This window comes from Hydra vulgaris, chromosome 01 (assembly GCF_038396675.1).
Source record: "Hydra vulgaris chromosome 01, alternate assembly HydraT2T_AEP".
NCBI lineage: Eukaryota > Metazoa > Cnidaria > Hydrozoa > Anthoathecata > Hydridae > Hydra > Hydra vulgaris.
The window spans coordinates 58,794,662-58,938,840 of record NC_088920.1 but is presented as its reverse complement, the minus strand read 5'-3'; the positions used below and the strand labels follow the sequence as shown (position 1 = coordinate 58,938,840).

The window sequence follows — 144,179 nt, the reverse complement described above, 5'->3', positions numbered from 1 at the left end:
GCAGAGAAAATACTTCAATTATTAGCTTTAATTATTGAAATGTCTTGGCATATTATAGTTTTTATCAAACTATGTTTCATGGTGATTGCTTAGATATACGCAAAATAGTTTTTTTTTGCTTTAATTTGGCGATCATAAAAGGCTCAGGGATTTTAAACATTCTTTCTCAAATTTCGGCCGAAATTTCGGTTTCGGCTACGGCTTCTCTGAACCGAAATTTTGGTACTTTCGGTTTCGGCACAAATTTCGGTTTCGGTTGATCGCTATACAAAACTATTGAAGAATCATTTAACAACATTGTTTTATTTAAATAATAAGTAATAAGAATTGTATGTATAACAGTTTAATAAAATGCTTTCGAGTCTATTCCGTAAGCGCACATTCCGAAACGCTCCTTCCGTAAGAAACTGTTTCGCAAGTATTCTTTCGAAATGATTTGTTTCGCAAGTTTTTTTTCGTAAATGGTTATTACGGAATTTTTATTATTTATTTTTTTCGTACAATGCATTACGGAAGATGAGTTTGCCTAAGTACAACTTCCGCAATAGCAACTTGAAATACGGAAGATAAAAATGCGAAATTTTTCGAAGTTTTTTGTTTACGGCGAACAATCCTAGGATATTTAAACAATTCTACTTTAAAACAAAGTAAATCTATTTATCTATTTATATTGGCTGTTAAAAAATCAAACTAGCTCTTTACTGATATTGAAGCAGTTACTTGCAACACAAAACCAGGGTCGCCGAGAGGGAGGGGGGGAAGGGGTAGAAGGGAAAGTTTGTCCCGAGCGGCAGATATCTAAGGGATACTTGAAAGGAAGGTACCTAAAAAAAAATAAGCTCCTTTGTCTATAATATAAGGAAGTTTTGATAAATAAGGGTTTGCCAATCAGGTTTGCTATCCCAGGGGGCGTGAAGGCTCTCGGCGACCATGCACAGATTAAATCTTTTATAAATGAAGTGTTTGCTACATGCTCTACTCTTGCTTTAAACTTACTCCAGTGTATGATAGAAGGGGGAAAAATTAAATCTACACAACCAATCGAACAACTCCCAGAGGATGTTGCAACAGTATTAAGAGAATCGTTCCAGTTATGGAACTTAAATAAACAAGGAGCGATTTTTAAAACTTTGATGGAGAAGAATGTTTCAAAAGCACTAAACTAATTAAGTGTGGACATACTATCTAGTAGCTAGTACTTGAGACAAACAACTTTAAAAGCTATGTTGTTTTACTGATCGTAATTTTATAAAGAAACTTTAATATAAAGTAATTTAATATAATAATAAATCCTCAAAAATATTTATTCAATAGCGTTTTTTAGGCTTCTAAGTTAGCTTATTTTGTCATAAAAGTCAAACTTTTTTTTACTTATAGGCGTTTTGAAAAACGACTGCAAAATAATTGACTATAACGTTTTCTTCATAAAATTAAGCGCCCGATGAGGGACTCGAACCCGCGACCCTCAGATTAAAAGTCTGATGCTCTACCGACTGAGCTAACCGGGCTATATAAATTAATAATTAATAAATCTTACTAATCTTTGCTTGAACACAGTGGCGGCGTTAGGTGTCGGCAACTTTCGTCGGCCTCGCACTTGAAGGGACATCGCAAAAATATACTAAAAAAATTAAATATTGTATCTTAATTATAATTGATGATATTTTTATATATCTTATTTTGCTTCGCTCGACGAAAATATGTTTATTTGCCGGTTTTATCATCGGTATTATATTACTTCAACAATCTTTTTTATTCTAACTGTTTCTGATAACATATAAAAGCATTTTTAAATATTGTTTATTATTGTTTACCACCTCTGAGGCGTAACCTATCGTTAACTTTATTATCAACAAGGAATGTTTATATTCGATTCTAGATCTATAAAAAATTCGATTGTCTCATTCTATTCCATTTTTATTCCATAATAGCACGTGACACGCGACAAATTATTAGTAAAACAATTTCAAAATGTCTGAAAGAGTTATTGATGAAATTACACACAAAGTTAAACAAGCAGAATTCCTTTTTGCTCGATTGCACCAGATATGCAAGTCGTATTGAACAAATGTCATTAAATATTAAGATTTTGCAAATTTCTCAACTGGAGCGATGGAGGAACACTTTGTTGGTTTTACCGCCGTTACGGAAACTGCAGTATTTAGCAAACTCCATATTACAAAAACTTGAGAGAAATGGTCTGGATATACAAAATTGTCGAGGACAGGGATATGATAATTGGTGCCAATATAATAGGCATTAATAAAGGTGCCGGAACAAGAATACTCAACATTGATCCAAGAGCATTCTTCACACTGCGCGGCTGTCATAGCTGGAATTAACCTTTAATAGATGCAGCCAATTCTTCTACAGCAGCTAAAAAAATTTTCGACTTTATTAATAAAATCTATGTACTCTTCCAAGTCAAGTAAGCGTTAGGAACTTACAAAAACTAAATTAAAACTAATACTAAAACCTCTTTCAGAGATACTGTGGGATAGTAGAATTAGAGTAGTAAAAGCTATACTGTTACAATTTGATAATGTTATCGAATGTGTGAATAACTTGAAAAAAAAACAAAGGACGATTCGAAAACTCTAAGCGACAGCAAAGCAGTTTTGAACGAAATGTTAACGTTCGAATTTTTTGTTGCTATACACGTGTGGTATGAGATTTTATTGCATGTAAATAATATAAGTAAACTATAGAAAACGATTCCAGTAAACTTAAAAGTCGCTGTTGATACTTTACATTCATTTTGTATTTGAATTCAAGAATTCCGTGATACCAGATTTTAGAAAAGCGTTGCAAATGATTGATTGTTTAGAGAAAAAAGCGCTTATGAAATTGAGTCACAATTTAAAGAAAAAAAATAGCACGGAAAAAATGAATGTTCGGTTATGAACACATGGATAAACCTATACAATCTGCACAGTACAAATTTTTTAAACACAATGATAGACGCAGTCATAGTCGACACTGAATGTCGATTCAAAGCGCTTAATGAATATTTTGACCGTTTTGGTTTTATTTACGATATCAGTTATTTGAAATTTTTGCCAAGAGAGGATCTGCTCAAGCATTGTAATAATTTAGGTACAATACTTAGGGAAGGTGAAAACAGCAACATAGTTCCTTTGTAACTTTATGAAGAACTGTAAATTTTAAAATCCAGTACTTAACAGTACTTTACAGCAACTTAAACAGTACATTTTAGAAAAAGTAAAGAAATATATCCAAATCATTACATAACAATCAGAATCATGTTCACAATTTCAGTAAGTACAGCTTCTACTGAGAGAAGCTTCTCAAAGTTACAACTGATTAAGACCTACTTAAGAACTTAAACAAGTTTTAAATTTTCTTAAACTACCATCTGGTAGTTTAAAAAAATTTAAAACTTGTTTAAGTATTTAGTTTATCATTTTTAAACAAAACTAGTTTAACACGGAAAAATGTTTACTTAGCTGGTGATTTTAACTTAAATTTACTTAATTATGCTTCAAATAAAAATGTTCAATACTTTTTAGATACTCTAACCCAATATAACCTAATACCAACAATAAATAAGTCAACGAGTATAACAAAGACTACATCGTCATTACTTGATAATATAGTTACTAACAATTTACAAAACTGTCGCTTAGGAACGGGCATAATCAAAACTGATTTAACAGATCACTTTCCAATATTCTTAATTACTGATAGCATTACCCAAAATAATCCCCCCTCAAGCTTTGCAATTTTAACGCGGCAGATCAATGGAAACTACTTATTGTATTTTTGAACTCTTTTATCAGAAAATATCGATTTGAATCTTATTTTATAATCCCATGAAGTCAATAATGCATATGAACTATTTTTAGCGCAATTCTGTAAACAGTATGACATAGCATTTTCTGTTATTTTATAAAAATAAATGATAAAATCCAAGTCTCTTTTAAACCCCTGGATGAGCAAGGGACTAATAAAATCGTCTAAGAAAAAAACAAAAACTTTTTGTTAAATATTTAAGACTTAAAATATATAAAAATAAAATAAACTAAAAAAACTATAAAAACTTATTTGAAAAAACAAAAAAACACTCTTAATAGACAATATCATAACAACTAACACATCTAATAATTTACTAAAAACAGGAATAATTAAAAGTGATACCTCGGATCATTTTCCTATTTTTTTATCTATAAATATTAATACAGATTCGATATTACATGAAAAACAGGTCATTATCAAACGCTTTATTAATGATAAAAATATTTTAGCATTTAAGGAACAATTATACTTAATAAACTGGAATTCAGTAAGTAATTTGTCAGAGGCAAATAATATGTATAATGCATTTTTTAAAGTTTTTTATGAAGTTTATGATGTAAACTTCCCAAAATGTAAAATTAATAAAACAAAAAAAAGTTTAAAATCACCATGGGTAACAAAAGACCTTAGAAAATCCTCAAAAATAAAACAAAAACTATATATTAAATACCTTAAAGCAAAAACAATTGAAAGCAAAACACTCAATAAAACCTTTACCAAACTATTTGAAAACAAAAAAAAAAACCTTAAAAGAAAATATTACAGCGACTTATTTGATAAATATAAAAACGACTATAAGCGAAAATGGCAACTTGTTAATGAAATCACTTGTAACAATAAAATGAAAATATGCTCTTTGCCAAAGGCAATTAAAATAAATACTGACATTTTTTATAACCCTACCATAATAGCAAACGAAATAAACAAGTTCTTTGTATCAGTTGGACCAAACTTAGCCAAAAACATCCCCATAATTAATAATACAATCAATTCAAAAAAAGATTTGACTTCTCCTGAAATATTTTCTCTAAATAAATTTAAAGTATCTTTTGATGAATTTGAGATTGCTTTCAAAATGCTTAAGACTAATAAAGCAATTGGTCCAGACGATGTAAACGGGAATATTGTTATTGGTTCATATGACATAAATAAAAATATTCTCTTTAGGGTCTTTACGTGCTCAATAAACCAAGCAGTATTTCCCGACAAACTCAAAATAGCTAGAGTTACCCCAATTTTCAAAGGAGGAGAACTTACAAACCTCAGTCATTATCGCCCAATATCAGTTCTCCCAGTTTTTTCAAAAATTCTAGAAAGAATATTATATAATAAAATTTTTAATCACTTATCAGAAAACAAAATAATATATAATAACCAATATGGATTTAAAAAAAATAATTCTGCAGAACATGCAATACTTCAACTAACAAGAAATATTGGTGATTCATTTAAAACATCGCAATACACATTAGGTATTTTCATAGATCTATCGAAAGCTTTCGATACTATAGATCATGAAATTCTTTATAACAAACTAGAACATTATAGAATCACTGGAAATACTTTATTATTACTAAAGAACTATTTAACTAATTGAAACAGTTTATTCAAATAGACTCATCATTATCATCAAATTTATCAAATATAACTTGTGGAGTGCCACAAGGCTCAATACTAGGTCCAATGCTGTTAATGATATACATCAATGATCTCTACAAAGCCTCAAACTTAATGACAATTATGTTTGCGGATGACACTAATCTTTTTTTAACCAGCAATGATCTAACAACATTATTTAGAAATATGAACACTGAGCTTATTAAAATCTCTCACTGGTTCAAATCAAACAAATTATCAATTAATTTAGAAAAAACTAAATGGATGCTTTTTTACCCAAATTCAAAAAAAAAATTAATTCCAAGTATTACGCCACTTACATTTGTTGACAATATTGAAATAAAGCGAACAAAAATTACAAAATTTTTAGGCATTTATATTGATGAATATAAAAACCTATACTCAATAAAAGAAAAAAACAAGTACAATCTACGAAATGATAATTCTATTCGACTACAATTTTCGCATACAAATTTTGGTAAATCTTGTGTTTCTTTCCGAGGAGCCTTTCTTTGGAATAAAATAGTTTTGAAACATTTTGACTTTTCTCATGAATGGACTTATACCTCTTATAAAAGGAAACTTAAGAAAATCATTTTGTCTATTAATAATATACTTTTATACTTTTAATAGGAAATTTATTTGAAAATTTCTATTTTTTATTTAAATTATGTTTTTCTTCTAATATTGTTAAACACAGTTTTTTTTTATTTATTTTAAAATATGTAACACGTAAATTTGTAACGAGTTTGCAGCGGTTCTCGACGACAAGACCTTTAGGTCTTCTACGAGTCTCCGCATTCTTTTTTTTATTATTTATAGTAAAAATCCTCACTTGTAATTGTTTATATTATTATATCTTAACTTGTAATTTTATAAATATTGAAGGAATGTAAAAAAGAATTAAAAAAAAAAAAAAAACCATATCTTAACATTGCTTCCTTGAAAAAAATATACTTTTCATTTATTCATAGTTTTATCTCTTACTGTAATATTGTATGGGGTAATACAAACTATAGTAAACTAAAAAAACTTTATAGTAAACAAAAACACGCATGCAGGATTGTATTTGGTGCTCACAGAACTTTTCATTGTGAACCTCTTTTAAGGAAATTTGGTGCCCTAAGTATCTATAAACTTAATATACACCAAGTTCTACAATTCATGTTTAAGATAAAACATGGGCTTTCTTCTATTGTATTTCAGTCTTACTTTAGTGAAATCTTGCACAAGTATCCTACTAAATTTTCAATTAACAACTTTATTGTACTAAAAACTAATTTAAAACTAAGTTCTTACCAAATCCAATACCGTGGACCGTTTCTATGGAAACACTTTTCAAAATTTATTACAAAAAAATAATAATATTCAAAACATCTCTTTGGATCAATTCAGGAAAGAATCTAAGAATCTCTTATTACAAAATGACTTTGATTTAAAATATATCTTTTAAAATAAATACATAAATAATATAAATTATCTAAAAAAATAGTTATTGACACTACTTCTCTTTTGTTGCAGTTTTATTTTTATTTTATTTTTTGTTAAAAAACTTTAATACTTTTATATTGTTGCTAATCTTTGATATATTGCGTTATATTTCAACACTAATATTTATATTACATTAATATTTATATTTTAACTAACGTGTGTAAAATTCTTGAGCTCTGTAGCCCTAACAGTAGGCCAGGTCGATTTTGGAACTGAAGTTTTGGACTAGTTGAGAATGATGCCTAGTAATATATTATTATCATTTATAAAAGCTTTTTCAACAAATTTTAATAGTTTTTGGAGCATTTGAATATTTTTGGTGAATATTATTGATATGATTCAAGTTTGAATGTAAATTTTTATAAGTGTTGAGAGAAAATATCTTTAATCATTTCAAAATACAAATGCTTGAGATTAATAATGAAATAGTTATAATGTTTTAAAAATAAAACATTTTTTTATAAAAATAACTAATTTTTTTTATAATTAATATAAGAAATAATGATTTAATAAAAAAAATTTATAATTTTAATATATTTCTATGAAACTTTCTCCTAAAGTTACTTTTAAAAATTAGCGGAAATTTTTGCGCTCGTTCAAAAATAAATAAACAAACTTTTAGATTGATAATTGTTTTTAAAGTCGTTGTATTTGCTTTAACATATGTTATTTACAATAATATGTTTTAATGAAATGCCTAAAAACTATAAAGTTGTTTTAACACGTGGCAGTTTTGCTAAAAAATTTGGTGGTCAGCCTTCACCTTTAAATGAAGCAGAGCCACCAACCATTCGCCAGATTATTCAATACAGCTATTTCCTTAAAGACATCAACCAAGACTTAAAAGATTATGACATTGCAAAAATTATAGCAATTAATGTGATAAAAATATGGCACACTGTGAATCCAAAGTTACCACTATATGATAATTATTATGTGGTAAAGTTAATAAATAAACTATGCTTCATGAAAGCAAAACAAATTAACCGAAAATCTCTTTCTAAAGTGAAGTGTAATAACCTTGAGAAGAGTTTAGACACTCTTTTTGATATTTCAGCTTGCAAATGTTATCTACCTGTTCGTTCTTGTAATGATAAATTTGTAAAGTACTTGGAAGACAATTGTCAAACACAACATATAGTTTGCACATGTCCTCTTGACAGAAAGGTGGAGATCATTTTAATATTAAAGTCATATATATATATATATATATATATATATATATATATATATATATATATATATATATATATATATATATATATATATATATATATATATATATATATATATATATATATATGATATATATATATATATATATATATATATATATATATATATATATATATATATATATATATATATATATATATATATATATATATATATATATATATATATGATAAGTGCTAATATGACATTTTGCAAGAGATGTGTTTGAAAATTTGATTTGTTGCTTGACAAAATATAACAAAACTGCATACTTATCTCAAAATGACCAAATTTTGCACTTATCATAAATTGACCAATGAATAAATGTTATAAATTGTGTTTTTATTTTAAAAGATTCATCGTTGTTTTTCTAGGTTCCATTAGAAGATAGTATTCTAGGTTCCATTAGAAGATAGTATCCATTAGAAGATAGTATTTTCTAGGTTCCATTAGAAGATAATGTATTTGAAAGATCAGAGAGCAAAAATAGGTCCTAAGGGGTTGTTTTAACTTGGATCCATTGATCGTAAAAGTGTTAATAAGACAAACAAAGTTTCTGCTAGAAATAAGAAATGTCAGAAGCAGGTTTTAAATGAAGTTTCTCAACAAAAAAGCAATACGTATACATCATTTGATAACAACATGGAAAGGTTGGATGCAGCAGTAATGAATGATGATGAACACTTGAAAAGTTACAGTAATGAAATAAGTGAAGTATTAAAGGTATATGTTGTCATATAATGTACTTTTTTTATTGTTATGTACCTTTAATATTTTCATCTTTTTTTGCTTGAATATCTTTTATAGACTCCTGTTAACTTTGACAATGAACGTTGTTACAAACCAATTAGAAATATATCTGGGGCTTACAATTTGTTTAAACCATCAAGATATGCTTTGGAATTAATTAGGGCTGATGTTTCATCAAGTATTGGGGCTAGCCTTGCTAATGCTTTCCTCTTAGATTTGCAGGCTGTGGGCCTACTTTGGCCAAATCTTAATTTAGATACAGTATTTATTGATAAATCAAAAATTGATAGAGAGAAAACTAGAGTAAAAGTATAAGTCAAGATAAGCATATGGAAGATATTTATAGCATAATATGTATTGGAGTTGATGGAAAAGTTGACAAAGACACTTTATTTTACAGAGAAGTTAAGTATCCAAACGGAAAAATTAATTTAAGAAAAGATAAACAGTCAGAGCACCATTTAACTTTTACAGTAGAGTCTGGGTCTGAAATTGGATCATATCTTACTCACAGAGTCATTCCAATTAAAGGTGCTACAGGACTTTTGTTAGGAGATGAAGTTGCTAGTGTCTTAAATGAATTTAAGATTGCTCATTCTCTAAAAGCTATCCTCCTTGATAATACTGCTACTAACACTAGTTGGAAAAGTGGGCTTGTAACAGCTGTAGAAAAAAAAATTAATAGCAAATTGCACATTATTGGCTGTTCACTTCACCAAAATGAACTTCCCTTTCGAGCTATTTTTAAGCATCTTGATGGAGGCACCAAAAGCCCTAATTTTTTTAGTGGTCCAATTGGAAAACTTTGTGAAAATAACTATCAAGATCTCCCTCAAGTTGACTTCATAAAAATTAGTGGCCATCTAGATAACATACATTTTCATGAAAAGACATTAAAAGATTTGAGTTGTGATCAAAGACTTCTTCTAGAATATGTTCTTGGAGTTTCAAAGGAAAATGTTGATCATAAATATGCAAAGTGGAAAATTGGACCATTAAATCATTCAAGATGGTTAACTTTGGCAATTCGATTATTGTGTATTTGGACAAGAGGCACATATCTACCAGAAATGCAAGATAAGCTTCAACAAATTATAAAATTTATTGTGCAAGTGTATGCAGTTAGCTTGTTTGAAATAAAATTGGATAATAAGTTTCACAATCAGCAGTTATACATTTTCAATATGATTAAAAGAATCAAAGAAAACAGTCTGAGGAAATCAAAACTATCGCATTAAAAAACTTGCAACACAATGCTTTTGCTTTGCTGCCTGAAAATCTATTGTACTCCATGATGAAATCAGATGAATATAAAGTCAGAGAAGCTGCGACCAGAAAAATTTTAAGTATCAGGTAAACATAATATTATTAAAATAAAGTAGTTCATTAGGAATTTAATGTTTTACTCTAAGGTGACAAATGGAAAGAGTCTTAATAACCGGTTGAGCATTTTTGGAAAAATTAAATTGTAAACCCTTGAAAATTTTTATCAGCAAGCAGAAAAAACAAGTTCTAAATTACTAAATGCGCAATTTTGGATGGGTAAAATTTCAAAACTGATAATTCGCTGGAACTTTAATTTGACACCTTGGTCTAAAAATATAACAAAAAATTAATTTATTAAATTTTGTTTTTAAAAAAAACTTAAACAAGATCAAAAAAAGATTTTTATTTTTAGAATTTAAATTTAATTCATTTAGAAATATGACGGTGCATACAACAAGATTAAACAAAATCACTGCAATAAATACTGATGCATATCATTGGTCGGATTTAGTAGACCTTTCTCAAACAGGTATTTGTGAACCAGCTCTCACTGAACACATTTTATCTCAGCATTTACAAGAATCATTGCTTAATGGAACGAAGTTTGAGTTACCGGTATTGCCTTCTCATACTCAGAGTGTTGAGAGAGCTGTGAAAATGACATCTGAAGCTTGCCATACAGTGTATGGAATAGAAGCAAGGCATAAACATATCATTGCAAAAAAATTAAGTCGTCAAAAGAGACCTAATTTTTCTTCAAAGGGTTCATATTGTCAAAAGTATGATGACGTTGTGATCTAAATAAACTGTATTTTAACAACAAATAAAACTTTTTTCTTGAAGCTTGTTTTTTTTGTTGTTGTTTTTTTAATAAGAAATATTTAAAAAAGCAAAACAACAAAGTTAAAATTGAAACTTGTTTTTGTTGCATTAGCTTCTATAATTATCTGCTGTTTTTAAATATTTTTTTATTAACCCCCTCATATCGGCTTTTATAGTAAAACTAAATTTTATTTCCTCAAAAATTGGCTATCAAAAAAACCTTTATTTTTTGTTTTTACTTATTATCACGTTAGTTTGCAACTTTCTCAACATGTCCAATGTTAAAATCTCAAAAAAAGTTAAAAATCGACCTGCCCTACCCTAACAGTACATTTTTTTAAAAATATTAAAGTGTAGTCTTAAAGAGTATGGATTAGGGTATCTTATAAAATTTGCATTCATTTACAAAAAAAAATTCTTGGGGCCGTTCCGGACCCTCAAAAAAAAAAAAAAAAATTGCGCCAACTTACCCCACCACGGGGTAAGTTGGTGCAAACTATAAAAATGATTATTAATGCACTATTAAGTGCAAAATTAATAGAAAATTTTTTTAAAATTAATTTTTGCAACAATTTTATCCCAAAATTTAATATTACTTTTAGCTGGTACCAAATATTAGTCCGTATAAAAGCCAAACAGTAACCCACCTTTTATCTGTGGAAAAAAAAACTAAAAAATTTTTTTTTTAATTTTTTTGTAAGAATAAATATTTTCAATATTGTTAAAAATTAAAAAAAAAAAAAATTAATTTTATAAAAATAAATATTTTTTTCCATTGTAAACGCTATGAGCCAACTTACCCCGTAAAAAATTTGTCAACTAACTCCAAAAGCTTTTTTCTTAATAACAGTCTATAGATCCTGAAAAACGACAGCTTTGAAAAAAAGTCTGACTGGATATAGTAAACCAATTGTGACTGGAACTTTTACAATAAATTCTTTTTCATACGACTAAATATTTTCTTTGTAAAGTAAAAAGGAAGCGATGTTCTAAAAGTTACGTTTTTGTCCAAAAAACGCATAAATCTCAATATCTCCCATGTGCATGCGCGAATCCTGACAGTACTACAGTGAATGATGAAATGGTCAATAAGGAAGTTTCTGAGTAATTTTTGTCACTTTCTGATGAAAGGCTCTGAAGATAAACGCAGTTCGTCAACTTACCCCTGCGGCCAACTAGCCCCGGTCTCCCCTACTTAGCTACTTTTCATTTTTGTATATAAACTGACAATTTTTTCAATGTAAATGGGTCTCGATGATAAGACAGTTTATGTCTTCTGCTTGCTCGAGCTCTCTTATTTATCAACACAATTTATTTTATTGTAAACTTTAATATACGGCAAAATAATAATAACAATAATAATAATAATAATAATAATAATAATAATAATAATAACAATAACAACAATAATAATAATAATAATAATAATAATAATAATAATAATAACAACAACAATAACAATAATAATAATAATAAAAAGAAGCATAATTAGCCAAGAAAGAATATCTGCTTTATCCATTTTGTCCATTGAAGTTGAAATAGCAGCGGGTGTTAGTTATGACATAATTTTAAAAAGATTTAGCGAGGTTAAAAGCCGAAAAGTTCGTCTTTTTTAACTCGTGTTTGTTTGTGTAATTATTGATATCAATTCATATCATAATTAACAAGAAAACTTATACGTTCCTCCTATATTTTTCAATCTAAACTTTTAAACTTATAATGAAACCTAATATTTAAATATTAAGAACAAATAAGTGTGCATACCTATATCAAAATTAAGTGTAAAATAAATATGTTTAAGATAATTAACAATAACAGCTCTGACTTATGTTTATAACTTTCAATAAATTTCAGTAAAAAATTCAATAAAAATTCAAACCCGGAGATTCGGGAAAATCAAGGTTTGTTTTTATTAGTTTGTTTTTTTTCACACAATTGGGCCTCGCAAAGCTAATTTCGATGACTTCCACGATTTGCCTACTCGGTGTAGTTAAGGTGATAAACAAATTATTCGAATTCTTTTATTTGAAATTAACATGATTTTATAAGCGCATTACGTCTAAACCAAAGCTTTAGATGTTATAATTTTTTTTTTGCTTCAGGTTTTTTCAATAATTAAAAAAACTTTTCTTTTTTTTATATAATTTTCAAAACTTTTTTACTACCCCTAATAGTGTATCTAAAGAACACCATTTTGGAGTCTATAGATCACTTTCGCTCATCGGCGTTAACTTGAATTTAGTAAAAATTTTCTGCAAAAAGCGCCTTAATTTACTATAGATCCTAGTTTTAATCGGTTCTGACGTATATTAACTATATATAGTTGTCAAAATACAATATTTCTATCAATTTTCACAAAAAATACTATAATTCCGACCAAGAAAGAGCTTTTAATTAAGAAAAATTGCCAATAAACGATCAGATCACATCATAAAATTAAACTATGATCATTTTATCTAATAAACGTATTTATTTAAAATCTTATTTAAATTTTGACAAGCGATTGGGATTTTAAGATCGTTTTTTTTTAAAAAAAAAGAATCTTCGGTCTGCGTTTTTTTGCTATAAACATTTATATTTTCTGATACCACAAAATTTATCATTTTAATTTTTATTGTCTTTTTATAATTTACAAACCTGATCATTTAATGGAAATATGTCGAAGTCAACAAAATATGATACAAACGCTATAATATTTTAAAATTGCCTTAACTAATCCGAGCAGCGCCGCCGCTGCTTAAACATATTCGTCTTTAGGATATGTGTGAATGTTGAAGCAATGCAAAGTGGTTTAAAATTAAAAAAAAGTGGCATTAATTCTAGCTTTGCGAAAATCCGATATAAAATGTTCTGATTATGCAAGATTGTTGCAAATCAGTCATATTTTCTTGTTCTAAAAGAATTTTTCTTTTAGACCAGTTGGCGCTTTCCCGCAGATGCTCAAAGTTGCCATTTTTTAAGGTGGTAGACCTATGAAAAATAGAGATTTTTGATCAAAAATTGAAAAAATATTTTATTTATTGTTTTTATATAAAAATTTATCCTCTATCTGCTGATATATGACTTGTTTAGGTTTGATCAAACTAAAAGGGTTTAAATTAACATATTTTATTAGCTAGTTTATTTATTCGCTTTAGCAACGCCATAGCAACGAAAAGTTGAGACCTTTTTTTACCCAAATTAGATGGCCAAAATGACAAATCTTGTAAAGCTTTTTTTTCCAATATAATATTGATCTGCGGTGTTTTTGGTCATGCTTTTAAGTCACATTTTCTTATAATAATTGTCATACTAAACTGTTTAATATTGGATGTGGTATAAAATCATTTTTTATGAATCTTTCAACTGTTGATTTAAATCAAACAAGTTGTACTTGTGTATAATTGGAATGTCTTCTGGAAAAAGCAACAAGCAAAATTTTTTACGGAAAGCAGATCACACATGTAACATTAACCATATAAAGTCATCTGGTGCAATGGAAGCAGATGGTGCATCGGAAATCTTTTCTCGATCAGTTGAAAAATATAATTTGATTTATCATGAATACCTAGGGGATAGTGATACTTCCTCTTTTAAAGAAGTTGAATAATCTAATCCATATAAAAATTATAATATTCAACCAATAAAATTAGAATGCATTGGGCATGTGCAGAAGCGACTTGGTACACGCTTGCGAAAAATCATTCAGAAGTATAAAGGAACAGAGAAACCCCTACACGGAAAAAGAAATTTGACTAATAGTGCAATTAACTCAATGCAGAATTATTATGGTATTGCAATTAGAAATAACACTAACAACATTTATGCAATCAAAAAAGCAGTAGGAGCAGTTTTGTGGCACAGCACAAATTTCAGTGATAATAGCATTCGTCATTCTATGTGTCCTAGGGATGAATATTTCTGGTGCAAGTGGCAATTAGACAAGCTTAAAGTTACAAATACTCACACTAACAAAATTAACTTACCTATCTTTATTCATAATACAATAAAACCTATTTTTAAAGATTTATCTGATGACAATTTGCTAAGAAAATGTTTACATGGTCAAACCCAAAATTCAAATGAAGCATTTTATTCAATTTTATGGACTCGTTGACCTAAAAATATTTTTGTAAGTAGAAGAACATTTGAACTTTGTATAAACTCTGCAATAGTTTATTATAATGATGAAGGAGATAGGGTAAAATCTGTTTTAAGTTACTCCAGATTGTTAGGATCAGTGACTATTCCAAAACTGGTTTTAAAGGACAATAAAAGAATTGTAAACAAGAGTCGTAAATCAACTTCAATATGCAAAAAGCAAAGAAAAAAACTTAGATCTCTTCATAAGGGATACTTAGATACTGAAAAAACAGATTCATATAGCTCTGGTAGCTTTTAAGGAGTGTTTATAGACATAAACTTTGATTTTTAATTTTTGACTTGATTTTTCTCATTTTGAGATTTTTAGTTTTTTTTTTAATTTTAAAACATCATATCTCCAGTTTAAATTCAGCAATTAAGCTGAAATTTTCAGGATATGTTCTTCATACATAAAGAATTCATTTGTCATAAGATTTTTAAAATTTCTTATTTTGGGGCGCTACAATTTGGTTTTATCTGTCAGAGTTTTTTCATAAAAATATATATTCAAGTTTAAAAGTCAATATAATCTGAACTAGGGAGGCAAATTTAAAAACCATATGACAAATGAATTTTATATATATGTAGAGCTACCTTACCAAATTTGGAATTTTGATTTATTGTCATTTTCGAGAAATTGTGTTTTGAAGTTTTTGTTTTTTTCACACTTTTTAATAAAATTTCGAGGCAAGCGAGGCACTTTTTTATGTATTTTTTTGATTTTATGTTTGGTTTCATAATTATTTTTAACAACTGCTTAGTTTTGTAGTTGATATAACTTTGATGCTTGAAAAAAGTTTTTTATAGGCCTACCACCTTAAACAACAATTATTTAGTGAAAAAGCAATAATTTTAAACTTTTATTTTATTTTTTAAACCTTCCATATATTATATATCAATCGGAAGAATATTAAACAGGATCATTGGAAGAATATTAAACAGGTTTCAGAGTTAATTGTAAAATATTTTAAAAATTACATTTCATGCCGTAAAAATGCCGAGAGAGATAACTTTTTAGACTAGGAAATAATACCATACTTGAATGTGTTTTATATTAAATTCTGTATGTTTCTGTAAAAATCTGAATATGGATAAACTTCGACTCTTCTTCTTTTAATCCAATATAGGTTTTGATGCTGCCCGGACCCGCCCAAGAACAACTATTTTCAATTTAAAAATGTTTCTACTTAAATTGATTTTTTTTTTTTTACATAAAACACGACAGTCATTTTTAGTCAGTGCTAATAATTACGCTCCAATTTTACTTTTTAATATATTCCTTAACATATATAAAAAAAATTATTAAATTAGAAATATAATCAAAAAAATTGATTTGAAAAAAAAAAAAAAGAAAAGAGGTTTTCCCCAAGTAAGGGGACTTGTGAAATAAGAATAAACATTCAAAATAGAAGCACTGGTATCATTTAATAATAGTAGTTTCGAATTATTTTAGTTAAAAGTAAATTTTATAGTTATAGCTGATTATTTATTCGCTATCGGATAAACTGCTATCGGATAAACTGCTATCGGCTTCTATATCAACGCAATCTAATTGTTCATAAACATCAACTAGTTCAGGTAAAACCACTTCATTAACTTCCTTACTTCTTTTGGAATTTTTAAACAGCAAAAGTTGCAACACCTCTTCTGGTAGTACTGATTTACATACAAAATTCAAACGACTTTTCAAAATAATACTGGAATTATAAGGATCTAATTTTTCTAAACCTCGATAAAAAACATCAGTTAAGTTGTTAATTCTTGAGGTTTTTCCTGCATGATCCATACGATCTTTTCTATGATATTAGTAAAGACTTTCTCCAGCATTTTTGACCAAAGTTCCAACTGGCAAAATTAATTCAACCATGATTTGAGCTCCATGAGCTAAAAATTTATCTTTATTCAATATTTCTGATAACAATATTGGATCAGAAAATGCTTACCGTACAGTTTTGCCATTATTAGATGAACCAGTGCCACCTGGATGGAGTTTGTCTACGTGTCAATTTAATTTTTCTTAAAATTTTTTTTGTATCAGACTTTTTCGAGCTTTTACATAAGCTTTACTTATTTTTCCTTTTGCCTGCCATTGCTTAATGTCCAATTTGTGCGACAAATGAGGAAATATTCCATGAAACGGATCAAGCAATGAAGTGGACTTATTCCAAAGAGTAAAAATGCTTTCTTAGTGTTAAATAATTTGTTTGTGTAATTTCCAATGTGACTCATTTCAGTAGGTGTTGCTTTACAAAGCAGGCACAATTGATAAGATGGTGTTTCAGTGATTTCCGTTAAAACTTTTCCATCGATGGCTGTTAAAAATATTATTAAAAACATTTCCATTTGGTAGCCATATTATAATATCAGAAATTTATTTATTTGCCGTTCAACAAAAAGTTTTGTTTCGAGAATATGTTTTTCACTTTCTTTAGCATACATTGGACTGCATAATGTAACAAAATTAGGAGTTGGGTTTGCCCAAAACACATCCCAGTCATATGTTTGAAGTCTTAAGGGTACAATTGTAACAGAAAAAAGTGAATCGTCTAATTAACTTTCAAATAACTCATCGAATTTTTGATTGAATCGGGAAAAATTACTGGCTCCATCAAACACCCAATTTACAACAAAAATCAACTCAATTGAGTCCCTTTCTTTATTAGTAATTTTAGATATAATTAGCGCTTATTTTGATTCTACTATTCTTTGAACAGCATGTATTAGAAGATTTTGTAATGGCACATTTGCCTCCTTGTCAGAGATGTGCATATTATTAGGTCTACATTTTTTTTTAGATTCCAGAACATCGCTGTAAAGCCGATAAATATCTGTACCTCTCTCTCTTCAGTATCGCCATGTACTGAGATTTTTCACTTATTGCCATGCACTGAGATTTAGTAAAACCATAATTTAATAGAAAAGCAAGTCCCTTTTCTGGAGACATTTTTTTTATTTTATTGTCAATATTTTTATTGATAGCATATGCCAATTGTTGATCTTGTAGAATGCACATGATAATTTTTTCTAGGTTCTTATTACCTATTTGTTTGGCTGTGTATCTTGCTGTTTCAAGTATATACTTTGTATCAAGTTCAGCTTTTTTAGGCGGCTCGTTTTCCTATGTCTTTAATAAGCAATGTATGCCGCCCTTTCTTTAATTCTGGCGTTTCTAATACGTTTGAGAGTTTCCAAATAGCTTCTTTAAATTCAAAAATAAATTCATGTTCTAACTAGGAAATTGACTTTCTATGAAATTTATAATTGGAGTATAGAACATCCTTCATTTTTTGTTTGTACGTGGTTTGTAATGTTAATAATTTTTTTTTCTGATTCTTTTTCTTGAGCACCATCATACCATTCTTCTTCTCCAAAAATTTTAAACATTTCGACATTTTAATAACATCATCAGTCACAAAAGAAATAAAATCTTTATTCTTTAACTTTATTTAAGACAATTTGTATTTTTTTATTTATTTACACAATTTTAAATTCTTTCAACTTGCGGAAGCTTTTAAGGTTATATTAATTTAAAGGAAGTATTTTAAGGTTGTATTAATAGTAGGTTTTAAAGTTACCACAAATATATATTTTTATGACAATATTATGCAATTTGATTGAATATGACTTCATGTTTCATGTAAAAAAAAAAAAAGAATCAATTTAAGTAGAAACGTTTTAAATTGAAAATACAGTAGTCTCTCGCTAAATTGCGCAAATTGAAACAGGCACTGCGGTGCGCAGTTAACTAGGAGCGCGCAAACAAGAAAAAGATAAGAAAAAATTTAGCAAACTAAATTATTAACTATATAAACAAATCTTTATTAAAAAATATATTATGCATGGTTGATAAAGTCGTGAATTGTAGGCTGATATGCATTCTGCAGCTTTTCTCATTTAATTTTCATAATTACTGACCGTATGTTTGATGGTAGTTGTTCGTAGCTATTCATTTATTTATCTGAAATAATTCTGCCTTATCGAAGCAATTTTTGATAGATGAAGGTTGAATTGATTTCCAAGCCAAATTGACATACTTAGCAGCGTCAAGAAGATGTGCGGGCTTCCCGTATTCAACTCCTGCTGCACCTCTTTTGCACAAAAGACTACTTTCTTTCAGACATTCCTTTGTGTTTACATCGAGGCTGTAATATGACAATATGTCTGAGAGATATAGATATTTATATCGCTTCTTGAGAGCCGCAATAATCCCCATATCACATGGTTGCTTCCAACTTGTGCAATTTGGAGGGAAGAAAACAACTTTTACAAGATTTCGCTCAAACGCCTCAAAATTTCCAGGTACATTGTCTAATAATAAAAGAACAGGCAAGCCATTTTTGGGTTTAAATTCAGGATAAAAGACTTCATTCAACCATTTCTGACATACAGAGACATCCATCCATGCATTTTTCTGACAAAAATACGGTATAGGCCATGTTCTACTATACAAGCAGGTCGTGCAGCTTTTCCAATCATAGAATATGGTATTTTGTGATCCTGTTGCGTTGGAGCAAATAACTAAAGTCACTCTTTCTTTAGATTTTTTTTTACTTCTTGTAGTTACTAAGCTTTCAGTAGGCATTAACAGAGAATATCTAGGCAGCAAGCGAAAAAAAAGTCCAGTTTCGTCCATATTATATACATTTTCGGGTCTGTACGTTTTAATAACTGAGTAAAGGTCTTCAAGTTGCTGAAGAAGAACAGGATCATCTTTGTCAACTTTAGCTCCTTCTCCAAAGAGATGCATCGATTTTTAGCCTCGACGACAACGAAAGTTTGCGAGCCATTGCCAAGAAACTTTAAGTTCTTCTTCTTTTATATTTAATTTTTGCGCTATTTCTTTTGCTTTCATAATTGCTAACGATGGAAGCACTTCAATCTTTGAACGACGCAATGCATCAATCCAAATATATAGCTCATTTTCTATTGCTTCAAATTTTACAGACAATAACCGAAACACATTTTTTCTAGCTTCTTCTGTCATTAGTTCAGAGAGATCGAATTGAATTTTCATTTACATTATATGAGCCCATAAGATGCATAGTGGTATAAGTCACTTTTTTCAATATTTTGAGTTATTGCCACCAATGGTTAGCATTTTGTTTATTCTATTACATGGCAGAGTGGTATAAGTCTAATGATATCGATAATGATGCTACTTTTATTTACTTCCTCTAAAACAGTTTGATGATTTATGATATGATGTCTACTAAATGCCTCTGTATCTCAAAACTAGATATGAGTGACTTATACCACTATGCATCTCAGGGGCTCATATTCTCTTGCAATCGCTCGTTTGCTTGGCGCATCACTTTTTTTAAATTTAGCTATAATTTCGACTCGTTGATCTTCTGATAATCTTTTTCCTTTGCCTTTAGCCATAAGAAGTAAGGATAAAAAACTGTGAATAGATGGCTAAATTTAAAATGATGTTTTTTTATTAAAGTTTTTTCAATGAGACTTGACTGATAAATCGTTAAAACTTATTATTATCTGTTTAAAACAAGATTTATAATTTACTTCGATTCGAATTTGAATTATTTACATTCTGATAACTATTTACATTCTGATAAAATCATTATCTCAAAATATTTATGATAAAAACTAGTTTTTTACTTAATACAGGAAAATAATAGTTACGTTTTCTGATCTAATTACATTTTCAACAAAAAACTGAGTAAAAAATTGAAACACAAATATTTTGGGCCTAAACGCGCAATTAACTGGGATGCGCAACTAATTGGTTGCGCAATTAAGCGAGAGACTACTGTAGTTGTTCTTGGGCGGGTCCGGGCGGCATCAAAACTTATATTGGATTAAAAGAAGAAGAGTCGAAGTTCATCCATACGTATTCAGATTTTTACAGAAATATACAGAATTTAATACAAGTCACATTCAAGTATGCTGTTATTTCCAAGGCATGAAATGTAAATTTATAAAACATTTTACAATAAACTCTGAAACCTGTTTAATATTTTTCCGATTGATATATAATATATGGAAGTTCACAGATTCGGTTTAAGAAATAAAATAAAAGTTAGAAATTATTGCTTTTTCACTAAATAGTTGCTCTTTAAAAAATTTACGAAATATTTTTAATTGACAAGACAACTTTTATCAGTGTAAACATTAAAAATATTTCTTTTCAATGCTTGCATTTGTCATAAAATACCTTTTTTAGATTTATATTTACAGAACTTACATATTATAACAGTAATGAAAGATTTTGTAGGTATTCTTTGTGTACAAAACATCTTTTTTACATGTTCATATTTCTCATCAACTGACCATTAACCGAAGACCAATGTTTTGTTATAACTTTTTTTATTGCAAAAAGTTGCAAAATATTTAAGATGCATGGGTATTTACATACATTTGGCATGAGATTTACATAAGCAAATGTTGGAGGATATTGGAGGTTGGTTTATCTGATACCTAATAGCAAAGGTTGGTAGCAAAAAATATATCGAAAACTGTCTGTTTTCGATGCTAAAAACTTATGATTACACTAACGTTAAATTGTTTTTAAAAGTCTGAGCGAAAAAAACATTGCTAACTAAAATAATATAGTTTAAAATGAAAGTCAATAAAGTTAATTTAAAACAAAAGTAGCGTAAGAAAGTTGATAAACAAAAAATGCAAAACAGCGTTTTGGAACACATGTCAAATTAAAGTGTAAATAACCGCATAAAGTAACGCTTAAATTAATATTAATGTTTTTTTAACTAGATATTTCCTCTAATCAACATGTCTTCACCATTATGAGAAATTTTCACCGTGCAATGCCGACATTTATTTTGGCACACTCTGTGCCAAAATAAATGTCGCGTAATTGTTACCACTGTGAGTCGGTAACAATTACGCGGCGACCTCATCTAAAAATACAAAACCGAGAACAAAATTGACTCATTCATAGCGAAATGATCAACAATTGCCTCGTTCATTTCAACTTCTTTAACAACCGCGTAGCTCACCCAGAGCGTTTGATAAAACGAAGCTGTCAGTGCTACCAATGTCAACTGCTTCAAAGCAAAATTCGATCAGTTATCACCATAATTACGACAGAGCATCATCAAATCTGAATATTCAAAATTCGTTCCATAAAATGGCGATTTAAAAAAACATCTTTTACCCTAAGAGAGAGATAGTCCATAAATTACGCAACGCTAAGTTAATTTAAAAAAAAGGTAGGAGATCTTGAGCTCTTTTACATAATTATCATTAAACTTTGATTTTTTATTTAACTTAAGGCTCTACGAAGAAAAGATTTTAATCTTTTTTGTTTTGTTTGTGAAATTTAACGTATTACAAATATACAACTTTTAACAATTACCACTCTTTGTTTTCTTTTTTTTTTTTAATTTAATTACCAGTAGCAGAAAAATGATTAAATACTTTTAAAATAAAAGTTATACTTTAAAACACGCCCACAAAGCACCCACTTTTATCCAAACTTGTAAATCAATTGAATTATATTTGGGCTCGATAATTAAGTTGATGTGACAAAGTATTTGAATCAATAAATGAGAACAAACTACGAACAACAAGTTTCCACTAAACGAATACAAAATCAAAGTAAACATTTATAAAGGTTTTTTTCTGATTAAACTCAGCATCAACACAATATCCTCAGCGACGGATCCACGAGGGAGGAGATGCATCCCCCCTCCCTAGAATCAGAAAGTCCTAAAATATCTTAGAAATGAAGGACCCTATTTTTTTTTAAGGAGACCCAAATGTGATTCAAAATACAAAAATATTTCAACACCCTCTTCCCCACCCTTCCTCACCAAAAATTCCTGGATTCGTCACAGCTTATCCTTCATGTAAAACCTCTAAGAACAATTTTGAAAACCAAACAATGTCAAAGAAATAAAAGTCAATCGGGATAATTAGATCCAATTATCAAAAAACGTATAGTGTTTATTTAAAACTTGTTTAGGCACTCCAAAAAATCATGTTTTATCATGATAAGACCGCGGAATACTATTTAATAAAGATGTAGACTTTTTTTCAACATCGTTTCTGAAGCTGAAGATGTAGACACCTTTTAAACATTGTTTCTGAAGATGCAGACATCTTTTAAAGTAGAAGAAATCAAGATTGCTTGATTAGACTACCAATTTGAATATTGCTGAAATCATTTACAAATACAAAATCACTTGCTGAAATTATTTACAAATACAAAACAAACCCTTCCCAAATACAATCCTTTGCACATACATATACATACTTCAAAAATAAATGTCAATTTTTTGTTAGACGTTCTTATCAATTATGAAAATACTTTAAGAAACAGCATTTTATAATCAATGTCAAAGAAATAAAATTCGTTTAGTGGAAACTTGTTGTTCGTAGTTTATTCCCATTTATTGATTCAAACACTTTGTCACATCAACTTAATTATCGAGCCCAATTTAATTCAATTGATTTACAAGTTTGGATAAAAGTGGCTGCTTTGTGGGCGTGTTTTAAAGTATAACTTTTATTTTAAAAGTATTTAATCATTTTTCTGCTATTGATAATTAAATAAAAAAAAAAATCCTCCTATTGCTTCTTTATCTAGGGGTATCAAAACAACAATTTATAAATAATAAAATAGTAAAAATTTATTTCATTGAATTTAAATAGTTATAAATAATTTGATTCTAGTAATTAAAAATGAAAAAAACTTTTAATTATAATATACAACATTCAAAAGGATTTCGAAAGACTAATTATATTATATATACATTAAAAAGAGAGCGTTTCAATACAAAACTTAATCGATAAATTCGATAAAATCGATAAAAAAGGTCAACACTTTTCTTAAAGCTAATCGTTCTTTTTATTCCAAATTTATCTCGGCTTATTTCCAAATAGGTGTAATTGATCTTTTACCATCTTTTTTTAAATACTTTGTGTCATCTTTTGCTGTTGTGTGTTGTGTTGCATCTGATTCTTTTAATTTTAGTTTTGTTTTTTGTTTATCTAACGAATAGAATTATTTATTTAATATCAAATAAAATAAAATTAATGAAACAAATATACATGATAAAAATGTGCGTATAAATTGTGGTTGTTTTTTACTTTAAACTTTTTAAAAAGTAATAAAGATTATTACTACAAAATTACTATATTACTACATAAACGTTATTTAAAAAGCTGTGAAAGGACATTAATGAAAGTATTTGATTGCAAAAAACACTAGATAGAAAAGCATGCAAGTTACAAAAAAAAAACCACAGGATTTTCTATGCCAATAAAAGATAAGATAAATATGTACCAAAAACTTCATGAAAAAATAGATTTTTTTTTTGGAATTTATGTTTTCACATGGTTGCTGCAGGAACGCCTGAGTAACATCTTTATGGATAGTTCTTCTAGAAATAAAGCCTTTTTAAAAGACAGCTTTAATTGGTGTTGCTTTACAAAACTAGTATTTATAAAAATGAAAAAAAAAAGAGGGGGGAGGGGGTATTAAAATTTTATTAAGTCATTAACAAGAATTAAAATCACTTTTCTTTGATTGGCTATTAATCAAAACCACTATATTTGTTGAAAATTAACATAATTAACAAGACATAATTCAAAATGACTGCAGAATTAACATTTATTGCATAAGCATTGAATGGGCTGAACTCATTACAGATTCTTTTTGTATTTAAAAAATCCTTAATTACAGCATTCCTCCAGATTTGTAAGTTAGTTTTAAAAAGTAAAGATTTCGATCTAAGTGTGACTTGATGCACGTTATACCAGTAAGAAATGATTTCTATAATCTAACTAATAATGGGAACTACTACTTATATAGTACTATATATATATATATATATATATATATATATATATATATATATATATATATATATATATATATATATATATATACACACAATTATTACATTACAGGCATAAAGCATAATATTTTGTGTATTTTATGCGTTATCACTTTAAAGCTTTACAACTTAAAATGTTGATGAACAAATGTTCAAGACGCAACAGTTTTGAGCTTATGCTCTGAAACAGTAAAGAATAAAAACCATAAATTTGTTTCAACCTGAATGCTTTCCCAGCTGGCACAAACGCGTCTTTTCACCTTGAAACACCTTTTAGATGTCTAAATTTAGATAACTATAATGTAATGAATATAAATTTAGTTGAGAATAGTGAAATTTTTTTTTTTACAAGCTCGTTGCAAACATTTGGGATAGGTGTAGCTAACATTTAAAGGCTTTTTTTTTTTCAGGCTTAACTCATTGCAAATTTCTGCAAAGAAAGACATTTTTCTAGAAAGAAAGACATTACACGGCAATTATAAAACTTGTCATTGGTTATGCTATGCTAACTCGCTAAAGCTTTGTTAAATTGTATTAAATTTAAAAAAGAACTTTATAAAATATGTGAACTTAAAATGAATGAAATAAATATAAATTTTTACTTGTTTTATTTAGTTTGTATATTTCTTTAACATCTTAGATTTTAAATAATGTTATTAACAATGATTTATCGATTTAATGCGCAATATTAAATTATTTCATTTTCAATCTTTTTGAATTGTTTTTTTTCCCAGCAATTTCTTACTTTGTTGATAACCCTGTGGTAGTTGATGCAAATTAAAAAAATAATTTTTTTTTTTAAATTTATTATAGAAAAATAATTTTTTATATTTTTTTTAGATTTATCAACTTGATATTTTAAAGATTCTGTGTACAAGAAATACCCAAATGCATAAATCGGGAGCACAAAAAAAAGAAAAGAAAAAAAAGAAACGCAAATTCATTGAAAGAAAAAGAATACAGACACTCTTTCAATTAGGTGTAAAAAACGGTATTGATAATTTTATTGAATTATCAATTAAAGTGGAATCGCAAAAATGGTACCAAGTTTTGAGAAGAATTATCGATGTTATCCTTTTCTTAGGAGAACGTAGCCTTGCTTTTCAGGGATCTTAGCAACGCATTGGTGGCTCAAATAATGCAAACATTTTAGGTCTGATAGAGTTGCTTTCTAACTGAGACCCTATTCTAAAGAAACACGTTCTAAAAGTCACAAAAAAAAAAAAGCAAAAGACTGCAAGTAAATTACCTATCAAATGTAATTTGATAGGTAATTTACTATCACCAGTAATGACAAAAATGGTTCTAAAAATGCTCAAATGACTACAAAAACGTAAGAGAGTAATGCTACTCCACTCGCTGATTGTAGGGCTAAAAATTATGACAATGCGCCAAATATGCCCATTTGAAGGTGAGCTACCATTTGTAACTCACCTTCCAGGATTAAATATTACATCAAAAACTAGAAACGAAATTTGTGAAGCAATATTATATATCAGTACCTTTACCTGCATCATAATGCCAGTTGTGTGGAACAGAATATTATTGTTAGAGGAGGATGTAATTCATGAAACAGCTAATTTTGCGAAAAAAATATTTCAAAGATAGTTGTGATAAAGATAAAAAGATAAATTCCTTGATAAAGATAAAAAATTCCTTGATAAAGATAAATTCCTTGATAAAGATAAATTCCGTGATAAAGATAAAAAGATAAATTCCTTGCACAAAGATAACTTTGTGCAAGGAATGAAACACGTAAAAATGATTTACAAAGCCAATTTCAGGACAAAAGATTTGGGTGCACTGAAAATATTAAATGCTTTGGCAGAGTGCAAACTAGAAAGTAAATATATCCAAACCTCAGTGTCAGTTTGAGGATATTTCTTACAGCACCAGCAACAGAAAGCACATCAGCAGAAAGGATATTTAGCAAGCTTAAACTTATTAAAAACTTTCTCCGGTCTACCATGAGTCAGGGCTGCCTTAATGACCTGGCTAGGCTAAGTATTGAGTCTGACCTTGAAAACATATAGACTTATATATATATATATATATATATATATATATATATATATATATATATATATATATATATATATATATATATATATATATATATATATATATATATATATATATATATATATATATATATATATATATATACAGCGGAGAAACTAGAATTAGCCTCACCTTTATTTTTTGTTCTAATTTAACAAAAATTGCAGGTAAACAATTATGAAATCTACTTTATTTCTTGTTACTTCTACTACAACTAAAAAGTTTATAAATTGGTATGCTTAATTAATTCCAAATGGAAAAAAAATTAAAAATATTCAATTTGTGGAGAAAATAGAATTAGCCTCATTAGCGTTATATACAAAAAATAAAGAAAATATTTTGTTTTTTCGCTCATTTAGTATTTAGTATAGCTTCCTGAATTTTTAATGACTTCAAATATGCGGTTTGACATACTAGTCACAAGATTTTGGATAGTTTCTATAGATATTTCATTCCAAGCTTCTCTGATACGAGTTTTCAGCTCCAAAGTGCATTCAAATTGCTTACCATTTTCATAAACCTTTCTAGAAAGTATTCCCCATAGATTTTCAATTGGGTTAAGGTCTGGACTACGTGCGGGCCATTCCATTACGTGAATATTTTTTTCTCTAAACCAAGCTTTTGTAAGCTTTGAATTATGGATAGTAGCATTATCTTGTTGGAAAGTGAAAGTTTCACCCATCAATTCCTCACCATGTTCAAGTAAACTTATTTCTAATAAGTCAATGTAGTCCTGTGAATTCATTTTTGTTGAAATCCATGCCAGTGGAAGTTTTCCAGCAAAGGAAAAAGCCCCCCCAAACCATAACATTTCCACCCCCAAAGTTACGACTCATCCGAGTTTCTTTCTCTTTTCGAAGATCGTGCCAGTAATATTGATAGCCATCAGGACCATCTAGATTGAACTTTTTTTCATCACTGAAGAGAACTTGATGCCACTCTTCTTGCCAAGACATGTGTTCTTTCGCAAATTGTAATCTAACTTTTTTATGACGAGCAGTAAGTTTTGGTTTTGGTTTACGCTTTTTCCAAACTGTGTTTGGATCTTCATGTAAGATTTGTCTCACACGTTGAACAGATACAGGTAATTGTAAATCAGCACGAATTTGAGATGCAGTCATGTGCTGAGCAGCAGCACGACGTACAATAACTCGTTTAGTACGATTACCAATTTTACGTTTGCCACCACTTCCCTTATAGGCTCCATAATTAACGCCAATCTTGAAGTAATTGTTAACCACTTTTGGAGATCTTTTAATTTTCTTTGCAATTTCCCGATTAGATAAGCCTGTATCTTTGTATGCTTTGATTACTGCTAATTCTTCATTTGTTAAACGCTTACCACGTCCCATTTCAAATAAAGGTATCAAAAACCAAATGTTAAAAACTTTATGAGCACTGATTTCACAGTCTTTGTTTAACTTACAAATAATAATAAAAAACTAACTCACAAATGCGTATCACCAGATCAAAATATACAAGTAAACTGAAAATAATTATTGATGAGGCTAATTCTATTTGTTACCGCAAATATCAAGTATTATACATTTTATGGTTTTATCAAATGTTCCGCAATTTAATTATGCTATATTATAATCTAAAAAGTTGTTGTTTGTAACAGTAATTATATGTGTGTGGATACAAAAGTTGTACTGCATAAACTTGTTTACAGATTTACAAAATATTGGATCAGCACATGATGAGGCTTATTCTATTTTCTCCGCTGTATATATATATATATATATATATATATATATATATATATATATATATATATATATATATATATATATATATATATATATATATATATATATATATATATATATATATATATACTACTGTGATCAAAAAGTAAGGTGAATTTTTAATTTAAACTTCCCGCCTTATTCGAATCGTCCAATCTTTTTTATTTTTAAGTTGGTAGGAATGTCATTAACATTTGCGCCAAATTACATGTCAAACTCATAATTATTTTTTTTTGTTTACGCTTGTTTCTGAAGTACCAAAAGTGCATTCGGCGATTTTCACGATGTCTAATTTAGTTGAGCAAAGAAGTGCTATTAAATTTTGTTTGCGGAATGATATTTCTGCTGCTGAAACGTATCGAATGTTGCAAAAGACCTTCGGTGAAGAGACTATGTCTCAAAAATATGTTTACAAGTGGTACAAAGACTTCAAAGAAGGCCGAGAACGTGTTGATGACTTGGAACGCTCCGGACGACCATCGACTTCGATTGATAATCGCCACATCAACAAAATCAAAGAATTGGGGCTTGCAAATCGTCGGTTAACCATTCGAGACCTTGTTGACATGGTTGGAATATCATTTGGGTCGGTGCAAGCGATTTTGAAGGATTATTTGGGCCTCAGAAGACTCAAATCACGTTTGGTGCCGAAATTTCTCAATTTCTTTGAAAAAGAGCGTCGCGTTAAAACGTGTGAAGCAATGCTTTCTGACTATCAAGACGTCTACAAACAAATTATTACTGGCGATGAGACTTGGGTCTATGCATACGACCCTGAAACAACCGACCAATCGAGTGAATACCGTGAAAAAGGCGAGCCGAGACCAAAGCAACCACGTCAAAGTCGCTCAAAAATCAAGGTCATGTTGACTGTTTTCTTTGATTATTGTGGTGTCATGCACTACGAATTCCTTCCAACTGGCCAAACTGTCAACAAGGAATATTATTTAAGCGTTATGCGACGTTTGCGTGAAGCTATTCGCAAAAAGAGACTGGAATTATGGGCCAATAACTCTTGGATTTTGCACCAGGATAATGTGCCTTCGCACACAGCACTGGTTCTTCGTGAGTTTTTCGCCAAAAACTCTACCCATGTTGCTCTACAACCACCGTATTCGCCCGACTTAGCACCGTGCGACTTCTGGCTGTTCCCAAAGCTCAAGAGACCACTCCGGGGAAATCGTTTTGAGTCCATTGAAGAGATCCAACGTGAATCGACACGCGCATTGAAGGCTATCTCTACCGAGGACTTTTCGGCATGCTTCGAAGACTGGAAAAAACGTTGGCAAAAGTGCATTGGGGCCGGGGGGGGGGGATTATTTTGAGGGGGACGATACAGATTTGGAAGAATAAATAAAGATTTTTCATTTTATAAAAAAATTTACCTTACTTTTTGATCACAGTAGTATAATACAGCACAGTATAATGATAAGACAACCCAAAAATATTTATAAAACTCTACTATACATTTATATTTAAAAACTAATTTTTATAATTTTTTTTGAGAGCAAAAGGATTACAAAACTTAATAACATTTTAAAAAATTCTAAACGATTTATAAAAAAAAAACTGCTTTTTTAGTTACAAAATTATTTTTGGGAAAAATTCATAAAAATTGTCATTTATTAAAAAAGATGTCTCAGTTTTAAAAAATCAATAGTGGGTACTTTTACTATTTTTTTGAATCACTTCAATCATTCTAGAAGGCAAAGAATCATACAACTTTTTTATGTACAAAATGTCAATTACATCCCATGCAGATGCCATGCATGGTTTCAAGTCAGCTAGTAAACTATATCATTTTACGGCCCATTTTACGATCACACTTGCTTCTGCAGCAATTTAATGTACAGTTAATGAAGAATTTGAAGCTTGTCTCAACAATTTTTGCCTAACACAGTCACTTAATGTTGATAGACATCCTAAAACAACTTTTTTTATTCCATACATATGAGGACTATTAACATAGTTTTTAATCACAGTTTGGTTGCGCCCAATAGCTCTAGCCATATAACTAATGGAGTGACCCATTTTCAATAAGTTAGAGAGTACTTTTCTCTCATCTGGACTCAATGGTGCAGCACGACCCATTATAATTTAATTTATTATTTTATACTTAATAAAAAAAAACCTAAACTAAATTTTAGACAGTTCACAAAAGTTTACAGTTAAATAATCGCCTGTGGTGTTTATATCAAATAAATATTCTTAATTGCCTACAACTGTAGTTTGCAAATAAAACGTTTTTTGTAAAATTGTCTTATAATTTTGTCGCACTGAAAAAACGGTTTTTTTTTTATAAAATGCGAGTTACATTTAAAATAAAATTTTAAAAATGTTGTTTAGTGTTGTAAACCCTTTGCTTTCATTTACAATGAAAATTAGTTTTTAAATATAAATGTATAGTAAAGTTTTATAAATCTTTTTGGGGTGTCTTATCATTGTGTCTTATCATTATATATTATATATTATCTAATTAAAATGTGATTAAAATTTTTTGCGTTGTTAAAATATTATTATTATGCATAAATAAATCTGTGGCACAAAAATTTGATGCTAAAATAATAAAATTTTATTTTCTATAAAGAAAAATATGTTAGCTAGAAACTCGGTCCATTTTTATTTGAAAAACAATACATAAAAACATTTTTTTTGACTTTATTCAAGGATACAATTTTTGTGTAATATGAGCATGATCAAATTACCCATTTTGTTTGCGTTTTTTATTGATCTTACTGAGTTTAAAGTCCTAAAATTGCAGTGGTTTTGATTGCTTTTTGAAAAAAAAGCAAAACATTGTAAAAATTTTTTATATTTTAACAACACTAAGTAACTTTCTGTAATTTAAATTGAAAAAATTTGTAACTTTATTGTTTAAAGGTTTGAGTTAATAAAATTGAAAAAAAAACTAATTTTTTAAATTTTTGTTGTTGCGTAAAACAAAGTAGTTTTAATAAAAAGTTACTTAAAACTTGATCTTTTAATGATAAGTTTTGTTCTAATTTTGAGATATTATATTTTTACTTAATAAATGTTATTTTTTTGAGCTAATTTAAAGTGCTTATATTATCATTGGTCTGGGTAATATGAGTACTTTTGCTACTTTTTTAAAAATATTTTGGGTTCCCAAATATCTAAGTGAATCATGAGTAGTGATCCCTAAAAATCGTTTATTCGCAAAAATTTTTGAAAATATTCCAATTTTCTCCAAGAAAGAGAGAGAGAGAGAGGGAAGTCAATGGAGGCCTCAATTCAATTATCAAGTCCAGCCCAATAAAAACCAAGTCAAGTCTGATGACCCTAATTATTAATTCAAGAAGTAAATAACTCATGTACTTTTTAGTCAAACTTTATTTTATAGTTAATTTGTGAATTAAGCTAATTTACTAAATATGCGCAAATAGTTGGGGAGACAAGGGCTAGTTGCAACAGGGGTAAGTTGCAACAATGCGTTTTAAAGAATGGTTTTTATATATTTATTAATTTTTTTTACATTACATAACTATAATTATAGCACATAAAATTTATTTTATTATATCTATTAATTTATTTTATTACTGTAAGCTATAAAAATCTTACAATAATAAATTAAAAATTTTAAAAGTTATTGATAATTTTGTTTTTTCCATATAAAATTTTTTTTTCGAAGTTTTTTTGCGTTTCACTGTAAACTTAGAAATTTATGACCATAATAAAATAATGGTAAGTTAAAAAAATCTTTTTCAAATACAAAAAGATTTAAAAAATTAGGTTTATTTAATGTAAATAATTATATACATTGATTAGAGTGATCATGATGCCTATGGGGTAAGTTGCAACAAATGGCTTGAGGTAAGTTGAATCATAAAATAAATGCGGGTTTTATTGATTTTACGCACTTTTCTAGCTATTTCCAAAGTAATCGACTTTTTTTTAACGTCGCTCTCGTAATACTTCTACATCAATAATAAAAAACATTTAAGAAATATAATTGTTAAATTGAATTGTAATTAATTCTTTTGTTCCTTTAATACTTGTTTGTTCTTTAATGAATGTTTATTGTAAGAAAATTCTTTTTTTGTTGTTATTGATAACTTGGATCTAAGTTGATTTTTGTTTGTTTTTATGAAATTTTATTTAACATTTGTTTTATTTTTTAACATTTTAATTTTTTTTAAATAAATTTATATTGCGTTTTTATGTTCCAAAAACAGAACTTAATTATCCTAAAACCTTCACTTGCATTTTAAGCAAATTTATTTATTGACTAAAAGAATACTTTTTTTCAGAAACACTTTAGAGTTAAAATAATAATCCTTGTTTAATTTCTTCAGTCTCTGAAATCTTTGAATACAGTTTACTAAACAAGTCAGGTGTATGTAAATTCCCTCATAATAAATTTATTGCAGCTCAATGAAAATACTTTCCTTTTAATTATAAAACTTTTGTTGCCAAATAGAAATTAGAGATTAACATATTATATTTCTTTGAACTCTGCAAGACTTATTCTTTCAAAGTATTGTGTTGCAACTTACCCTGTTTACTGTTGCAACTTGCACTGGTGCAGGGTAAGTTGCAACATTTTTTATTTCATTTTTGTTTCACTAATGCAGAACAACAAAGTTTTATATTATACTTATCAATGTTGGTTTAATACGCCATGAAGAACCTATTTTATAACCCTGATAAAAATTTAAAAATTTTATAACCCTGATAAAAATTTGAAAAAAAAAAAGAATGTTATAAGAATAAATGCAGTTTTATAAATTTTGTTGCCCCGATCTCCCCTACTATAAATTTAGTAATTTTGAAATACATTAATACGCACTTATGTTCCACCCTCATACGCATTTTTATAAAAATATAAAAAGACTGTCTGCCCAAATCAAAATTCTCAGTTGATGTGGATTTCGGTTTGGGCATATAGCATAAAATAAATTATATGTAAACCAAATTAATAATAAATAATTAACTTCATTTTATAATAAAAAATTAGTTTATTGTAATGTTTTAAACGTTTCTGTGTGAGTCTCTGGTTTTTGTGTGAGTATGCGTATGAGTGTGTGTGTGAGTGATAGTCACAAAGCAGGACCTTGTTTCCAGCACTTTCAGAGAACTTGGGCTGCTGACAAAATATAGTTTTTACTAATGCAAACTAACAAAAATGAAACAATTACTAACTGACATTTACATCTGTAATTTTTAGTGGATGTTTAGTTAACTTTAAATTTTAGATACTTTAGTGATATATAAAACAAAAACATATTTACATCAACATTTGTTAAAAATATATATAAGTACAAATATCTAACATTAAGATATGAAACAATTTTCTAATGCAAATACCTTTTAAGGTCTTTTGTTTTTCTTTACTAAACCTTGTTTCTCTACCTTTTTTGTGTGTCATTCTGTAAATTACCAAAAATATTATTTCAAAAAATGATAAAATATCATTTATTAAACTGAATCATACAGATCTTAAAACACAACTTACTTAGAATCTTGAGTAGATTTCTTAATTAATTTGTTTTGATCAATATTATCTTCTATAATGTCTACATTTTTTGTTAAATGTATCACTTGTTTGTTGGATGCATCTACTGCATTCAAATAATCTTTGACTTTTTTAGAATTCTCAACACCTTCATCTTTCCTTTTCTCATGTTTTTGTTCTCGATAAGTCAACGCATTTTTTATGGGCAAACTATTGATTTTCTTTGTTCGCTGAGTTTCATTCATTAAATGATCAACTTGGTCCGAAATTAGATTCAACAAATTTTCTTAAAAAAAAAAAGATATCACTCTAACAAAAAAAAATTATATAATATAATTCTATAACAAATATAGTCTCATATGTTATGTTATTATATGCATTGTCTGTGTGCAAGCAAGCAAGCATTGTCTGTGTGCAAGCAAGCAAGCATTGTCTGTGTGCAAGCAAGCAAGCATTGTCTGTGTGCAAGCAAGCAAGCATTGTCTGTGTGCAAGCAAGTCTGTGCAAACAAGCAAGCATTATCTGTGTGCAAGCAAGTCTGTGCAAAAAAGCAAGCATTGTCTGTGTGCAAGCAAGCAAGCATTATTTTAACATTAAGAGATAATTTGAACATTAGTTATTGCAATTTTAAATTTAAAAAATGCATTGATTTTATTTAAAATTATTATTTTAAAAAGAATTTGAGTTTGTTTAATTTCAAGCATAAAGTTATTTTAGTGTGTTTAGTTTTAGTCATGAAGAACTATTACTTAGATGAAAATTTAAACAAAGAAAAAAATAAAAATTTTGACCGCCCAAAAAAAACAATTGACCATCAATTCCATGTGTAAGCCAGTCAAATTAACTGCTCTCCTTCAATTTCTTATTTTCCATGCTGTATATATATATATACATATATACATATACATATATATATATATATATATATATATATATATATATATATATATATATATATATATATATATATATATATGTATTAATTAAATTTTTGGTATATTTGATGCAGGTAATCTACGGTGCTTGAACTAGACTAAACAATGAAATTCCACAGAGAAATATGAAACATTTCTATTAAAAAAACTTTTTATATATAGGAGGATAAGTATTAAAGACAAACAAACAGATGTTCAGAATAAACACAGATTTATTTTTAGAAGAAAAAGCTTATTCACAAATCATATTTAACAGTAATTTTATTGTTAAAGTATAACTAAAACAAAAACTGAACACATAAGTAACCATAAATCTTCATTAAGTACAAAAGTTTAACTTATTTTAAAACAAATATACATATACATAGATATATCAATATTTAAAATGAATAAATATAAAATGATAGGAGGTATCAAGAAAAAAACATTATTGCTTTGGTGAAATCATAATTTACATAGTGGTGGTAATAAACTTCTTCTCAGAATTGTGTTTATTATTACCAGCGTTTCAAAGAGGCTCATCACCAATTCCTAGTTTGTCCTGTCAGATAAACATCATCACCATTTATGCTTTCCCCTGCAATTTATGCCTCTTTCATACTGCAGTAAAAAAGGACTTCACTACAAACAGCCAAAACCCTAACTTCACCCAAATTGTATATATATATATACAATTTGTTATTGTATTATATATATTTATCTATATAATTATATATATTTATATATATAAAATAGGATTTGTCAGCCAAATGTATTTTTTGGACACTAAAACTTTTTCTTTATTTTTTTGTTTAAATTTTAATCTTAGTTATAGATTTTCATGACTAAACTTTATATATACAAAAATAACAAATTGGAATTCCTTTCAAAACAATAATTATAATTAATCAATGTATTTTTTTAAATCCAAATAACTAACATTCAAATTACCATCTGATGTTAATAGTTTTAAAAAACTCTTTTGGGATTTTTCTTCAAATAAAAAAGGAAGTTTAATAACATCAAAGTGGTTTAATTTTTTTTTTAATATCAAAACAATTTTTAGGAAATATTAAAAAAACTGAATACCTAATACTAAAAGAAATTGTTTTATGAAATTAATTTATACATTTTGCAAATGGAAGGAAAAGCTAAGAAAAAAATAAATAAAAAGATTGAATGAAAAAAATAATAAATGTCATTAACTCTCGTGCGCAGATACTATTTAAACTATATCTTAAATTAATACTAAAAATAGTTTTTTAAAACATTACTATAAAATTTACTAGCATTACATAAAACCAGATTTTCACTAAATATCTATATATTTTTTAAGAACCCTATTATAAGAAAAAAAGCGCTAACACACAATTAGTAATTTTAAATTTATCTATAAACCATTTATTTATTTATTGCAATTGGTGGCAAAAGCAATCGGAAAAAAAAAAGAAAATCAAAATCAATAAGTATAGTTGAACGATAAAATGTTTTTAGTTAAATACAGCAATTATCATATATTATTATATTATTATTAAAGTAATATATTAAATATTTCTATTAAAATATCAAAATAAGAATTTTAGAATTAATAAAATAAGAACTTCAATCAATTATGAAAAAAAGGATTTTTACCATCGAATGAAAGAAATCTAAATAAGTGAAGCAAAAAATTTAACTACATCATATTTAATATTTGTCAACAAATCCAATTAAAGTAGTATATTGTAAACAATAAAACTATTTTAAATACATTTTCAAAATTTAAATGGTTTTATGAAATTAAGTACATGCATTTTCAATATTATATCCTGATTTGTTAAAGCTTGTTTTTTAAAACTCTGATTTTTTTTTTAACTAATCAATCATGACCGGCAAGAAATCATTTTGGGAGGTCAAAATAGCAATTTTAGTCATTTCAGGCAGCCATTGACAGCTGCATAATACACACACACACACACACACACACACACACACACACACACACACACACACACACATATATATATATATATATATATATATATATATATATATATATATATTAGGGGTGTACCAGATTGGAAATTTTGAATTCCGGCCGGAACCGGATTTGCAAGAATTGTTAATAAAATTCTAGTTTTAAACAAGAATTATATTTTTATTTATATTTATGTAATTTTTTACCTTCAAGTGAAAGTGAAATCCTGCACCTCAGCATTGAGGCTACATAATGTATATTTATAACCTGTAGTATATATATAACCTATTTCATTATATTGATTCTTGTTTCATTTAAATCTAATATGTTGTTTTTATTTGTTTCTTATAATTTTATTTATTGAAAGTTTTAACCTGCATAATATTTATATTTATTCCATTTAGGTTAAGTTGATATATTAACTGTATTAGACATCCTATACTTTTTAATTTAAAATTTAAGTAACGTTTAAAATGAGACTATTCTCAGGTGCAGGTAACATTTTTGATGAAAAAAGAGCTAGTTCGTTACAAAAAACTAGATAGCAACTCTTTTTGTACCAAAATATTCCAAAACTTCTAAAAATCCTTACATAATTAACTACTGCGAATAAAATAACATTGTGTTTGTTAAGAATTTTGTATTTTTTATAGTTCTTCGTTGACCTGTAGAACAATGATTTTTTGATTTAGTTTACACAGTCTGTGCCACATGTCTTAAAAAATAGTAGAAAATAAATTCCAGCAACCTGACTTGAAATATTGTAATTCCAGCCGGAACCAGAATGGCCTGAAAGTCACAAACTCTGGCCGGAATTCTGGTACATACCTAATATATATATATATATATATATATATATATATATATATATATATATATATATATATATATATATATATATATATATATATATAATATATATATATATATATATATATATATATATATATATATATATATATATATATATATATATATATATATATATATATATATATATATATATACATAGAAATTATAATGAAACCTAGTGTTGTATAACAATAATACAAATCATTAAAAAATATAACTAATATATGGATATTATCAATATTTATCAGATAAATGGAACAAATTTTTTTTTTAAACAGTTTTTTAATAATAACACGAGCAGTTTTTAAAAAAAAACAAAAAAATTTACTTTCTTGTTCAATTCTTCCAGATATGTGACTTGGTGAACTCTGTAAAAGCTATGGACAGACATGCTATAATTAAATCATAGTCATAATTCAATTTTTTACCAATACAAAACAGGTTAAAACAAAACAAAAATACCTTTTGAATAAAATGATAAAGCTGTTCCTCTCTTTCACTTTCCTCTTTAGTTTTTAAAGGCTGTGAATTATTTTGTAAACCTATTACCAGTTTAGAACTTTCTTGGCTAGAGCCATTCAAAGCGTTCTTTTCATTAAAATGCTGCGACTGATTTAAAATATCGCGTGATGGACGAGTATCTAACATTGCATCATGGAAACTATGTTGGTCAACTATTTCTTTAAAAGTAAAACTGTGATTCCCCAAATTATGTTTAGCAAGCTCATTATAACTTATGATATCTGCTTGTTTTTGTATACAATCTGCTTTTTCTATATGCGATGTAAAAGTTTCTGTATTAGGTCTACAATTTTCAGCATGCAATGAAAAAGGTTTACTATTGAAATATTGTGGAGATCTTCTGTTCGTAAGATCTGATGATCTTTGGAGATTTGAAACAGGACTGTTTTGGCACTGCATGCTGCTTAAATTTTCATTATTATTTTTATTTTCAAAATATTTAATAACTTCCTGTGATCTAAGCTCATTTTGGTATTGGTCATTCTCTCTAAAATTTAAATACTCATTGTTACTTGCTTTAAGAGGTAAGTGGAGTTGAGAATCACTACGCAATGTGGAAGAAAGCTGATCAGTATATTCTTGAGCTCCATTATCAACCATAAGCTATAATAAAGTGAAAAAAAAAAACTAACAAAAATTTGCATTAAATAAAAACAAACATTACTAATGAAATATTATTGTCACCTGTTCTTCCTCAGCAAGAATGATTGACGTTGTATGTCTCTTCACTGCATTCAAACATGAAGTCAAGTCTTTACTTTTTAAAGTAAAAATAAAAATAAAGAAAGAGTAAATTAAAAAAAAGAAAAGAAAAAAGAAAGCTTTTTCTACTTTTTAATCAACAATCATTTAGTTGTTTGGAGAAAAAAATGATTGCTATATATATATATATATATATATATATATATATATATATATATATATATATATATATATATATATATATATATATATATATATATATATATATATAACGGGTGATGCGGAAGTTATCGGACAAATCCTAATTTCATTATTTGAGCATAATAATTAGTTTTTGTGGTTCATCTTTGATTTTATCACAAAAACTGATTATTATTTGAGCATAATAATCAGTTTTTGTGGTAAAATGAGGTTAAATGCAGCTGAACGAGAATCTTTTCGAAAGCGACTAAAAATGTTTTTTGTAAATAAACCTAATATAAAAAAAAAAAAATCATAAATCATTTTGAAAAGGAAGGATTTGCTCGAAGTACAATATATGATAACCTAAAAAGACTTGAAACTGTTCAATCGTTTTCTGATAGAAAGCACCCTGGTCGTCCGACATCCTAGACTAGAGAAAAGAAAGCCGAATTAACGAGACTTGTCAACAATCGAAAAGGGGTCAGTCAGAGAAAAATAGGTATTAAATTTGGTGTAAATCAATCAACAACTCGTCGTCAGTTAAAAAAAAAGAATATTAAATATAGAAAACGTGAAAAGACTCTGAAATACACTATAGAACAACAAATAAAGGCAAAGAAAAGAAGCAGGAAACTAATTAACCAACTCTATAATCGCTTCTAGTCATCGATGAAGAAAAATACTTTTGTTTTGCAGGGGACAACATGCCTGGAAATTCTGGATACTACACAAACAACAAAAAAACATGCCCAGAAAGTGTTTCTTTTATAGGAAAAGAGAAATTTCCAAAAAAATTACTAATGTGGAGCCATTGTTTCGCACTTCCAAGGCTGTAGCGATCAATTCATCAATCTATATTAATGAATGTTTAGAAAAACGACTTCTTCCATTTATTCACAAGTATCTTGGAGACTTTAACTATTTATTTTGGCCAGATTTAGCAAGTTCTCGTTATTCTAAAGATTCTCTCAATTGGATGGACCAATATGTTTATTACGTTGATAAAGAATCCAATCCCCCAAATGTGCCTCAAGCACGATTAATTGAAAATTTTTGGAGACATTTGGACAGAAGGTTTACGAGGGAGATTGGCAAGCTTCAACAGAGCAAGTTTTGATTGATTGCATTAAACTAAAACTACAAGAAATTGATTTAAACTTTTTACAGTCGCATATGAAAGGCGTCAGAGCAAAATTGAGATCAATTGCAGATGGTGGTGTTTTTTCATATAAAAAATAATATATTTTTATTAAAAGATAAATGTTTTATTTAAAAAAAATATAATAGTAGTTTGTTTTTTTATTTATAAATAAGTTATTGAGGTTTTTATTTTGTCTGATAACTTCCGCATCACCCATATATATATATATATATATATATATATATATATATATATATATATATATATATATATATATATATATATATATATATATATATATATATATATATATATATATATATGTATATGTATATGTATATGTATATGTATATGTATATGTATATATATATGTATATATCTATATATCTATATATCTATATCTATATCTATATATATATAAACACACACACACACACACACACACATATATATATACACACACACACATATATATATATATATATATATATATATATATATATATATATATATATATATATATATATATATATATATATATATTAAAAAAAAGGAGACTTTTAATGTTATAAAAATTAAATAAAAAGCAACAAAAATAATAATAGGGGAGATATTCAAAATTAGGACACCTAAGGCATAAATCTTTTTTTCACAAAAAAAAAAGCAAGATTTGACAGGCTTTTTATTGACTAACTTAAAAGTACAACTCTACATTGCATTTAGGCTGATTTGACATGAAATGAAAGATATATTATTGGAGTTGAACTCTAATTTATCATTACACTAATTCATTTCAATTGAGACAACCTGTTACTTTATTTGGAATATTGCTTTTTTTTTAAAAACAAAAAGACATTTAAATCAACAAAAATTATTAAAAACTAGCAAACAGCAACAATAAAATGAAGGATTGTTATAAAACAAAATTATATAAATCTTTTATTTGTGTTTTAATAAGAAAAACTTTATAGTTTCAATTTAAGATACTTTGAACTATTTTGTTATTCATAGAAAACTTAAAGAAACTTTTGACCTGAGTTTATAATAAAACTAGAAAAAGCTAATAACAAGCAATAAGTAATTATCTGGAGTTTAAAATATCTGTACAGCTCAATAAAAAACAAAAACCATAACATTTAAAAAAAGTTTTAAAGCATATTTAATTCTTGTTTTATTTTTTTACTCAATTGTCTTCTATAGTTTCTTATCAATGTACACGATCTAATCAAGATTCCACCCCTCTAACAAGCTCTTGTATGCATTTCATATTAAATTCATTAAAAAAAATATTTTATTCTCTTTCTGAGTTGATTAGTTTCTGAAGCACACCACTTATTGTCATTAATCCCTTTCAACTGAGCCCAGAAGTCCTTATTAGGTCTACACTTTGTGAGATTCCCAGGATTTTTTTCCTTGGGTACCACTGGAACATTGTTTTCAACTAAATAAGCAATCAACCTTTTTGGATTATGTCCACTACCTAAATCTGGCCAAAAAAAAAAATTGTAATCAGAATTGTTTCAAAAATGGTATCAATCTAGCTTCTAAACATTCTACCTTGTATACATTCTGGTTAATAGCCACTTTATCTAACCAAGGGTTCAGCTAATCCTCTTCACCGAAATGCTATCCAAACTAGTACTTTAGCTTCAAACTTAGGAGTCTTTACATATTTTATTGATGGAGAAACATTTGTTTTATCATCAGTATAAAAGAACCCTTTTCCATTAACAGTTAAATGTGAAAGTGTGAAATAAGATTCATCATCCAAACCCAACCACGATCCTTGTGATTCATATAAAGGACACAAATTTGCTTCTTGCTTCCACCATCCTAACAAAGGTTCTATTTGGTATTTTAGTTTTTTTGAATCAACCTCTAGTTTATGATACCATGGAAATATACAGTTGAATACAATTGAATTTTCCAGCTAACTTTCTTTGTGATAAACCACTTTTATTATTTGTTGATTGACTCAGTTGATGTAAACCTTGTTTATCAAAAATAACAGCCAGTTTTCATACTCCTGGTTGTTGGTTTGCATCAATTCTAACTTTTCTAACAATTCTAACGGTTGATTATATCATAAATGGTTGATTTGCTTGATGCTTCAGCTACAAAATGATCAACTGTGTACTTCTTTCCTTCATTTATATTATTTTCATAAAACTTGTACACACGCTTTTGTAAGAGCTTTTTTTCCAGACATGGTTTATAATTGAAACTTTTTAAATAATTTAGAAAGATAAATATGTTTTTTGTAGTGTGTTAAATCTAGTTTATTAATAAAAACATAATTATCCATGTGCAAGAAATGACCTAATTATTTCAATTTTCAAATTAATGTGTTCCAATTTAGATAACTCTTCCCTATAATGAATAATCTCTGATTGATATATTAAATAAAAATTTATTTAAAGCAAATTAAAACTAAATTAAAAACAAAAGAAAAAGATTATCATACATTTTGGATTTATAAAACTTGTTCTGAATATTTAAATCTACTACCATCTTTTCTAAATCTTGCAGCCTACATCAAGTACAACATTGACATTTATACAAAATATTAAAAATGTTTATAAATCCTTAGAAATTTATGAAATAACCTAACCTCTCCTCATACTGTGATTGAATTTTTAAAATAGTATCCTTTGCTAGCTGTATCTCCTGAATTAAAAAAAATCATATATTATATTTATTATAATATATAATATTTTATTCTAGTATAAACATACAATATCATATTATATTATAAACATTTAGCTAATTCCTGGTACTGTGGGTAACAGCAATATATATACTATATATACATATATAAAATTTGGTAAAAATTTTAGCTTATTTGAGAAAGTTTGTGAAAAATTGTGGATTAAAAACTGAAAAAAGGTTGGTATTTTAAAATCTTTACATGCTACTGTATATATATATATATATATATATATATATATATATATATATATATATATATATATATATATATATATATATATATATATATATATATATATATAAAGAGAGAGAGAGAGAGAGAGAGAGAGTGAGTAGCATAAACCCTAAGAACTAAAATGGACAGTCTTCAGATTCAATAATCGAACCAGAAGAGTATATTTTAATCATGCAATAAAGGTTTTAGTACATACATTGGAGGTTTTAGTACATACAAAGATTAAAGCTAAAGATCTATTGAAAAAAGTAGAGAAAATTATTGTTTTAATTTTTTTATTGTCAGCTAACACCCTGTGTAGCTATGTAATATAAAATAATAGCTACCTAACACCTCAAGATGTTTGCTAGCTGTATCTCAGGATGCTATTTTTTTAAAATACTTTTTTTAATACAAGGTTTTTAACACAATTTATAATCAACATTAAACTCAAAAACAACAATTTATAAACAACATATCTTATTAAACTTCAATATTAAAAGTTTTCAAAAGTTGTCAAGAATTGAAATAATACTTTTAAGCACTTATTATTTATTTATAGAATTCAAAATACATGCAATTACTCTTGTTATGCAACTTAATTGCAAATATTATTTCTTAACTTTCTTTTACATATTTTAATAAATTTTATGACAAAATACTATAATTTAAACAGATTTTAACAACTTTAATAAAAAAATATTTAAAAACCTTTTTGTAAGTTAAACTTATTTGCAGCACTTCATCCTTGTGTTTTGCTGTCAATTCATTCAACTAAATAAAAGTTAAACTAAATTCAACTGTCAACTCATTAAACTAAACTTATAAAGTAGTCCAAAAGAAGTAACATGAAAAAAAAAAAAAAAAGGGTAAAAAAAATATTCACCCGTTTCTTTTCAGAGTTGCGTAGGTCACTTTCAGTAGTCATAATCTGATGTTGAATCTCATAGATCTTCTGATTAAACTAGATTAAACATACAACTAAATATATGTATATATATATATATATGCGGTAGTGGTGTAGTGGTAAAGCGCTCGCTTCATAAGCGAGAGGTTCCGAGTTCGATCCCCACCACGTCCCTGGTAGTAACGCGCTCAACTTGTTTCTCCGCGCAGCGACCTTGTTCGTCAAGGTTCGTGTTTCGGAGTTATAGAGTTGAGAAAGGGTTATAAACCACTATTAAGTAGCCTCCTCATCTGTAGTAGCCTTCTCGGCCTTGAGGAGGTGAATAACAAAAATATATATATATATATATATATATATATATATATATATATATATATATATATAGTAAAAACTAAATAATTATAACATTCGATTTATTTAAAACATTACTCAGAGTTTCTTGCAAATAGCGATCATCAGATATTACAAATCTCAAAAAAAATAAACAAAAAAAACAAAGACAAAAAAAATATATTACAAATACTGTGGAGTGTCTTCTTTGATGACATTAAAGCTATTCATCATATATTTGTTTTCATGGCAACACTTAGACGCAAGTTCGTTTTGCTTATTTAGTAAAGGCAATGGGGATGAAATTATATGATATTTTTCCATCAAGCATAAATTGCATGACTTACCACCAGGTTTAAACGGTTCAGTCTGGTCTAAAATTTTCCATGAAAGGACAGGATTTAAACCTTTCTTTTTAACACTCCACACAAATTTAGAAAGTTCAGTAGAGTTTGACCCAATTTCATAACGAAAGGAATTATTATGCTTGTAAAGAAATTGTAAAAAAGAAATTATTATGCTTGTAAAGAAATTGTAAAAAATTGTAAAAAAGGAATTATTATGCTTGTAAAGGCAATCTTTAACAAGAAATATTTACACAATTACTACAATATATATGTATATATATATATATGTATATATATATATATATATATGTATATATATATATATATATATATATATATATATATATATATATATATATATATATATATATATATATGTACATACATATATATATATATATATACATATTTTTTTTTTTTGTGCACTTATTTAAAAAAAAAACTATCCTCTCTTAATTTTTTTGCAAATTCAATAAATTATTTGTCGTAAATGAACTTTTTATATGAGACGCTTGATATACTTTTTTTGTTGAACTTAGTGTAGACCAATAGTAGCGCTCTATTTGTTCACATGAATTAACGTTTTTGTTACATAAATACCAACGTTTACTTTTTAACATGTTATTTGAAAATAAGAAGTAACACATTGCACTTGTTTTTTAATATTATAATTTTTATAATTGTTTTGTGGTTTCTTTAAATTGAAGTAAAATGTTCAGTGAATAAAAATTATTACTCGTAATCAGAAGAACTAAATAGCGTATTTGAAGATATATCTTTTTTTTTAAAGATAAGTAACAAACATGGATTATTTTATAACAAATATGGAGTATTTATGGTTTCTAATGCTAATAACCTGATGCCAATAGTATTGGAGCCTAACCTCCAAATGGAGGAAGAAAATTCTAGCTATGTGGTGAAAGACCACATTTTTCTTATTTACTAGCGTTTCTCCAATGAAAAGTATAAACAACTTTTTTTCAAGGATTTCATTACAATACATTGTGCTCAAATAATTACAAAGAGATAATTATTTTTAAATTCTAAATAAAATCTTGAGATTTCTCTTACTTTCATTAATTTTTTTTTATTTGGTAGAAGTTCAAATAACTTTCAAGTTGTCTCTATAAACTATTAAAATTAATCATTCAAGACTCCCTTAATATATCAATTAATCATATTATTTTGTGGTCTGGTTATAGTTTATAACCTGGTCATAGTTCAGTACAGAATATTGTGCATAGTGATTGAAAAAAAAATTAAGACAATTTGAGATTTACAGTCTTCCTATCTTATTAAAATTCATCTATAGAAAAAACATTCTGGAGTAGAACCGAAAATCATACAAATGTACAAAGATGACTTCAAAAACTGCAAACTTGCTTCCAAATTTATTGCTACAAATTTGGATTATAAAAAATTCCAAGTTTATAGCTATTAATTTGGAATATAGTTATATAACTATATAGGTATATAGTTATATAACATATAACTATATGTTTATTATATTATAAAATTCCAAAGGAATTTTATAATATAATAAAGTAATAGGTATATAGTTATAATAGGTTTGGAATTTTATAATACTCATTTTGAGTCACAAAGTCTAAACAAACAAATATATATTACTTTGTAAAATATTTTATTAAACATTGTTTTTATTTATTTCTTTATACTAAAAAAAAGGGGTACAATAATGAAAATGGTTTATGTAAGGTTGTAATGGTTATGTAATGGTTTATGTAAGGTTAACTTTTTGATATCACTTTTCACAGACAGATTGTTAGATGTGTGTGTTAGATTATTTTATTCTTTAATTATTGGGGAAAAATTGCTTAATATAAAAAAAGAAAGAAAAATTGTGAATCTTCATTTATTTTGTGAATTGAATTGTGAGTATGTAAGGGAATACTTAATTTATTAATAAATATATCTGTATAAAAAGTTTAGTAATTTTTATATAGCTTGAATTTTAAAAATTGTATATTTCAAAGTATAAGTAAATAATACTGGATTTAAAATTTTTGAATAAAAAATGTTTTTAGGGGTTGTTACAGACCCTCAAACATTAAATGGATCAATGATATTATTAAAAAAAGTTTTTCAAAAGTATGTCATGTTCTCAAATGAAGCGAAATTATACAGAAATTTCAAAAATATGAATCATTTTATAATTAAATTATTATTTTAGATTTAAGTGAACAGAAAATGATTTTTGTTTATAAAATGATGATTATTTTTGAAATTTTTATACATTTTCACTTTTTCGAGACCCAACATGACATACTTTATGCAAGAGTACAATGTTCGAGGGTCAGTAACCCTAAAAATATTTTTTATTCAAAATATTTTTAAATCCATTGTTATTTTACTATATTAAACACATTTTTAAATCCATTTGTTATTTTACTATATTGAATCCCACTAATATAAGTGATGTGCAAAATAATAAGTAATAATAAGCATAATGCATCTATCACATCCTATTTATGACAAATGGAATCCAACAGATATTTCTGACCTCACTTTCTTATGTATATTGTGTTGTTTTCTGGTGATGTATAAACAAGTTTGATCGTGTATTTAACTGATTTTTCTTGAATACTTTAATTTAAGGTGTGCAAAATAATAGGTAATGTATATTTTAAACTAAATTATTTATAATAATAATTTATTTAGTTAAAAGATTAATTTTTATTAACTGTTACTATGAAATTTGTTGAATTAAAAAGAATATATACTTTTAGGAAAAATGGAGCAACTTACATGGTTTGGGTGATAAAAGAAATTTAATTAAAAATTTACAAAACCAGGGTAAGACTTAAAAAGAAATTCAAATTTAATGGACTGTTGAAATAATTTGACTAGACAAGATGACAAAAATATTGTTCTTTATTCTAAAAGAAATCTTTTTGCAATATCAAAAGAAATAAAAACTATGCTTGGCCTGCAAATTGATGCTTCGACAGTTATTTCACAGATTATTTTGACAGATGCATCTTCAAAATGGCAAAATATTTAAAATATTCTAGATTTTAAAGTGTCCAGCCCAATCACCGAAATTAAATTTGATATAAAATCTCTGGGCACAAGTAAAAAATGAATTAGGATGAATCAGGAAAACTTCTTAAGACCAAAAATAAAAATGAACTTTGGAAAAACATTTAATACATTTGGAAAAACATTCCAATAAGTACATGCCAAAACTTAGTTTTTATCATGCGGAAAAGAAAAAAAATTAAAATCAGGCATTAAAAAGACACTAAAAGCTATACAAATTAAGTTATATATAAATGGGATGATGTTGAATGTGATCACTATCGTTCTAGCTATTGTTCTATTGTTTCACTTTCACTCAAATCTATAAAGTGATAAAGAAATATGGGAAAAATAAAGTTTAACACCTTGATAAGTTGAGAAACTCATTTAGTAGTTGGAACACATCAGAATATTTTAGAATGAAGTAGAAAAGCATCTTTATAAGAAACATTTTGATTAAAAACATTTTGTTGCACAAGTTTTAAGTTTAGTCACCACCACATCCCTGGTAGTACCGCGCTCAACTTGTTTCTCTGCGCAGCAGCCTTGTTCGCCAAGGTTTGTTTCAGAGTTATAGAGTTGAGAGAGGTACCACAGATAAGGTAGCCTTCTTGACTGTAGTAGCCTTTGCGGTCTTGGGGAGGTGTATTGACATATTAAAAAAAAACAAAGTAATAATACAAGACTGTTTAGTAAAAGAAAAATTGTTTACTATTGTAAAACTTTAGAAAACATTAGAAAACAAGGACCACATCCTACTGACTGTTTTGAAGTTTACTTTTCTTGTAAAACAATGAACAGTGTTTTTTAAAGTAGTACTGTAATTTATTTGTGAATAAAAATTTTTTATTTTGTTTTTTCTTTCTTTGTTGAGTTCTTGCACATAATTCATAACTAATTTTGATAGAACAAAAATTTAACAACTTGATGTTATACTTAAAATTTTTTTGTAATGAAAAACAGAGAAAAGCCAAGGAAGATCAAAGAGGGTCAAACATATTTTTTCTGTTATTTCAAAGAGGGTCAAACATATTTTCTGTTATAACAGAAAAAATGTTTAAAAGGTCAAAAAGTAACAAAAAAATTTGGACCTGATGGGACAAAAATTTTTCTTGAAGACCTAAAAGGGTTAAAAGTAAATTTTTAACTTATTAATAATTTTTAGCAGCAATTTTTTATTTGGAAAAAAAAGTCAACTTTACTAAAATAAAACAAAAAATTGAAAAAATTAGCTTAAAAAATACTTTAGTTTAACATTAATGAAAAACTTTTTTTAAACAGTAACAATAAAACTATGACAGTTAAAACCTCTTCTTCAAGTTTCGTTTTAATTTCTGAATCTTGTTTAGTTTTTAAGACATCAAACTTTGTTTGAAGTAATTTTAGTTCTGTACGTAATGTATCCTAAAAAAAAAATTTACTATAAAGCATAATTAGTAGTAATAACAATTAAAGTTATTTATTTTAACTCTAATTAAGTAGATAATAACACACATAAATAGAAACAAAAACATTGGCAACATAAATAATAAACATTTTCTCAGAGCAAAAAAAAAAAATACAAAAAAACTTTGTATAATATAAATAATATTTAATGCTATTAATAACATTAGACAATATTAAACTTAATATTGTAATGTAATGTGTTTATATTAAATCATGAAAGATGTTTGTTGTTAATGTATTATTGTGGTGTATTATGCATTAGTTATTATTAAAATAAAACTTTTAATAATAATAAAATAATAATGGTTGAAAGAAGGTTATATGAAAAAACCTTTTCTTTGTTCAACGATTCTTTTTCACTCATTAGTTGTTGCACAGTGTGAGATAAAGATAAATTTTTTTTCAGTAAATCCTTTTGAAAAAAATTATTATATTCTTAATTTTCAGATTATTATCATTTATGTATGTATGTTTGTATGTATGTATGTATGTATGTATGTATGTATGCATGTATGTATGTATGTATGTATGTATGTATGTATGTATGTATGTATGTATGTATGTATGTATGTATGTATGTATATAACATATATATGTATACATATATAAATATATATACATATATATATATATATGTATAATGTATATATATAATATATAAATATATATAATACATATATAATATATATATATATATATATATATATATATATATATATATATATATATATATATATATATATATATACATATATATGTATGTATATATATATATATATATAAGCATAAATTTAAATAAATAATAAATTCAAAAAAAAAAAAAAAAAAAAATTACTTGTGATTCATTCTGAGCATCATCCACAGCTTTCTAAAAACGTAAAACAACAATATTAACTCAATAACAATCTTTAACTAATGCAATCTTTAAATATAAATGCTCATTAAATTGCATCACAAATAAAGCATTAAGTTATGTATAGTATTACTTAGTCGGAGAATATTAATATGTTTTAGATAACCATAAAGGTTGCGATTAAATATAGGTTAAGGATTACTACTTTAGGATTAATTTCAATTAATATTATTATAATATTATTATTACTTAGCCCTTGAAATTAGGGTCGGTATTCGGCAATGCTGACTTAACTGCGGACCTGGAAGTGTTTGAGGTCGTCAAAAAATCCCCGACCTTGTTTCTATGTTTTATGGTAAAACCTTTGTATCAAATTTTTTTGTTGACCTGATGCCAACCTCTAACAGCAAATTATTGCCAATCTCTAACAGATCAATCAGATTTCCTAAATCTGAGGGTTTACTACAATAAATATTACAAATTTTTTTTTTAATAAGTTGATTATTAAAGTTCAAAACTAAAACTCTAACTGTCAAATACTCAACACAAAATTGCACATTTTTTTAAATAATTACTATTAATATATATCAATTTTATTTTATCCAGTAGAAAATAAAATATTAAGAAAAACTACAACTGACTTGAACTAATTCAATTTGCTCTTCATAACTTTTAGATATTAATTTAATTTGCTCATTCAGATGATTATTTGCTTTTTCGAGTCTTTCGTTTTCCTACAGTTAAAAAAGATTTAATTTAAAAAACAATTACAAATATAAAAAGCATATTACATTATATGTAATACATATAATGTTTGTACTTATGTTTTTGCAATGCAATGATTGCAAACGAATAATGGAGCTGTTCAGCCAGGTAGGCACAGGAGGGGTGATTAGGTGATGTAGGAGCAGATTGTAGATAAACAGAACCATTTGGTAAGAATCCAAAAGGATAGATATTCAGAGTAGTGGTGAGACTTGTTCTATGTAGAAAGATATTTTTTAAAAAGGGTGAGGAATGTAGGAGGAAGAATGGGAATATAACAAACATGAAAATAAAAAAATTTGATAAATATGATTTTTTTAAATTATAATGGCTAGTTTTTATCCTAATATTCAAATTTCTAATACAGCAAAGAAAAAGAAAAAAATAACAAAATCATGTATTAACTAATTGTTTTTGTTGGCAAAAACACATGCCACATACATAAATGAGATTTGTTTTGATATCTTTTGAACACTATTAGGTATTTCAACATTGATCCTTATCGGTTATTTTATTTAATGCTGCTGTTATTCATTTGTGCATGTCTTAACACGGAGTTTTTTAATAAAGATATATCATGCTTGGCCTTTTAATATTTAATACTTGATATTTTTGATTCTTTATTATCTTTATTATAATCTGTTAATATCTGTTTAATCAGTTTTAAGATCTTAAACCTATTACCTATATTAAATACTAATTTGATACAATCATTAACTCTGTTGTAATAAACCCTATGTAATTTTTAAATTAGTAGAGTAACTTTTAAAGTCAGGTAATTTATTTAATTTATTTAAATAATAACATAATTCAAGTCCTTTTTCAATTGTATTTAAAGTATTAATTTGTATTTTTATTTTTAAGACCTTGAAGACGATGCTTTTTTCAAAGGTTAAACTATTGATAAAGGTCAAACTTTTGATAAAGTTTTTTTTTTTTTAATTCACCTCCCCAAGGCCCAGAAGGCCACTACAGACGAGGAGGCTACTTAATTGTAGTTTTAACCCTCTTTCAACTCTATAACTCCGAAACACAAACCTTGACAAACAAGGCTGCTGCGCAGAGAAACAAGTTGAGTGCGGACTACCAGGGACGTGGTGGGGATCGAACTCGGAACCTCTTGCTTATGAAGCGAGCACTCTACCACTCCACAAGTTGGTATTTATCTTAAAAACCCTTGCCTCTCACTTGATCAACTCTATGTTGCATGTTTAAGAACAAGATAGTTTCATAGTTTATTTTTTAAAATTGGTGAATATTCATTACAAGGTATGTTATTTAATAAATGCTACACAAACAATGTTGTATTTACAAACGTACTTATCTATAAACAACTGTTGTTTTACTATTAAACACCACGTTTTTTATAAATTAATTAACAAAACCAATTTAGTGACTGAAAACCAGTTGTTGTTACTAAAAACCCTTTTATAATACAATAAACGGTCATTTGATTGTTTGTTTTTTAAAGTTGATATACATGCATTACAAGGTATGTCATTGAACAAATATTACACGAATAAGGTTGTATATGTAAATGTTCCTAATTTATAAATTCTTCCTAATTTGTATATTCAAGTATTTTTATGTGTCATATGATGTGGTAATGTGTGTTATTTATTATGTGTTCATATGTGTTAAGGTTATATGGGTTTATACTTTGTTATAAATGTGTAAATATCTGTTATATATGAAGTGTTTCTATGTGTGTTATGTGTTATAATGTTACGTGTTTATAGTTCTTAAGTGGTTATTATGTTCTTTCCATGGTTTGAAAGTGTTGTTACATGGCTCAGTTTACAGCAAGAGTGTTGTCCTTGCTACCTTAGCAGTGTATTTTGATATAATGTGACTTGGGTTTGTTGAGAGTAAGAATGTTGTCCTTGCCAACCATATCGCAAATATGTTATAGCAAATATGTTATGCAATGAAATGTGTACTTACAAGTATGCTATGCTGTTAGTAGTTATAATATGCACAATAAACTCTGGATATAAACCTTAATAACTTGAACTTATTTTGAATTCCAGTTGAGCCTTTATTTATAGGATATACTCCCAATAATTCTAACATTCTCTAGCAAGCTAATTTCTTGGTCCCTTGGAGGTTTGAGTTTACTATAATGTTACGCTATTAGTTAATCTTTGTGATGTCATTGTTGTGATGTTTTGTGTTAATAGATGACTTGGCTTACCTTCTTGCCGTTGTCTATTGTTAAAAATGATTATTAGGTAGTTTCATTACTGAAGCTGACTATATCTAGTCATTCACTAAAACCTAAGAATTCAGTTTTTAAATAAAAACATAAAGGTTTATCTTATAGTAAATATTTTTTTAGCTTTTTCTATAAAAAGTTTATAATCTAAACTTGCAAAAATAAATTTTGAAACACAATAACACAAAATAAAAAAAACAGCACACAAAGTAAGTTTCTTATTTGTCTAATTAGTCACATTTTTGAGTTTTCAAATAAATATATATAATAATAAAACGATGTTATAATTCAAATTGCTTTCATAAAGTTCTTCCTTTTTTTTTTTTTAAAGTTTATTAATTTTATTTCAAGAAAAATATGTTTTTTGTTTCTCACATTAAATTGTATATATTTTTCTCTTTGGAAATATTATTTTGTATGGATATATTGGCCATTTTTGCTTTGTTTTTTTTATATTTCCACTATATTTTTATATGAATGGAAACCATTTATACTTTTATCGACTTGGTGATTACAATCTAGATGGTTTCCATTTGCATTAAGTATTTGTGTTATAATCATTAAATAATTTGCCAAAACCAGTATTAAAAACAGCTTAACTGAATGATTTTGTTTAGTTTATTACAGAAAAGTTTCTATAAAAAATGTGAAACAGATAAAGCTAACTTATTTGACATAACTAGATTCCATGACCTGTTTTTTGTGTCCTCTTTTGTATTTTAAATAAATATATCTTAATAAAAAAGTTAAAATTTTATTGTAGCCTTAAGTTCCCAAAAACACCGATAGAAATGTTATACAACTGTCATCTATTTTAAAGATACTTTTGTTATGTAAAAAATATTGAATTAAGTATAAATATAGGTATATAAAAGTATATATAATCCAATAAATAAACCTAAAGAGCCAATTATAACTAAATACATTAATACAAAGTCTTAACTGATAATAGAATTCAAGTTCAGTAATATACTGAATACTACATGGTAGACAAAAAACAAAACAGAAAAAGAATGGGGAACAATTAATTTATGCAAAAAAAGAATGGGGAGCAATTAATTATGAATGACTAAATAAAAAAAATACCAATATTCACTTATTAGCACCATACCCATGTATTACTTCCTCCCATTTTAAATTTTATTATACTTTTATTATCTCTATTTATTATATCTATATTTTTTTACTTGTTATATTATCTTTATGGTCTAACAGGTGGTATTTAATATTGTTACTTATTTTTATCTTATTTAGCTTATATATCCCAATATACTAATTTATACAACGTTTTTATCAAAGCGCTCACTGACAGAATAGTTAAAAAAAAGAAGGCTACCCTTCTTAACTGTAGTAGGCCTATCAGGCTTGAATAGATAAACACAGTAAATGCAATGACAGATTTGCTATAATATAGACACTTGTATAGGTGTCTATATTATAGCAAATTGAAACTATTTTTTCCTCCTAAAATAACCCTTGGGATTAGGGTCAGCATTCGGCAATGCCGACATGAAAGTGTTTGCCAACCTCATTTTTATATTTTATGGTAAGAACTTTGTATCAAATAATTTTTGCCTAACTGATGCCCACCTCTAAAAGATTGAGGTCGGCAAATTATTGTCGGCCTTATTTTTCTTAATTCTGAGGGTTGAAGTCTATATTTAAGTCTATACTCATCGATGCTTTTGGATTCTTACTGTACAATCTGTTCTTAGAATCATCTCTCACATGTCTACCTGACTAGATGATTTCATTGGTCACCTGTATCAACCATTGTGTCACAGAAACTTAAGTATAATTTATAATATATATAAATATATATTCACACACACACACTCAAACACACACACAGATATATATATATATATATATATATATATATATATATATATATATATATATATATATATATATATATATATATATATATATATATATATATAACTCCTAACTGGTTGTTAGAAAGTTTTTCTGTATTTTGTTGACACAAAAAAAAAATCAAAATAGATAGACTGCCTGCCCAAACCAAACCCCTCAGTCGATGTAGCAGCACTCCCGTGCGAGTCAGGCTATAAGATAGGCAACATAGCAACACTCCGTTGCGAGTCAGGCTATTTGTCAGTTGATGTAGCAGCACTCCGTTGTGAGTCAGGCTATTTGTCAGTCAATGTAGCAGCACTCCGTTGCGAGTCAGGCTATAAGATTGTCGATGTAGCAACACGCCGCGCATGATTTACAGTAAAAAAAATAAAAATAAAAGCATTTTATTAAAAAAAAATAAAAATAAAAACATCGTTTATATTATTAAAAACATTTAGAATGTTTTTAAAAACATTCTGGTCAATTAAATTTGCGTTTTTGCGGTTTTTTTAAAAAACGATTAATTTGTAATTAAATTAATGGTTTTAACTTTCTGATAACACAGAAATGTTAGATGAAAGTCAAAAGTAATTAAAAGTGACGTATTTATTGACAAAAGAATCATTTTTTACCTTAACGTACTCCCAAATGCAACAATTTATAGAACTATATATATATATATATATATATATATATATATATATATATATATATATATATATATATACACACATATATATATACATATACATATATATATATATATATAATATACCCGCTTTTTTTAACAGAATCTACAGATTTTGTAATTTATTTAAGTGTGTTTAACTGCGTGTGTATATATATATAATATATATATATATATATATATATATATATATATATATATATATATAAATACAGGGCTTGTGATGAAGAAAATCGCCAAGCGTGTTATATCACGCTCGTTATATAACACGCTTGGCGATGTTATATAACAATCGCCAAGTGTGTTATATCAGCGATCTTGAAATTCGAAAATTGCGGAAGACTGTGCTTATAAAAAGCTTTCTATCTGTTATACAACTTTCGTTCATCAATGTTTGAAGCAATATCTACAACAGCGCATTTATACTACTTCAACAATGTAGTTTTTTATACTTCCCAACTTCTTGTTTTTTATTTGCACCAGATCACTATTTTTTTAAACTATTAATAGTAAAAAAAAACACAACCAAACAAAAACGCAAGTGCTTAATAGTTCTTGTAATAGTATTGAAGAACAAATTCGTGGCTAAAATTTATTATTAAAATGTTTTTTTAATAATTAATTTTTTTTGTAAATTAATGAATAATTATTAAGTATATTTTTTTATAATTTCTTATTTAAATAACACTTTTTTTGTTGTCAAAAAATTAGTAGATTATAACACAAGAATAATTTGAAATTCTTCTTCAAAACTAAAAACATTTTTAATTAATTTAAGATAAATACTAGTTAATAAAAAACCTATACTATATTCAAAAATGAATTTAAAGAAATCTCCATTATGAAAATTTATTTTTATTATAAACGATGTGTGGAATATTATTAACAATAAATCAAATAAATCTTACTTGATGTTTTAACGAAATTAAAAATATTCAGAAGCTTTAACTTTCTTATAGTTATTTCCTAATTTTCTATTCCCATTTCATTTGCACATTTTTATATTTACATCGTGTTCTCACGCACACTTCATTAAAATAGTTAACATTCCATTATTGAAATTAGCTGTAATGACTTTAAACTGTTCATTCACTATGTTAGTAGCAAAATTGAAAAATGCTAACATAACAGCAAAACAGAAACGTGCAGAAAGTGAGTGACATAATGCTTATATTTTATATAAGTACTTCATGTAAGGATATAAGTATAAGGAAAACGATGTTTTACTGTTAAATCAACAAGTTTTATCATTACCTAAAAAATTTAATTACAAATATTTTATAAAAAACCATATAAAAGCTTATTATTTTTTCTGTGCCAAACTTTTGAACGAACGCGATTTAATACTCTCGTTATGAGCTGAGCAAGTGTTGTTTAACGTGTCTAAAAGGTTTAGAAATACCCTTTATGGGCGTGTTGTATGAGCGTGGCGCGATCGTGCCCACTTCATCACAAGCAGGATGTATATATAATATATATATATATATATATACACACACACATATATAATGTTTATCCATACATAGATTATGTATATTTGATAAGTTGTATAATAAATAGTAGGTGTAACTAAGTAACTTACCATTTTTTGAACATGCTGATTATTTTCAAATTCTGAAATAACTTTTTCATTTTTTTTGTTTATTTCCTTTAGATTTAAATTAGAAGCTTGCAAATCAGAAAAGTGTTTACTTATAGTAAACTTTTCTTTTTCAAGAAAGTCAATCTGAAAATAAATTTAACAATATAAAAGATCATAAACAATTTGAAAACATTGAAGTAGCAGAACTTTATTGAACAAATTTTAACTGTAAACAAATATTTTAAAATTAATGATAAAATTAAGGAGAAAAATTTCAAACTTTATCTAAGGATTTTAAGTATGTAAATTATAAAAATAAAACTTATATGTTTTTTACAGAATTTTTTTTACAGAATTACAAATTTAAGTCTAAATAACAACTACAAATCTTTTTTGTTCTGCTTTTAATCCTGCTGTTGAAATTGATTTTGAACTTTATACAATATCAACTTTTAAAGTTAACGTTTGATTGTTGCTATATATCTAAAAATTTCAAGGCTTGGACACTAATTTTTAAATTTTATCACAAAAATATTTTTATCACATTATTATACTTTTTTATTTTAAAACTACTTTTGAATATTATAGGTTTTTAAAATGAATAACTATGAACATTTTAATTTATAATTTAAAGAAATTTTTTATTTATTTCCACCCAATATTTAAAATTATTTAAGAGCTAGGACAACCACTCAGGAGTTAGGATCACTTGGAACAATTGGTGCAAACTATTATATTTTTTATTGTAATTTATTCAAAAAAAAAAAAAAACTGATACATTAAATAAAAGTTATAACCTTGCATTGAAATATGAAACTCAGAAAACATGTTTTATTTATGACTTAGGATGTTTCTACGAAAACAAAGATTTTCATTACTGGACCCATCTTAAAGCTTATAACAAACTCATTTTATCTACTTCAATATTTACTAACAAATTATTTGTACTTTTTTCAGTACCAAAACAAAATAAAAGAATATATATATATATATATATATATATATATATATATATATATATATATATATATATATACATATACATATACACTTATATGTTGTCTGAAAGTTTTCTTCTATATTTTGTTGACAAAAAGTAAAAGTTAAAATGCAAGACCGGATTTTTTTTTTTTATTAATTGATAGACTGACTGCCCCAACCAAACCCTCAGTCGATGTAGCAGCACTCCCTTGCAAGTCAAGCTATTTGTCAGTTGATGTAGCAGCACTCCCTAGCGAGTCAGGCTATTTGTCAGTCGATATAGCAGCACTCCTTTGCGAGTCAGGCTATTTGTCAGTCGATGTAGCAGCACTCCCTAGCGAGTCAGGCTATAAGATAGTCGATGTAGCAGCACTCCGTGCATGATTTACAGTAAAATAAATAAAAATAAAAACATTTTATTAAAAAAAACAAAAATAAAAACATTTTATTAAAAGAAACAAAAATAAAAACATTTTAATAAAAAAAATAAAAATAAAAACATTGTTTATATTGTTAAAAACATTCAGAATGTTTTAAAAAACATTCTGAATGTTTTTAAAAATCATTCTAAATGTTTTTATTTTTGTTTTTTTTAATAAAATGTTTTTACTTTTATTTTTTTTACTGTAAAAAACATTCTGGTCAATTAAATTTGCGTTTTTGCGGCTTTTTTAAAAAACAATTAATTTGTAATTAAATTAATGGCTTTTACTTTCTGACAACACGCAAATGTTGGACGAAAGTCAAAAGTAATTAAAAGTGACGTATGTGTTGGCGTAAGAATCACTTTTTTCCATCCGCTCTTCCAAATGACAACAAACTATAGATCTATATATATATATATATATATATATATATATATATATATATATATATATATATATATATATATATATATATATACACATGTTAACAGTGCAGGCTCCATCTGAAGCATTAAAAAAGCCATTATATAACATAAGTAAATTTTAATAACATGCACTGACTGTTGGATTTCTGACTGTTCATTTGCCTCACTTATCTGCCTCACTTATGAAAATCTTACAACTGTGTCAATATCAATTAACAATGCCAAAACAAAATTATTTATAAATTTAAAAAAAAAAAAACTCCTGACAAAAACAACATTATTATCAAATAAAAACGCAGAAACTATTTTCCTCAGAATAGACATGTTTAGAAACATTAACCATTTTGAGAAAATTAAAATGATTATTTATTTTGCACGTCTCACTAAGCAATCACATGACACATTTGCAATTATGTGTCACACTAAGCAATCAAGTGCAAAACTTGCAAAATTAAACCTTGCTTTACTTTTAACTAAATGATCAAATTAAAAAAATTTATTTATAAAAATTTTTTTTTTTCATTATTATTTAAAAAATAAAGACCTGACTCTTGTGATGAGAATTAAGTTCTTGAATTTTTTCTTGTTCATTTGAGTAAGCTTGTAAAGCATCTGCGAGATCCTTTTCAAATCTTTTTAACATCTGTAAAATTTGAAAAGAAAACTAAGTACTGCATATTAACACATAAAAAATAAACAATGATAGAGTTGTTTTTTTAAGAGATTTCTAAAAATGATAGAGATGTTTTTTAAGAGATTTCATGTCAAAACATTTTTTAGTCAAAGCATCTGACAAACCATCCGAGTGACTAATTATCCTAAACTAAAAATTCCTAATTTAAAAAAAATAACAAATAGCATATGGATGTTATTTCGTGTTTTTTTAAATAAAAACACTACACCTTAAATGTTATTTATAGAGATGTACCGGAATTGCAGCAGGAATTACAGACGGATTTTGTGACTTTTAGGTCATTCCGGTTCCAGCCCAAAATACAATATTTCAGGCCAGAATGGTGGAATTTATTTTTTACCTTTTTTTTTAGACACACAGACTGTGTAAATTAAATTAAAAAATCGTTGTCCTACAGATCAATGAAGACCTATAAGTAAACCTAGGTTAAAAATACAAAATTATTAACAAACACAATTTGCAGTAATCAATTATGTATGGATTTCTAGAAGTTTAGAAATATTGTGGTGCAAAATGAGTTGCTATCCAGTTTTGGGCAACAAACTAACTCTTTTTTCATCAAAAATGTTACCTGCATCTGAGAATAGTCTTTTTTTAAATGTTACTTAAATTTTAAATAATTAAAATGTATAGGATGCCAAATACAGAAATATTTCAATTTTAAAATATTTAAAATTTTCAATTTTAGCCTAAATTGAAAAATAGAAAATAAAGAAATAATTTTAAATATAAATATTATACAAGTTAAAAATTTCAGTAAATAAAATTATAAGAAACAAAAAATAAAAAACTTTTCTTTACATTAACCAATCCTTAATTTGAAATGTCTAAAGGATAAAAAAGTGTGGCAAAAGTGCATTTAAGGGCGACTGAATAGCTGTATGTAGCTCACAAGCCAGAGGCTAGTGAGCTACATACATGTAGTAGTCTCACAATCTGCATGTAGCTATTCAATGTTTTGCAAGCCAGTGGTTGCAAAACACTGCTTTAGTTAATTTTTTTATATAATCAAAATATTTTGTTAAACACTTTTCTGACAAACAAAGTTTAACTGAAAGATGATAAAAAGCCCTTTAGCTTATCCTTAACTGATTATTTGATTAGATAACAGTATACACGGTACAACCAAAAGTCAATGTTGAATTACAATAAAAGTTATTCAGTAAGTTAGAATTCAGTAAACTCACCTTACACTGTTCAGTTGTAAAATGTGCAACAACCTTACACTGTACAACTTTAACAATATTGAATAACAATACTAGTTCAATATATTTTGAATTCACTTAAAAGATTTATTTAAGTTTTTTTTTTTTTAATCCTAATTCACTTCCAACAAGGCTGCAAACAACCACTATCAAGTTGGAAATAAGTAGAAAAAAAGAAGTAAAAAAAGAGTTAAAGAGCAAGGAAACGGTTGACAGAAAACTTAAAAAATTGAAGGTTATATGAGTCAGGAAAACATGAAGATAATAGAGAGTTCCAAAAGGGTTGAGGTGCAGGGAAAAAAACTAGATAAATAAAAGTTTTTAGAGCATGCAGGGACAGGTACAGTAAAAGAATGAGACTTTTTTTAATGGAGCTAGAGATAATAGCTCTTTTGAGCAGCAACAATGATAGTATTTAAAGAAAAGTGTAAGAGATGCAACTTTATGGCAATGGGAAAGAGGTTCAAGTTTATCAGATTGAGCAGACCCAACTAGCAGACCCAACTTTTTTGGACCTTGTCTAGAAAAGAAAGAGCATCATTAGAAACAAAACAGAACCTGGATAGAACCTTGAGGTACCCCAGAAGTTACTGGAAATAAAGAAGAGTGTTGGCCTTCAGGGATGCCTTTAATAAAGCAGTTAGAAAGAAATGATTAGATAAATGCAACTTTCAATAAAGTTTGGCATGAAAGCCTTAGATATGTCAAAAGCAATAACCCTAGCCTCTCCACCTCCATCTAATGCACAATAAATTCTTTCAATCACAGCAGTTAGTAAGTCAGCTGTAGAGTGAGAAGATCGAAAACTGTATTGATTGCCTGACAGTAATTTATTTGACTCAAGATAGGACGTGAGAAATTTGTTTTTCAAAGACTCAAAGACCTTGCTAATAACAGTAAGAAGACTGATCGGACAATAATTGAAGGGTTCAGAATGTCCATCAGGTTTTTGAAGATTGGAACAACAGATGCAGTTTTCCAGCAGGCAGGAAAACAAGACTCAGTCAACCGCTTATTAAGTAGTTTAGAGAGAACTGAACTTCTGGAGAACAATTTTGTAAGACTGTGACAGGAATGTTGCCTGGACCACAAGCTGTAGATGAGTTGATACAACTTTAGCAACGGAAGCTGGAGTGATTTGAATGTCAAACAATGGGTTATCCTGTTTAATTGAAATGGAAGGAAGAGAATGGCCATAAGACTCGAGAGTCAAATTAGAAAAGTTTTTTGCAAATAGTTCAGCCTTAGGAGAGGTAATTAGATCAGTCCCATGAATGAGATATGGAATGTTAGACCTACCCTTGTTAACAACACTGTTGAAGATTTTTCAAAAGTCTCTAGAGCCTAACTTCTGAGAATAATGGAGCTTAGCATCTGACAGCACCTTTTTACATCGATTTCTTGCAATAATAAATAGCTGTTTGTTCTCAAGAGAGTTGTTGTTTTAAAAAAGATAAAAAAAATGATTACGACTAGATATAGCAGCTGCAAAAGACGTGAAAACTACGGAGTGAATGAGGCTTGACTTGAAACCGAGGAGAAGGAACAAAGGCTTCCATTCCTGCTTGAATCCAGGAGGTTATGTATGAGGTGCATTTTTCAGCTGAGAGGGAAAAGACATCAGCCCAAAGACCGTCACAAAAAATTTTTTGAAAAGAATCCTAGTCAGCTTTAGAGTAGTAGTAAGTAGTGCAATGATAGGGTGAGTCCAAAAATGAAGTATGAGATGAAAGATTTAAAGAGATCATAGAATGGTCAGAACCACTTAAAGGAGAAAAAGGAGAAACTGAACACAAGCTTGGATCAGAGACCAGACATAAATCAAGGAGTGAAGGTAAATGACTAGGTTGTCAGGAAAACAAGTCACAAAGTTAACTATCTGAGTAAGAGATTGAGAAATGAAGAACTTATAGGCTTTAGTGCCAGCATGGTCAGTGGTGTTAAAGCCAAGCCATTCAGTGTGATGAGCATTAAAGTCACCAATAACAACAATATTGGCAGATGGGTAAAGAAAGAGGGCATAGTCAATTTGATCAGAAATTACATCTAGAGGACTTGGAAGAAAGAGAACGATAAAGAACAAAGAGAAAGGTGATAGAGTGAAGAGGTACTAAGGGGAAGCACATAAAAGAATGGTAAATTGATGATTAAATAGTTTGCAAATATGAAAACAAAAAAGAATTTTCTAATAAATAAAAAATCAGTTTTTATTAGTACATATTTATTATACATAGTTATTAGTAATAATTTTTAATTAAATTTTGCATCAACTACTGTACATTTTGTAATGACTTGATTAAGGGAGAGAATTTTTAAATAATGATGTTAATTAAAAATTATAAAATTGTTCTAAGATTGCAAAATTTGTTTTTACTTGATCTTGTTTTTGTTGACTTGATAAAAGTATCTCCTTCTCACGAGTTAATTTAAAAATGGCGCTGATTCTCTCTTCTTCTTGCTTCTTCCAATCATTAACAACAATTGCAAGGTTCTATAAATCAAAAAATTCTATTCTAGGTTCTATTTAAATTAAAAAATTCTATTCTAGGTTCTATTTAAATCAAAAAATTTAGGTGACAATGACCTAATTTTCTATTTATGAGTCTATCCTAATTTTTTTCGTAAAAGTTTCATAAGAGCTAACATGTGAAATCATTTTTTGATCTTTTGTTCTCGCTTTTAAAGTTATAAAATTTTTATATTTTAACCTTCTAGTTTCTTATTTTTTGTAAAACTTAATTAAAAATATATTTATAAATTAAATATAGCTAAAACTTGATAATATTTTAACTATACTTAAATTACTATATTTCATATTTTAACTATATTATCATTTTGCATATTATTTATAAAAAGTTAAATACTAATTTATTAAAAAAAAAGGTTGTTCAAAAGTGAACAAGTTTGAATAGTATATTTCAATTTATTAAATATAAAAAATAACATAAAAAATGTATTAAATTAAAAAAAAAGCAACCAATTAAATAGAAATTACTACTTGTAAATTATATATATATATATATATAAATATATATATATATATATATATATATATATATATATATATATATATATATATATATATATATACATATATATGATGACAAAAATTTGTATGTGTTACATACAAATTTAATATTACAATCATAACAAATGTAATACAAAGTAAAAATAATGTGTATGTAATTGTAATTCCAGTAAATTCCTGATATAATTTTTTTATTTTAATATTTACGGAGGAAAATATCATTACTTAAATATTGTTTGTTTTGCAAAATCACCACACAAATGTTGTTCACAAGCTACAAAATCCGTTGTTGTTTTTTACTGTGATTATATGTGAGAATCTTTGCATAGTATGTGATCATTGCAATTTCTATCTCATTAATTTCTACAAAGTCAAAGGAAGGGTCCAAGATACTAGTGAAATAAAGGATGCCAAGGTACTGTTTGATAGAGCTCAAATGTTTGCTTGCATTAATGTTCTTGGTAGTGTAGGCATGACAGGCTTTCCATGTTGTTATGTTGAAGGTTGGTTAGTTTAAAAGCTTTTGAGCAATGGAAGATTTTGTCTTTAATAATGTTTGGAAAGAAAAGAGTGCTGGTTATATTATTTCTCCAAAAAGGTACCAGTTATGTTTTCTAATGGCAGCCAAAGGTCTTTCACCAACTTCTTCAACAGGTCTTTCATCAACTTCGTCATCCATTTGGTCAATCAGATTAAAATCATTGATTTGTACATTGTGCAGCATTGTGCAAGTAAGCTAGTTTTAGACATAAATCACAAAATTAGACAAATCTCTCAAGTTTGGCAGAAAAGTATGTTGAGTAGTTTAACTGTTTAAACAAAAACATCTTTGCACTATACATAAGTATGGTCATCCAACAGGCTTTGTGGAAAGCAGCAGGTTTGTAGAAAACAAGTCCAACTAAAAACTTTTCTCCAACTAAAAATGGTGTTATTTTGCAAAGCTTAAAGTAATTACTTCTGTTTGCTTTGGATTGTTTGAGAGTTGATTCAGAACAAAATTGCACTGATCATTCTTCTTTATTTTCAGTAATTGATCTTGAACTTTAAGTAGAGCAAAAGTTCTTCTACTTCTTCTTCTTCTACTTGTCTTGCTAACTTTATCCCACTTGGTTTGCAGGCTCTTGAACAATGAAAAATCAGGTGACTTATCTTTCACAAACAATAACTTGCTCCTTTGATCATGATACCAAAGAAACGATGCAAGGTAGAGAAGTTTTAAACTAAAGTGCTTTTCTATGGCAACTGCAGTGCTTTAAATGAATCCAGTGATGAATGCACTTATTGTATGTATAGTAGTTTTATTGTATCATAGCAACTATTGCTTTTTAAACATTCCTCTGTTTTTGAAAAACTAGAGTTTTGGTAGAAAAACAAAATTTCAAACTAGTCATCACAGGGGTAATATCTTCTAAAAATGTTTTGGTTGTCAAGATTTATATTTTTTTGTTATTCAATTTTATATTTTTTGAACAGCCCTAATATACTTATATAAATATATATACATATATATACAGTCTGGCCATTCAAGTAATTCAATCTGCTTCTGGATAACAAACTCCTTTTTTTTTTGAGACAAATGCTTTATGCTGTTGGAAGATAAATGTTTATATGTTTTCCTAATCACAGTTTTACATTTGAGGCCAATAGATTGAAATGTTGACATAATCCTCAGAGTCTACTCTAGGGTTTCTCATTACCCATAAATTTTGCATCCCAGGATTCCTGGTGTGAAGTTTTCTATATCTTGGGATTTCCTGAGATGTTTCCTGGGATCCTGGCATTATTTTTATTTAACTATAATTATTTAATATAATAAATTATTTAATATAAATATAATAACAAAAAAGCGGTTTCAAGCATAAATTTATATTAGCACACTAATCTAAATTATATTTTGAATTAAAAAATTGTCTTAAAAAGCATAAACAATTCTCTTTTTTATGGGAGAAGTTTTCGTCTGTTGCTAGAGTTGCTATTTCCTCAATAGCCTGCTGATTAACACATATTGTGATTTATTTTTTACACATTTCCAATTTTCAATCCATTGTTTTCATGTGGATGCTTTATATCTAATTTCAATTCTATGTGTGAGTTTATTTTAAATCAAGAATGGAGCCCGCTTGTAGAAAATCCTTTGCACATTATTGTTATCACTTCACTTTTTGCAAGTGGCAGATTGGCTAAATCTTTTTTTTTAAATATTGCCATGCTTTCTATCAAGTTACTATCAACATGGTTAGTGTTATTATGAATCATAAAATAATTAAGCAATTAAAAAATTAGATATAACACATTGCCATCAAAAAAAAATTCTAACATAGTATAAATTAATACACCCTTAGTTACAGTTATTTTAATACGGAAATAATTTAATTTTTTAATTGTACAAAATGTTTGATTTTTCAATTACTTGAAAATTTAAAAACTATACAAAATGATTTTTAAATTTTAAACCATAGCAAAACATACAACTTTTTTTGTTTGTAATCGAAAAATGTTTTTTTTTTTTTACTCTTAATTGATAATAACAAGAAAAAAAAAGACATTGCTTTTTCTGAAATTAAAAAAAAAATTAATACTTTTTAAAAAAGTTAGTGTTATTTAAGATAAAAGATATACCCCAGGAAATAATAGCCATATCCCGGAATGTTGTGCTGTCACCTTTAACTCCGGGATCCAGGGAAAATTGTATCCCATTTGAGAAACCCTAATATATTTTATCAATAAACTTCAACTTTCTTGTTTTGTTCCAAGCCATCCCACACCATATTGCATCCACCAAATTTTACTGTTAATTAATTGCAATTCAGTGCAAAAGCTTCAACTTTCTTTCCTAATATTTTTTAAGCTCCATCATTTCTCAAAATGGTTTGAGTTTCATCATTTATTCCAAAAAGTAAATAGACTAACTTGTATTCTAAATCTTTTTTAAGAACTGGTGCTGATAAACGTTGCTTATTTTGCAATATCTTGACAATTCGTTGATCAATTCTGGATGTTATTTTATGCTTAGCTCCTAATCTAATTTTTCACATATCTTCAAGGTTTGGATATGCTGATTTTTTTACATATCCAAATCATTTTTGCACTTCTTAATAAGTCATTGATGGTTCCTAATGCCATTCTAGTCGTTTCTTTAATCAACATAGATGTTTTACCTTGCCTGAACAAGTCAATAACTAAGCATTAGCAATAAGCAACCATTTCTTGATTTTATTTCCAATTCTTGAAGATATCAACAGATTCATTCCATTTAATACTCCATAAGGAGTCTTTAACATTAATTTTTAACTAATTAAAAAGGAAACATTTTAGTCAATTAAAATTAAAATCTCAGCAAAGAAAGTTAATGTTTTTTTTCCATTAAAATTGTAATTAAATTTGCTTTCAAAGTAATCATAGAAGATAAAAAAAACTTTTTTTTAAATTACCTGACAAAGACTATTGTTTTTTGTTCAGATACTTATCTCTCTGACTGTGTGTGTGTGTGTATATATATATATATATATATATATATATATATATATATATATATATATATATATATATATATATATATATATATATATATATATATATACATATATATATGCCAATCTTCATAGGAATATATATATTAAATGGGTAGGTCAAACAACACTTAAAGAACGCCGCAAACAAGCCAACCTCATTGAGCAATTTAAATGCATTAAATTGAACTTTTTGACTTCTTTGTACCTCAAAAAGATTCAAATAAAATAATCAAATATATCCTGAAAAGACATAACCATAAACTAGAATGTAAATTAGTAAGAATAGAATTTTCATCCCAAGAAATAAGCTTTCGTAAGCAGCACTCCATCAGTCAACGCTTTTAAAGACAGCGTAAAAAAGTAAAATTTGCAGACACAATTACTGCTTTGTCTGCAGTATCTGTGTCTTCATGTTTATCAGCATAGAGGGGCCTGGTGTAGCACTTCTTCATCAAATTATAAATATATTTCTAGTATTTATTTTTAGTAGTAGTAGTAGTAGTAGTAGTAGTAGTAGTAGTAGTAGTAGTAGTAGTAGTAGTAGTAGTAGTAGTAGTAGTAGTAGTAGTAGTAGTAGTAGTAGTAGTAGTAGTAGTAGTAGCAATAGTCGTAGTTATAGTCATAGTTTACGAATGCTTTTAAATAATGCATTTTTAATGCATGCTTTTAAAAGTTTTCTGATTCTATTTAATAAAATGCCATATAATAAAATGATATTTTTATTTAAAAAAAAAATGTCTAACTGACCTTGTCTAACTGTTCAATCATTATTGTTTTCTTTCGTTCAGTTGAGAGAGCAACAGCTAACTGGTCTTGACATTGTAGAAGCTAAAAAAAACATTTTTTATGTTACCATAAAGTTATAAAGTAATAGCAATATACTGAGTTTGCAAACCATATTTATAATATAATCATTAGAAATATAATCAATACATTAATTAAATATGAAATATTATATAAATTAAATATAATTATTAGAAATATAATTGTTATAAATTAAATTCAAACTAAATAGTTTGTCATTGAGACTTCAAGGTTTCATGTGATCAACACAACTTTTTTTTCTTCTTTCTCAAATTCTTTAACATTTCATAACTAAAACTATTTTTATTTTTCTAATCCTTTTTACATTACAAAATTTAAAAAAGTACAAATAGCTTAATAACATTTATACTCTCACAGCACATTAAATTTCAAAAAAGGTTTTTAGGTTGCACATTGCAAGTTAGACACCTTAAAATCAAAGTAATCACTACTGAATAAGTTTCTGATTCCATTTTACATTCATTCATATTTCATTTATTATTATTTCAATCAAGCTTGAAGTTGAGCTCTTTACTTAAAGTTGAGTTTTTTACTTGAGCAGTGAAAAACTTAAATAGTTCTCCAATTTTCTAAAATTGAGTCACATCAGATATATTATTTTAATATTTACAAAATATTTTAATTATAATATTTGCAAAATAATGCACAAATCCACAGCAACTGTATTATTAAAAAGATTTATAGTTAAAAATTCAACAACAAAAAATCCAGAGGCCCAGATATAAAGTTTGTATTTAACAACAATGTCCAATATCATCAGAATAAACTCCTAGTAAATAAGAATTGCAACTTTTTTAAAGAATTAAATCTTAATAATTAAAAAACATCATGTTGCTTAATCTCCTATATATATATATATATATATATATATATATATATATATATATATATATATATATATATATATATATATATATATATATATATATATATATATATATATATATATATATATATATATATATATATATATATATATATATATATATATATATATATATATATATATATATATATATATATATATATATATATATATATATACACATAAATCATTTATAGATAAAGGGTTTAAACATTCCCGAAATTTTGTTAAAAATTATTTTATTGCAATAAACTTATCTTGTTTAAAAAAATTAATTTCTTTGTTTCAAAAATATGTGTTTTATCATCGTAGTATTTGGGTATTCTTTAAATATTTCAACATAAAAAATAAAATAATAAAGAACCACAAACTAAAAATACAATATAAAATATAATAATACTTTATATTGTAAAAATACAATATAAAATATAATAATATCTTTTAGTCAAATTTTTATAATCAAGTTTATCAATTTAAGAATCACGCATTTTTTTTAAAAGTTGTTATATGTTACTTTTACATATATTACTTTTGTAAAACAACAAAAAGTAGATGTTTTCTAAGTTAGCTTGTCTTTTGAGCTTGTGTATAACATATTTCTTTTACTTTTCTCAAATAGGATGCAAAATATTCACAAAAAACGAAGAAAAAAATCTTTTTTAAATTAACAAATTTAATTGTGTATTATTTTTTGTAGAGTGTTTTAAAAAAGCAAAGATTTTTTATGTGTAAAGATTGCATTTAAAATATCTTTATGAAAGGTACATGTCATAAATGCACTAGCTGTGTTATATTATAATAATTTGTCTAAAAATGACATTGGAAAACACATTTTAATATAATATATAGAAAGCTGTAGTTGTTCAAAAACTATGAGTGAAATTAATAATTTCACTTTGACAGCATATACATTAAGTCGTTATTCTAGGTAAATAAATTAAATTTTAAATTACAAATCATATAGCTCTAGATATTTATCAATGCGAGTTTTGAATAAGTTCAAGCTTTCAATTTTGATGATAAAATCTTCCACATTGATGAGACTCTATTACTTAAAAATTGATGATGAATATTGCAGTTTTTAACTATTTCTTTTCTGATTTTGAAGTTATGGCCCCTTGTGTTGGGCTGATATGAGGTAAAAATATTACAATCTAGTTTCACAATATTTATTTTTTTAAATAGTTTGTACATTTAATCAAGTTTTATGTCTTTTTTCCAGTGTACTTGGGCCAAGTATTTTAATTCTTGTTTCATAACTTTGTTTTCGAATCTGGGGTATCCATTTAGTGGCATAACGTTGAACTTTTTCAAGTGCAATAATACCACTTTTAATGTATGGGTACCATGCCTGTATCGCAAATTCAAAATGGGGTCTTATAAATGTTACGTATACATACTTTTTTTTGTTGATGTAATGAAAAATTTTTTTTAACATTCCAAGCATTGAATAAGCTTTTGATGTACAAATGGTTATGTGACTTTTCCATTTGAGATTTGATGACATTGTGATTCCAAGAATTTTTTCGGTATCAAAGACTGCTAATATTTTCTCGCCTAGTTTATAAATATTGTGAAGGTTATTTTTCCAAAGTGCATAATACGATATTCTTTACTATTAAATTGTAATTGCCAGATCTCTGACCATTCGCAAGATTGGTTAATTTCATTCTAAAGCAATTTAGAATTCTCAGAGCTAGCTACTTTCCTGATTAACTTGGTGTCATCTGCAAAGAGTTTAGAGCGTTCTAAAATCTCTGATAAATCATTGATATATAAAATGAATAAGGTAGGAGAAATTACTGATCCTTGGGGAACACTGCTTGTTATCAATTCCCAGTTTGATGCTTCATTGCCTTGTATCACTCTTTGGTGTCAATTTGTTAAAAAGTTGCTAATCCAGTTGCAAATGACATTTGATATTCCATATGACTTGAGTTTGATTAATAATCGTTCATGAGATATCGTGTCAAATGCTTTAGTAAAGTCAAGATAACAAATATCTACTGGAATGTTTTTCGCTAGCGATTTACTCAAAGGATTCATTGTTTCAATTAGATTTGTTAAACAAGATTTCCCCTTTACAAATCCATGTTGATGTCTATTTAATAATATTTGACGTATGTTTGTATACTGTGTCAGATATAATATTTACTTTAGAGTACTTTAGAGACTATTGAGGTTAATGAAACTGATCTGTAGTTGCTAGCAATTAACCTGTTCGCTTTTTTGAATATTGGAGTTATGTCTGCTAATTTCAATTTAATTGGTACTCTTCCAGTTTTGAGCAATTTTTCAAAATCATAGTGAGCGGTAAAGCAAAGGCAGATGCACATCATTTTAGTACTATTGATTTTACCATGTCTGGTAAAATCAATAGTACTAAAACAATGTGCATCTGCCATTTATATTCATTTAACTGAAAAAGTTTTTCTTTAATTAATTTCACAGTTATTATATTGTCTATTATTGCCTCACAAGGGTAAGACAAAATATAATTTTTTAGAATCAGTTAATTATTGGTAATACCCCTGGTAAAGACTGTTTTAAAGTGATCATTTATAATGTTAACTATTTGGTTAGGTTCTTTAATTAGGTTCATTATTGGATGTTAAAGCTCGGATGGTATTTTTTAAATTATTTTTGCTGTTAATACTTTTGAATAGTAGTTTTGGATTGTGTGTTGATTTACTACAAGATTCTTTTCAAATAAGCGTTTTGCTTGTAGAACTTTACTCTTTAAGTTTTTGTTTTGTATTTTATTTTGGATTTAGCTTGCCTATTGTTTTTTGAATATAAATTTAACCATAGCGTTCTTTTAACACGCACTAAATCTTTAACTTCTCGTGTGATCAAAGGAAATCTATTTCCATTATGAGTTCTAGTTCGTTGTGGTATAAAAGATTCAATGATATTTAAGTAAATTAATAAAAATTTATTATACATTTTGTCTGCAATTAAATTCTTAAAATTCGTTGTCCAATTTATTCCTTCGACGACTCTACTTATTTCAAAATAGTTTCCATTATGATAGTCAAAATATTTATTAGATGTTTTATTTTCGCATTTAGTCAATTAACTGTCAATGGCTAATTTCCATATTAATACAGTATGTCCTTGTTTGGTGTTGCCAAGAGGAGGCAAATGCATTAATTCAAATACGTTGTTAGGTTTATCGGTGAATATTAAGTCTAAAGAATTTATAGGCGTAATACTATCATTAAAGAACGTTGCATCATAAACGTGTTGATATAATGAAGATTTATTTACAGTACAAAGTCAAATTTATTACAGTTTAAAGTCCAACAGTGGTAGTTCTCGTCATAAATCATTCTTCTTTTAGAACTTTTTTTATCATTTTAATATTGTTTAAAAAACAATCTGGTTCAGATAAAACAGAAAGGTTTTCTTTTACTCTTATTCAATTCAGTGAAAGTGTCAAAATAAAACACCGAGGAACTATATGAAATGCACCTTAACTAATTTGAGAACTCAACAGTTTTGATAAAAAAAAAACACGAAATTGTTAAGAAAAAAATAAAAAGTAGATTTAAAAAAAAAATTTAATTGTCATAAAATTGTGAGATCCACACAAATTATAAAATTATTAAAATGTTCAATTATAAAAATATAACAAAAAAGTATATATATTATATCATATAATAAATTAAAACTTACATTTTCATTTAAAAAATTAAAAAATTGTACCTTGGCTTGAAGCTCGCTTGTCTGTTCTTCATGATACTGATATAAAAAAAAAATTAGTTAATTAAATATCAGCCCAGTAAAAACATCTTATGAGAAACATTAAACAACATAAGAAAAAAATTCAAGTGCACCAAAACACTGTTTTTAATGTTGAAAATATAAACATTTATCAGATACTTACTTTTAAGTAAAAAATTGATAACAAAATGACTCATGTAATATTTAATACCTTTTTTAACAAAATAAATCATATTTACTCGACTAAATTTTCAAATCAGAACTACATTCAACCCAAAACCTATTAAACGCCCACCAAATTCACTATTGCAAATGGAGGTTCAAATTAACGAATTTTAAACTTAATAACAATGTAAAAACTACAACTAGTTTTTTTAAATTTATAATAAAACTAAAACAAAAACTTTTTTTCATTGACAATGAATTTTGTTATTTGTAAATGTCTTAAATAATCTTATTCCGTTTCTTTTTTATTTATTTATTTCATTTTTTATATTTAAATATATATACTTTTTTATATACACAAATTTTTTTTTTTTTTTATTTTTACAAAATTAAAATGAGAATAAAGAGTAAAAAGAAAAAGTAGTGGAAAAAAAAGAACTTTTTGTGTAACGTATCTCCAACTTAAATTACTTATCTAAACCATACTTAGATTATACTTAGTTTATTCTTTCATCTACTCGACTCAGTTATCTATTATGCTGACAGAGATGTATTTATAACACATTGTTTCCAGTTTAGGATGTTGAATGCTCGATCTTCTTGACTCAATGCATAGGTTGTGCCTATGTCTCTTTTTATACCTAGGCAACTCATTCTATTAACTCCTAATAAAGGTACAGTTCTAAATCTCAATTTCTTATTCGTCTAGTTTTTTTTCTCGAACATCAGTTCTAAGGAATTCGCTCCCTTCATCTTGTTTTCCTGATTATTATAATTTGCAATTTTTAAAGCTGTCTGCTAATCATTATCTTCTTCTATAAACTTTGTCTTTTCTCTTCCAGTAACTTCTAACTCTTTGTCTTTTCTCTTCCAGTAACTTCTAACTCTAATAGCCGTTGCTTGCAGCCTTGTTGGAAGTGAAGATGTTGAAAAAAAAAATGAAAAAAAAAATTCTGCTATAAACCAAAACATAGTTGGTCTTAGCCAGTATACCCCCTCAAAAAATGAAACCATCAGTAGGTTATGTGATAGTGGTGTTGAAGCACTCGCTTTGTAAGCAAGACATTCACAGTGTCTACAAATATATATATATCAGAGGTGTACACTCATGGTCACCCAACAGTACCAAATTTACCAGGTGACCAAATTTTGTGAAGAGCAACTAAAATATTCCTTTAATGCAATAAAGTCACCCGAAAGATAAAAATAAATAGTCTTTCTGCAGGTAAAAATAAAAAGTCTTTCTGCAGGTAAAAATAAAAAGTCTTTCTGCAGGTAAAAATAAATAGTCTTTCTGCAGGTAAAAATAAATAGTCTTACTGCAGGTAAAAATAAATAGTCTTTCTGCAGGTAAAAATAAATAGTCTTTCTGCAGGTAAAAATAAATAGTCTTTCTGCAGGTAAAAATAAATAGTCTTTCTGCAGGTAAAAATAAATAGTCTTTCTGCAGGTAAAAATAAATAGTCTTTCTGCAGGTAAAAATAAATAGTCTTTCTGCAGGTAAAAATAAATAGTCTTTCTGCAGGTAAAAATAAATAGTCTTTCTGCAGATAAAAATAGTCTTTCTACAGATAAAAATGAATAGCTATCCGAAAAAAATGAATAGCTATTTTTTATTGAATTCAAGAATTCTATAAAAAGAAAAGTAATAATCTAAATAATAACAAAACTATATTTTGAAAGTCACAGTACCAAATTACCAAAATACAGTATCAAAGTTTGTTTTCCGAATTTTATATTAATAATTCAAAAATTGTATGAGCATTTAAACATATTTAAAAGAATACTTCCTTAAAACATTTAAACATATTTAAAAGACTTCCTTAAAACATTGTTTAAACAAAAATACTATTTCATTTCTATTTTTTTACAAATTTTATTTAAGGATTTAGAGATAAAGTAATAGAACTAAATTGGTCAAAAAAAATATTCAATAGGCTTGTTATCAGCGTTACACAACTCGCATTATACGTACAAAATGCATTGAGCAAGTTTTTGCATTCAGTTTTAACTTAAGACAAAAATTTATTTATTTTGGAATATTTAAATTATCTTTTAATATCATTTATTTGATATTTATTAAGAAAATATTAGGTTGTAAAAAAAAGCGTTTAACTGCAACAGTGAATTTTTTTTAAGTAACAAATTACATTATACAATTTTTTTTATTAAAAGACTTTAAAAATTTAAATTTAATTTTGAAGGAATGTAAAAAAGTAAAACCTTGAATGTAAAATATAGTTTTAAATATATTTTTGCAACATTGTGATTTTCAACCTCTAAATTGATGTCTAATATTTGTAAGTTTTTAAAATAAGAAACATTAAGTAAATAAGCAAAATTTAAAATGTAATTTATTACCTAATAAAATTTTTTTTTTCCTTTATCCTCTTTTAAAAATACCTATTATGTGTAAATAATAAGCATTTACATAATTTATTAATTGTTCAAAAAATTCAGCTGTGGCCACTTAGTTATATACTTGTTATCAAACATGATACTTTATAAACTCTTAAAAAAAGGCTGATTTAATAATTTTGTCATTTATTTAATGAAAAAAGTATAGTTAAATAACTGTTTTTTTTTCTTTTTAATGTCTTACAACATTCTCTGAACTGTAAAAATGAAAATTTACATTAACAGTAATAAATATTTAGATATATATTAGATATATAGTGATTCTTGACCAACTAACTTATAAAAGTTACTAAAAATAAAACAAACCTTTCTCCTTGCCCTTTCTCTGCGATTACTTTCTTTGAGAATGGTATTTTCTGCAACCAATGACGTATCAACGTAAGCTTGAGTAATTTGTTCTGATGTTTTTGCAAGAGCAGTACTATTCAGTGATGACATTAAAACACGCTCATCAAACTAAATTTATATTCAAAATAAATTTATAATTAAAATTAAATAAATTTATTTACAAATACAAAAATTTTTACTTAAATCTCTAAAACTAAACTTTTAATCTGACCATATTAAAACAGATCATATTAAAATCAAATCTTTGTTTTAAGATTTGTGATATGAGAGTTATGTCAGTACTTGCCAATGGCAAGATGTGTCAGCAGCACTTAACTATGTTCTTTTTTTTTACAAAGTTGCTTTAATAGCAAAAAGTTTATTGAAAATTTTGTGAGTATTTAAAACAACAGTTGCATTCAATTGTATTGAATGCAACTACATTGCATACAATTGTGTTGTATTGAATATTGAATTACTGATTATTATTTATTTTTAATTACTATTATACTTTTTATATACTATACTTTGCTATTTTGTTTGAAGTAAATGAAAAAAAACAAAAACATAATAGACTTAATCATATTAATCATATTAAAAGCATGCAAAACTTTATTAAAAATATCACTATTTTGAATCAATAATTTTGCTTTCATTAACGACACTTTTGATTTTCCCTAAAAAAGTCTTATTTCTGAGTTGAAATAATTTTTTTATTCTTAGGTCATTATTCTTAGATTGAACAATCTAAAGATGATACCATTATAAGAATGAATTATAAGCATTAGACAATAACATTCTACACAGATTTCTTCAAATGATAAAAAGTTTGTTAATAAATTTCTAATAAAAAAGATTAACAATAAAATTACAGTTACCATGGAAATGGTAACAACAAAAAGTGAAAACCATAGAGAAAAAAGATCAATAAAGAATCAAAATGATGATAAACAAAGAAAGAAAATTTCTATGCTTATATGAATTCACGAGATTATATAAAAAGCACAACACAATAAAAAATCATGAAAAAAAACAAAGGTCAGGAGATTATTAGGAGATTATAGTATGAAAAAAAGTTCGAAAAAATTTGAAAAAAAGAAACATTTTAAAAACAAGTTGTTGTTTTTTTTCCACATTGTAACAAAGTATTTTTTTTCAAACAAAAAAACCAAAATAACTATAAATACAAAATAACATTTTTACCACATTTTAAAACTTGTATTCTTTTTCTTTTGGTACTTTTTTAAATTCATTTGCATCAACAATTAGGAATTAAAAATAGTAATATAAAATAAAATAACATAATAAACTAAAAAAAAAAGATAATAAAAAATGTAAAAAATAGATTTGTCATTATTATTATAACTACCATGCTCATTATATTTGTATTGTACTAAGTCTATTTGTATTGTACTAAGTCTGTATTTATAAAAATTTAAACTCAAACAAAATCCATTTAACTAAAATTTTAACCTAAACAAACAACCATTAAACCTAACTCAAACAAACAAAACTTTAACAACAGTAAGATGTGGCTGTCATTTTGCAATTTCACAAATTTTTTATATATGTTTACCATTTCAATGCCAGGGATCATCACAGCCAAAGAGGCTTCTTTTTTCTTAAGGTCTCAAATAATGTTGTTACAATCATTTTTCAATCCTATTTACGAATCGTGATAAACAGGCAGTTGTGTGAAAAATAAATCAAATGTGGTATTATCAGTGATGTGGTGGGTTTGAACTCCTCTTGTTAACAAATTAAAACAAAGGCAAAACAAACAAAAAACAAAAAAATTTCGTTTTTGACTTTTAAAAGAGACTTATAACAATCTTTAAGAAAAAAAAATGAAAAAACAAACCTAGCATTTGTAAATTAAAACAACAATGATAAACCTCATGAACTTTATCATTGTTGCTGTATTAGCTTATTACATGTTGATAAATTTATTAAATGATAGACCTTTTATTGTTTAAAGCCTATATTGTTTATACAATAAAAAAATCATATTGTTGTTGTTACAACATTACCGTTTTATTTATTTTGTTCTTGTCTTGTAAATTGTCACATATCAATAAATACTTTAAAACAATATTTCATAAAAATATCAAACTTAACACACAACTTAAATTTATTTATCAAATATCAAAAATATCAATTATTAACAGATGATTATTTTATTCATATATTAGGCTATTAGATTTGTGGAAATAAATAAAGGTAAGAATTTATAACATCATAATATATGATATCAATAATTCTAATAAATTTAATTTCTTATTCATCCTTGTATGGATTACTGTTAATGAGTTTAATGAGTCTTTACAATAAGATTAAAAAAATGCATAGTTAATGTTGTTGAACCTGCTTTACCTGTCAAGTTTAGGCCTCTGACTAATTGTTGTAAAGATACATCTCTTTTACTTTTTTACATATGCCTGCTCAAGCAAGCTATCATCACTAAATACATCAAATAAAGCTTCCATCAATCTTGTGTGACTTGCTTGAGTCTCTGTCTAATTTTTGTAAAGATTACTTTTTTACATATGCCGCTGGCCGCTTCTCAAGCAAGGTATCATCACTTATTCCATCAACTAAAGCTCCATCTCGCGTGACTTGTCATTCAGCAATCTTTCTATCTTTCCTATCTTTTTACTTTAGCAGTTCTTTCATGCTCAAAAACTTTATTCATTTATTAAAAACTTTATTTATCTAGTTGTTTTTTTTTTAAATTGTATTACTTGTGTATTCCTTACCCAATTTACAGTTATTTAAGTCTTCTATCAACTGCTTTCTTTTTCTTTAACTCTTCATTTTGTTTTCTATTAAATCCCAACCTAAATTGTGCGCTATGTGTTGTCATCAACTTTTTACAAAAATCAAAAAAAATTTATTCCTACATTTTAAATATAAATCAATTTATTGTATCAAAATATTTTCTATTATAATGTATAAAATAAAACCTCCAGATACTAATTGATGTAAAAATGAACTTGTAACTATTTTAAATGTGGTAGTGGTGTAGTGGTAGAGCGCTCGCTTCATAAGCAAGAGGTTCTGAGTTCGATTCCTGCCACATCCCTGGTAGTACCGCGCTCAACTTGTTTCTCTGCGCAGCGGCCTTGTTCGTTAAGGTTAGAGTTTCGGAGTTAGAGAACTGAGAGAGGGTTATAACCACAAGTAGCCTCCTCATCTGTAGTGGCCTTCTCGGCCTTAGGGAGGTGAATTATATAAAAAAAAAAAACTTTAACTACTAAACTTTAATAAATTTATTAAATATTACTTTCTATTTTATTTTTTAAAGATTTCTAGATCTTTTATCTGTTTGATACTAAATTTTATTATTTAGCAGAAATATTGTTTAGCATTTAGTAAATTGTCTTTTGCATTTAATTTAGAACCAATTCCTTTTACAACTTTTTAAATTATTTAGTAACTTTTTAAATTACTTAGTTAACAAATTTTCTAATACCTACTATATTTTTATTAATGTATTATATTTTTACGAAATATCTTGTTTGATGTTTTTTTATATTTACTATATTTTAAAAACATTAGTAATATAGCCCTCGGAATTAGGGTCAGCAATGTTTGGCAATACTGACCTAACTGCCAACCTTAAAGTGTTTGAGGTCGGCAAAAATTGCTGACTTTATTTCAATGCTTTATGATAAGACCTTTGTATCAATTTTTTTTTTGCTAACCTGACGCCGCCCTCTAAAAGATTAAGGTGGGCAATTTATTGCCAACCTCAATATTTTAATTTATTTATTCTGAGGGTTGCTAATATGTCAGGGGTGGAAAATCTTTTTTCCTGGTTGCCCGGCAGACAACTGAAATATCTTACTTGGGCTGAAAAAACTGAAGAAAAAATTTATTTCTTTCTAAAGGTTTTTGTTTCTTTCAATTGCTACATCATAATAAGTTCAAAGGTTTCCAATACTTTATTAAACTTTTGATACAGAAAGATATAGCTCTGAAAACAAATGGACACTGTTTCAATTCACTAAGAAAAAGATTATAAATTGCTTTCAAATTGTTTTTTGTGAAGTGCTTTTCTTGACAATACTACTCACAGTTCATAACAGTCAATGCTTTCATCTTCAATTTTTGATTTTCTCCTGTTACTCTTTCTTTACAAAGCAGCTGCAACTTTATGCTTACAGAATCTTTGCTTTGTTCATGATATAAGTTACTTTAATTTTGAGTGTCACAACTAAAAAAACTTAGTAAACCAAGCGGTCTGAAATGTTTTTCACTCTTTTTTTTTTTGGTGTAGCCTGTATCAGTTTTGTTTTGTTTCTTTTTATTATCTGTAAATGGTTCCATTGCATTTACGTGAAGGTTAAAAGAAATAACCAAAAAAAACTCAATATGAAAACATTAATTTTCTATTATTCTAAATCAATCTTCAATCAAATTTAAATTAGTTGAATGTTTAAAACATTATGTTTTTAAAGCAATTTAACTTACTAATACCCCCATTCACATTAATAAAACAAGTTTTAGCAGCACTATTTTCTCATTCACATCAAATTTAGAACTTTAGTGGCTCATTGAAGATGAGTTTAAATGCTGGTTGCAAAGAGATAAAAAGTGTGAAACCAATGCATTTTGTGAAGTTTGCTCAAAGTTTGTCAGCATTGCAAACAGCAGAATAGAGAATATAAAGCAGCACGCTAAAGGGAAGAAATATGTGGCAAGATGTCCATCTGATAGCAGTAAGAAATTTTTTTTAAAAAAGTTTTAATTCCACACAGAAAGCGCCAAAGCTATATAAATAAACATCGTGATGTTGTGTTAAAAAATGGTTTTATTAATAAATACTGTTAATAATAAATATATTTTGTAAGTAAAAAACTGTCTTGTCATGCCACAGGGTTACCTGCAGGCATTTTTTCCAAAATTAAGTCATACTTTGAGAAAACAAGTCATCTCCTGCCACTGGACGGCCATGAGGTTCCACCCCTGTATGTCCAATAAAAAAATTTTAAGTGACCACAACAATTTCCAATAAAATTTATATTTTTAAATCAAATGGAAATAAAAAACAAATTAAAATTTCAAAAATTTATAAATTTATTACTTAATACTTTTCAAATTATTATTATTATGTTTTTAATTTCCAAAATAACTCTTTAAAACCATTATTGTAATAAGCAGTGGGTTAGATTTTGGATTAAATTTTGCAAATTAAAAATAATAATAATTAACTACAAAACATTTATTTTTTTTACTGTTATCAAATAGTTTAGATAAAATATAACAAGTTTATTAAGAACATGTGCAACTGTGATTACATATACCTTTTAATTATTGTTTATTATTAATTATTTTATTTATTATTATTTATTGTTTCATTATTAAAATTATTAAATAATTTTATAATAGTTTTTTATTCATATTTGTATTTTTTCTTTAAATTAAAACTAATTATAAAAAGATCAATACAATTTACCTGAAGTTCGTTCAAGTTATGCCCTCTTAGTAAAGTCACTGTATCAGTGCTGGATGCATTAGATATATTCAGATCTTCTCTCAAATAATCTATGAAGTATTTAAAAACAATTTAAAACAAAAGTTAACTATATAAAAAATTTTGTTGAACAATATTATAAATTTCATCCATTTTATAAATTTCATTAAAGTAAAATAAATAAATAACTTATTAAAATAAAAAAAAAAATAAAAAATTATATATTTAGGTGAAGTTGTCTCTCGAGAATGCCTTTATAACTCCTCCCCTACATACACATCCTTAGTGATACACATATCTACATCATCCCACCCCTTAGAAAATCTAAGGAGAAAAAAGTTAGCAAAATTGATGGAAAAAAATCATGCTTATTACAAGAAAAACTTAACAAGGCATTCTAATAACTGAGCAATTTTTCTGCCCTGATAAGAAAGTACACAGTATCTGTAAAACATTCATCTTCCCCAATTTGCAATATACTTAATGTTCATATACAAGCCATACAACACCATACAAACATTTTAATTTTTTAGGTTGTATTTATTAATGAGTTTTAATATTATAAGAAATGAAAATTTTAATTTTTTGTTTTTTAATTTAAATAGTTAAAAAATGCATCAAGATAGATACTGTGTTCTTTCTTATCAGAGCAGAAAAGTTGCTCAATTATTAGAATGCCTTGTTAAGTTTTTCTTGTAATAAGCATGAATTAAATCTTTTTTTTTTCCCATCAATTTTGACTAGAAAACCTTTTTGACAGTATTATTTAAAACTTAGTTTTATTTAAATAGTATTTTTTAGGCCTTTAAAGATTGCTTAAAAACTTGCAACTAATTTAATGCAGAATAAAAAACAATATACAGGGTGTTCGGGATAAATTTGACATTTATAATTGATTATATTTTTTTGTAGATTAGAGGTATTAATACACACTACAGGTCATTTAAAAGTTTGAACCCTTCTTCATTCATATACAAGATGTCAGAAAGGATGGATGACTAGAACCCACCTGAATCATGGAAGAGAATAACTTGCATCATGTTTTTCGTGCCGGCCATCAAAATAAGGATACTATGACTGCTGCCCAATGTTCCCTGAACACAGTAAAAACAATCAGGTATGAACTAGAGACTTGCAATGGTGACTACGGGGATGTAGTAAGAAGAAAGATCCCTAGCAGACGATCTGATTGCGTTCGTACAGCAGAATTCCTCGCAAGTCTGCAGGAACAGGTGTTGAAGAACCCTGGCATTGGAATTCGGGCTTTGTCACGTGAAATGAATGCTGCATCCTCTACTATGAAGCTTGCACTCAATGAAGACCTTCGCTACTACTCAAACAACCATCCAGAGGATGCAACATTAATTTCACGTGACAAAGCCCGAATTCCAATGCCAGGGTTCTTCAACACCTGTTCCTGCAGACTTGCGAGGAATTCTGCTGTACGAACGCAATCAGATTGTCTGCTAGGGATCTTTCTTCTTACTACATCCTCGTAGTCACCATTGCAAGTCTCTAGTTCATACCTGATTGTTTTTACTGTGTTCAGGGAGCATTGGGCAGCAGTCATAATATCCTTATTTTGATGGCCGGCACGAATCATCATGATGCAAGTTATTCTCTTCCATGATTCAGGTGAGTTCCAGTCATCCATCCTTTCTGACATCTTGTATATGAATGAAGAAGGGTTCAAACTTTTAAATGACCTGTAGTGTGTATTAATACCTCTAATCTACAAAAAAATATAATCAATTATAAATATGTCAAATTTATCCCGAACACCCTGTATATGAAAACAGTTTACATATATGAAAACTATCAACACTTTTCTAAATGCATTGGAGAACTGTAAACTGTTTCCACATATGATTTGATGATGGGCAAAAATGGCATAGATATTATTATATAAAAAACATCAAACCTGCATTTGAAGAGCACAAAATTGAATTAATCTGCCCACGAAGTAGTTCCATTTGTTTGATGGAATCTGTTTTCGAGACGAATTGAATGGGATCCTGTGTCTGAAAATACAAATGTTATGTGCTAATGCAGGCTTGGCCAGGAAGGCGTGCAATTTCAAGTCTTAATTGACCACACAAATATTATTTTGTTTTGATGATTTAACCACGGTTTTTAACAAATGCGCTGAAAAAATTGGTTTTTAATTTTGTTGAAAATAAATTACTTTGACACGTTTATCTTTACTAACATTTTTATATTAGCAAAACGCTATTTATATTATTTAATTATATAAGATTTTTTTATAAGTAAAAATAAAAAAAGTAAAAATTAAAAAAAAATTAAATTTTATAAGCTACGACTTTAAACAGCGAATTTCCCTTTAATTAACTTTATATAAGAATCATTAACGTTTTTGTTGAGAAGAAAAATGCTGTGAAACCATAATAAATTAGTCTATATTAAATATTTTCGGCTTTTATCAAATATTATGTCAAACACAATTCAAGATCTGCAAAATGGATTTTATAGCACATCAATTAAATATAATTATATATTTAACCGTATTATTATAATGACGTGATTGACATCAATTATTTAGTTCATAATACATAGTTCTTAAGAATATAACAGTCTTCTCTGTTTTAAAAAAGTTTTAGTACAAGGTGTAATGGCTTACTCTCGGATAATACTCTATGAAGGAAAGTAGTCATCAAGATAGTTTGGCCTTTTAATAGTACGCCCTGTTCTTGATGATATATTAGGTTGTGTGTCAGGAGTAGTAACCTTTTTTTTAGATGGTTGGTTAGGTATTGTTGTAGTTAATTGGTCATAAGAGAAGCTATCCTTTTTTGGATTTCCAAACAAATGCTCTAGGTTCCAAGCTACTTTGTTGGCATCATTTAATTCATCTTGTTTTCTATTTACAGAACTGTGGCTGTTGTTATTAATAACAATTTTGTCATTGTTTGAGCATTCGGACTGTTGTTGGACTGGTTCTATTAAGGGATATCCATCTTTTAGTGGGGCGAGATTTTTTGTTGAAACCGTATCAGTTTTTTTATTTTGAAGTTTGACAAGTGGATCTCCTTTTAATCATATCTGATGTATGTATAAAATTGTTGAATCCTGCTCTGTTAGGAAGTTTGGCAGAACCGTTCCTATTATTGATGAACGCTGAAAATTTATCATCCTCTGGTGGGGTGTTTCGTTAGTAGCAGTACACAGAAGTCCTCTTATAGAGGATAGAGCCATTTGCAACCCTACCTCCTATCTATCTTTTCCCAGACTCAATGTTTTCAGGGCCAGACTAATAGCTTTAAATATTATTCCACTCATTCGCTCGCATTGACCATTGCCTTGTGGGTGATATGGAGTAGTTCGAGAATGATACTGTTTCTTTCAAGGAATAATTTAAGTTTTATACTTTCTAACTGTGTTCCTCAAACTGTATGCATAGATGATGGTGCACCAAATAATGAAAAAAGACTGAGAAGGTGGTGTATCACAGTGTTGGCTGTTATATCTTTACAAGGGAATGCAAATGGGTAGCGCGAGTATTCGTCTACAACCACGAGGATGTATTTATTAGCTGAGGTGGATTGTAAAGGTCCGACAAAGTCCATAGATAACCGTTCCCAAGGTCTCGTTGCCTGAAGAAGTCGACCAGTTAAAGGTTTGGTTTGAGTTCATTACAGGTTGTACATTGGCTCGTTATTTGTTTAATTTCAGTGGTAGAGTAGGGTAGATTTCGGGTTTTGCAATAATGTATCATTATTTTAGTTGGGAATGAATATTGTAAAAGGTTTTATTGGTATTTTGAATCAAGCAACATCGAGAAAGGGCATCGGCTATGATAATTTGGTTTCCTGGTCTGTATGAAATTGTATAATTAATATCTGCTAGTTCTAAACGCCATTGAGTTAGTTTTTCATTTTTCATTTTTGTTGAAATCTGTTTATTGAATATAAGGGAAATGGATCTTTGGTCTGTAAATATAATTATATATGGTACTGAATTAATTAAGTGTTTCCATCTTCTACAACATTCTACTATGGCAGCTGCTTTTTTCTCAACAATTGCATGTTTTCTTTCAGCGTTTCTTAGTGTTCTTGAGAAGGCCACGGGTCTGCCTAGTTGAAGTAACGTTACTCCCAGTGCTGTGTCTGTTTCAATAGTTAAGGGAACTTTGAAGTCAGGGGAGGCTAGACAAGCTTCTGCAAGTTTAATTTTGAGTTTTTTAATTGCTTCTTTTGCCTGTGGGGTCAAGCCCCTGGTTAGAAAGTTGTCTCTTGCTTGAGTAAGCGGTAGAATAAACTCAGTACAGTTGCGTATCCATTTTGCATAGTAGGTAAATAAACTTATCATTCGGTTTATTTCTTTTAAGGTTTTTGGCTCTGGCATATTCATAAGAGATTCATATCTTTTCGGGTAGGGTTTTAAAGTTCCATTTTCAATGATATGGCCTAAGAAATCGATGTGAGTTTTTTTAAATTTGCTCTTTTCTTTGTTTATTTCTACATTGGCGATTTTAGCTGTGTGTAGGAAATGGCTAATTTTTATCGTGCTCTTGTGCTTTTTTTCCACCAATAATTATATCGTCAAGATATGTGTCGTCGAGCGTCGTGTTTATGAGATATGTGTTTATGAGATATGTGTTGTCAAGCGTCATTTTTATCGTCATTTGTTGCCAGACAGAATTTTAGAGGCTCTTTGCTTCCTTTAAAATTGAAAGTAATTGAAGTATGTTGTTTTAACACATCCATTCTGATAATAACAGGGGCTACCAAGTTGTCTACAACGAGGAGCTGCACTTTCAATTTTTCGCGAGCTAATAACAATGAGCCTTGGAAGATTCCTTTAACTTTTAATGTCAAACTATCTGCCAATGATACCTTTGAGGAAGATTAAGTATCATAAGAAAGGTTTCAATGTTAAAGAAGTTCTGATGTAATAAATCTTTTATCAAAGCCAGTATCATCAGTGCCTGTGCTATATTTTTGTTAATGGTTATATTTTTGCTATATTTTTGTTAATTAGTCTACCAGGTGAGTTGATTGCTGCTATGACTGTAGATATTATTGCGTTATCGTTTTCTTCCTTATATTATTTAACAACAGTTGGTTTAGTGTAGGTTTTATTTTGTTTTTTTGAGAGACAAACAGTTGCCCAGTGGCCCCTTCTTTGACAATTTGTACAGGTGGAATTTTGCAATGGGCATTTAATTTTTGGATGTGGATTATTACCGCGCCAGTAACAACGAGATTTCGTAAGGCTATGACTTGCGGCAAAAGTTGGTAGTGGTATCAGCTGTCGTGGTTGTTGTCAAATAAAAAGCATCTTTGGTGGCTAATTCCATTGTTAGCACTGTTTTACAATGTGTCTCTAGATTGTCTTCTGTAGCTTCAAGGAGTCATTGTCGAATAGAAGGTGAGTAAATTCCAGCAACAAAAGCGTCACAAATCAGTATACTAATGTTGTTCTGCTGTTAGGGGCTCCTGAAGCTTTCAATTGTTTCTCCATCTTGTTGCTTAAAAGAGCAAAGTTTGTGGCGCATCATAATAGCTGTTGATCGTTTTTGATATTTGTTATTGAGTATTTTGATTGCGTTATCATATGATGTACTATCTTGGATTATTGTGAAAGCTTTTAAGTCAAACACAATTCAAGATCTAAATAAATTTTAAATATAATTAAATATAATTAGAATAATTTAAGTTCATTTAACCGTACTATTATAATGACGTGATTGAGATAAATTATTTAGTTCATAATACATAGTAACAATATAACAATATAACAAAAAAAATAGACAAACTTTTTTGAAAAGCCATTTAAATTAAATAACTTTGATCTTTTCTTACGTTTTTATAACGCATTTAAATAAAGTAACAAATCACTTCTAATGATTTTTTACAAAAACATTAATGAATAATATATATTTTTTTATATTTATATAAGTATTTATTTTTTATTATGTTTTTAAATAAAAAAAAATTATATCAATTTTTTAAATAAACAATTTAATTATTTTTTCTTTTGTGCGAAGAATTTTTTTTAAATGTGAGCATTTATTAAACAATTATTAGTTGTAAGTTGTTACTTTATTTAAAAAGGGTTTTGCATAATATTATATTATAAAAACATTAAGAAAGATAAACGATTCAAAGTTATTTTTCCAAACATAATTTAAATAATCTAATCGTTATAGTTTATTATTTATTTCAGTTTTAATTTTAGTTTTAGTTAAGTTATTTTAATTTTGTTTTCGTTTTTTTTTTTTTACGAAGATTTATTTGCTTCTTTAATGATAAGTTTTTTTTTAAGTTTCTTTATAGTTAAGTTAAGATTTGATTTAATTTTTTTAGCACATTTTTAAAACATACAAATTTTCAAAACATTTTAACAGCCGTGGTCAAGTTAAGTAAAACCAAATAGTATTTGTGTGGTCATATTATGACGTGAAGCCTTCCTGGCCAAGCCTGCTAATGTGCAATAATGTTATAAAACAAAAGAGTAATATATATATATATATATATATATATATATATATATATATATATATATATATATATATATAAATATATATATATATATATATATATATATATATGATATATATATATATATATATATATATATATATATATATATATATATATATATATATATATATATATATATATATATATATATATATATATATATATATATATAAGTGTATATATATGAATAAAGAAAATATCTTTATAATATCATGTATAATATGTATACTTAAAAGAATGCTCAATAGATAATTTAGAGCTATATAGTATATATAGTATATATGTAACTTTTACCTGCAGTACAAATTAATAATATTATTAACTTAACTACTAATCAATTTTCATCCCGTAACGATCCAAACTACAAATATAAACCATAATGCCATTAAACAAATCGGACCAAAATTAAACTTTTACTACTTGCCTGATGATTGTGGTAACACATGAAACTCAGAGTTGCAATATTAAACTATATTATAAACATTTAGCTAATTCCTGGTACTATAGGTAACAGTAACATATATACTATATATATCAAATGCGGTAGTGGTGTAGTGGTACTTGCTTCATAAGGAAGAGGTTCCGATTTCGATCCCCACCATGTCCCTGGTAATACCGTGCTCATCTTGTTTCTACAGGCAGCGACCATGTTCTTCAAGGTTTATGTTTCAGAGTTGTAGAGTTGAGAGAGGGTTATAACCACAATTAAGTAGCCGCCTCATCTGTAGTGGCCTTCTGGGCTTTGGGGAGGTGAATTAACAAAAATATATATATATAAACTATATATCATATGTTATATATACTATATAACATATAATATATATATACTATATATATATACATAAATATATATATATATATATATATATATATATATATATATATATATATATATATATATATATATATATATATATATATATATATATATATATATATATATATATATATATATATATATTAGTAGAAAATCACTTAAAAATTTTTTTCCATTTAACACTGTGTTTCATTAACAAAGATTCATCAGAAATTTTAAGTGATTTTCTACAAATATATAATTGCTCTGTTCTTTTAAGAACATTGAGCACTCTATTGTGTAGAATACTTTTTAAAGTTGTTTAAATATATATATATATATATATATATATATATATATATATATATATATATATATATATATATATATATATATATATATATATATATATATATTTATAGAGTTGTGCTGTATTCTGTTGTATTTAATACAGCTCTTTGTTGGCTTAAGAGTGTGTGAAATATATATTTGCTCCTGCTAATGAGCACTCTTCTCAAGTTGTTTACAAATGGAGAAAATAAATTATTCAACTAAAAACATATCTATAATATACCATCTAATAAAGAATACAAACTGCGATTACTAGAAAAAACCGAAATATTGATCAAAAGAACAAAATAAAAAGGTTTTTTCTACATGAATAAACAACCTAATGGTATAAGTAATACTAATGATAATGATAATATTAATGAAAACTTTATATTTTATGGCATTAACACACCGCATTGCCGTCAACAGATTAAAGATGTGTGCATTTGAAAACGATTTATTTGAAATAATCAAAAATATCCAGTTAAGTAAGATTCAATGTAGCTTCCAAAATAAATTAAAAATGATGTTTGCTCTATTCAAAAATTGAAATATATCTGCGCATATGCAGATAAGATGTCATACTTATACAAGCTGCCTAAAGATGAATACAATAAATTGATGACGAATGCTACCACAACTAATTATAAAAAAACCAATCCAACAATAAAAAATCAGATTAATAAAAAAGGAAAAATTATATTAAAAAATCACAATGTTTTTAACAAAATCCATATAAAGATTGAACTGTTTCATCACATTGAAAGATCATAAACCTAATTTTTAAATAATCCTATGGTTTGTCTCATAAACCCAGCAAAGAACAAATTAGGGAGAATAAGTGAACATATTCTATCCAATATAAACACCAAGCTAAGAAATATTTTATACATTAACCAGTGTAGTAACACACAGGAGGTAATTAAATGGCTCAACAATCTCAAAGACAAACATTTTTAAAAATTTCTCATTTTTGACATTGTTGACTTTTATCCTTCTATAAACAAGAAGCTTCTTATTGATTCTTTTTGCTTTGCTGAACAGTATGTTGTCATTGCTAATGAGCACAAATCTTTGATTCATCGCGCACCTAAATCCTTATTATTTCAGTTTTATAACAAGTTTGATTTTGGGCTGTATAGAGATGGTGGGTTGGCTGTGATTAAAAATGCTACCGGTCCACAAATGGAAAAAGTTAAAAAACATATAACTCAGATATTCAAAAGTAACAGCTTTAACATTTCTGTTCACTGTAATATAAAAAAAGTGAATTATCTCGATACATTAAATCTCAGTGACTGCAGCTTTAAACCTTACCATAATCCTGAATTAAGTTTGTTAAACTATATCCATGTCAGCTCTAATCACCCACTAAGTATTTTAAAGCAGCTGCCGACTTCTATTGAACAAAGATTGTCATTAACTCCTCCAGCAAAATAATTTTTGAAAACTCTGCTCCTATTTACAAAGAAGCCCTTATAAAGTCTGGACATAGCAACAATATCCAATATCGTCCTTATTTAAATTTACAAAAAACTAATCAAGATACTATTAGATGCAAACAAAACATCATACGGTTTAATCCCTCTTTCAGTAAGAACGTTGTCACCAAATTAGGAAATCTTTTCTTGAATTTAATCGACTTACATTTTCCTGCAGACCACAAGCTACACAAGATTTTTAACAGAAACACCATAAAAATAAGTTATAGTTGTATGCCAAATATCAGTACCATTATTAAGTCCCACAACCAACACATTTCACACAACAAAAATACCAATAATGTTAGAAATTGCAACTGTATAGGTAGAGCTATGTGTCCTTTAGAAAAACAATGCCTAACTAAAAATATTGTTTATAAGGCTACTATAACACCACCTAACGCCAATCATGCTAAGAAACCTTATATGGGTATTAGCGAAAACTTCTTCAAGATCAGGTTTGCAAACCACATAAAATTATTTAACTTGGTCAGGTATAAAAACAACACTGAACTTTCTAAGGAGATCTGGAAACTTAAAGAAGCAAGCATTAAACTAATAATTAAGTGGAGTATTGTTAAAAAATATCAACTCTATAACCCATCCTTAAAAAGGTGTAATCTTTGCATAAATGAGAATTATTTTATTTCAACATACAATAAAAAATCTTGGTTAAATAAAAAAAGTGAATTGGTTTTGGCATGCAGGCACAGAAAAAAGTTTTTGTTATCAAATTTCGACACCGGTTAAATAAATTCCTGTTTGGCACGAAAACTGAAGTTTGATCTCATTGAAATGCAATTTTGTGTTTTTTTATAACAGTTTTTATTTTAATGATTTTAAATATATGACTGAATGATTGCCGAATGGCATAAAACTTAAAGTCCCATAAAAAAATCGTACTTTTTTTATTTAAATATTATATATATATATATATATAAATATACATATTTTTTTATAGAACATCTTCGCTTCCAACAAGGCTGCAAGCAACCACTAATTAGAGTTGGAAGTTACTGGAAAGGAAAAGATGAAGATTATAGAGTAAGATAACGATTGACAGGTGACTCAAAGGATTGCAAATTAAATGAATCAGGAAAGCAAGATAAAGGAAGCGAATTCCAAAGAACTGATGTTCAAGGAAAAAAACTAGACAAATAAGAGTTTTTGGGGCACAGGAATAGTCACAGAAAAAGGATGAGACTTAATTGAATGACGAGTAACATGAGAATGAATTTTAGTAGATGGCACAAGACACGCTAACTCTTTAGAGCAGTGCCCATTACAGTATTTGTAGAAAAGAGAAAAAGAAGCATCATTACGATGATGTGATAATGGTTGGAGTTTGGCTACAAGAGCAGGTCCAACTATGTTTACAATGCGTTTTTGCACCTTACCTAAAAGAGAAAGGGCATCATTAGAAGATCCGCCCTAGATATGGCAACAGTATTCCATACAAGGATGGATTTCAGATTTATAGAGATAGAAAATAAAATATGGAGTAAAAAAGTGTTGAGCTTGATAAAGAGATGCAACCTTAGTGGATGTTAATTTTGCAAAAAATTTGATATATGGTTTCCAAGAAAGATCGGAAGTAGGAGTTAATTTTAAAAAATGAAGTATACATGACTCATCAAGTACATTACCGTTCATAAATATAGGAAGAGCTAAACTATTGCGATAACGATTGGCTGAAAAAAATTGAGTTTTATCTGAATTAAAGTTCACCAACTACTGTGAGCCCCATGCTGTAGCAAAAGTGACATCTATTTCAAGCTCAAATGCCCCTCTAAACAATCAGAGAGTGTTGGCTTCTTATCATGACAAGAATAAATGGTAGTATCATCAGCAAACAATGCCATCTTAGATGTGAGAATATCTGGAAGGTCGTTAATGTAAATTAAAAAGAGTATAGGGCCAAGAAGTGAACCTTGAGGAACCCCTCAAGATAAAGAAAATGAAAAAGAGTGCTGTCCATCGAGGACAACTTTTATACTATGATTGGAGAGGAAGGATTCAATAATCTTAAAGATGTTACCAGATACACTGTAAGAAGAAAGCTTATGGAGAAGACCAGCATGCCAAACTTTATCAAAAGCTTTAGAAATGTCAAGAGCGATGGCCTTATTCTCTCCACCTTTATCTAATGCACAATAAAACCTGTTGGTTATTACTTTTAGCAAATCAGCTGTAGAACAAGAAGATAGAAATCCATATTGATGAACAGAAAGTAAGTTATAAGATTTAAGATTATTCAAGATTATCAAGTTTTTAGATTCAAGATTAAGTGTTTGTTAATTAAAAATTCAAAAACCTTGCTTATGATAGGAAGAAGACTAATGGGACGGTAGCTGGACGAATCAGATCGCTCTTCAGAATTTTTGAAAATAGTAATAATAGATGCTGCTTTCCAGCAGGCTGTAAAACAAGACTCTGATAAGCACTTGTTAAGTAGTTTTAAAAGTATAGACAACAGCTCCGGAGAACACCTCTGCAAGACTTTAACAGGTATGTTGTCCAGAACACATGCTGTAGAAGAGTATGCGCAGGAAATCACTTTAGATACAGAAGCTGGAGTGATACGAATGTCAAGCAATGGATCAAACTGTTTGATGACTAACTCAGGTAGAACGCAATTAGTGGAATCAAGAAATGATATTGATAAAAAGTTTTTAGCAAACAATTCAGCTTTGTCTTTAGTTGAGGTCAAAAAGTCTGAACCATACAAGAGAAGTGGAATAACAGATTTGCCCTTATTATTGATACTATTAAAGATTCTCCAGAAGTTACGAGAGCATAAATTTTGTGATAAAGTACGAGATTTCATGACCTGAGAATAACGGCCTTTGGCGTTTGACAAAACCTTTTTACAATGGTTCTTAGCAGTAATAAACAGATGTCTGTTTTCTGGAGAATTGTTTTGCTGATAGATATGGAAGTAATGGTTTCAATTGGAAATTGCAGCACCACAATGCACACAAAACCATGGCTTGACCTGAAATCGTCAAGAGGGAATAATAGATTCCATGCTAGCCTCAATCGGAGAAGTTATGTAAGAAGCACATTTGTCAGCAGGAAGACAAAAGATTTCTACCCGAGGGCCATCACAAAGAAAATCATGAAAAGAGTCCCAGTCAGCTTTAAGGTAGTTGTAAGATGTGCAATGATAGGGGATTCAGATGATGAAGAAGAATGAGATATTAGTTTTAGAGTGATCAAACTGTGATCAGAAGCACCTAAGGGTGAATGTGGAGAAACTGAGCACTGACTAGGATCAGAAACAAGACATAAGTCAAGTAGAGAAGGTAAATGATTTGGATTGTCTGGAAAGCAGGTTGGAAAGTTGATTATTTGAGGGATTGAGAAAGGCAAAAGCAGTGGGCTTTAACACCTGCAGAGCCACTGACACTAGAGCCAAGCCATTCAGTGTGATGAGCATTAAAGTCACCAACAACAACAATATTTGCTGATGGATGAATAGAAAGGGCTTGGTCAATAAGATCAGAAATAACATCAAAAAAAGTACAGTCTTAAGATGAAGGAGAGCGATATAGAACAAAGAGAAAGATGATAGAGTAAAGTGGTGGTAAACGAAAACACATGAAAGAACAGTCTGTGGATTCAAACCTAGTTTCCCGACAAATGGGTGAATTCTTATGAATGTAAATGCCCAGGCCAAGCATGTGACTATTAGAGTCTTTACGAATTATAGGAAGATAACCACACTAAGATCACAAGATGAGACAGCTGAACTCAAATTAGTCTCACAAAGAGCAAGTAGGTCTGGTGAACTTTGCAAGAGATAAGACTCAACAGAAGAAAAGTTACTTCAAAGACCACAAATCTTAGTGAATGATAGGTATAGAGAACTTGGAGATGACAATGGTTTTTTATGTTTCATAGTTTTTGGTACATTATACATATTTAAATTTGTTAAAGAACTCGACTCAAAGCATAGATAGTACTCAATTGCCTTATTACTATTATTAAACCCTAAGCTGTAACAAAGGGCTCCAAATGTGGCCTTGGCAATGCACACCAAAAGTACAAACAGGGACACCATCCATGCACAACATGGCACTGTTAATACTTTGATATTTTTCAGCTGTTGATGGAATCAGCCTCTCTGAGAGGTTATGCACAATGAAATTGACTACGCTGGAGACTAAAGGCATGCGGGGCGAACTAATACAAGACTGCAAATTATTGAACAATATAGATCACATTACATGGCTTAAACCTGAACAACTTGCACTATCATTACAAGTAAACGGACTAGCATCAGCAATAAGAGGTCAAAATCTAAGAATTAAAAAAGAAAATGTCAAGCATTCTTCATCTTGACAAGCATTTTTTAGTAACCATATTGCAAATGAATGGAATGCATTACTGATTCACATGGTGAATGCGCAGTCTTTCAACTCTTTTAAAGTAGGACGTGATTTTTATTGTAAACATTGTGAAAATTAACTCTAATTTTTTTTATATGTAATTTTTATTTTTTCAATTATAATTATAAATTATTATAAATAAAATAACGAGTAGTGTAGGCTGTTATAACGCATATATAACCATTTATGTGTTTTGCGACTCGCTACAGTATCTATTCCTTCAGCATCTATTACTATTATTACTATTACTACTACTACTACTACTACTACTACTACTACTACTACTACTACTACTACTACTACTATATATACATATATAAATATATATATGTATATATATTTATAAAATATATATGTTTATAAATATATTATAAATATATATATATATATATATATATATATATATATATATATATATATATATATATATATATATATATATATATATATGTAATAGATATATATATATATATATATATATATATATATATATATATATATATATATATATATATATATATATATATATATATATATATATATATATATATATATATATATATATATATATATATTAGTAGAAAATGACTTAACTAAATTTTTTTCCATTTCCAAAATGGAAAAAAATTTAGTTAAGTGATTTTCTACTAATATATAATTGCTCTGTTCTTTTAAGAACATTGAGCACTCTATTGTGTAGAATACTTTTTAAAGTTGTTTAAATATATATATATATATATATATATATATATATATATATATATATATATATATATATATATATATATATATATATTTATAAACATTTATTAAATATAAAATACCTTTTGAATTGAATTAGGAGACAATTTATTATGTACATACTGATTTTCTAAATCTTGTAATTTTTCATTAGAGCTAGCATCATTTGCTCTCATGTTTTTTCCATTCGTAGATCCTACTGAAAGTTAGTAAATTTGGTAATTCATTTTAAAATATTTAAAAATCATCATATATGCTTATAATTCCTTGACTACCTGATGCAATGCTACTTAGTGTATATGTTGTCATCATATGAAAATTTTTTTAACTTTTTTCCTTAACTCTAAATAAAAAAAGCATATTAATTCTTAAATAAATATTAACAAATATAAGCATACATATACAATATAATTCTTATTTTCCTTCAGAGATGCCCTTTAAAATCTACATATTTATTACAGTCAGTTTTAAAAACTTAATTATGTCTAAAATGATATGCAAATCTGACAAACATATATCATACAGTTAGATAAAAGTTTATTAAAAAACATGTTTTTAAACGTAACTCACAATGCCCAGGGCTACTACTCTTTTTCAACTACAGGTTGAAAAAAAAACTTTATAAAACAGGTTGCTTTAGAGAGAAAACATTTAACTAAGAGTTTTGGCTATTGTATTGTCAAAAATGTTTGAAAGTATCTTTAACAAAAAGCAATTTACCACTGCACAAATATTGTGTCAAAAAAATAGAACTAAAAAATAAATGATGATAAATTTATTGGTACCACCAACATTCCTGTTTCTGTCAGAGAGTTATTTTTATTTTTTGATATCACTACATGACTTTATGGATATGGCACTATATTCATTAGGTCTACTAGTTTATAAGTCCTTTAACATAGATTTGTTTGCATCCGTATTAAAATATACAAAACTAAAACTCCAGAAAGGTTTTTACTTGCCATCTAACTATTGAAAAAAAAATAATTTCAAAGAAAAAATAATAATTTGAAAACAACCATAATGGTCATTAAAAAAAAAAAAGCTTAACTATTTAACTTATTCTAAATAAAAACTGATAAAACCTAATAACGATTTCTAATTTTCTATATTAAATAACGTTTATGTTTTCTGAAAAGAAGGAAAAATCAAGATATTTGTATTACGTAAAAAATTCTTTAATCATCTTACTGTATGCTGTACTCTAATAAATCTAGAAAAAAAAAGTCATAAATTTAAAAAACTACTTTGCTTACCTGTATTTTAACTTAAGTTTATCACAAAAATAAAGTTATTCTGTTTATTTATTTGTAAGATTGGTTGCAGTTTATGAAACTATTGATATCAATATTTCTTTATCTATTGGAGGCTATAAAAAATTAAAAAATCATATACTGCAAAAATATCAGTTGGTTTCAACTGTTGCACAGTGGGACAGAGTGCGCCAAAAATACTAAAAAATCAATATCAGCATTGCACGGTGAAAATTTGTCATAATGGTGAAGACATGTTCATTAGAGAAAATATCTAGTTAAGAAAACATTAAACATTAATTTAACTGTTATTTTATGTGGTTATTTACATGTTAATTTGACATGTGTTCCAAAATGCTATTTTGCATTTTTTATTTATCAACTTTTTTACGCAACTATTGTTTTAAATTAACTTTATTGACTTTCATTTTAAACTATATTATTTTAAATAAGATTTTTTTTTTCGCTCAGGCTTTTAAAAATAATTTAACGTAAATGTAATCATTAGTTTTTATGCATCAAAAACAGACTGTTTTCGATATTTTTTTTGCTACTAACCTTTACTATTAGGCATCAGATAAACTATCCTCCAATATCCTCCAATCATTTGACTATGTAAATCTCATGCTAAATGTATGTAAATAGCCATGCATCATAAATATTTTGCAACTTTTTGCAATAAAAAAAGTTATAACAAAAGATTGGTCTTCGGCCAATGGTCAGTTGATGAGAAATACTGAACATGTCAAAAAGATGTTTTGTACACAAAGAATACCTACAAAATCTTTCATTACTGTTATAATATATAAGTTTTGTAAATATAAATCCAAAAAAGTCATTTTATGACAAATACATGCATCAAAAAGTAATATTTTTAATGTTTACACTGATAAAAGTTGTCTTGTCCATTAAAAATATTTCGTATTTTTCACCAAAATAATTAATTTTTTTAATTTTTTTTTTATATTATATAATTACATGTTTATTACTTTATTTATGCATTTTATATATAAATATAGCCATTCTGATAAAAAAAACTACGAAAATAATTTTGGCACAAAAAACTCGATTTTGTCCCACTGTGTGTTGGTTTCATTTGAGTGGGTATAACCTATAGTTATTAAATGAAAATTTGCATTTAGAGATCACCCATAAAGTATGTATGCTTTTTTGGTAACAAAATAGGTTTTGTAGATTTACATTTAAAAAAGAATTGATATTTTCCTCCCCCACCACTGCCCACATTTTTCTAAATGCTTTTTTGAGTACCCTCTACTTAGGTAAAAGTACCAACGCCTTAACCTACCTACCCAACATTTTATAATTTTTTTTTATATTTGTGTCTTCTTATATTTATAATTTACCCCTGCCTCTCATCTTATGTACACCATTTGCAGACTGCCTTTCCCCCATCTGAGCGTGTATACTTTAAGAACGATCACTTATAGTAATTTTTTAAATTGGGTTTTGACTAACCCTTCTAGTTAACCCTGCGGGCGTTTTGTCCTAAAAAAACGTCATTTGAATGTTCAAAAGATGTCTTTTTAGGAAAAACGCTAAAAATGTATTTGATATATTCAGATATAATATTACATGTTTAACTTTCCATTTCCATTTTTAGGATGGCATAATAAAAAAAATCATATTTACAACTGTGTTACATCATGCAAAGAACATATAAAACATTATGTTATTATATAATTTTCTTTTTTTATTTGCGCATTTTGTTACATCATTCATATCAGCTTATAAGTTATATTAGATATGCATGTTACAAAATCTGCAAATAAAAATAGAAAATTATATTCTTGACCCTTTTAATTTAATTTTTAAGTTAGCTTAATGTCACTCCTTTTACCACCTTATCCCTTTACTATAGGCTTTAGGCGGTCTAAGGGGTTGAATTAATAGTTAATAATTACATGATTTTAGTAAAGGCAAATAATTTTAAATATTAGCTCAAAATCGACAAAATTGCCGGGTATTTTTATTTACTATTTATACTCGATAGTATAACTGGTTACTTATACCATGAAACATTTTGATGCTTTAATTTACATAGCTAAAGTGTTTTCTTTATCTATTGTTTTTACAATATTGTTTTAGAGGTATTTTATCACCGGTCGTGTTTTTAAATATAACTTGTATGGAAAAACACGACCGGTGAGAAAGTATCGGTGATAAACACACTTTTACCGTAAATCAGGGATATTTTTAAAGAAATATAAGTTCAGATAACTTGTTTTATAGTAAATTATAATCTTAAAAATTAATTATTTTGGATATTACTAAGTTCAAACTACAATTTTGTTCAAGATTTAACAAATTACACTTTATAAATAAGGAGTGAAGTCATTTTTCGTTAACTTACTATATAACCCGGACATCAGAGCAATTTGGAAACGCAGAAATCTATAAATTGTTTTTCATCAAAATATCGATATTTTTAGATAAATAAACAAAAAATTTAAATAATAAATAAATTTTAAATTTTGACAGTATGACGTTTTTTTGTAATTTTTTTATTATGAAGTATTTATTTATAATAAAAAGCAGTTTCTATCGATCCATAAATAGCACGATTGCGAGGACTGCTTGTCTTAAATTAAAACTTATGTTTTAGTGAGCGTCTTTTAAGCCTTAACCGTATCATGTTTTTTAAATATGTTTGTAACTGCGTCCGATAAACAGAGGGACGCTTCCAATTTAAAAGATGGCCATCAATGTAAAATCTTTTTGAAAGTTAAAAGCTTCAATGTTGTTTTGAAGTGTTTACTTATTTGATTTACAGAAAAAAAATTCATCAAATTTGGGCAGCAAAAATTTTTTTAAATTTGAATAAGAAATTTATCCTAAAAGATGAATTAGTATTTTGAATGTAAATATAAGATTCAACATCAAAAAGAGAAATTTGATCAGAAAGTTTAAAATTACTTTCCCATCGATCATGATCATTACGATATCAAAGTTCACTTTTCATTTGATAATTCTATCAGAGGTGGTCCAAACACAGCCACTTCTGCTTTTATTTCTGTTTTGATATTCAGAACCGTTTTTTTTTTTTTTTTACTCTTTCATGTAATCTAACCACGACAGAAACTCACATTTTGATGAGACATACTTAAACAAAATATACTGGATATTTTGTTTTTATTTATATAAGATGATAGCTGAAGCGGAATCGTTGCAGTTGTTAAGAAATCAACGTCACTGTTATTAGCATAACCAATCTTTCGGTTATATTGTGACTCGATGTTCAATCCAAGCTCCTTGACCTTAGACTAAATGTTCCTCTAAGTTCAGTTTTACATTTCTAACAGCTTTGTTTCTTTCTTAAGTGCTTTCAATTTTACTTACAATAGAATCAGTAGTTTAAACAGCTTCTGGATCAGGACAGCGTTCATTGTTCATTTTTATGAACAATGAACGCTGTCCTGATCCAGAAGCTGTTTAAACTACTGATTATTTTTAGGGCAAGTATAGTATAACAGTAGGATGGGCATCTGGATAATTAATATCATGATGTGCTAAAGTACTCATATTATTTTCGATAAAAACGCTCTGAATCATTTTCAATTCTTCTTCTGCCACTACGCTCTCCAATTCCGTTCCGAATATTTCATACCACTAATTAGAGTCTCCTCTGTGTTTCCATTCAAACTAATTTAAATTATAGCTTTACCATTTTCAGAATTAGTATTTTTTCTGTCGAAGTAATCAATAATTTACTTTTCTATATATATATACATATATATATATTTTTTTTTTTTTTTTTTTTTTTTTTTTTTTTTTAGGTACCTCAAAATGTTTAAGATCTTATCCACCGCGCAAGAGCATTTGAAAGAAAGTTTACGTTTCCTTCCTTACTGATGTTATATATTTGCCCAGAGGTCGTGTTTAACCACGGATCTCTCGTTTCTGATGATAGCGCGCTGACCACTGCGCTATGGCTGCCCTATGTCAGTTTAAACTTAAATGGACTTCATATAGGCCAAATTTAAATGAAGATGGCATTTTATACAAATACCTAACTAATTACTAATAAAGTTATATGATGATGAAATATCTAACTTGCTAGCTAACTACCAAGCTAATGATCATTTAGCGCATTAGGCCGGGTGAATAAAAAAAGCAGTTGCTTTTACTCAGTAATTGGTCAGTTTTACGTGAATAAAAACTTCATTAGTTTTCCACAAACTTTTATTCACGTACAATTACTCAGCATTGTTCAGCTTTACGTGAACAAAAACTTAAGGAAAATTTAAAAAAAATTTATTCACGTAAAGGTGACCAATTACTAAGTTAAAGCAATTGCTTTTTTTTATTCACCCGGCCCATAAAGTAGCCTAATTTTTTGCAGTTAATTAAGAACATACCGGATTTTGATTTTTGCACTATTTTGAATTAAATAACTAATTTTTTAAACTTAAAAAGTTTTATGAAAATTCAATTTGATACCACTGAAAAGTAGCTTTCCAACAATAATTAACTCACACACGCGCGCGCACACGCATGCACACGTACGTCATTTGATTACATCACCTTAGCATATGACTGCAATTGTCTTGAAAAAAACGCAATGAAAATTTTAGTTTTAGTTTGTTAGCATTGCACTCAATAAGGCCATACCAATTTTTTTTTTTTTTAAATCTAAACTTTTAAGTTTAAATATCTTTGGAACTACAAATCACAGGAAATTATTATTTTGGGATTTTTTTACCTATAGCGTAAGCTTTTAATCTGCTTTGATTCAACAATGTTTTTATTTTTATTTTTAGCCACCCTGTGTCCCACTGTTCGATATGCTTTTGCGATCTTATACTTTACAAATGGAATTTTTTTGTTTTAGATCTCAAAAATTGAAACATGAAAAAAAAAAAAAAACTTTAAAAGAAAATAAAAATTTCAATTTTAATTTAAATTTTAAAACCAATATCTTTTAAAACCAATATCTTTTAAAACCAATATCTATTAAAAACAAATTTTAAAACCAATATTGAAAAAAAAAAAAAAAATATCTGTTCTATAGTTGCGGAAAACGCATTTACTTTGGAGTAGGTACTGCATTTATGAAGTTAAAACCTTATCCTGGAATTGAGACTTATTTTTGCGTGTTTATTTTGAACAATGCCGAAGGAAGAGTTTCTCTTGTGTGATAACAATAGCTACACTTTGATTCGACCCAAAATGAAAATAATTAAAAAAAAGCACAGCGTCTATCGTAACTTTCCGAACTAAAAATATATCCGAATCTGGTAAACCGCGTGCGGTTTGCGTAGACTTTGTACTTTGTGTACTTTCGTGACATTAGACCATATAATAGGCGGTCGAGATTTATACTAATTCGTTTTAGTAGCATTAACTTTATGGTCTAGATAATTCTATTTTAGAGGAAATATTAAAAAAAAAGTTATAACTAAGTTGTTACCTTTTTTTTTTTCTTACTAAATCTTTATCTTTTTTGGATAAAGTATTTTAAAGACTTCAAGTTTACGACCATAATGTATCGACTTGTTGCCTTTGGGTTGTTAGGAATATTTGGATTGCTATTCATAAATCTACCATGGCCATTAACTGTTGCTGGTGTTTCTGTTCTCTATCTTATAACTGGTGGTTGGAAATGGGTTCGATTATTTTATTTGACAATTGGGCGTGATTTAAAAATAGCTAAAGTTATTTTAGGTATAGAGATTAGTGCACGAAAATTACTTAGGGAAAAAAAGACAATAGCAGATATTTTTAAAGAAAATGCCGCCAAAAACCCTGATAAATATATATTTGAATCAATCGACACTGGAGAAAGGATAACATATAGGCAAGCTGTTATTTTATCTAATAAAATTGCAAACATATTTTTCGAAGCTGGCTATAGAAAAGGGGATGTGGTTGGGTTGCTGATGGAAAACTGTGTTGAATATATACCTATCTGGATAGGACTCACACAAATAGGTATTGTTGTAAGTTTAATGAATTACAATTTGCGTGGAGAAAGCTTAAAACATTGCTTTATCAGCGCTGAATGCAAAGCAGTAATCTATAGTTTAGAAATGGATTCTGTTCTTTCTGGAATATCTTCACAAATGAATATAGAGTATTACTGTTATGGTAGCAAAGTAAGCTCTATAAATAATTCTAAACATTTGAATACACTTTTAGCTTCTGCAGCAGAATATGCACCACCAAAACCATTAGATTTATCTCTACAAGATAAATTGATTTTTATATTCACATCTGGTACCACTGGATTACCAAAAGCAGCTGTTATTAGAGGCACTAGATTTTATTTTATGGCTTCAGGTATTGGCGGAAATATTAATGCAACTTCAGACGATAAAGTATACAATACTTTACCAATGTACCATAGTAATGGCGGTATTGCTGTAGCATGTTTTCCCATTTTATTTAGCGCTACAATGATCATACGCAAAAAATTTTCTGCAAGTAAATTTTTTGAAGATTGTTATAAATCAGAGGCAACAGTAATTAATTACATTGGTGAAACTTGTCGATATTTATTGGCAACCCCAGTTGTATCATTTGAGTCACAGCACAAGGTCAGAGTTGCAGTAGGAAATGGATTGCGAGCATCTATATGGACACAGTTTACATCCCGCTTTAATATTCCTCTTATAGCAGAGTTTTATGGATCTACAGAGGGAAATGCAAATATGATTAATGTGTGTAATCGTGTTGGTGCAGTTGGTTTTGGTTCAGTGCTCTTACCACGAGCTTATCCAATCAAGTTAGTGAAAGTTAATAAAGAAACTGGTAAATACTATATTTTGTTTTAGTAAACTTTAGCCTTACTTGTTTTTTTAAGATTTATAAGCATATACATAGAAATTAGTGTGCTTACATAAATATTTAGTACATACATGGACTGGGAGTTTGGGTTTGGGTAGATATTTTCTTTATATAAAGAACTTTTATTACAGCAAAATAAAAAATTTTACTCTTTGTATTTATTTTTATTTTAATATTGTTTTGTATTTAAGCATGAAATGTGATTAAAAATTACGATTTTAAAAAGACTACATTATTTTTTTAAACAATTTTTTTTTTGCTCGTTTTTGAAAGAAATGTTTATACAACATAAAAATGTTATATATTTTTCTTTTCAACAATTTTATTTCACTTTTCAATAATTTAAATAAAATTTGTTTATTTATTAAACAATCGATTGAAGTAAGTTGTGAAAGCATTTTGCGTAACTTTAATTAAACGTTTTAAAAGATAAGTTTTGAAGTAATTTTTTTCAAATGCAATTAAAAGGGTAACAAAAAGTATTTTTAGCTTTTAGTTTTTTAGTTTTATTTTAAATTTATTTTCTATTTTGTAATGAATTATTTTGCTTATTCTATAGTTTTTTCTATTTTTTTCCTAGTTAAAGTTTATCTTAACATTACTTTTTTTCAGCGCATTTCTGAAACTTTTAAATCATCAAAACATCTAAGCAGTTGTGGTCAAGTTAAAAACAAAAAAAACATTTGCGTTGTCAGCAATAACATTTGATTGGGCACCATTCCTGCTTTATTTTGTAGAATTTAATTCCTGTTGGTCAAAAAGTTTGATTACTTTGTAAATTGATCGAACAATTTGAGGTTTCAGCCAGACAATGTCCGATGTGTGAACATTAAATTGAGCCCTGATATATATATATTTATTTACAGGCTTGGTCGGAAAGTGGGATCGATAACTGAAATAATATTTAGTTGCACTAAACTAATATTATTTCCACTTGCAAAAACTGGTTAGATTTTTAAGTTGTTTTGAGAAAATTTCAAAAAACAAAAAAAAAGCGCAAGAAGATTAATTGGACCAATGAGAGAATTACAAAAATAAAATAAACTAGGAAAAGAAAATAAATTTTAACTTAAAGCAAAATAAATTACGTTTAGAACAAATATTTTCGAAACGTCGCTCTTTTATAATTTTTTTTTTAAATTAAGCGACATTTTTTTATATAAAGTAACATCTTACGATTGCTCAATAAGGAAACAAATGTTCTTTTATTTATTAAAGAGTTTAATATAATTTTTATTTATATACTCATATCTTATTTCCAGTGCTGGATTAAGAAGGGTTGGGGTTAAAGCGGGGCTATAGCCTCGGGCCCTGAAATGTTAGGGGCCCTGAAATAGTCAAGAAGACTATTTCAGGGCCCCATTTAAACTAAATTATTTTTAATAAAATAATTTAGCTTAAATAAAACTAATGCCAGCTTTAGTTTTATTTAAGCTAAATTATTTTATAAATAAAAAAGTTTTTTAACAACTATTTTATGTTTCGTGTAGTTTGAAAATTTCAACATATTTGAAACAATTCTTCTTAGTAAGATGAACAAATGAAATAATTAAATCATTGAGTTACTGTAGAAATTAAATTAACTAGATAGAAATCAACTAAAAAGGTTAAAAATACTTTATGAAGTGGAAGCAAACCGCTTCGCAATAATTTTAATTAGTATTTAAGACAGAAAAAAGTATATAAGTAGAAAAGGGGTCCAAATTTAAAACAGAAAAAAGTAACTTTAAGTTTAAGTATAATGAGTTTGTAAGAATGGCAACTGAAGCGAAAATATTTAGAGCTAGTAAACCAATAGCTAAGAACTTTTCTTTATATTCTTTATATAAATATATCTTATATATATATATATATATATATATATATATATATATATATATATATATATATATATATATATATATATATGTATATATATATATATATATATATATATATATATATATATATATATATATATATATATATATATATATATACACATAAATATATCTTTGTGTTCTGTCATGACCTCAGGCGCGGTGTTTGTTCATCTGCCAGTTACTTTGTATGCATGTTTGTGTTTAGTAACCAGAAACTTTTCATGTTTATTTCATAATTAGTTTTATTAACTTTGATGATTATTAACAATTTCATTGAAAATGCAATTATTGTTGAAAGTCTTTTTGTTTACAAAAAAAATCAAAAAATTGCTTTAAAAGATTACATTAGAATAAAAAACAGATACCTAAAATTACATTTACATAAAAAATACATACTTTTTAAATAAAAAATAAGAATATACTAATAAAATCAATAATATATATTAAACTTTCAAAATTTTGACAGTTTGAAAAATATATATTTAAAACATTTATTTTTGTAAATAAATAATAATAGTTTAAAAGATTTGATGAGCCATAGTATTAAAGAATTAGTTTGTTTGATAGTATTTTCTTAAAACAATTTATGCTAGAAAAATCTTATCTTAAAACTTAACAAAATTCAAATGATAATATTTTTTAAACAATTCAACAGAAAACTCTAGAACTTTATTTGGTTAGTCAGCGTATTTTTTGAACCAATAGAATTAGTTTGTTCGTAGATTTGATGAGTTTTTAGTGTTCACAAATATTCTTTTTATTCTTCTTCACCAAGATGTTTTGAGAACATTCACATTTATGTATGTTTCCATGTATGTCAATAAAACAAAATTTTACGTTTTACGGACATACCTAAACTTAAATCTTCTCAAAACAACAACAAAATTTGGCCAGTTTTTCGCAACTAAATATTATTTCTGTGGTCAGTAATCAAGAGCGATTGCTCCCGCTTCCAAGTATATATATATATATATATATATATATATATATATATATATATATATATATATATATATATATATATATATATATATACCAAGCCTGTATATATATATATTTATATATATATATATATATATATATATATATATATATATATATATATATATATATATGTATATATATATATATATATATATATATATATATATATATATATATATATATATTCTTGCAGGGTCATTTTTGGTTTTCACATAAAATGTAAAAATGTTTTTTGTAAAAAAATTAATTTAAAAGACTGAAAAAAGCTTAAAGACTTAAATTAAATTTTTTTTTCAAAATTGATAGATTGTCAAAAAGATTGTTTCAAACCAAAACTCTCAGTCGATGTAGGAGCACTCCTTGTATGTTCTACCTATTTGCCAATTGATATGCACACTCCTTGTATGTCTTAACTATTTGCCAGTCGATATAATAAAAATAAAAAACATTCCAATTTTTTTAAAAAAATAAAAAAACATTCGTCACAGCAGGCATTAGACAATCCAAGATATCTGACAGATGTCCAGACATCCAATATAGGTCTGTTAGATGTCTTAGGATGTGTAAAAAAAAAATATATATATATATTTATATATATATATATACACAACCCTCGGAGTTTGGAAAAATGAGGTAGGCACAAAATTGCCAACTAGAGGTCAAAATAAATACAAAACATGCCAAAATAAATACAAAACAAAGAAGTTGCCATAAAAAATAGAAACAAGGTCAGCTATTTTTTGTTGACCTCAAACACTTTAAGGTCGGCATTGCCAAATGCCAATCCTAATTCCGAGGGCTATATATATATATATATATATATATATATATATATATATATATATATATATATATATATATATATATATATATATATATACATATATATTTAAAGTATGGTTTCACATATGGTTTTATATTCTATATAGAGTAATAAATTACTATTACCAAATAAAGAATGCAATTTTTGATACATTTTTAAAAATATGTATATTTACATTTATTTTTTACTTTTTATTTATCCATTTAATCAACCATAAAATTAAAAATTACAAATTTAATTATGATTTACAAAATTAGGTTCAGTGTCACTCATATAGTCAAAAACTAGTCAATGGTGACACAATAAAATAAGCAAAAAAAAAAATCAAATACCAGGCCTTGTTACGAGATTTCGCTGTGTAGCGAAAACGCGTAATGCATTTCTGAGTAACTCAACTCATCAAATATATTTTGCATTGTTAGAAGTTATATTGCGTCACTCGCGTCTTTTCAAGTACCGCATTGTAATTAAAGCTATTTTATTAACGCGTTAAAAATCATACAAACAGTTTTTTTTTTTCTCACTATTACAAAAGTTACAAATAAAATCTAAGTTCTTATTTAAAAAATCATTTTTATTATTTTTTTCAAATATGAACTAAATTTTATTTTGAAAAAAATATTTTTTCATGAAACGTAAAATAATGTTTGTTTATTTTCTTATGATTTTACAGTTGGTTTTTGGTTATTTTATTAACTGTTAATAAATTTTTTCTTATTTAATTTGTGAACTCATTTTAATAATGTTTTTAAACAAGAAAGAGTTTTTTTTGTTGTTTATCAGTTACCGATAAAATATTCGTGATCATAATTTATTTTCATAAATTAAACGAATGTCATTAAAACTTTACGTTATTGAATTAACAATAAACAAAATATCTTATTAATAAAATATTTACATCAAAATAAATCGTGCATTTTTTAAACTATTATGACTAAAAATAAATTTTATATTTGAAAGAAATTTATATATTTAATTCCTTAAGATAAAACTTAAAACACTTAGTTTTTTTTAACTAATTTTTAACAACAACAAAAAAATTGTTTAACAAACTGTTTCTTTAACAAAAAATCTATAAGTTTACAATTGTGGTTAAATGCTTTTACTTACGACTTTATTTCTTCTGAATAAACGTCACGTTAACGACAATCAAAAGGTAATTTAAATATTCTAAAAGATATAAGTTTTTGCGTAGCGCAAAACTGTTGAACGCGTAGGCAAATCGCCTTTTCGCAAGCAAAATGCGAGCTGCGTAACGCTTCTTAACAAGGCCTGAAATACCAAAACTAGGAAATAATGGGTAAACTACAAGAAAACAAGTAATAAAAAAAATATCATTGGAACAGTAATTTAAAAAATCAGAATCAAAAAAAAAAAAGTTCAGAATGATAGAACGAGAAAAAATAATTTCCGTAGACAAATACAAACAAGCAAAATAAATCTAAACTTACATAAAAAAATATGCATACCCTACCACATACAACATTAAATCCTATAGTATACGTTACATTTATTATAATAGTATTATCCATTTTATCATGCTTTTATCAGAAAGATGATGCAATAAAAAAGATAATGTGTGATAAAATCAGGGATGCAGAGTCCCAAAAAGACTCCGGCTTGATAACTTTATTTTTCATGGTCTCTGGTGTCCAGAAGCTCTAAACATGTTGGTTGATTAATGATTTGCTATAAGAATTTATGATATTTAGTGGCTTGGAACTTATTGTTTTTAAGCCTGGAGTCCTTGCCGCCATTGGTTGTTCTTCTGACCTATAAATCTTGATTTTACAGGTCAAGCTCATAACCTTTTTTATATTTTCAAAGCTCTTGAATACCAAAAACTAGAAAGAAGTAATCTTTTTGTGACTTTCAAATCCAGAGTCCTTTTTTGGACTCCGCATCCCTGGATAAAATTACTTACATTTTTTTGTTTGTTTGTTTATTAATTAGGTGAAATTATACGTGGTTCAAATGGGTTAGCAGTTTCTCCACAATGTGGAGAGCCTGGTGAGCTCTGTGGAAAAATAAGAAAAGATGTTGTAGGGCAGTTTGATGGTTACCTTAATAAAGAATCTACACAGAAAAAAATAGCACACGATATATTTTCTAAAGGCGATTCCGTTTTTATGACTGGTGATGTTCTTATTCAAGATGAAGAAGGGTTTTTTTACTTTCAAGATAGACTTGGTGATACATTTAGGTAATAGTTAATCTTTTATATATTTTTTTACAACTCTGTTTTGTAATATCAGGCATGCAATATTTGGCATAGTTTATAAGCAATGTTATTAGCAGTCTGTCTATGAAAAGTAATTTAAAAAGTTGATTTATCTGCATTTTTATCAGAATGAAAACTTTCATTCCTAAAGTCAAAATTAGTTGTTTTCATTTACTGTAATTGTTCCTTTATGCTCAAAAAACCTTTTTTTTCTTTTTCTGAATGATTGTTTTTAAAATGCTTAACCTATACTTTATATTAACTTTTTATGGTGCAAATTGGATGAACAAGTTAAGTTTTACACTAAAGGGGCTATATCAAAGAAAAAAAAATTACATAGCATGTGCAGAATATTCAACATTACTTAACAGAATATTTTAAAACAACTAAGTGAGAGTTGTAATAAGAATAATTTGTTTAAATAGAAGAGAATTTATTAGAAGTTCATCACAACAGTTAATTCTAGGATCAATAATATTAATGTTATTTATCAATTTAAAGACCTATACTCTATCTTATAACATAACTTTAGCATTTTAAGTCCAATGCTTTTTTAGTTTAAAAGGATACCTAATAGCGCAAGCTACATTTTATTTCAAAAAAAAATAAAAATAAAAATGCTAAAATAAGAAGTCCATATACACATAAAACGTAAGTACACTAATCTCTTGATCTCTGATTTACATAACTCATAATACTGTCATAATCGCTATTAGCAAGTTTGTAGTCACGAGCACTTCTACTCTTAACGGATGGAGCACTTGTTTGACATATTATTTTGTCAAATGGAACCCAACACTGACTTGATTGTGCATCATTAGTCTAATTTAAATTTAATTTGTTTCTATGCATGAATTTTACATTAACATCTTGGTTTTCATTATAAATCTCAAGCACAAGCCCTGTATACCATTCATCATTGTGAAAGCATGCAATGTATGTACCAGGTTGAAAATTTGAAGGATCTTTTTTTGCCAAGTTAACATTATTCAGCAAATGGGTATCATAAACAGTATCGCTAGAGATTCTCCGTAAAAATAATTTCTCTTTACCTGGTACAAAACTGTGATAGCTTCTTGTGCCTGGGGCTGTGCTTATCTCTTCATATTGTTTCTTTAGGTTAAAATAATTTTCATGGTTATTAATATCATCACTTGAAATGTAAAATATGTTAACACCTTTAATGTTTTTTTCAGCCCATGTAAACAGTTCGTTTGGTGTGAGAATCTAGTTTGCATTTGCTGTTGGTAGACTTGCTTTTGCTACTTTTCTTTTTATAGTTCCTCTTGTTGCATCACATGGACTTTTGCCATGGGATGTAGCAAAGAAGTGATGCTCAGCATTATATTGTGATCTTCAAAATTGTACATTAAGTTTAACAGACATTTGTAATTTTTTTACTATGACACAGTACCATTACTGAAGTATTTTATTTTATTAATTGCGGGTAGTTTGGTTTTGATCATAGGGAATAACTTTGTGAGAAAACAATGACCTTTTGTTTGGTCATGGTGAAGATAGTCAGAAATTGTACATTTGAGTTGATTTTTTTCATCTTTTTAAGAAACAGCAAATGGATGTAAGGTAGCTTGATCGGCTTGCCAGTAAAACCCTTGTGCAGCATCTTGCACAAGAAAACTATAGTTCTCTGCAAAATCCATAGTAATAAGACAAGTGTGTTGATCTAATGTTCTTTTTGCCTATGATAAGTAGGGGGATTGTGCTTCTTTGATAAAGTGATTGTGACATCAGATCACATTTGTATGTGATCTGATTGTCAAAATCAAAATCATTATTTTCAAACACATTTTCCAAGTAAGTCTTCAAATTTACTTTACCAGGCAGTTGGAACATAGATGAAACATGCAGCTTCGACTATCTATATTACAAACACATACTTTTAACAAATCTTTATAATATATTAAATGGCCCTTGTTTAAAGCTGCGCACATCAACTTAGCATTTTGATGATAAGAACATACGCAAACTGAGTGACTTCCACTACTTTCAACTGTGATTCACCACTTCAGCCTTAGTTCACAGAAATTGCTGAATCCAACTTTGTGTTTAGGGTATAACTTCTTAAACTCAAGATAAAGTTCCTTTAATTGAACTAATATTAAATGTTTTTGTTTATGAACTTTTACATTATTTATGCGCACAGAAACAGTCTTTTTCTTACTTCAAATTTATTTTCGATTTATTTTTTATTGCACCTAACAGTTTGCCAGTAAAAAGGAAATCTCAAGTACAAATGTGATTAAAACTGTCTAAAATGCAACCAATAAACTCTATCTACATATAACTATTTCTGCATACACAAAACTTTTTAGTTTTTGGTTCTTGCAATATTAAAAACTAAAATAATAAAATCCAGAAAATACTGTGCAGATTTAAACAAACTCTTGAAGCAATTGAAGTGTTTTACACTCAAATAATAACCATGTGAAAATTATATCATTATAATTATATTATATGCATAAAATTAAACAAATACATATTATAAAATCATATCATAAAATCATATAGATAAATTAATTTAAGACAATGATTATTTTATTATAGGAAAAACTATTTATATTTATTCAGGTAAAAATTAAAAATATACACCTAAGTCATAGGGCAACAATCATGTCATAAGATAGAATATAGATCTTTAAATTTTTTTGGTGATTATCTATATATAGAACCTTGCCAGTAAAAAGTTTCATGATTTATTTTAACTGTCTACACTACTTTCTATGCCTACAAAGTGAATGTAATTTATCGTATTTTTTAAAAAAGTGATATTTTAACAGGCTGCTGCAAGTGCTAAAATAACTTATAGCACATAATTTTAATTTTTTCCCACAAAGTGGTTACTACACAAAAGTTACAAAAAATTGGCACAACTTGTCTGTTGGTATTAAACTGTAGCACATTAAAGTTTCCAAAAAAATTTTTACTATTGTGTTATTTAGCTGCTTTGAGGTACAAGAACTCAAAAATTGTTTAAAATCAGTCAAAAACACCTACAAAATAATATATAAAAACATTTTTTTTAATTCTGGTTTTTAAAAAAGCTTCTTAGCATACAAAAATTATCCAATGTCGTATCATTAAGTCTTAACGTGATTTTTGCTGAAAATGTTCCAGCGGCAGAAAAAGCTCCCAAAATTTAATTGCATTTTGTATTGTTGATTGAATTGATGGTTTTTTTAAAGTTCTTGTTGTCGGGTTTAAAAGTGACTGCTGGATTTTTTGTTGTAGAAATTTCGCCAAGGAGGGTTCAGTTTTATTTTTGTTAGGTCAAGTTCAGATTCTATATCAAGAACAGACTCAGAATTCGTTGATTCGACCTCCAGAGAAGTTTAATTATTAATACATTGGGCTAGGGTTAGAATAAAGTTATTTATTTCCATTACTGTTTCCTATTCCATTTCATATAAAAGTATGTCTGCATTAATATCAATTAGTGCTTTCTTTAATGAAGATTTTAAAACATTTAAATGTTCTGCATGTTGTTTATGTTTAAACATTTAAACATAAACAATGTGCGTCATCTATTTTTTGAATCTAACACAAAGTTTAACTCTTAATTAATTTTACTATCTTGCTTCACGTAGTTTTGAAGCACTTCATTCAAAGGCGAATGGCAAAATATTTTAACAACTTTTCACACATGATCAACACTCGTAGCTGGAATTTTTATGTGGTTTTATAACATCAGTTTTGTTTCCCATTGTCTACTCGCATTCCATTTTCATCATCCTCGTCATCAGTAAGATTTTCTTCATTGGATTCAAGATTTAGGTCACTTTCACTATTATATTCCTCTTCCTCTACTTCAGTTTGCTTTTTATAGAATATAACAATTTAACAACTATAACAATTTGAATTGCATGGGCAAAACATTAAGTTTGCTCACAAGCTAGCAATATATACAATTTTTGCATCAATTAAGGCACCGTCAGTCACAATGCACAAAATATCCTTGTGAATATTTAATTGGCAAGTTTCAACCTTCTTTTCCAACAACTTTACACAATCCTCAGCTCTAAATTGGCCATTAATACAAGACAGCCCCAAACTCCAAACATGACCTCCTGATCTATGTATGTTATCATTCATAAAACTCCAATTACGAAAAGAGGTCCCTTTGTTAATTGTGACACTGAAAAATACCATCTTCATTTTCTGGGAAATTATTTCTGCAATTATTGACTGGCAAAGTCCATTATAACCTTCTGTATACTGGTGGGAGATTTAGGAACATTAAATTTGTGCATTATTAAACATTTTCTTAAATCGTCTGAAGTTCCAAAAACATGAAATAAAAATCCATCTGAGGCGAACATTCTAGATATAACTGCAACAAAACTTTCGTCTACTTTTAAATTATAAAAATCTTTTAAAGTTTTGCTTTTTCTATTTAAATTAACAGCACTCGCACCAACAACACTTGAATCATTATCAATTTTTTGTTTGTTGTGCTTTGCTTGCAAATGGGTATGCATTTTTATTGTACATCCACCCAATATCTTTAAAATCTGCTTACATTGTATGCACTTCACTATTTGATTTTTTATCCCTTGTAAAAAATAGTTTCACTTCAAATTTAATGAGTTTTTTTTGGATACATTTCTTTGCATACAAAAATTCCTTGCTGATTGGACACCCTAGAGATTAAAATTAAGCATACACAATAAATATAAGCAACATTAAAACCAATAAAACTTACCTAATATGCACTGAACTGGTCTTATATAATAAATGTTATATAATAAGTATTATTAAAACTAATGTAAACCACTGTGCTCTCCTGAGACCGCGAGGGTAAATTTTGGTTTACTCTAATTTTTTTTGTTTAATTATTAATATTGGGTTTATGTAAGTGTTTTAAAAAAAATTTTTAAATCTAAACTAACTTTTAAACATATTTTTTTTTTTGTAAAAATAGTTTTTACCGAAAATAACATATAGAGGGAGAGGGGGTAATATGGGGAGGGCGGGGATTTTTTTTAAAATTTATAGAGTATTACACCTCTAAAACAATTTTTGTTAAAAGATTACAGCTTTGAAATGAAAAAATGAGATCTTTTATGATAAAATTGAGATAAATTCCAGAGTTAACAATATAATGTCAATGCAATAAATGTAGCAGTTTTACATGAAATATTGAAATTCCTTATAAAATAATTCAATCATTTCAAAGTTCACATTAATTAAAAATTTTAAAAAAGGAGAGAAAAGGGCTACTTGAAACTGTTTATACCAAACTCAATCACACTTTTCTTAAGCTATTTTGCATAATCATTGTGTTCCAAACGATGCTTGTATCGCTTCCATACTTGATAGTAATAGCAGTGAGCACTTTCTCCTGCCTGCTCAGCATATACACCAAACCCAAACTGACAATGCTGAAGAAAGGGAACAAGATGACATACTAAAATATGAACTTTCCAGCTAATATTTAATTGGTAGTTTTCCAAAAGATGAAGCTGCAGATTTTCGAAAGCTTTTTTAAAATGTAAAACTGATTCAGCAATAGATTCTCCAATAAACATGCTAAAACCTTTTGTTTTAATAATTGAAAACTTTCTAAGACAGCTAACTATAGGTTGGAGAAATATCATATTTGGTAATATAGAGGCTGCACTTAGAAGGTTAACTTCTAAATTATCTAATTTATCTACAAGTCTCTGTGAATTGTTTCATCCAAACCAGTTCTGTGGAAACCTCTAAGGATTATATAATTCGACTTTAGCCACAAATCAAAATCAGGCCACAGTGTAATTAATATTTTTACAAACATAGAAGTAATACCAATAATAATGTGTAACTCTGGTGGAGGAATGAGATACTCCACTAAAGTTTCTAGAGGTTCATCAAGATACACAACTCTAGGAGAAATACAGTTTTTAAATTCCATCATGTGATTTTTTTGCATCCATCTTCAACGAAATTGTTGAAGTTGATATCAATTGAACCTAAGGTTCTTTTTTTCCGCTCTCAAGAGTACTTTCCCCTTCACACCAGAGACATGCATACTTGCCGCTGTGACTGCTTAAACTAAGTAAAGAGTTGCCACATTTTAGATCAAATGCTATTGAATATTTTACATCACTCAGAGCTAGTGGTTTCAATAGCTTGCTAAGATTACCATTATGCTCTGAAACATCTTCAACTAAAGCTAAATTCAATGATCTTTTTACACCACAATCATCAAGACTTTCTGAATATGTATGTTTGCATAGTGGATCAAAAACATTTATAAGGCATTTAAGAAAACCCTGTCCACCATCAATGGAAATCCTAGCAATAGTGCAACAAGGATTCAAACCTCTTTCATTAATCATATGAAGGATCAGAAAAAATCAGAAGTATCTTTTACAAATACCAAACTGCGACTTATCTCTTCATCCCTTGAAATGAATGATTCAGTTTTGACATCATAAAAATCTAAAAATACGTCATGCAGCTCCTCTATCTGAGTTGATGTATTAGGTTCTAACATTTTCTTCCCTAAATTTTGTCACATATGTTTACAAAGTAACTTGGTCTTTCTTTTACTCAGGTTTAGAGTATTAGAGATTTCCATTATAGTTTCTAGAGATAACTTTTTAACGGATGCTCTGCTACATTTATTATCAGGTGTGCCAACAACAACAAGAAGGTTGTTTCCAAAGGTTTTTAAAGGAAACTTGTCTCCAGATTTAATTTTGCCTCTTCATTTTTATTTTGAGAATCCCAGAAGCAACTTGCTCACTGGATACGTTTCCAAGACCTTCAGCCAACATAATTAGGTTTTTTACAGCTTCACTCTTACAGCAAAAGTGAGAAATTCCTTTGCCTAAATAAAAATTTAAGTTAGGAAAAACTCTGATATTATTATATTTGTAAAACATAAAAATAATACACTAATATTTAATAAATCTATCATAGACTATGCATTGACTAGCATAGACGCTATGCTAAATTTTTTATTTTTTTTTTCTTAAATAATTGAAGAAATAGTTTATTAACTAAAATATTATTTAAATTGTACAATATTTTTAATTTGTTTAAGGAAATCATACCTATTGTAGAAAAGCAAGAAGGACATATCTTTTTAACAATTTTATCAACAGTATTTTGGTTATTTGTTGTGATCTGTCCAAATATTTCACTAATATCAGATGATCTTCTGAGTTTTGTCTGTTAATTTGAGATATTTTCTCAATCCAATCATTTAATTTTGATGTTTCACACCTGTTTAATGCATATAGATTTGTTTGACAAGAGTGTGTCCAAAAAACATTTGCAAGAATTACAATCCAATCATTTAATTTTGATATTTCACCCCTGTTCAATGCATATAAATTTGTTTTGCAAGAATTACAAATGTTTTTTGGACAACACTCTTTTTCTACATCATATTCTCTCCAAAATAAATTACTTTAATAAGTTACTTTAATAAGTTTATGTGATCCTTTTCCAAAGGAAATAAAGCAATATGCACAAATTAGACATTTTTCGTTGGCCATTTTGACAAAAAATATAAGTTTTATATGATCGTTTTTCACTGTAATAATAATTATTTTCATCTGTATTGCAACATTTTGTACCAATTTGAATAGATGATATAATCATAAAATGACGCAATTTATTTTAGATATTTTAATTAATTAAATCTAAAAGTTCTATGTTTAAAAGTTAGTTTAGATTTTAAAAATTATTTTAAAATACTTTATTTAACCCAATAATAGTAAATAAACAAAAAATTTTAGAGTAAATAAAAATTTACCCTGGCGGTCTCAGGAGAGCACAGTGAAACTCATGCAACCTGCTTGTTCACATTTTCACAATAAAAATTATTCCCCGTAGTTTCAATAAAAAAAAATGTGTTACAGTTTTTTGCTTTTTGCATGGGTTTTTGCTTTTACAATAAAAAAATTTTTTATTTCGAAAAAAGCTAACAATATAAAAATCCGAATTATCCGGAATTTGGTTTCTTTCTATTCTGGAATTTCAAATTTAATAAAAACAAATGAATTTCGGAATTCCAAAATTCTAAAATCCGGATTTGGAATCCCTAGTAACCGCACATAAAATAAATTTTTTAGATAACTTGACCACAGCTGTTTGCATGTTCCCAACAATTCAAGTGTTTTAAAAATGCGCTGAAAGAATTAAGCTGAGTTAAACTAAATAGCTAACTGAAAAAAAAAAGGGAACTTAAAATTTTTAAAGAAATGTTATCGATAGAAAAAATAAAAAACTCAAAAAACTAAAGAAAAAAAAAATTGCTTAAAAGCTTTAATAAAATCTTTAAAAAATGTCAAAGTTACAAATTCTAAAATACATATTCTAAACATATTACGTATAAACGGAATTAGAAATGCTAAGGTTTAATTACTTTTTTATTTTGTTAACTAGTAAGAAACTTAGTTTAAAGTATTAAAAATAATAAACATTACTTTGTTACTGAACAACGAATAAAATAATTTTTAAAGAAGAATTAACAATCCATAAGTAGCATTGTTATTAATAATGTGTTATTATTTAAGTGTGTATTTCATCTCTTTGAAAATTTAAATAAAATTTGTTTATTACAAACAATCGTTTAAAGTAATTTGTTATTATTTAAAAGGGTTTTGCATAATATATAATAAAATTTAGTTAAAAGTTATTTTAAAATATCAAAGTTGCTTATCATAAAAAATACATATTTTTTAAATAAAAAAGAAGTTATTGTATAAAATATTCTTTGATAATTTAAATAGACATTTTGATAAAACTCTAAACATTGATCAATAGTAATTTTTTACTTTATTCAAAAGAGTTTCAAGTAATATAAAATAAATAAAAATTGTTGTAAAAAATCAGTTTCAAAAAAAAAAAGTTTGAACTGAAAAAAGTTGAAAATAAATTTTGTATCAAAAATGTTTTTTATTTTCTTTATATTCTTATCTACTTTCTATCTTGACTTTAAAAAAAAAACAGTAAAATATTTAGATATATTATTTATTTTTTTTTAAATTTTTAAATTTTTTTTAGTTAATTTTATTTAAATTTTCTATTTCGTATAGTATTCCTTTCCTTTCTTTGAGTATTGCTGTTTTATTCTCTGTAGTTTTATTATAGGTTTATTTTGCCGCAAATTCTTAAAATGCTTACAATATAAAAACATGGTCAAGTTGTTTAAATTTTAAGTTTAAGTTTGTCCACGTTTAAATTACTTTAAGGCGTGCAATTGCACACGCTTCCCGGGAAGTTTTGACAAGTGTTTTCTTTGGGTTTTTTACTCTAACTATCCATTTATTCATTAAAAAACTAATTCATTCAATAGAAAAATTAATAAACAAAAAGCTAAATAAGTTTTTACAGAGTTATTAAAACAACAAAAAAGATTCCATGATAATTGTTTATATAATTACTATTTTTTTTAGCAGAGCATTGAATTATGCATTATGTTTTTTTATTTTGCTCAAATTAGTAAAAAATTGTACTTTTGCAAGGTCAAGAGCTAAAGCTCATGCTTCCCGCCGAGGCTTATATATATATATATATATATACATGTATATATATATTTGTAATTGCGTTCAAAAATTTTTATTTGCACAAAACTTTAAAAAAAGCGGAAAACATAATACGGTCTTATTCATATTACTGAACAATAATATATATATATATATATATATATATTTTTTTTTTTTCTGTAATTCACCTCCCCAAGGCCGAGAAGGCCACTACAGATGAGGAGGCTACTTGTGGTTATAACCCTCTCTCAACTCTATAACTCAGAAACACGAACCTTGACGAACAAGGCCGCTGCGCAGAGAAACAAGTTGAGCGCGATACTACCAGGGACGTGGTGGGAATCGAACTCGGAACCTCTCGTTTATGAAGCGAGCGCTCTACCACTACACCACTACCGCATATATATATATATAATTTAAATTTTGTTCTTATTAATTTAGCCCTTGTCAAACCAAATGGATTTAATAATCTATTTTGGTTGGTTTGGTTGTGGCTACTCATTTTAGATGTTGAAATGCAGTTTTTATTAAGGCTTATTGCGTGTCACAAGAAGCAAAGTTCACTAATTTGTTTGACTCAACAGTCTGTCAATACATGAGAAAGAAAACAGTATACTTGTAACGACTTTATTTAAGATTTGGAGTTTCAAAGCGAAAAGTTTGAGAGTCAATTTCGTTTATTTATTTTGATTATGGTAAGAGATGGATTCAAAGTAGACTAACCGGTGCAAAGTTTATTAGAAAGAATTCAGCTTAGCTTGAAAATGATTTTAATACCTCATTAATGAAGGGTAGTAAAAATAAACAACTCGGCAGACCTACATTATCATTTCAAGAATCATCATTAAAAACAAAGAAAAGTTGCAACATTGTCAGCTTCAAATTCTTGTGAATTATTGTTTGCTAAGCTTGTACTACTTGTAGAATACATTGTCAAAAATTTTTGGTGGTTGTGAATGCATGGGAACAATATAACCATACAAATTTTAAAAATTCTGTAGACGCTCGTAAAATCTGCTTATTAAAAAAACTAACTAATTAAGTTAGAATGCAATTTTTTTCTAAAGGAAAATAAGTTTATCTAGCAACGTGTAATAGCATGTGTAATAACACTAGTTAATCATATTAAACTTAAATAAGTTTTGCTTTTCACAAGCGAGGATCTCATAATAAAACACGTGCTAAATAGTGTACATAGCACAAATAAAACATATGCAACTAATAAAAGTTAGTTGCTGCTAAGCAAAATTAGGTATCCATAACAACTAAATAAAAAATATATTCACGTTTTTAAAAAGCACGACCTCATATTGGTACTTATGTAAAATTTGGTAAACATAGCATTCGTAAAAATATCTTCAAATACCAAAACGAGATTTTTGCTATCCGAAATTTAGTCTCCATAGTAACGAATTAAAAAAATAACACCTTCATAAGAAGCGCAGACATTATATTATTACTCATCTTAATTTTAGTCAATACAGCCCTAATATATAGATGTAAAATATAATACAAAAAAAACGTTACAAATATTACATAAAAACGTCAAAGAAGACATTAAAAAGAAGTCATAAATGATTACATAATAACATAAATATAAAATTAGCAAATATTATTTGATTCCTTTTTTTTAGATTTTTTTTAGATTAGATTTTTTTTTAAACAGAGGTCTCCAACTGTTTGTAGAAATTTTAATGCCAATGTCACGGTTGAGAAGTGTTGGAGCATGTTTTATTTCTTGGTATGTTGAGGTGTAATTAATTTCAAGTGATTCTCTAACTTTACGTTCATCGTACTCTGATTTTATTGCTAGAGTTTTCGAATTTGACCAATTAAACATACCATTACATTCTCTACCATGTTCGGTTACACCAGATGCATCCCATTTACCTTTTAAATAGTTTTTTTGATGTTCAATGCATCTCATTAAAATTTTCTTTTTTGTTTCACGAATGTATAATACTGCCACAAGAGCATGTGAGTTTATAGACACCGCGATTGCTATTTGGAATTAACTTAGACTTGTTGTTGCATAAGATGTTTTTTAACGTAGGTGGTGTAGTAAATATTATTCTGACGTTGTATGGATTAAGTTCTTTTCTTAGTTTTGGACCTATTCTTGGGAGCCATGGAAGTTTAACTGTATATTTAAATGTTTCTGTTTTATTATAATTTATTTTAGAAAGGTTGATTCTTTTCTGAATATAGTTCTTCGCAGTTGTTTCAAGCTTTAATCTATCGTGTCCATTTTCTGCAAACATATTTACTAAAAACTGTATTTCATCATTAAGATATTTAAATTTTAACGGCACAAGATACAAATCCTTTAAAATACCCATAACTATTTTTAGATTAACATTTGATGTAGGTTTTATTTGTATATTAGTGATAGCCGATTTTCGATGAATTTTGAAGTTATAGTATGAGTTATTAGTATTGACTACAGTTATATCCAAAAAGTTTAATTATTTTTTATTGTTTTCTTTTTCCGAAGTATATTTTATTGCTGGATCTTGTTTATTTAACAACTCCAGAAACTTATCATGATTTTCGAATCTTGCATGACTGTCATCTATATACCTTCTGTAAGTCTTTGGTGAAAAATGACCAACCTCAGCAATAATAAGAGCTTTTGTTTCCAAATGTTGTAAAAATGCTTCGGCAACTACGACCATTAAGGACAGACCTATAGGTCCCAAATTCGGTATAGATCTTAACTCATTTTTGTATAAAAAATAACATTGGTTAAGGCAGAGTTCGATCATTTCATGTATATTACTAAGAGTTATTTTGGTTCTTTTTTTAAGATTATCAATATCGTTGTTTAAAGTATCGATAATCACAGGAATTGCTCTGTCAATTGTAATGGAGGGATATAACGTCACCACATCAAAAGAGACTTGAATTTCACTAAGATCAATTAACCAAGATTTTGCTTCGTTGATAAACAAGGAGGAGTTTAAAAATCTTGTTTTGTTTTTGTTTAAGGTTGGTTGTATAATTTTTACAAGATGCTCTGATGATCCATATGGTGGGGTACCTATAGTAAAAACGACTGGCCACATTGGATAGTTCTTTTCTGGCTTGTGAGCTTTTATGACTCCATATAAACGTGGAGGTACGCAGTCAAAAGGGTACATTTGAAAATAAGTTTTGTTATCTAACTTTTTTTGTTTTCATAACCTGCATAATAGTTTCTGGAATTTAGTCATAAGTTTGAGTCGGGTCATAGTTGAGTCGGGTCATAGTTACTGAGTGTTTAATTTCCTCTTTTAATTTATAAAATGCGTCCTCTTCGTTTATAAGTAAAAATCCTGTTCCTTTATCAAATGGATAAACTGCTAAACCATTTATTTTTTTCCTCAAATTATTTAATGATAATCTTTGTTCTTTTAATAAATTATCGGGTAATCTATGTTTTGTATTTTTAATAAGAATTTTACTCGTTTTGTCGAATCTTTTCTGCATCAGACGTTTTGTCGAATCTTTTCTGCATCAGATTTTTTACTATTTTTTTCTAAATGTAAAACAAAAGATTCGATTGGTGTTAAAATTTCCATATAAGGCAACTTTTTAAACGACCGTGCAAAATTTGGTCTAAGATTCAGGCGATTTATTAGGTGTCTAACTGAGTTTGCAATAAATTTAAGATTCCAGATTTAACTTTATTTTTATTCAATCCGTTAGATTGTTTTTGTTTATTGTAAGTCATTTTATAAAGTTTTTCAAACTTATCTTTTAAATGTTTCTTTGTAATTTCGTAATGATGTTTTTTCGATTTTTCAGTAACATTTTTGATAATTTTATAGTGATTAGGTGTCAAAAATTTTTCTAAGTTATAACAATATTTTTTATAACATTCTTACTTGTAAAAAATCTATATTTTGCTTCGAGCGTGTATCAATAAGTTTCTTTGATACTGTTTAGTAATATTTTCTGCTTTTTTCGATTTAATTGGTGATCTTACTTTTAACGATGGTGGAATCATATGATTGGAAACTCACCTTTGAAGAAAGATTAATTGGTTTTTCGATATTGCGTTTCTAATATTTTGTTCTTGAAGTTTTACTGTAGAATTATATATCTCCTTGCTGTAGGAATTAGTAATAAAATGTTTCAATGTCATATCTTGTGGTACGTGAATATATATATATATATATATATATATATATATATATATATATATATATATATATATATATATATATATATATATTTTGAATATAATGCATAAAATAACAGCTGTGTACAAACTAAATTTATTCTTCGTATTATTTCGATCTGCTTTTGCACAGATCGTCATCAGACGTAAAATACAATACAAAAAAACCGTTACAAATATTACATAAAAGCGTCAAAGAAGACATTAAAAAGAAGCCATAAATGATTACATAAAAACATTTAAATATACGGTTAAACTTCCATGGCTCCCAAGAATAGGTCCAAAACTAAGAAAAGAACTTAAACCATACAACGTCAGAATAATATTTACTACACCACCTACGTTAAAAAACATCTTATGCAACAACAAGTCTAAGTTAATTCCAAATAGCAATCGCGGTGTCTATAAACTCACATGCTCTTGTGGCAGTATTATACATTCGTGAAACAAAAAAGAAAATTTTAATGAGATGCATTGAACATCAAAAAAACTATTTAAAAGGTAAATGGGATGCATCTGGTGTAACCGAACATGGTAGAGAATGTAATGGTATGTTTAATTGGTCAAATTCAAAAACTCTAACAATAAAATCAGAGTACGATGATTGTAAAGTTAGAGAATCACTTGAAATTAATTACGCCTCAACATACCAAGAAATAAAACATGCTCCAACACTTCTAAACCGTGACATTGGCATTAAAATTTCTACAAACAGTTGGAGACCTCTGTTTAAAAAAATTATCTAAAAAAAAGGAATCAAATAATATTTGCTAATTTTATATTTATGTTATTATGTAATCATTTATGACTTCTTTTTAATGTCTTCTTTGACGTTTTTATGTAATATTTGTAACGCTTTTTTTGTGTTATATTTTATGCTTTATATTCAAATATATATATATATATATATATATATATATATATATATATATATATATATATATATATATATATATATATATATATATATATATATATATTCACATACAACAAGATATGACATTAAAAAATTTTATATATATATATCAATCCTCGGAATTAGGAAAAATGAGGTTGGCAATAATTTACTGACTCTAATTCCGAGGGCTGATTAGTATATACATATATATATATATATATATATATATATATATATATATATATATATATATATATATATATATATATATATATATATATATATATATATATATATATATATATAATTGGCACAATAATGCCAATTGAAAAAATATTTTAAAAAATGGTATATACATATACATATATAATATTGGTATATACCTATATTTATATATATATATATATATATATATATATATATATATATATATATATATATATATATATATATATATATATATATATATATAATTGGCACAATAATGCCAATTGAAACAACATTTTTAAAAATGTCACTGGATATCAAAAATCTAAAAGACTTTATTATTGCCAAAAACTTTTTATGTATAAACAAAGCCCGGTACTTCTAATGCACAATGAACATTAACAAAAATTTTCTAGAACCTTAATTATTGAGAGTTTTATCAAAAGAACAAATCATCTCTGAAAATATTTTGCACATTTAAAAAATCCTGAATCATCATCAAAAACTATTTTCATCAAAAAACTAGCCAAAACAAGCCATCTACTGTTTTTCAGGTTCTTGAATATTATAAGAAATCTTTATCTACAAATCTTTAATTACAAAAAATGTAAGCCTATTGTAACTTTAAAGATGATGAATGCTGGTCTCTACACAAAGAATCCCCCAGAAAAGCATCTTCACCTTTTTATACTTTTTTCTCATACTTTTTTCTCTATTTTTTTTTATTTTTCCTCTTTTTAATGTTCATGTAAAGTTTTGGTTATTTTTGACATATCTAGCTGTCACTATGCTGAACCTGCTGAATTGGTTATTGATTAAATGACATTACAATCATACCTAAAGATTACAATTCTCCATATTGTCTAGAAATTTATCTCTTAGAGAAAATTTAGGTAATTTGTAATTATAAACTAAATAAGCCACAAGATAAGTTTGAGCTGCTCAATAAGTTTGAGTGTTGTATATATGTATTTCTTTTGTATGCTTGAGGGAAAAAGAGTAATTTTTTTGTAAATTTAAAGCTCTCAAGTTTTTAATGTAGTGTTTAATATATAAAATCTTATTAATAATTTAAAAATTATTTATTAGATGGAAAGGTGAAAATGTATCTACAAACGAGGTGGAAGGAATAATTACAAATCTTCTGAATATGACTGAAGTTTGCGTTTATGGGGTAGAAATTCCAGGAAATGATGGTAAAGCTGGTATGGCAATTATAAATGATCCTAATCGCAAGGTAAACTCTTTTTTTTAAAGTTAATTGCTCTTTATGTAAAAAATATTTAAAAAAGTATTAAATTTCTGTAATATCTATGTTGAACTTGACATGCTCAAATATTTTTTATACCAGAACTATAACAGAATTTATAACAGAAGAGTTTTGGCTCAAAACCAAGAGGTCCAAAGTTCAACAAATTTTCATTCAGACATTGATTGAATCTTGCTTTTTGTGTGCTATGTCATAGCCATAATAAACTATAAACGAGCATTGAACAACATCAATAAATTCTGTGATATCTTTCTTAATAAGTTCTTGCTTTAACTTACTAATTCTTTCCAGAGTTTTAATGTTTTTAAGTAAATGCTTACATTCTACTTCGATACATTGAGATTTTGCTGCTGATATCAACTTAAAAGGATGGGAAAGTATCATTAGCTTGAATTTTAGCTGCCAATCTTATTTGATTGTATTGATCTTTAGACAAATTCGCATCAAAAAGAAACGATAATGCTTGTTCTGGTGACATTTTCACAACTTCAGAATTAATTTACCTCCAACAGTTTGAGGTCGGCAATAAACTGCCGACCTCATTTTTCCTAATTCCGAGGGTTGCATAACATAATTCACTATTTTATTTACTTCTTTTTTCTTAAATTTTTTCTTTTGAATTACATTGATTATTAATAAAAATGCCATGTGTCATTTTTTTTAGAAACATTAAAAAATATATATATACTGTAAATATATTTTTATTGAAACCGATAAATAATTTTATTACATATTTGCATAGATTTTTTCATTACCTTTATTATTTTTCATTACCTTTATACCAGTATATAGATTAGTATGTTTATAACAGCAGTTATAAACATATATATCAATATCTTTATACCAATGTATAGATTAGTATGTCTCTAACAGCAGTTATAAAGTAATTTGAAAAAGTTCAAATTTAAAATTTTTACAAAAATTTCTGTTGTACTCAAAATCAAATATTTTCAAAATCCAATGTTTTAGATGCAGTTACAAATAAGCTATCAAATTGGCATTAAAAGTTTGAAAAAGTAACAAAAAAAAAATTTTTCTGGCCATTTTTTATTTTGATAGGCCCCATTATGCAATGTAAAGCAAAATCTTTTCTCTTGTTTAATTTAACTGATGGTACAGTTGAAATTACCAGACAGCACAATTGTGAACAAAAAAATTTCTGCGTGTATTTTTTATTTTACTACATAAAAAACAAGTTGCATAAGTATACTGACAGTATAAGGCTGTACACATATATGTAAGTAGATTTTATAAATGCAAAATAAACTAAAAAATAAGTAACATTTCAGCATAAGAGTAAATTTTAACAATTTTTTATAGAAAATTTTTTTTTTCTTGACAGAATTTGTCGATTAGAGAATCCGTATCAAGAAGTTTTATTAAACCTTCATGGCTAGATAAAATTGATGAATTATTCAAAGTTTCTTGGTTCATGTTTGATCTAAAAAAACTTTTGATCAATTTAAGTTTTGAAAAACTTCTTTTACCAGAGCAATTTGTAATAATAAAGCATAAAAAGATTCTCAAAACCATCTCAAGATTTGAAAATGCAATTTCTAAATTTTTTTCTTTTATCAGCTTAAAAATGAATAAGTGAGTATAGCTGTTTCTTGATATTTAGTTTTAATACAGTTATGAAATTGCAAAATTTCATTAAACAAAAACATATTAATATCTTAATGATATTGTTCAACGTTTTTTTCAGCGTTTTTCTTTAGCATTGCATTATTGATGTTCGCATTAATCAAAAATTCAAAAGTTGTGTTAGATTCTTGATATACAATCATCCTTTTATTCAAATTAAGTGAATTGCATGGATGGCTTTGTTAAAAATATCTTTCTGAAACCTTTCTTTTGGACTTATTATAATATATTTTGCTGGCGAGTAAATCAACCATCCACGATCGTGTTGCTCTTTGGCATTTGAAAATAGATTTTTAACAAAAGCGATTGTGATCCTTGTAAAACTGCTTTGATTCATGGAAATCATCAAATTATCAAAGTTCTGAGTAGTTTTTGGTCCTTTTGAAATCCAAAGCAAAACATTGTCTTCAAAAAAATGTTCCCATAAGCCAATGTCATCTTTTCTGTTGATGTTTAAGTTACAGCTATCAGTGATTAATTCAGGAGAACATGTGACTTCTTGCAATTGATGATCATTTTCTGAAATTGATTGTTCTGTTTCATGAGAGCAATCCTGACTATGAAGTCGGTTGCCACAATTATGCATATATGCGTAGTTGTGGCAATTTAATATCATATATAATATTTAGTTGCCACAACTTGACCACGGCTTGTTTAGATGTTTAAGAGCATTCAAGCTTATGTATGTTTTCATCTATGTCTGCATAATAATTACTTTTTAAAGTACACGCTAAAAGAATTAACTTCATAACTTTATTCTTTTCATAGCAATTTTAAATATTTTTCACTTAAGTTTTGGGGCCCTATAAAATTGTGGCGCCCTAGGCCGTGGGCTAATCGGCCTATAAGTAAATCCAGGACTGTTAACACTCATAATATTTTCCTTTAAGTATTTTACTTTTAGTAGTAATTAACTTTGTGTATATGTTTAGTATTTCAACTGTTTTCGTTTTTTACTTTACCTCGATCAAGCAATAATTTTTGGTGATCCAAAAGTTGCCATTTTAAAATTATTATAGTGTTTGGAAAGTATCTAAACATTAAATATACAAGTTATAGCAGTTATTATATTAGACAAGAGCATTATAATTTTATAATTATACATTATTGAAGATATTTTTTATATAAATTTTTATACAAATCATTTTATACATATTTCATCATTACATATATATTTTATTTTTGTTAGTTATATAATTTTGTTAAGTTATAAACAAATCATGTGCCAGGAATCATAAAGGAGTCTAATCTTAAAATTCTTTTAATAATAAATTAATAATGAATTTAATGTAAAAAATTATGACCATATAAAGTTTAAACCCCCCTCAATTTGAGGGGGTTACAAATTTTATATGGTCATAATTTTCGAACGCTGAGATATAATACTATAAAACTTAAAATTTATCAATGAATATAAGTCTAATTGAGAATGGTACAAAAAATTTTTTATCAACTTGTTGCCCCTGACGTTTGGGGGGGGGGGGGGATGAAGTGGCTTTTTCATTTCCAGCCTCCAATCACCGCAATTTTATGCAAAGCCTTATTATTTGACATAAGTATTAACATACAAATGTTTGGAGTTTACTCCATGTCTGGAAGTTAGCCATCTCAAGCACCTAAAAATCCTGGATCCGTCACTGGATTCATATTAATTTTTTTCTTGGGTCATCATACAAAAGCTAAAGTTGATTCATTAAATTGGTAAAAATCAATGGCAAAAAGTTTTTAGTACATTTTTAGATTGAGCTTGTGAACCTTATTCCTTTTCTCTATCTGAAAATTTTATATAATAGTTATGTCATTTTATCTGTTGTAATTATTGGTATTTCTATTATTTTTTTTAGGTTAATATAGATACTCTACCACAGGAGCTTGGATATAGTCTTCCAGAGTACGCTCGTCCAGTTTTTATTCGACTCTCTCATCAGATTCCGAAGACTACTACATTTAAGTTTCAAAAGGAGCCATTAAGAGATGCAGGTTTTAATCCAAGTAAATGTTATGAAACAGATAGTTTGTTTTACTTTAGTAGCAAAGATAAAAAGTATATTCCACTTGACATGAAAGTTTATCAAAATATACTTGATATGAACATTAGGTTTTAGCATTTCGATTTTCTAGTAAACAATTTAGATGTAATTGTATTTTATATGCTACAAGGATAACTTTTTTTAAATAATAGTTTCAAAACAATAGGTATTGTTTTTCAAATTTGCCGTCAACAATGAACTTACAATGAACAGCGAGTCGATACAAAAAAAGTTTTAAAAACTCTTAATTCGATTCAATACAAATAGATTTTTAATAACGCTTTATTTCTATACAATATTCTATACAAAAAGAATTTTTTAACCTTATTTAAGCCATTTACAGTTATAGTTTTTTTTTATTATATTTATTTGATTTCTATTTCGTTTGTAAGCATTTTTTTTTTATTGTTTTTTACTTTGTTTTTTTGTTTTAGTATTTTTTATTTAAATATTTTGGTATCAAATACATTTTGAAAAAATTCCTTTTTTTTATTGTTTGTTACCATAATTTGATGGATATATTGTTTCTATTTTTACCAGTGCGTTGTTAAGAGAATAACAACAATGGAACTGCATAAAATGCATATATAAGATTCTATTGCATTCTTTGTCATTTATCTGTAATTTTTTAATAATCCAAGAATGTGAGCGCAAGAAAAAGTAGTTTGTTAATTGATTGTGTATTTTTCTGTTACGCTTTCCGTGTTGCTTACAATGTATGTGTAAATAGGAAAGAACCTTGACGAGGTTTTTTAACCTCATTCATTCTGAGTCGTGATTATCTATTTTATTCTGGGTTGCGCACTTGGAGCGCGAAAACTAAATCTTTTGAACTACAAACCGATTGAACCTGAAATCATGCACACTTTTAAAACAACCTTAAATTAAATCATAGCATATAAGTGTTAAAATTTAAGATTTTTTCACGGTTATATACATACATAACAAAGTAATATTAAAATGTTGGTTTCTATTGAAGTAATAGGTTGATATCTATGATAGGTAGGATACTACCGCGTTCTTAAACCAAAAAGAATAAATGTTCTAAACAACAAACTGATTGAACCTAAAATTTTCACACTCATAAAGCAACTCAAATCATTCTGGTCTTTAAATCTGACAGTTAGTGATTTTTACTAAATAATCACAGACGCAACAGTTAATTGTATTAGTTTTAACCGCAAATGGTAAAGTTACAAATTATTTATGGAACTGTATTTGGGAAAAGCTTGATAACTCAAAAGCATTATCAATAAAGTTGAATTTTCTTTAGTATTGTATATTTTTATATAACTTTGAATTCAGTCAAAATTTATTATTGAATTTTTAGTCAGTCTTGAAGTCTCATCACTTATTTTTGTAGTTATCTATGATTTTGTCGTTGGTATCGCTGGCTCAGAAATCATATCATTTCTCTGTCATTATTGAAATATATATTGAAATTAAAACAGAATTGTTGCAGACAGTTATTGTGATGGTAAATAAAAATTATTTTAACCGGCCCGCCTCAATAATGGCAACAAGTCAAAGGCAACAAATTAGAGTCTATCTAGCACCTTAGATTAGAGTCTATCTAGCACCTTATACTGTAGGTTTGGAAGCACCATCATTTTATCTTTACTTGTGTTTAGCAATAGCAATAGTAATATATTTAATTAAGTCTTTTTAGATTACATGACAGATAATTAAGCAAAAACGAAATCAATAAATTATCCAAAAACGTATTATGGTTTGTAAAAGTATAAACTCTAAGTAAAGAAAGCACTCATTACTGAATTGCAAATCAGTTTATAACAAAATTGAGAAAATTATAAAAATACGTTACTTTCATTTAATTAAAGATTATGATGATCATTATTATATGTAAACTCGCGCACAAGATCATTGGATAATGATCTGTGAATTGGTGGATTATTCCAATTAATGATCTCAAAACCGTTTTGTAGTTTGAACTGTTTAGTTAAGTCGTCATACTATGTTATGTTTTATGGACTTAAGTAACTTTATGTTAAAGTAATTGTTTATGAATAAGTTTATATCAAATTAGGTTTCTGTAAATTTGAGTTAGTAAATATAGTTGAAAATATATGCATAGCTAAAATTACGCTATTAATGTATCAATCAAAGGGTACCATTTGAGTTTAAAATCAAACTGATATTCTTCAAATTTTTGAATTTAATCAGCAATAATCTAACAATAACTTTGCACACAAAAAAAGAATCAACATCGGCACTTAACAGTTTCCATCTTGCTGAATTAATTTTTGAGACTTATCAGAGTATGCAAACAGATGATAATACAAAATAGTTTTTTGATTTAAAGAATGCTTTTGATCATACATTTATTAATGAACTAGAAATATCATGTAAAAGAAAAAGACCAAATTTACGGTTTATTTTTAATTACGTGTAGGGTGACGACCAAAGTGACAAAAATGACAACGCACACCACCCCACAACTGCAGAAAAATGTATCCGACAACAATTTATAAAAGATTTAGGTTGTGGTTCTATAGTGAAAAAATTATCTTTGTCGGTTAGACTTATCTCTGGTCGATTAAACCTATAGTTTCAATCAACCGCTTTTGATGCATTTCTAAAAACAGAACAGTTGCTACTTAATGTAATTGAACCAAAAAATATTTTAAATGAATATCTTTCAAACAATTTGATTTGTTAACATCAGCAATGAATTTGCTTCCGTGCATATGGGAAAACATAACATCCAAAGTCCAGTCAATAGTAATAAGCTATATCGTACTTCATGTTGTATATAGTTTATACGACTTCTCAGATTTTTTTGAAGATATATTCTTATTTCAACATCATATAAGCATTAGAAACAGGTTGTCTTGACTTCTAAGATCGTTAGATCTTAGAAATCAGGACAACCTGTCTTGACTTGATTGAATAACCGTTTGAAAGTTAGATTGTAGTTTTCAAGTTTGTTTTCTTAAATGGTATTTACCTATTGTTAAAATAAACTCAGAACTAAACAAAATGCAGCAATTTTACTACAGTTTTCATTTAAAAGAAAGTATTTTGAAAAAATTGAAATTAAAAGTAGATTATCAAGCCCAATTGCCACAATTGTTACTATAACAATGTTATTTTAAAGACATTGTGAACCTAATATATAAAAAACTAAAAGACTTGAAAACAGTTCGTCATTGTATAGTAGTTCAAAACTTGAAAACAGTTCGTCATTGTATAGTAATGTAGAAATTAAACCAAATCTAAATCATAATACAAAAAAAGTAAGAAATTTTTCATTCATTGTTATTTATCATTATTATTTATTATATTTTTATTTATTATTACTCATTGATGGTATTTTGCAAAGTAAATACTTACAAATAGTGCCATAAAAATGAAACTTTTTTTGTATAAGCTTTGGTTCAGCTCCCACTATTATAGCTAATAAGTATAGTGTAAAAATGTTAGGTTAAATCCTGATGTCAATTTTAAAGCTTTTAAATTGACAAAATCACTCGCAACTAAATATTGAGAAAAACACGCAAATAAAGCGCTAACTGTATGATTTTTTTAACATTTGTGATTGAGTTTTGTATTTAGAAGTATTTAAAAGTTTCACATTTACAACCATGACACTTTTTGATTAGGAAATAGGAAAGTCTAAACACCATTATCGGTTAAAGTTATAGAGACAAAATCATTTAGCGAGTTTTGTTTTCCCCTCTGTCATGTATGATCAATAAAACTGTACAAGGCATTGTTTCCCTAGCTTCTAAAGCCATAAATGCTTTATATATATATATATATATATATATATATATATATATATATATATATATATATATATATATATATATATATATATATATATATATATATATATGTATAATTGATTTTTTGACGAGATTAAATAAAAATAACTCCATGATTTTAACTACTAAAAGTTTCATGCGTTTAGCAATCATCAGGTAAAAAATACATTGTTTTTTTCGTTAAAAAATATACTCAATTCATTAAATCATTATATATATATATAACTCAATTCAAATAACTCATTAAATATATAATATATATTTATTTCATAAATATATATTATATAATATATATGCATATATATATATATGTGTATATATATATATATGTATATATATATATATATATGTATATATATATGTATATATATATATGTATATATATATATATATATATATATATATATATATATATATATATATATATATATATATGTATATATATATAATATATATTTTTGAAATAATTATATGTTATATATTTAATTAATTATGAAATATAATTTCACTAGCGCCTCATCACATCTAATTTATCTGGAAAATATTGTTTACCAATTCTAACGCCAAAAGAATTGAACTTTGTTTTACTAAATTCACCTCCGAAGGCTAAAGGGATCTGTTTTACTTGAAGGCTGCTATTTTTTTATGAAAAACTGAACAAAAATAAATCAAAATCCTCGATGAGTCTTCTTAAGCTCCATCTCATCATCTAAAGAAATATTTTTTGGTTGATGCAAGAAACTGGCATAGTTTGTTGCTTAAAAAGGTTTGAGCCAAAAGGATGTCATAATGATGAACTCAAAAAACTGAATTTTCTAGAGCTTTTACTTCATTTAATCCCAGTGGGTACCGGACCAAAAAGAGACGTCTTTTGAACGTTCAAAAGGCGTCCAAAACGTTCAAAAGACGTTCGATGCGTTAAAAAGACGTTCAAAAGACGTCTTTTTTATGTCCCGTGCCTAATGGGATAGTACCGCGGCTTGAGATTTTTCACCTTGAGAAAACTTCTCTCAACTACCCATCTTTTATCAACACCATAGTTGAGAAATTGGAGACTTAAGGCGATTTGTTTACTTTACGAGAATGGAATAGTAAATGGCTGTATGAGCCTTTTTAATGATGTCATAGTGGACGATTCTTTCGCACTCTATGATAAATTCAATTTGAGAACTCCAACCTAAATAATGGGTGTTATTTATCTTAATATCTTGTTAAGAAAAGTAAAGCTCCTAAAAATCTTCTTCAAAGTGAAAATAAAAGCTTTTTTTTTTTTTCTGCCTTTAGAGTAAGAATATCTTTTTCTAGAAATTTTTTCTTTAATATATGTTGTTTTGTACATAGTCAAGAAACTATGACTAATCAATAATTTTTTTTTGATACTTTATTGTTATAAAAAAGAGCTCAATATTGGTGCATAAGTCTATAGAATTGTATATTTTATACTATAATAATAATTTTTATTTACTTTGTTTGATTAGTCCAAAAAAAAAAAACTGAAGTATTGAACTCAAATGTAAGAAATTTATATACACTAAACTTCCTGTTATTGGAACCTCATATGAGAATTAAAATATACTTCAAATAACCGAAAGTTCGAATAACTGAAAATCTTCTTTAAAGTGACCTATTTCAAGTTACTATCAAATTTTAACAGAAGAGAGTAAAAAAGATGGAAAACTTTGAATTAAGATGCTGTTTAAGTCTTCTAAAAAATCATATTTAAAATAAAAAATAAAATCATCACAATTTATATTATCAACGGAATCATGCTTTCCAAAACTTTTGTCTCTTAGCTCCAAATTGGCTGACGTCTAATTATTATGTCTTCTTAATGCTTAATAGGAATACTAAATTTTTCGGCTATATTTTTTTTAGTTTGACCTTTTTCCAATCTTTAAACGCAAGATATTTATCTTTGATTGATAATTTGACATTTTTGCTCAATTTTTACTATAAAATTTGCGTGAAACATAGAAAGCTTAGTAAAAAAGGATTGTCGATCGCATCGATAATCCCCACGGTACGGGCATGATACTGCCTTCTTTTGCGCAGATACAATCTTAAAATTTTTATTTCACTACGCTTAATGTGTTCAATTTCTTTTTATTTTTGATAACGTTATTTATTTAACGTATATATATACATATATTTTGATAACATTCGATTAAGCTATATTTCGAAATGCAATGCAGTGGTATCTTGAGCGGAAGGAAAACTTCGAATAACTGACAGGGTGTTTGACTAGGGATGGCACTTTTACTTATTTTGATGTAAAAACGCAAATTACTTTTTCGCGTTAATTACTTTACATAACTCATATAAAAATATATAAGTTACTTACATTTAAAAGTAATTCGTTTTTTTACAGAGACGGGCTCCCTGTCGCATTAGTGCTAATAGGGGTTGCTAAATAATCATTGGTTTTTTATTTCTTTTTTTTGTTTAGCAGAAATAGGTTAGTGGCCACAATAAAACTTTTTCAGGGGAGGAAGGGGGAAAGGGGGCATAATTTCTAAGCTTTCGGTAATTCATGCATGTGTAAACCTTGAAGTCACTGTTCATTAGAGCGTCCTTTTTCTCCAGTATTTTTTCTTTGTATTTGCCTTTTCAATCAAGTATTTTGCTATGTTAATATGACGCAATATAACATTTTTGGTATCCGCAAGGACATCGACTGCTAACACAGTTTTCAAAAAATTATAAGTCATTTAAACTATCTGATATAATTTATATGATTAAAGGATTGTTTATCAAATATATAATCTTTAATTGTGTTTTATCATATATAATCTATTTGAAAAAAGATGGTAAGGAAAACTATTAAATCTTCTACTATAGGTTGTGGGCACCTTAATAACCTACTTTTTGTTGCGTTGGTGTCAAACCCGCTCAAGGATAATTAGAAAAATAAAATCTTATTCAATTAAAATAGTGCTTTATAATAAACTTTTGATTTTTATTCAAACGTTAGTTTGACTTCACAAGTTGTTTGATGGCTATCAGTTGTCCCGGAATCTTGCGATTGATTTTTTACTACCTTCCAGACTAGCTTAAGCGCTGAAACTTCCAGCATTTGTGTAAACTTAATAAAAGTACATGCTGAAACGGTTTTCAGAGCTAACTACAGAACTTTTTTTTTTTCTTTTAATTTTACTTTATCTTGACAGCATTTGTGAAGTCTCGATGAACATGCATGTTAAATATGTTTCCTGGGCAAGGGGGTTGTACCCTAATTTTTTTTCTCTAATATTTTGTTTTTCTTTAAAGTTGGGGTTTATAACTTTTTAGAAAAAAAGGTATTTTTTGCAGAAAAGCTTTGAAAATATTTTCTCGATTAATATGTTTTAGTAATAATTTTTTTCGGGAAGAAATAAGTTATTAGCCCCGATAAAAATTTACCGTAAAGAAGCCGGGCATATTTGTAGTTATGCTGCTGCTTTTTGCTTCTCTTATTCAGCGTGGTTGTTTTCAGAGCTGTCCCGAAGAGGTCTCTAATTGGGGAGGGGTCGTATGTGTTTTTAGCCAACTAGAGACACACACGCACACAAAAAAAAGGATCCTCGATATTTTATATTTGCCAACTATACCTCAAAACTTGCCAACTAAATGTACAAATGTGCTAACTCAAATGCATATATAACAGCTTGGGGGAGGAGAGAATATCCCCTTGAGCCCCCGTTCGGGACGGCCCTGGTCGTAACAACCACTCTAACAGTAACAAAAATTATTTAATTTTTTTTTTGTTCATTTATTAATAGCTATCCGTAAAACTGTTATCTGGAATGAATTAAATTCAATTAGTCTATTCCAGACAACAATTATTCCTTTATTATTCTATTATCTAACAATTATTCTAGTTGGTCATTTTCAGAAATAACTTTCATTTTGGTTAGATTGGTTTTTAATAACCATGCTGAATAAAGGAAGCCAAAATACAAAAGTTAGAATAAAATTGCAAAATGTAGAGCCATTGCCAAAGCAAGAACATTAAACCAGACAGTCTTTTAAAAAACACTTTTAAATAACTGATGTAAATAACATCAAGAATAATTTTAAAAAAATTAAAGTTAAGAAAGTAAAAATGTAAAAGTAATTAACTTAAAAAAAATTTATAATTTTTCATAACCACAACAACCTCTAATTTTAATTTATTTAATATTGCGTATTTAGTAGGATGGTTCAAAAAAAGCACACTTTCAAGTTTAAAATTATATGGTCGATTGTGAAGAAAAGTGTCTTGATGTTATTTTATTATACAGATGAAATAACATCAAGTTCTTTTTTTTCAGTAAATTTTTATTACTTTTTTTTGCTTTAAATTTTCAAAAATTTAAAGTAAAAAAGTTAAGAAAAGTGCAAATCACAATATTTAAACAACCAGATTCCTATCACATATTTAAAATCAGACCCGTAGCAAGCTTTTTGTTTTTGTTTGAGAATTTAACTTTATGTAACGACATGGAGCAAACAATTATATAATCATATTTATATAGAGCTTTTCAAAAGTATTCGATAATCAGAGTCTGTTAACAATAAACCCCTTAAATGTTGACTTCCCTTTTATGCCAATAGTATGAGAGTGATGAGTTTATAACATTTATAAATACATTTTTTTTCACATTTTAAACTAAATTTAAGTTCATTAGCAAGTCTCTAATGTCATGCAACAATCTCTTAGTGTTCAAAAACTATGGCCATATAAATTTTGAGCAACCTCCCCAATTATTTCAAGGATTTAAAAAGGGATTTGATAATTATCAAATTATTTTTTTTTTTAAATATAATTTCGTCATCGATTTTTTTTTTATTACATAAAGACATTCTTTAATGCAGTGAAAAATTGTAAAAGTTAAAAATGCATTTTTAATTTTTATAATTTTTATTTTTCTAAATTTGCCGTTACAAATTGTTAATTTTCTTTTGTAAAATATGGAAAAGAAGAAGACAAAAATTGTCTTATTGCCAAGCCCCTATATATCCGTACATAATAAAGTCATTTAAAACTTGTCATTAAAAATTGATGATCATGTGTTTTTCTGAAGTTTGAGTTTAAAAAGTTTATTTTAGTTGACAATTATAATTTTGTATTTTTTAGGAATATATCTAAAAAATTAATATATATGTATCTGAAATAATAAATTTTCCTGTTTTAGTATGTTATTTTAGAATAAAGTCAATCTTTTCTAAATTAACATACTAAAACAGAAGAAATATTGCATAAATAACAGAAATTTTTATTAATTTTGTTTTTTTAGCAGATAAATAAAATGGTTAAAAATAAAATTATCCATGAAAATATAAATTAAACAAAATACAAGGTTTAACTTTAAATTGATTTAAATACAAATATTGTGTGGTATTAAACCACGTGAAAAGCAATGTAAAAAGGTTTCATAATTTGAAAATGCGGCGATTCCTATTATCAAACGGATTAGAATTACTTAATCAACAGCATCTTTAACTGATAATATTATTACTAATTATTTTCAAATGAGGTCTTTTAATATGTTGTTAAAAACCATATTAAACTCATTTAAAGACTTTATGGTAACCAATAATATAATGATGTCTACTTGCGTAAACTTCTTAATCTACGTATATATCATTGCTTAGCACAGCTCCGGTTATATGTATATTACACAGTAGCGTAGCAAAATATTTTTGCCCAATAGGCATACTGGTCCAGGTGCCCGATTTCTGTTTCTCTGGAACAATAATCTTTACAAAAAAAAACAAAAAAAAAAACTCTTTAAATACATCTTGAGGCTCCTAAACCTCTTGGCCCTGGGCCTACTTGCTTGAGGGACTGTAAATGTTGCTTACACTGGCTTTACTGTGGTTAGTCCACTGATACTAAGTGCAGATAAAGATATTTACATAAATAGTTCTAAATTTTTCTCGCCCATAGAACACCGTAGTTCTTAAAACCAGTGCCGGATTAAAACTTGCAGGGTCTAGGGATACTTTTGAGCAGGTAGCCTTTATTCTTACTAAAGTGGCGAAAAAACCTTACAAAAATAAAGCATCTTCTTGAAAAATTTTGGAGCTCCTAAAGCTACGGACACGGGGTTGTAGTCCCCATAATCCAGGACTGGTTTAAACTTTCCCTCCTTAGTTTTTAAATAATAAAAACTTTCACGCAAAAAACCTGTAAAAAGAACTAATAATTATGTCAATTATGCCTTTCAAATAGTCTACCTTTTTGAGTCCATGGGTATATGCGCCTTCTCACTGCAATGTTTCAGCTTTGTCTGAATTCTAGACTTTAATTTTTTGCATTACTGTTGTACAAGACCTCTCAAAGTTATTGTAGAACATAAGTAAACTTACTTACTAATTTTATATAGATTACTTTTAATTTACTTTACAGATTATATAAAATGTAAGCTTATGTAATTTGAATTTTTCAATCCCAGGAGTGATTTTTAAAACTTTGTCAGTTTTCTTATCAAATATCTCCAAGCAGCATGCACGTATTATGTTTAAATATTCCGCCATTTCTCACCGAACTGATTTTTAAAACTACTATTAAATTTTTTTAAATATAGAAAATTTTAGACAAAACAAAAAATTACCAAAAAGTTTTTAATAATTTAAAACTAAAAAAAAATCATTTATTAGATTATTAAAAGCAAAATTTTATCTGATCTGATAAAATATCTCTCACTTTTTATTTGTCAGGTTTTGAATTTAATATGGATAACTTGACTATTTCCTACAAATGCAAAAATCTAACAGCACAAAGTCAAAACCTAATTTCCCGTTTACGGTAAAACTAATCATGAAAATGATTTTTTTTATGATTTACTTTATATACTTAATGAAAAAAAGTTGCGTAAACTCCTGATTTATTGAATTAAATATCTTTTTTCAAAGATATTTAAAGCAATAAATCAGGAATTTTTATGCTTAGCAGTTAATTTTGATTTTAAAAATAGTCTAGAACATCATTTTCAAACCTAATAATAATGGCCAGCAAAAAAAATTTGGACTAAATCAAAATTTACCCTGAGGGTCGCAGGGAAACACTATGTCATTATTATTCGCAAATAATTTTTGATAGTGTTTAGTCTACTGAATCATCTCTCATCATTAGAACGTAAAACAAGAAGATTCAAGTAGGTTTTGCAGACAGTATAGACAGATTAGGAATGCATGGTGTCATCTGTTTCTCAACTAAAAATAGAAATGCGTCTTTTATTAGCATCTTTGTCGCTACTGTAAATTTTAGATAAGCTTCTAATTAAATCTGTATTTTCCACTGATAAATTTGACGGATCAAAAGAAATATAGTTGCTAAAGTCATTAAACCTTTTAAAACTTTCTAATTGGTTATGAATAAATTCAAACTTTGAAGAAGGTTTCACATTTAAAGCGCGTAATTAAACCCAATCACCAACCCCTTTGCCTCGTCAAAGTTCTTCTGCCATCCTTTTCTTTTTTAATTAACATTAACCGATGCCATTAGTTAAATGCAGTTGAATTTATTTTTAAATAAGTTTATTATATTAAATAGGCAATTAAATTAAATAAGTTACAAGTTGGATATATAAAAAAAGTTAAATCAATGTATTGTTTTATTATTGTTATTATTACTATTTTATTATAATTGATATTTTTATTTGTATTACTATTGTTATTGTTTTTAAGTAAAACTAATTTGATGATGATGATTATGATGATGATTATATATATATATATATATATATATATATATATATATATATATATATATATATATATATATATATATATATATATATATACATATATATATATATATATATGTATATATATATATATAAATATGTATATATATATATATATATATATATATATATATATATATATATATATATATATATGTATATATATATATATAATTAGTAAAAAACACTTATCTAACTTTTATCTTCGACTTGAAGTTTCACCATTGCTGGATCATCAGGAAGAGAGAACTCTTCCTGATGATCCAGCAATGGTGAAACTTCAAGTCGAAGATAAAAGTTAGATAAGTGTTTTTTACTAATTAATTATTGCTCTGTTCTTTAAGAACACTGAGCACTCTATTTGTAAAATACACTAACATAATTTACATATATATATATATATATATATATATATATATATATATATATATATATATATATATATATATATATATATATACACAAAGGTGGATTCAGGATTTTTTGGTGTTTGAGGCCAAACTCCAAACATTTATATGTTTATACTTATGTCAAATAATAATGCTTTGCAAAAATTTGTGATTATTGGAGGCTTAGAATAAAAAAGCCCCAAAATTTTTGCAACACCTGGCCCAAACGTTATAGCAACAAGTTAATAAAATATTTTTTTACTATTCTCAACTAAATTTATATTTGTTGATAAATTTTAAGTTTCATAGTATTATATCTCAGCGATCAAAAATTTTGACCGCACAAAGTTTGAACTTGAACCCCCTCCCCTCAAATTGAGGGATTGCAAATTTTATATGCTCATAATTTTTGAACGCTAAAAAATTATTAAAGGAAACTTAAAATTTATCAACAAATATAAATTTAGTTAAGAATAGTAAAAAAAATTATTTTATCAACGTTCCCCGTTTGCGAATCATTGTTTTTTATGAACATCCGTCACTGTTCAGTCACAGTTTTTTTTTCTAAATTATACAGACTATTTATGAGCGGTTTTATGAACGGTTTTATGAACGGTTAATTTATATTGTAAAAGTAAAACAATAAAAATAAAAACTATCATTCGATATTTTTTTTTCAAATGAGAACAGCTAGTTTGACCGAGCTTTCAATAAACCGACCGAGCATTTCTAAAGTTCGGTCAGTGTATATATTCCAATCAAAAATCCTCAAAAAAGTATGTTGAGCAAACAAATTTATTTAGAAGACTCTTAAATATACTAAATCTAAATTACTTTCAGAGTTTCAAAGCTAATTTAAAGTTATATATAATTATATATAATAAGTTATATATAATAAGTTATAATAAATATATAATAAGTTATATATGATATTTAAAGTATATATAATTTTTAAATTTTTATAGTTTATTTTTATAGACGAATTAATTGGTTCACACACTTTTTTCACAACCAACGTTTCAGCTATTTGTTATTTTTATCGTTTGGTGACGCTTTGTTCAATAATCCATAAGTGACCGAAGCTATTTTTTTTTTTGAATTTCATTAATTCTGAAGAAAAAGATTACTTAACAAAAAAAAAAAAAAAAAAAAAAACAATGTTTTTTTTTAAATTTTGTTCTTTAATCTTTAGTAATTACAAAGTCGTGTTTATATTCAATATAATAAACTGCGCATACAGTAATAAAATCGTATACATATACAGCATCGGACAAAACGAGTGCAACCAAATAATGCTAATTTAGTTTCTTTATATAAAAGTACTGCATTTTTTCAATTTAGAGAAATAACTATGTAACTGTTTAGAGACACAGTTCTTCAAGTTTTATTCATCACAAAGTTCATTATTTGTACACAAAAATTAATGAATTAATCAAAAGTATTAAAAAAAGTTGATTTCCTTCTGGACAAAACAAGTGCAACTCGACAAAATGTTGACCAAGCTGTATTTCGCTTTCAATATTTCGTGGCGAATCCTTTGTTGTCGATCACAGCCTTGCATCTTCGAGGCATAGATTCGATCAGATGATCAATGAAACTTTGTGGAATTGCTGCCCAGGCCTTTTGGATTTGTTCAAACAGTTGATCCTTATAACGAACACCTTCACAATTAATTCTGCGGTTGACGATCTCCCACAGGTTCTCGATAGGGTTGAGATCCGGAGATTGAGGCGGCCAATCCATCACCGATAGGTGGTTATCTTAAAACCACTGCTTGACTACTTTTGCAGTGTGTTTCGGATCGTTGTCTTGCTGAAAAACCCACTTTATTGGCATATTCCATTCAGCATGAGTTAACATAACATCTTTCAGGATATTTTATACATGAAACGGTCCATTATTCCATCGTTTCGATGTATTAGACCTAGACCGTTAGCAGAAAAACACCCCCAGACCATTACATTGCCTCCACCATACTTCACGGTCTTATGGCAGTAACGTAAATCGAGGCGTTTTCCGGCCGGTCGACGTAGACGGCAAATGCCATCACTCCCAATAATGTTGAACTTCGATTCATCACTGAACAGGACAGTTCGCCATTTCTGCACATTCCAGTCAATATGAGATGTAGCAAACAGGAGTCTTTTCTTCTGGTTTTTTAGTGAAATCAGCGGTTTCTTTGCAGGGCGTCGAGAAAACAATCCGGCTTCAACAGCACGTCGTCTGATTGTTCGGTCCGATACAGGCAGCTCTAATTGCTTTTGTATCTCAACTCATGATATCCAGGGATCCTTCTTGACGGATCTGACTATCATAGAATCCTCTCTAGAAGTGGTGGAACGCGGTCTTCCACCTTTGTTATCTGCTGCTAACTTCCCCGTAGAACGGTGTTTGGAACATAGTCTTGATACGGTCCATTTTTTCAAGCGATATTTATCACAAATACTTTTTTGTGACGTTCCACTTACGTAATTGCCAATAACTTTCTTTCTTAGTTCCAATCCAAGACTGTCGGGAGCCATTTTTGCACTTGGAGTCATAAAAATAATAAAAATAAATAATCACGCTTCTCAAGGCTTACCGTGTTACATTTACCTTGTGATGATACAATAATGCTCTGTGGAACACAACGTGTTGGTTGGATGTGGACTGTATTGATGTAATAAAACACTTGTTGTATTTCACTTCTTGTATTGATGTTCTTCGATAAAACACTTTGATAAAACTCACTTCGATAAACTGTCTTGATAATGCTGACTGATTGACTTCCATATACTGACTGAATTACATGTCGATTTACACGTCTCTTATATAGTAAAATGAACCTGTGTGAACCTGTTCTGGAAGATTCTAGATGCTTCTTTTCGATGCTTCTGGAAGCTTCTGGATGCGT

The 144,179-nt window shown here is 27.3% G+C and overlaps 4 protein-coding genes and 1 non-coding gene across 9 annotated transcripts; 2 read left to right on the top strand and 3 right to left on the bottom strand.

Moving 5' to 3' along the window:
* Nucleotides 1–1,435: 1,435 nt before the first annotated feature.
* trnak-uuu (transfer RNA lysine (anticodon UUU)) lies at nt 1,436–1,508 on the bottom strand. Its single transcript has one exon. It is a non-coding gene; the product is annotated as a tRNA-Lys (tRNA).
* Nucleotides 1,509–7,544: 6,036 nt separating this feature from the next.
* Nucleotides 7,545–10,997, top strand: LOC136075479 (uncharacterized). 2 transcript variants are annotated; one of them, XR_010635974.1, is made up of 4 exons: nt 7,545–8,091; nt 8,514–8,862; nt 8,947–10,242; nt 10,590–10,997. XR_010635974.1 is itself a non-coding variant. In XM_065788804.1 (3 exons), exon 3 carries the CDS (start codon nt 9,219–9,221, stop codon nt 10,125–10,127), a length of 909 nt encoding a protein of 302 aa, XP_065644876.1. In that variant the 5' UTR covers nt 7,612–8,091; nt 8,514–8,862; nt 8,947–9,218; the 3' UTR covers nt 10,128–10,997. The 2 variants fall into 2 exon arrangements, 1 of the variants encoding a protein (XP_065644876.1); XM_065788804.1 differs by having other exon boundaries at nt 7,612–8,091; nt 8,947–10,997.
* Nucleotides 10,998–19,045: 8,048 nt separating this feature from the next.
* LOC136074583 (jerky protein homolog-like) lies at nt 19,046–19,846 on the bottom strand. The gene has a single exon (XM_065786918.1). It carries the CDS (start codon nt 19,844–19,846, stop codon nt 19,046–19,048), a length of 801 nt encoding a protein of 266 aa, XP_065642990.1.
* A 3,842-nt stretch (nt 19,847–23,688) lies between these two features.
* LOC101236793 (centrobin) lies at nt 23,689–96,103 on the bottom strand. Of its 4 annotated transcripts, none has more exons than XM_065788799.1 (24): nt 96,018–96,103; nt 95,826–95,941; nt 83,422–83,521; nt 81,483–81,571; nt 76,004–76,153; nt 73,097–73,132; nt 68,446–68,526; nt 63,530–63,646; nt 59,801–59,899; nt 57,426–57,569; nt 50,957–51,049; nt 50,298–50,330; nt 49,794–49,874; nt 49,325–49,420; nt 44,280–44,357; nt 44,105–44,167; nt 43,082–43,137; nt 42,935–43,000; nt 39,129–39,201; nt 38,385–39,047; nt 38,251–38,299; nt 34,200–34,485; nt 34,052–34,113; nt 23,689–24,069 (listed from the first exon to the last, which is right to left on the bottom strand). In XM_065788799.1, the coding sequence occupies exons 1-24, from the start codon at nt 96,052–96,054 to the stop codon at nt 23,948–23,950; spliced, it is 2,790 nt and encodes a 929-aa protein (XP_065644871.1). In that variant the 5' UTR covers nt 96,055–96,103; the 3' UTR covers nt 23,689–23,947. The 4 variants fall into 4 exon arrangements, with proteins under 4 accessions (XP_065644871.1, XP_065644872.1, XP_065644874.1 ...); XM_065788800.1 differs by having other exon boundaries at nt 95,826–95,938; nt 96,018–96,098; XM_065788802.1 differs by lacking the exon at nt 49,794–49,874.
* Nucleotides 96,104–102,261: 6,158 nt separating this feature from the next.
* On the top strand, nt 102,262–129,882 carry LOC100203328 (long-chain fatty acid transport protein 4). Its single transcript, XM_065788798.1, has 4 exons — nt 102,262–103,763; nt 109,422–109,671; nt 125,546–125,693; nt 129,215–129,882. The coding sequence occupies exons 1-4, from the start codon at nt 102,497–102,499 to the stop codon at nt 129,473–129,475; spliced, it is 1,926 nt and encodes a 641-aa protein (XP_065644870.1). The 5' UTR covers nt 102,262–102,496; the 3' UTR covers nt 129,476–129,882.
* The last annotated feature ends 14,297 nt before the right edge of the window (nt 129,883–144,179 follow it).

Coding starts and splice junctions, on each gene's coding strand:
- LOC136075479 (XM_065788804.1), top strand. CDS start 9,219: ATGGAAGATATTTATAGCATAATATGTATTGGAGTTGATGGAAAAGTT.
- LOC136074583 (XM_065786918.1), bottom strand. CDS start 19,846: ATGCATCTCTTTGGAGAAGGAGCTAAAGTTGACAAAGATGATCCTGTT.
- LOC101236793 (XM_065788799.1), bottom strand. CDS start 96,054: ATGATGACAACATATACACTAAGTAGCATTGCATCAG. Junction 68,527..73,096: donor CAAGCGAGCTTCAAGCCAAG/GTACAATTTTTT, acceptor TGTTTTTTTTAG/CTTCTACAATGTCAAGACCA. Junction 49,875..50,297: donor ATGCTCAGAATGAATCACAA/GTAATTTTTTTT, acceptor TTTTTTCAAAAG/GATTTACTGAAAAAAAATTT.
- LOC100203328 (XM_065788798.1), top strand. CDS start 102,497: ATGTATCGACTTGTTGCCTTTGGGTTGTTAGGAATATTTGGATTGCTA. Junction 109,672..125,545: donor AGACTTGGTGATACATTTAG/GTAATAGTTAAT, acceptor ATTATTTATTAG/ATGGAAAGGTGAAAATGTAT. Junction 125,694..129,214: donor TAAATGATCCTAATCGCAAG/GTAAACTCTTTT, acceptor TATTTTTTTTAG/GTTAATATAGATACTCTACC.